This window comes from Lytechinus variegatus, chromosome 5 (assembly GCF_018143015.1).
Source record: "Lytechinus variegatus isolate NC3 chromosome 5, Lvar_3.0, whole genome shotgun sequence".
Taxonomy (NCBI): Eukaryota; Metazoa; Echinodermata; class Echinoidea; order Temnopleuroida; family Toxopneustidae; genus Lytechinus; species Lytechinus variegatus.
This window is the reverse complement of record NC_054744.1, coordinates 5,073,207-5,217,385: the sequence shown is the minus strand read 5'-3', so window position 1 is coordinate 5,217,385 and position 144,179 is coordinate 5,073,207. Positions and strand designations below refer to the sequence as shown.

Sequence of the window (144,179 nt, the reverse complement as noted above, 5' to 3'; positions counted from 1 at the left end):
TCTAAAAAGTTGCTCTTAACTTTATGCGAACAGTTACACCTTCCGGAGCCGTATATGGGGGTAGATTACGTGGGTTTTAAACGAGTCAGGGGTTAAATAAAGCCTGACGGGGTCACATGTTACATACCAGTCGATGAAGGAAAGGTATATATTATACGCCCACTTATGGCTTAAAAAGAAATGGTTATGATGACTGAAACTGTTAAGATTTAGGCTAGATAAGATTGCAGTTTCCTCCAATTCTCTTAGCTCCAAAACCCCATTTTCAGTGTTTAGAGCAAGATGGTCTCAAGTTTTAAAAAATGTCTTAGCCTTGATATTGATATATGATGATGATTTACATGTATTTAAACAAAATTGCAAAAAAAGAGTGATTATGCGCCTATAATCTGTAATGAATCTTTAACATAATTCAAACCTGTTTTTAAAATGGGAACGATATATACTACTCGGTCTAAGCAAAGTCATTTTTAGGCCTAATGTTTATACAAAATAATTGAATTAAAAGTTGAACTGTCAGTCACACCAAATAAACACATTATTTTAATCACAGAGAATATGTATTTGAGAAGGAAAACTCTTGAGAAACTTGATAAGAAATGTACAACAGATATAGACATCGAAAGAAGAGGACAGGAGCACAGAAGGAAAAGACTAAGTTATATGCTTACGTCTACTGTACATCATTATTCCAACAGGCAACGTTGCAAGCGCGATGCGAGAGCGAAATATAGTCAGAACAAACTGAAAGTTTTCCCCCGTTATTCCCCTCCCATTATTTCATTTAATTTTCTTCCTCTTAATTTTTATCTTTCTTATCCTTCTTCTTCTTCTTCCTTTTCTCACCTCCTTCCTTTTAGACGCCGCAAATAGGAGGGGGAAGGGGCCAGGGCGGCTTCACCCCCTCCCTCGGTATAGGGATTGTGTAAATATTGAATATAAACGTTGTGTTTATAAAGTATTTAAAAACAAATTTCTTGGAAATTTAGCCGGACATTTATCATAACTCATGAAAATATTAATTATACTGGGTAGCTAGCCTCCGTACGCGAGCAATGAAAACTATTACTATAGTAATATTATGCCTATAGGCATAATGTTTTCACGGGGGTATGGCCATGGGACACATTACTCGTCGAGGGAAGCTAGCTAGGCTACCATCTAGCCTACTCAATAATTTACTTATAAGAATAGGCATATCTTGCTCCGTTAGAATAAAAACTTTGTGCAATTTTTCATTACAAAATTGACAATTAGACAAAGAAAAGGGGCCAAAAACAAATCCCCCCCCAAAAAAAGAAGTAGAATTTTTTTGGGGGGGGGGCGCTAAATATCGATCTGCGCCCCCCCCCCCCGTCCCCTCCGCTTCCGGCGCCATAATGCCTGGGCTCATTTTATTATGAAACATATTCACATAACTATCTTGCAAAAGTTGAAATCTATGTCCTACATGATCACCATGACTACACGATAGCCAGCTCCTTATCCACTCGCACCTCTGTGGCGTTTTTATCTCTATCATGTGATCTTCAACGTCGACCAATGAAAATGCATTGCTCGCCGGGTATACCCCCAGCGCCGCGCTAGCTAGGCTAGGCGGCTGTTCGGCCGATCCGGCCGGCGCGACCCGCGCCGCACCCTGGCCGTCCGTCCCGGATATCCCCGCGAGAATTCCGATCTGATTCGCACTCGCTTCGTATCTTATCTCGAACTTACTTCAACCATTTTACTGGACATTTGTCTGTATTCACTCCATTAAACATTAGGCTTAGCTAGGCCTAATTTAAATTGCTGTACCATACGGTACTCAGTACCGTATACTGATACGGTATCACTCAGAACTTTTCTAAGGTGATCATTAACGTTAGGATGACACGCGACAAATCATCAAGCAAGTGAGACCGTACTGCCGAACTCCGGGCCCCCGGGCTTGGACTTACCCTTGGGAGCGGCTGGAGTTCTGTGATGGGCATGGACCGGGGAGTTCGGGCCAGCAACCTGGGCACAGTCCCGATCCCTGGAGTGTGCCTCATCAATCTTCTCTGGAGCTGGGGAGAGAAGCGTTGGTGCATGCAAGCAATGAGTGCCCACGCATGGATATGGGCCTACCAGTACTAGTTCCATCATGTGCATTTTGCAGAAGTGGGATGAGGTCAAATCATTGCATTACAAAATACAAGGAAGTCAATTCAAGCCAGGAAAAGGTGCAGCAGGGACCAGGGTAGACTACTTGCGTGTGATTGCAGTCCAGTTTTAAAGGGGGACTCTGACTAGGCTGTACCTGAACTGATTTTAAATAAGATTTGAACAGATAAAAGAAAAATCAGACAAATAATACAATGAAAATTCGATCAAAATTGGACTAGGAATTTATGACATTTTAAAGATTGGCATTTTCTGGTGAAACTGTTCTAAATCTATCCTAGGCTTATTCATGACTTCATGAATATTCAATGAGCAAATTGATGTCGTATCCCCACTTGTTCTTTTGTATTTTATTATAGAATATTAAATAAGGTTTATTTTTAATTTTTTTCCTCCAAGAACTAGAAAAAATGGATTGACAACTGATAATATAGTGCAATACAAGCCAGTAGATAGATATTCATTGCTGCAACTTGTGCCATGGTGACATATTATTCACACATGAAATAATGAAACTATTGTGATTATATTTAGACTTTGATAATATAAGAAAAAGGAAAGTGGGGATGTGACATCAGCCCACCTAATGAATATAATTGTTTTCAAGAAATATTGCTGCTCTTTGAAATTTAATAACTTAGTTTTATCTGATTTTGATGAAATTTCGGTATTTTGCTTTGTGAATTTTACTCTGAAATATTTTCAGCCTGGAGCATCCCTTTAATGTTATAGGTCAAGTCCACCCCATAAAAAATGTTCATTTGAATGAAAAGAGAAAAATCAAACTAGCATAATGCTGAAAATTTCATCAAAATGTATTGATAAGAAAGTCATACATTTTAAAGTTTTGCTTATTTTTCACAAAACAGAGATAGGCACAACTCAGTGACATGCAAATGAGACAGTCGATGATGTCCTTCACTCACTATTTCTTTTGTTTTCTATTGTTTGAATTATACAATATCTCAATTTTTACAGATATGACAATAACGACCAACTTGACAGAACCATATGTAGTTTTAATGCTAATTCCACTTGTTCAGGGAGGAATTAATCATTATTTCACTTGACAATGAGGAGAAAATTAGAATATTTCATATAATAAAATACAAAAGAAATAGTGAGTGGACATCATCAGTCTCCTCATTGCATACCGACCAGGATGTGCATATTTAGCTGTTTTGTGAAATTAAGCACAAGTTTATTTATTTCACATCCAATTTTGATGAAATTTTCCATGTTATGCTTGTTGAATTTTTCTCTCTTTATTCAAATTAACCTTTTTTTTGGGGTGGACTTGTTCTTTCAAGGGTGGTTAGGGTGTGTGTGTGTGTAATGTCTTTTTATTGGGGGGGGGGGGGGCAAGCAAGGGGGAATGTGGGTGGTGGGAAGATGGATGAAAGATAACTTCCAATTTCCATTCGGTTCTTGAGTTGTATCCCAATGAGACAAATATTCAACAAGCTACGAGCGAAGCGAAGCGAAAATTGACTTTTTAATACTGTGCAAAAGTATAATTTTATGATAGATTTTGGTATATTATTCAGAAAACAAAGTATTTTTTAGCCCTTTATTTCTTTCGTTTTTTTCTCTTTTTTTTAATTGTTGGTCATGAACATTTTGGGGCATCCATGGCCCCCAACCAGCCCTATGCCCATTTGTATGCCAGATTGCCAGTATCAATAATTTAGAGAATATTAAGTTCATTGTCATGTAGTGTCTTGTATCAATGACCTGGATCTTGAGTAGTCTAACCATTATTCCGGAATTCCTTACATGTATTTTTCATACAGCCAAGTGGGGAGGTTTTGGCCCCTAAAATCTGTAGGCGTACTCTGTTACTTGGTTACAGTGTTTAATGTAGTTATTGGTAAATCCACCGTGGTTGGTTTGAGTTTTTTGCCATACCAGTCCTATTAAAACTAGGGCAGATATCTTGCATTAATTATGTCAGCCAAAAATTGTAGTGAACTGTAGTGAACAATAGTAATTTCTGCTTGTATTTCTAATAGCAATTTTGAATGTGATTCTCTTTCAGTGATGTCAAGTTTCTTGTCACGGCCCCCAAGATCATGCTTGCCGGGACCACGGAGAAGATCTGCGTGGATCTACCCAGCGGCTCTGAGATTGAACTTGCTGTCACGCTCGAGGAAGACAACTACTCTTGGCTTCGGGTAGACAATGACATTCTGGCTGAAGTGATTTACCAAATGAATTCAGAGCGGGAGTGCTTTGAATTTGAGGTAACTTATCCAAACCCACTTCCTTTGAACTAATCCAATCTTTGATAAATGATCATGCAGTGCATTGCACTAATTTTCTAAATGATTGTAGCTCTTGGCCTTAACGGGGAATCCAACCCAAATAAATATTAGAGGAAAAAGAAAAGTCAGACAAGTTGATAGGTGAAAGTTAGAACAAAATTGGACAAACAATAAGAAAGTTATGAATTTGTAAAAGGTGTAAAGATTGGTAATCACTATACTCATGAAGACTTCAAATTGGCTGCATATGTGATGTCATGGTGATGTAAGGCAGGGGCTACTCTTCCATGTACTCCAATACATAAAATGGCTGAAATGTAATTGTTTTAAAAGTTATACTTCAATTAATGTATATTTTTTATGAGGACATAAAACAATATACTCTCTGGGTTATATAGATTATTGCACCAGGGGAATGGGTACTTACATATGAGAAAACCACAAACCCCTGATAATTATGTACGCCTACCTGCCCTATGGGAAAAATTGTCCTTGCCCGTTATCATAATTTACCTACCCAGTTGCCAATTTGATATCTACATAGTCTTAGGGATATCAGTTTTAAAGCGGCCATAACTTTCTTATCGCTTGTCCGATTTCTTTCAAATCTTTACCATTCTGTTTTCTGTATTTTTCTCCTTTCCAACACATTATTTATGACCAAAGCTGGGTTCCCCTTTAAAAGGGGGAGGGAATTGACAAATAATTTGTTTTATCTGTTATTGACGCTGTGTTGTAAATACCTAGTTTCAAAATATACCAGGGTAGGAAATAATTTGTATTTTTAGGGGCTATTTTTATTTCACATTGAGATAATTGTGGAATTATTGGGGCTATTTCCTTCAAACAGAATATGCAGTACATGTATATAAGCAAAGTCATAGTATATTGATTTTCTAAATAATCTATTTGTAACAGATCTTGGAGCTTTTAATGGTTTTTGTACAATAAGTATGCAGACAAGATCAATGTATTTTCATTCCCTTTTCAATAAAATTTTGTTAGGTATAGTTTAAACCTGATTTTAAATTTTTCACCTGAGAGCCATTTATTTTCAGTAGGAGCCGTCCTACAATACTGAATTAATTATTTAATTTGTTTATTTATTCATTTATTTATTAATTTATGTATCTATTAATATTCATATATTATATATTTGTTCATTCATTCATGGGGTTGAATTTTTTTGAAAAAGAATGAATTATATTTTGAGAACAGAGAGAATGCATGTACGTTTTGAGTCTATTCCTATTTATTAGCTCAAATAACCTTGAACTTGGAAGACGGCCGGGTTCTGTTTGTTGATGCTTGTACTTTCTTGCACCTGATTGCTGGGGTATAATATTAGTATATTGACGATCGGAAGTGATCCATGTGCTCATGTCATGAATGCGCTTTGGAAGAGGAAGTACGAGCCAGTTCCATTCAACCCACTGGAATGACATTGAACTTGACTCATACGTAGTTGTAATGTACGGCTTGGTCCAGTGCATGGATGTTTTTAGTTGGATGTTGATTTTATTGTGTGAATTTTAATTACTCCCATGAACTTTGCTATTGAGTTCAAAACTTTGTATATTTCTAGTCATAACTTTCACACGGCTGTAGAGGGGATGTAATTTAGTGATTGACATTAATGTTTATAGGGTCAGACCAAATTATTATTAGTATTAATTGTTTGGCGTCACCTGTGCCTGGGAGGCGAAAGGCGAACTGAATCACTATGACCCACAGGTCTCTCCTACCTATATAACTGATTGGGGGGAGTGCAGGTGGACCACTACATCGGGGTTTCCCCCTACTCTATACGAATAGTGCAGTGGGTTCTTAATGTGCAAAGGTGGTGACTCTCCTCTACACGGGGCCTCCATTTAACGTTCTATCCGAGGGACAGAGTACAAGATATGAAACGGAAGCTTATTAACATCCTGCTGTTTACATATACCATATATGCAGTTCCTGTCAGATCTTTGTGAATGTAATAAAGTATTTTGAATAGGCAATGTAGGAATAATTATGAAATTTCCATGGCGGTATAATTGATTATTCTGCAATGCCTACTTACATGTATCTCGTTGTACATGTACATGTATGCAGGGCTTGAATTCAGAATTTAAAGGGGCAAGGCCATTTTTTTAAAAGGGCACTTAAGGGAAAGGGCAGGCAGTTTTCACTTTATGGGACATCAAGGCCACCAAAAAAAGGGCATCAATAATAAATGCACTTTTCAATGGGGCACATGCACTGGATTACCGCAGGGCACCAAGGCCACAGCAAAAAAGGGCAGTTATTTTGGCCTTAAGTCTACAAATATTTGAAAGGGCATCAAGGCCATTTCTGAGGGCATCTAAGGCCATGGCCTTGGATGGCCTTGGATTAATTCGAGCCCTGTGTATGCAAGCAAATTGGAGGCTGAATGTGCAAGGTTCATACTATTACATACGTACTGTCCGAAATTGAGAAGTGATGTCACAGTGCTCTTCAGTTCATTGCCTTTAATAGATTTAAAGTCAGGTGCAATACTCGTAGGACCTACATATACTGGCTGAATGCGTGTACAGCTGCTACAGATCAGGGCCCCGTAACACAAAGATTAGCGATCAATCGCTAAATGAACTGACCAATCAAGATCATTGTTACACGCGCATTTGTCGCAAAATACTGACTGGGAACCAATCAGAATGTTATTTCATATTTGCTATTCATCGCAAACCTATGTGTTACGGAGCCCTGATGTGCGTTTGAGGGATTTTGCTTCACTATTTCCTCATTTTCATTGAAAGAAATTGATTCGTAATTTTGCTCTTAAACTTCGGAGGCGTTAAAAGCAAATATTCATATTTGTGTAAATGGTACGACCCCGGGGGGGCCACTTACATTGACGAGTGGATACCATGCGCGACCAAAAAAACACGTAAAAAGGATGTCCTTTTCACGATAGGGCACGTTACGTACGTAACGTGATAAGGGTGTCAAAAACACAAAAATAATGAATAAAGGGTATCTATTTCGCTAGGAAAATTACGTATTTAGGGTCGAATTTGCGGGGATGATAAAACCAAATTAAAATGTTTTATAAAGGATGTCCTTTTTGCATAGGCGGCGGAAGCGGGGGGCACGTGTCCCCCCTATATTTGAGGAGGGGGGACGGTCCCCCCTAAATTTGTTGTTGATGACCTTTTTTTTTTTTTTTTGCTTGTCAATTTATTTTCCTACGTCCCCCCTAAGATTTTTAGGTTGAGAACCTTTTTTTTTTTTTTTTTGCTTGGCAACAAATTTTGGGTTGTCCCCTCCTAAAATTTTTGGCTTCCGCCGCCAATGCCTTTTTGCCCCAACACTACGTGTTTAGAGTCCTATTTGCGCGAGGTGTAGAAGGTGGGGTCGCACTAAACAAAATAAGGTAAAGCCAACGACCGAAGGAACCGTAACAATAAAACATTCCTGTACTTGTTAAGGGGTTCATTTCAGGGAATATTTGCCAAGAGTATCGTTTTGCTTCCAATACTTGTTAAGGGTAGGATTTCACAAGCCAATACTTGTTAAGGGGTGCATTTTCAGAAAATGGAAATTACGTGTTTAGGGTGCTTTTTGAGACCCCATGGTCGCGCATGGTATCCACTCGTGAATGGAAGTGGCCCCCCCGGGGGTACGACGTTTCGTGTTCGGTGAAAATAAAAGAGACACTCTATGCAAGTTCAGCATGGCTATGCCTTGTTAAATTAGAGATGCGAAATCTCATACCATCACACTCATGCCTTTTCACGTGCTTAGAGGGAAATATTTTTTGTTACTATTGTTGTAAAGTCACATTTGACTACATCCAGAAGGGGATCGATAGTTAAGGATTTCTGAATGTTACCTGATTTAATATGTGAACTGATTTCAATGTTGAATTATTAGAAAAAAATAAATGATACTAGACCCTCAGATGATATTAAGTGACATGTACATTCAGACTGACTTTCCAAAATACCTGTAAATCTACAAGAACTTGTTCAGGGCTCGTACAGTACATGTAGTGCCCGATAATGATTTTCCACACTCTTTAGGGCTGAGCTCCCAAAGATACGAGCATACAAAGTATTTTCTGTATACAGATGAGGTGTGATCAAAATTGCTAGCTCAGCATAGCACCCAAGCACCATCTGGTATACAGTATACAGTACTATGCTTTCTCATATCAATATCATTCATTTTTGTCTCGCCTGCATAGCAGAGCGAGACTGTAGGCGCCGCTTTTCCGACGGCGACGGCGGCGTCGTCAACATTGAAATCTTAACCAAGGTTAAGTTTTTGAAATGTCATCATAACTTAGAAAGTATATGGACCTAGTTCATGAAACTTGGACATAAGGGTGATCAAGTATTACTGAACACCCTGCATGAGTTTCAGGTCACATGACCAAGGTCAAAGTTCATTTAGGGTCAATGAACTTAGACAATGTTGGGGAATCAATTATCAACATCGAAATCTTAACCAAGGTTAAGTTTTTGAAATGTTGTCATAACTTCAAAAGTATATGGAACTAGTTCATAAGACTGAGACATAAAGGGTAATAGTGTATTACTGAATATCCTGCCTGAGTTTCACGTCACATGATTAAGGTCAAAGGTCACTTAAATGTAGGATCAACAAACTTTGGCCATGTTGGGGTTATTTGAGGAATCGTCATAACTTTGAATTTTTATGGATCTAGTTCATGAAACTTGGACATAAGAGCAACCATGTATCCCTGAATGTCATGTGCGAGTTTCAGGTCACATGATGGTCAAAGGTCACTAAAGGTCAATGAACTTTGGCCATATTGGGGGTATTTGTGGAATTGTCATCATAACTTTGAAATTTTATGGATCTAGTTCATGAAAAGTGGACATAAGAGCAGTCAAGTATCCTTGAACATCCTGTGCTAATTTCAGGTCACATGACCAAGGTCAAAGGTCATTTAGGGTCAACAAACTTTGGTAATGTTGGGGTATTTGTGGAATTGTCATCACAACTTTAAAAGTCTATGGATTTAGTTCATGAAACTTGGACATAAGAGCAGCAGTGTATCCCTGAATACCCTGTGTGTGTTTTAGGAACATGGCCAAGGTCAAAGGTAATTTAAAGGTCAATGAATTCTGGCAGTGTTGGCAGTATATGTTGAATTGGCATCATTAACTTAGGAAGTTTATGGTACTTGCTCATGAAACATCGACAAAAGGGTAATCAAGTATGAATGATAGTTTTGCACAATCCTTTTGTTACATGATCATGGTCAAAGGTCATGTTGGGTCAATGGACATAATATTTTATTATCTTTTATTATCTTGAATTAATGTTTTCTTCTGTGAATGATTATTCATTAGCTGTTTTCAAAGGAAGCACTGCTGCTATATTGAATTGCGTAATGCAGGCGAGACTGCCAGAGGCGTTCCACTTGTTTTTAACAATTTCTTTTCATTTTATACAATCTTTTAAGTAAACAAGAAAAATAAGAAAAAGCAGAATCAATTGAGCTTGCCAGCATTGCAAAATGTACAAATCTTCCCATTGTTTTTCACTCTAAAATGCAATTATTTTGTTTTCATTTGTTTGGATCAATAACAGCATTTTCTTCTATAATTAGAAAAAGTTAAGGATTATGAATAGTGGAGAAGTGGGTTGGCATGTTGAATTGTTGAAAGTGAAATACGGAAACTTTGTAATGCTACAGATTGGGACTTTGGTATCTAGTTATTATGACAGGATTTTACTCCAGGATATGCACTCCTCTTGTTTGGGAGACGACACAGAAATCCTCCATGGTGGAAACCTGTTAGCTTGGGTGTGAATTGTGCAATTAGACATGTTAAACAAATTAAGCTGTCCATTCAGACATGAAGGAGTGTTTCCAACCAAACGACTGCCCCGTCCTTGACTTATTTTGATATTTTCTTTTTTTACTTTCCATGGGAATTCCAACCCCTATGACTTCAGTTTAAGTGATTACATCTATGTCGCTGTCAGTTGAGGAAATGGATTGCATGAAATTGCATCTGCCTTAGACTTGATGACTGAATGTCAAAAACTTGGTTTAAAGTATTATTGTGTGAATTGATTTGTTTTAAACTTTTGATTTGATTTCCAACTCGTGCATGACTTTAATTAAAATGTTATGTTGCATCTGTAGAGAAAGCGGATTGTAAAAAAAAATCATCGGGAAAGGACTGGATTGATTGCTGAGTGTTCCAAAATCAGAAAAAGAATTGCTAATTGGTGTGTCCTGCTACGATTTGCAAAAAAAATTATTCTGATGTTTTAGGGATCCAGCTATTGCTCCTCCAGTACATTGAAGATCTGGGAAATCAATCTTGAAAACATTTTTTTTTTATTTGCCAAAGGTCTTGAATAATAATGGAATTTACCGCAGCACTATAAAATTAAAAAAAACTTTTAAAAAGTAATTTTAGGAAATAAGCCCTAACCTACATGTACATCAATTAAGAATCAATAATTTTGAATTAGCACCTTTAGTTTTGTACATGAATTTTCTCTAGACCAATGTATTTTCCTTACATGTATGATCTGTGCAGGGGCTGAGGGACGGTTTTTAAAGTGTGTGTGTATGGGGGGGGGTGAGACTGAGCCAAAAGTTGGAGGCTGAGTGTGGCTGACCATGCAAAAAATCACAATCAGATTGTTGTTTTTGTAAACCGTTTTTGAAAAAAGTTGAAGGGGGGGGGGGGGGCTGAAGCAGGGCCCCCAGCCCTCCCCTTGGTTCTTCGGCCCCTGACATGTTAAGCTATTAGAGTTCACTAGCCGGTCATGGCATATTGGAACCAGTTGATCTACAGATGACCTTGCCTTTTAAATTTGTTTGTTAGTTTCAATTTAGGTGAAATCCTGAAATGGCTTTGAATAGTGAGATAACTGTGGGACTAATCATTAAATAATGTTTTTGTTGTCTCATTGTTATTTCCTGCGAGGAAATGCAGTCAATGGTGCTCAGTTGCTTTTCGTGATAGGAAAGTAGAATGTTTTCATCACCTCATAATTGCTTCAGTGTTGCTAATTTATACAACCTGCAATTATTTCACAATGTTATATGTGTAGGGAAGTGCAAAATCCTTACATATTACAGTAGTACGGTGTGCAAGACAAGAAAAAGGAAGTTCTATACATTTTTGCACAGCTGAAACAACAGAATACATACATGTAACAGTAGATATTTTCTTTTTCCTTTTTTTTTAATCAAGTTTAGTTTTCCTATAAAGGTGGAAAGTCATAGGGGATAGTTGGTGTGTCTTGAGTAGAAGAAATTAAAGGGATGCTCCAGGCTGAAGATATTTATATCTCAATAAATAGAGTAAATTTCACAAAGCAAAATGCAGAAAACTGGATCAAAATCGGATAACAAATAACAAAGTTATTGAATTTTAAAGATTTGCATTATTCCGGTGAAACAGTTCTAGGCATGTCTTTATGAATATTCATTAGGTGGGCTGATGATGTCATATCCCCACATGTTCCCTTGTATTTCTTTATCTGAATTCGGGTTTATTCAACATTTTTCTACCAAGAACTAAAACAATAGGATTGTCAACTGATTGCATTGTCACTTAGTGCATTAGTTAATTATTGCCGCAACTTATTTCACCATAATGGAGACACATCATTTACACATGTATGAAAAAATGAAAAATTTACAGTATGATTTCATGTAAGAACATATATAAGAAAAAGGAAAGTGGGGATGTGACATCATCAGTCCACCCAATGAATGTTCATGATGATGTGCATATAACTGTTTTCACAAAATGTTGATAAACTTAAAAATTCAATAACTTTGTTATTTGTTATCTGATTTTGATGAAATTTTCAGCATTTTGCTTTGTGAATTTTACTCTATTTATTTAGATATGAAAATTTTTCGCCCGGACTATCCCTTTAAGCTTTAATTGAAACGTTAAACTGATTTTCTTTATATGTGACATGATAGTGATAACATTGAATAAAAGATGTGAAAGAACTTGAAAAATGTTCACCCACTTATCTTACTTGGATATAATCTGTAAGGTACCTAGTCTGTGAGCTACATATACATGCGTATTTCAATTTAGTAGTGGGAGGGCATTTTCTCAGTTTTGATAGACTTATAGATTCATATATTGTGTTATAATGACTGTCCTGAAAAATAAGACATTATTTTATCGTTTGTATTGTAATAGGTGCCTATGGTCAGAGAAAATAGGCAACGATGCAAGCTAATCGTGGACGTCAGAAGCATGCCGGACTCCGAAGAATCATGCAACCGCTCCAAGTCTGTGATGGTCACCAATGATAATTTACAAACCCTTATTCAAACTGACAAGCCCATCTACAAGCCTGGTCAACCAGGTAGGTTGCAAGAGAGAGGGGGGGGGGGGGCTTATGGTGAATTCGCCCCCAAAATGCCCCTTAGCGGCTAGACCCCCCAGGAAAAGTAAAAAATAACCCCTGGTTCCGATGCATGAAACTTTTTACCTGAAAAAACTCAGGTTGTTTTTTACCAGAGTTTTTGACCTGTGTTAAAGTCAATAGCAGAAATCAGACTAACCTTAGTTTTCAGTTTTTATCAGAGTTTTCTCGGGTAAAAAGTTTTATGCAACGGGCCCCTGAAGTTGCCATCAGTTTGTATGGAAACAGTAATACAGGGATACTTGTTAGTGAACTACGAATATATCCTAAGAAAAAAAATATATATACATGTATGCTTGGTAGGTTGACTAACAAACTTGGGCACATATATTTAAAAAAAATTTATTAGATTTTGTTTTCGACTTACCCGGCATGTTAGATCAATCCATACAGCTGTAAGAGGGCTTAAAAAACACCTAGCTTTTGGCTGTACCAATCCACAATTATGTTTAAATTTGCTTCTTCAGTTTGATATAATTGACATCTATATATGCTGTTTGCGCTAATAATGTAACTTGCTATTGTTATGTATCGTTCATGTTTGAGTGGCTCTGCTTGAGTATTTATTTGTATTTTTCTGGGCTACAAAATGATATTATTCAATAATTTATATTACATGTATAACATTTTTGTATGGTGCTATTGTATGTTTAAGTGTTTATAAAACACCTAAAGTGTTTATAAAACACCTGAAGTGTTTATAAAATGATAGCTTGCAAGTAGGGACTTATCATGAATGAAATCCAATGCAAATTGTTCTTCATAAAATGTGTAGGAGTTTTCTTGAATTTAAGATTTTCTTTAATAGATGAAATGAATAATTATGCTTCTGCTTTCATTCTTTTTTTCCAACAGTCAAATTCAGGATGATGTCTGTAGATAAGGATTTTAAGCCATCCACGGCAACAGTAAGTATGTTTTCCAACATTTTAGTTTGGTATATACATGTAAGTGCTGTCACCTGCCAGGTAGAATCAATTGCAGTGTGATTTGGTGATAATTCTGACAGTATTCATTTTCAATTTTAAATATATTCACCTTTCATTTGAGCAAATTTAATCAAGAATTTGCTAAAATATAAATTATTATTGTGTCCCCCTGTGTTGGCGTCATTCATTCCATTTCAAGTAGGAGCACACAAGTAAAAATGCAATTATATACATGCACACAATGTGAAGGACCTTGTGTTTTAATATTGAGCTTGTATGTGGGGAGGCACCTAAATGCTTACTTTATCTGTTAAAAATCTCTCTTGATATAATATGAATTTGATTGACTCCCTTTTGCACAGGTGCCATTGATCTACATAGAAACCCCGAATGACATTAGGCTGGCCCAGTGGGTTGATGTTGAACCCAATAGGGGTTTGGTTGACCTGGACTTCCCGATGACCTCTGAACCCCTGCTCGGAGATTGGACAATTAAGGTGGAGTTTGAAGATCGGAAGGCAGAGAGAACCTTCAGAGTCGAGGAGTACGGTAAGATCCACATTCCTCATACGTTTTTGTAGGTGACGTATATACAGTGCGTCCCAGAATAAACGAAACCGAGATTTAGCGATCATTTTATTATAACTTAATCATAAATAGAATAGACAAATGACCTACCAATTTAAAGCTTAGAATCTCCTCTTTCATCTGATATTACTTAGGTTATTTCTTATTCACGCATGAGTGAGCAAAAACAATTTGAAGAAAGGATACTAAAAACTCATTTGGCAGGGGGTATCTGGGTTCCAAAAAGAAAACCACATTTCTGAAAAGTTCAATATCTGCTCTTTAATTTGGTACCTCAATTACAGAAAATGGTCAAGAAATAAAAAAGTTCTGGTCATTTGAAATAAGGCTTGTATTTCCATAATTTCATGAGATAAAAGTGTTTTCATCGGTTTCCCACAGAAGCTTTCGCATGGTGAACAAAAGATTTAATGCATGGCTGATCGTCAACAAAACAGTGTCGAGTGAGTTTGAAAGCCAGCCTGGAGCTTCATTTTATGAAATTATTGAAATTCAAGCCTTATTTCAAATGACCAGAACTTTGTTATTTCTTGACCATTTTCTGTAATTTAGGTATCAAATTAAAGAGCAGATATTGAACTTTTCAAAAATATGGTTTTCTTTTTGAAACCCAGATACCCCCCGCCAAATGAGTTTTTGATATCCTTTCTTCAAATTGTATTTGCTCACTCATGCGTGAATGAAAAATAATCTAAGTAATATCAGATGAAAGAGGAGATTCTAAGCTTTAAATTGGTAGGTCATTTGTCTATTTTCCTTATGATTAAGTTATGATAAATGATCGCTAAATCTCGGTTTCGTTTTTTCTGGGACGCACTGTATATATGGAAGAGAATATTCTTTCTCAGAGTCTTATACCTCAGTCGCATAATTTGCTATACTGCTGTGGCCGTACGGCGAGATGAAAGCAGCCGTTACAACATTTTTTTTGTACCAGCTCTACGTATAGGTGGTTTGAATTAAAATGAATAAAACAATTGTTTTTCGACTCACCATACAGCCGCCGTAGGGGAAATGCGACTGCGCCATCACTCTTACAGTGACGTCATTTTTTCATTATTCTTTTTCTTGTTACTATTTTCTTTTGCTTTCTGAATGCTTTTCTTTTATTCTTGTTATTGATGCGTTATTTTTCATTCCTTATTCTTTATAATTGCCATATTTTCTTGTGGTTGGTTTATAAGAAGCAATGAACAATATAAATTCTGGCAATGCCATCAAACATATTTATTTTTTATTTCAATTACAGGTGTGTATATTTCATAAATTTTCCAACCACAGTACTGACAAAATGTAACAAGATCCCCATCAAGAGTTGTCCTGCACAATTTTTTTCTTTGTACCTATTTCAGGCATGGAAATGAAATGATGTTTTTTTTTTATCCTACAATATTAAAAAAGGTGGCGAAGGCAAAGTAATTTATTACCAATATGATTTTGTCTTTAAAGTGCTCCCCAAATTTGAGATCACAGTTGAATCGAAGCCTTCTTACATCTTGCTCACTGACACCTCCATTGATGTCAAAATCTGTGCCCGGTAAGTTCCCATCTACTAAAGATCACCCATGTGTAGATTTCTGTATACATGTGTAAGGATAAATTCTCTTGGTTTATCCTAGAGATAGTCTACATGTATATACATGTACCACATGGCTACACTCATTTGGTCTAATGCCCAGTCGGTCCAATTTCCACTTGGTCTTAATTTTTTCTGTGGAAGTTAGGTTCATTAACAGTTTATCTAAACCATATTTAGATTGTTTCAATGGTGTCAGATGAAGTGGACATTAAAGAAAGTAATAACATTTTAAAATATTGCTTAATTTCACAGAGCATTTATATGCACATCCTGGACAGTATGTAAATGAGGGAACTGGTGACATCACTCACTCACTATTTCTTATACATTTTAGTATATAAGATATGAAATATTCTAATTTTCTCCTCATTGTCCTGTGAAACAAAGTTGTATTTCTCCATGACCATGTGAAATTACAATTGTTTAACATGTTGTGGTTCAGCCAAGTTGGTCCTTATTGTCTAATCTGTAAAACTTGAATATTGTTTAATTCAAACAATGAAAAAAACTTTAAAATGTCATAACTTTCTTATTTTGCATCCGATTTTGATACAATTTTCAGCCTTCTGCTTGTCTGATTTTTCTCTATTGATTTAAATCAACGTTTTTCTAAGGTGGACTTGACTTTTAAGCGTTGGAAATGAATTGATGGCTGATGTGTATTTTATTGAAGAGCATGCTTGAATTTGTTTTGTATCTTGTTCTTCTGCCTCCAAGATACACTTATGGCCAACCAGTGCGAGGAAACATGATGATAAAAGCCGAGGTCTCCAGCTATCGCAACAGCAGACCAATCTCCCTTTACGAGGAGGTAAGATAATTCCCATTATTTTGTTTTCATTCCATATATATATCCATTTCCAGCAATAGAAAATAGATGTGATGAATACAGGAGACAACATAAATCCACGTAATCGTAAATGTAAGTACTCACACAACACAACAGACGTAAGAAATGCATAGAGTTTGGATACATTGGGGAATACTGAAAAGTTGGGCTTGTAGAGTCTTCTGATTGCTTGCTTACGAGCATACCTGCTTCCTTTAGTAATCACGTAAAACATCACCACCACCATCACGTTTTTTTTTATGTACCTCCTTTGTCTCATTTTCTCAATTTTTTTTCATAGGAGACTGGCAGTGATGGCTGTACCACTCTTGCTGTAGACCTGACTGTATTTGAGTTGAGATCATACAGACACTCCACATGGAACGCCAAGCTCAAAATCAAAGTCGATGTAACAGATGCTGTCACAGGTAAAGCTTGTTGATGCCTCGGTCAATATCATATGAAACTTCAGATTAGAAACTTAGTTCTTAAACTGGCCAATTGTCAAAGCCTTTGACTCTGTGAATTTCTAATCTTTGTATTTTGTCAGTCCATCTGACTGCAGAAAATAGCACTGGTCACGTCCTGGTTGGTGGACCTGGCAATTCAAATTCGAATCAGCTTGTAATTGATTACAACGCAGTTGGAGAATTCAAGCTTTGTTTTGTAAAATTTTGTTGGTGAATCTTTCAGTTACTCTGCTAATGTTGCTAATGTGAGTTGGGGGCATTTTGGTCTAGTGGTGGAGGCTCCTGTCTTTTAATCTTAGGGACGTGGGTTCGATTCCCCACCATGGTGTATTTTCCTTCGTCAAGAAATTCACCCACATTGTGCTGCACTCAACCCAGGTGAGGTAAATGGGTACCGCAGGAAGTAATTCCTCAGAAAGCTGTGAGCACCGGAATTGGTAGAATAGCTTAGCCAGGGTAATATAGGAGTGCCTTGAAAACCTATTGGTGGATACATGTATGTGCGCTATGCAAATCCTATGATATTTATACATTTATTATCAATGCATGTGAAAACACCCTGTTATTTCAATCCTTCATTCATTATAGGTGAATCTTTGAGTCACACTGCTGATGTTGCTAAAGTGAGTAATGATGCATTATCGATCCGTGTGAACACGCCCTCGACATTCAAACCTGGAGTACCCTTCTACGGCACTGTAAGTATCAAAGATTCTCCATCTTAACGCCACCGCACACCTTACGACCCAACTGGTCTACGACTGGCTTGCGACTGAGTGAGGGGAGATGTGACGTCACAGCTCTTGTCAGCGTAAGAGTCGCAGTCCGGTCAGAACGGATCAGAAAAAAGTCGCAAGGAAATTCTTGAGGATTTGACATGTCAAATCCTTATGACTGAATCGCAAGCTTAATCCAACTTCCAGCCAATCAGACAGCAGAGTTGCACGACGCGTATATGACATCGCGCATACGCTGTACTAAGCGCCATTTTCTCAGTTGCTATGGCAAAAAGCGCATGCGTGAGTCACAGACAGCATGGTAGTCGGATCGCAAGGTGTGCGGTGTCGAGGCTTATAACTACCTTGCGATTCATCTCTACTCACTCAGTCGCAAGCCAGTCGTAAGGTGTACGGTGGCCTTTAAGTTTCATGTTTGCCCAACTCCCAAAGATATATGCTGTACAATCAATAAAGCTCATTTTGCGTATTGATCCAAATGTGCAAGTTGCTATCCCAATTTTACTATTATTTGATCAAATGAACTTACATACACATACTGTACCCTCACAGATTTATGATGTGAAGGATATAAAACAAATGTCTTCTTCTTCCATGAGAGAGCATTGCTTTTGTAGAGTATTGTCTTACTAGCACAGATAATGGTCTGCAGTCTCAGGAACGTGTGCAAACCTCTCTCAACTACACTGTATATAAAGCCACTACACCTTACGACTGTTCATGATCCGATTCTGGAACAAATCGCATTTTGCTCATTTTCTGAAAATGTGAATGGAACATATCATTTTATTTGAGGTTAGAATTAATAGAAAGAATACTAATATAACCATTTTGAAAGATTGCAATCTTTTATTTTGGAGTAAAGGCCAAATTAGTTTCAAATCGTAGCCAATCGTACGACTGCTATGACGTCATTACGACTAGATATTAAATTCGCTTTTATTCTAAGAAGGATGATAGCATAGTCACAGATTTGAACATAGGTATTCGTTCGATGATTTAGAACATTACACAGTAAGATATTCCAAGTCTCAATGTTAGCATCAAATTCTACTACATTTTATTCCGAAATCGGGTCGCAGACCAATCGTAAGGTGTGCAGTCGCCTTAACTCCTTTAGCTATTTGAAGATACAGTATGTGATTTTTATTGATAGTGTATTCTATTGATATTAATCACATATGTTGCCAACTTTATCCATACTGTGCTCTTTAAGCAATTACGGCCACCAATCTAAGTCAGGGAAATGATATCCAAGTCCTCTGGAAGCGCATAGACATTAAAATCATAATGTGATATGCGCTATACAAAAACTGTCGATTATTATCAAAAAGTGTTCATTTGGTGTACAAAAATCTGCTGGCTTTGTGTGGTACGAATGTTAAAAGTAGTGGTTTCAATGTCTAATAATTCTTCCACGTTTTTGTTTGGGGGGGGGGGTGATTCAGCTGTCCTTTAAGAGTAGGAACGTCGGCAGTACATAAGTTGGGGAATGGTGGTACGTGTTGATTACAGCGTGGGTGTGTTGGTAATGGTTGAGCAGTAGTCTTGCTATTAAAAGGCAGTGAGGGGTGATGATTTTTTTCTCTCCGCTCCATGACCGCTCCAACAATGCTCGGGCGGTGTGACCATGCCTTTACATTATGCTGAACCTAAAACTCTACTACGATCCTAACTCTAACCCTTTGCCCTCTGAGATGTAAAGCCTGGAGCAAATGTCACAGGAGCATATGTCGTGTCACCCAAAACACCCCCTAAACCACTACCTTTTCCTTGCAATGTGTCACAAATTAAATCCCATTGGTAAAGCAAATAAATTGAACAACTTTTAACTTGCACGATTCCTGCACGATTTTTCCCAGGTTAATGTGAACTACCCTGATGGGACGCCGGCTGGAGACAAATTCATCATGCTCAGCGCAAAAGCTCAAGAGACCGGAAACTATCGCTACAAACCCATCTTTTCTGAGAATTTTACCAGCCCTGCCAGTGGAGTCATCGAATTCACCATCCCGGATATCGACATCAAAACCACAAGCTTGTCAATCAATGTGAGTGTTCAGGGGGCTATTTCATAGAGAAATAAGTGTGACTCTTGGGGGATGTTGCAAGAAATTATTTGCAGTCAGTCACAAATTTACAAGTGATGGATCAAATTTAAGTAATCAATTTATAGTTATTGATTCAAGAAGCAGACCTGGGCCCCCGTCTTAAAAAGAGTTACGATTGATCCAATCAATCTTAACTCTTTTGAAATCCATCAGTGTCATAATTGTTTCTACAGAAAAAATCCTTGAAAAAAGTCTTACCTCTTCTAAAGATAGTATTGTGGTTTTATGAACCTTTTATCTTCTTTTCTCTCTTTTGACATGAACTGATGTACAATCTTATTGCATGTCTTTTTCCAAAGTGATTTTATCTTGCTTCCTATGACCAAAATTAGGGTTGATATATAAAAAATATCGACCCTGTTTTTGGTCATTCCACTGTGAGAAATTTGCTTTCCCAATTCGGATAACTTTGGTCTTTACTTCAAAACACCTGCCCGACTCTAAATTTTACTTGCCCCGGGCAATCGGGCAAGTGCTAATATAGCACCCTGCTTCAAACCAGAGTTTAAAGTTAAATACCAGTTTTGCTAACGTTTTGCTAACGATATCAAAATGAGTTTGAACAGAATCCAATGAAATTAACACCCAAGTGTTTGTATGTATGAATATGAAATATGTGCCAAATAGCTCTGCAAGAAAATGTGTAATTGCTGAGAAATGAGCAAAATAAGCGCAGAATTCCATCAAATGTCCGGTATTATTTGAAGCAATGTTAATGCGCTGTCCCTCATTTGCTTTTGTGTGTTAGTGGTCATCAGAATTATCTGTTTTGAGCCACGATTAACAAAGATAAGTTTGAATTAGTGTACCAGATGTATATGTATGATAATAAGGGGACAATTAACCTTCATTTAAAATACTTTCTCATGAAAAAATCGCTTGCTGCAACTACATGTACTGTCTTTTACCTTTGAATTAAGCAGAGTTCAGAATACGGGCCAATGTACTCAAAAGAATAGTGAATTCTAACCTGTTTGGAGATGTTCTAAACCATGTTTTGTTGTACATTGCAGGCCGAGGCACCCGGCTACAGTGACCGAGACAGCGCCAACAATACCCAGTACTTAATCTACAACCCTTACGATATCGCGAGCCTCAGTGCACAGTACTCGCCGAGCGGCAGCTTCATCCAGATCGAGCCAATCAGAGAGAAGCTCGTTCCAGGATCAACGCAGAACCTGAACATTTTCTTCACAACCGACACGGCCGAGGCAGAGGACTTGCCATTTCAGTTTGTGGTGAGTAAAGGAAAGAGTATATTAGTTGCCTTTTTTGAAGGTAATTAGCTGTATGCTGTTACTAAATATAATAATTATTTTTCAGATTTTTATTGAGCTTGACAAAGGATATGTCGAGATTGATCAGCACACAATAATGATAATTATTATTGTTGTTGTTGTTATTATTACATATAACAGCGCTTTTTCCATAAGGCCAAAAGTGCTTACAATAAAAATGATTAAAAAAAAATTATATAAAATTAAAACCATTAAATTACAAACTACTTGATTGAATATAGAAATACTTCAGTGAGAGCTTACCAAAAAAAAGAGAAAACAAGCTTTGAAGTGAAGGGTGAATTCACTAAAGTATAAGATGTGCACAAAGTGTAGACTCTGTTAGACTTGAAAGAAGTAGTCTAAGAAAAACTTGTGTATATTGTATTTTAGTTAACATCACAACTTCAAATACCCACATTATGAAAGAGTTACTCTTTCATTAAGCTTATTTTGTATATTGCTTTGTATCTATTTTAATTTTGTGGTTATGAAATTAAATTTTCAAATCTTTACTTCTGGAATATACCAAGTGATTGTTTTAGCTGTTTTATTGATTTTGTTTTGCTGGACACATATAACCTTTTCATTGTTGTTAATTCTGCCTTATACTTTTATTGATTTTGGCAAATCTGCCACGTGTGTCCATATTGAAAAATTCAAGAAGATGTTGTGTAATATACATGTAGTTTTGCTCTGGTAAGATGAAGGCATAAAGCCCAGGGGCCCATCTTACAAAGAGTTGTGATTGATCTGATCAATCACAACTATGGAAAGCCTAGGGAAAGTCGACTTATAAAATGCTTGTTTGTTAAAAAATTCATTGATTTCTTGACAATGTGGTGTATTCTCCTTTGTATACAAAGGACACTTTGCAAATTTCCTGTAAAAAAAAAATATGACACTGATGGATTTCCATAGAGTTACGACTGATTGGATCAATCATAACTCTTTGTAAGACGGTGCCAAGAACTTATCTAGTTTGTATCATAACCTACATGTACATGTATAATCTACCCTTTAGAGTTTTGATTGATATTTACTGAATATGTCTTTGTTTCTTTGCACAGTTCATGTCGCTTGGTGACCTACTAGATGTCCCTGTCTCAGAAGCATTATCAAGGAGGAGGAGACAAGTGAATGGGGATGGGGAAGGAAACGGTAAGGAATTGAGTATCTGCTCTGCTTGTTTTGCTTGGCCAGGGTCTCATAAAAGCCACCGCACACCTTACGACTCTCCGCGATCAGATTTGGAACAAATCACATTTTGCTCATTTTCCGAAAATGTGAATGGAACATATCACTTTATTTGAGGTTAAAATTAATTGAAAGAATACTAATATTTTAACCATTTTGAAAGATTGCATGCCTTTATTTTGGAGTAAAGGCCAATTCAGTTTCAAATCGTAGCTTATTGTACGACCGCTATGACGTTATTACTCCTCGATGTCAAATTCGCTTTTATTCTAAGAAGAATGATACATGTAGCATAGTCACAGATTTGAACATATTAGGTATTCGTACGATGAATTAGAATTCCAACTCTCAATATTGGCATCAAATTCTACTACATTTTATTCTGAAATCTGGTCGCAGACCAATTGTATGGTGTGACGTCGCCTTAACACAATTGATCTTACGCTTGATTTTCACAATTGATTGTATATTGTATTCAAAATGTTCTACAATCATTGTTAAGCTTTGTGTTATGGGCCCCTGGCGTCCTTTAGCAAGGTGTCAATCCACACTTTGCCCCTCTCCACCCAGGTGTTATTACCGGTAGGATGAGATTGCCTACGTAGTATGCCTTGCAATTGAGTCTTGTAACTCTTTTCAGAATGCTCCCAGGAAGTGGAGAAAGTGTTCATTGTGCATTATGTTAAGTCATAAGAAGGAAGGAAAAGATGCTTTATATATTAAAAATTACAGACCCATTACGTTATTAAATGTAGACTACAAAATATTATCCAAGGTTTTGGCAGCAAGGATCAAACAGGTTTTAAACGAAATAATTCATTATGATCAGGTGGGATACATAAAAGATAGAAATATTGGGGAAGCAGTTCGACTAATAGAAGATGTATTATTTTACTCTAGACATTACTTGAAGCAAGGACAAGGATTTTTGATTGCGGTAGATTTTGAAAAAGCGTTTGACTCTGTTTCTCATCAATACTTATTGAAAGCACTCAATTTTTTTGGTTTTGGGGAGTCATTCTGTTCTTGGGTGAAAATACTATATAAGGATATAAGTAGTTGTGTTATGAATGGTGGGTATTCCACCGGTTACTTTAATGTAGAAAGAGGGGTCAGACAAGGTGACCCACTTTCGCCCTATTTGTTTTTGATTGCAATAGAATTACTGGCACATGAAATAAGAAGGGACAAAATGATTAAAGGGATAAGTTTGGGGGAGCATGAAATAAGACAGGTCTTGTATGCCGATGATATGACAATTTTTTTGAAAGACATGGATTCAATAAAAAGGTTGCATTATATTTTTGAAGAATTTGAAAAAGTCAGTGGCTTAAAGGTAAATATGGACAAGACACATTTTATGTACATGGGTAAGGAAAATGGAAAAACAAATGACCCTGTATATGTATTTGGCAAATATGTTAGGGAAGTTAAAATTTTAGGAGTAATATTTTCAGTTGACTTTAGATTAAAAGATGATCTGAACTATAAAGAAATATTAAGTAAAATAAAAAAGCTTTTAGGTTGGTGGAAACAACGAGACTTGACTATTATGGGAAAAATACATTTATTGAAAACATATGCATTGACAAAGTTAAATTATGTTTCATCCATCCTTGTTGTCCCCTCATGGGTGTATATAGAAATCGAGAAATTATCATTTGATTTTATATGGGGAGGGAAAGATCGTATTAAAAGAAAAATTATGTATCAGAATTATAATTGTGGTGGGGTTAAAATGATAAATTTTGAAATATTTGTTAGAACGCAGCGTATAATGTGGGTAAAAAGACTTTTGTATGGAGAAAGAAATCTGGGGTGGAAGTTATTTTTTGATTATTCCCTAAGTTCAGTTGGAGGAAGGTTAATTTTTCTATGTGATTATGAAATGAAAAAGATAAAAAGTAAGTTGAATATTCCATCTTATTATTTGGAAATGCTAGATGCTTGGCAAAAGATTGATAATTTAAGACATTTCAATGGTTCTAAAAATCCAATCATTTTCAATAATAAGAATATTTGTATAAAAAATAAAATGATATTTGATAAAGATTTATTAGAACGAGGGTTAATTAAGGTTGAACATATCATTGACAATGGACATGTTAAACCAGTCGCATATTTTTTGAACCTTGGTATGGGAAGTGATCTTTTGTTTATAATAGGTGAAATATATCATGCAATTCCAAGTGATTGGAGAAATGATTTAGGTTCGATACAATTTTGTGACATAGACTTAATTAATTATAATATAAACTTGCTTCTGTTGGGGAGGGAAATTAGCTTTAAGGAGGTATTATCAAGAAAAATATATGAATATTTTATTAAAGAATTGCAAAAGTCATATGATTTACAGATAAGAGATGGACAAAATAATTATAATTATACAGAGAAAGAAATTAGTGAATGTTTTTTTAGACCCAGAATAACATTATTAATTGGAAGACAGAGGGAATTTCAATTTAAGCTTCTGCATGGGGCAATTTACACTAAAGTTAATTTGTTTAGATTTGGATTTGTTGAAGATAATCTCTGTTCGTACTGTAAACTGGAAACGGAAACATATTCACATATATTTTTGTCTTGCTTAAAGGTCAAACTGATATGGGAAACTTTGATACAGCGATTTGAATTAGATGAAATAAAGGACTTGAATTGGCGGGATATATTTGTTGGTTTGTCAGGCAATACAAATAGAATAAAAAGTTGTAATACTATTATCTTTATGGTAAAATATATATTATTTATATTTAGAAAGGAGGGGGTTTTACCAACCATTGACGATATACATAAACTTATTTTAGAATATAAGGATCAAGAAAAGAAAATAGCTATTAAAATGGGGAAATTAGGGCGGCACTTGCAAAAATGGGAAACAGTAAAATTGTGACAAGGTTAAGTTGTAAGTCTTTATTTACTTTCAATATATGTAATGCTTCTCCCGTGAGCTTGTTATATTCAAAATTTTTCATCGAATTGTTTTGTACTTTTAAACATGATTTATTTATAATGAGTGTGAGCAGATCTTCTGGGCAGTGTTGTGTTGGGTGTGTGTGTTTGGGTGTTTTTTTGTGGTGGGGGGGGGGGAAGTTTGGTCTTTAAGCATTTTTATAATAACTGATTTCATTGTTGATTTTTTTTTTTTTTAAGATATATATGACTCATGATTTTGTTAAGTTAGTGGAAAAAAGTGAAAATATGAAGTGTAAAGTATTATATATGATTTGAAATGTTAAATTGAAATGTTATGTTCATGAAATCAGAATAAAAACATTATTCAAAACAAAAAAAAAATGTCAGGATTCGATGACTGGGGTAATAATCTGTAAAGCATTTATGATGTATTAAGCACTATTTAAAAGCGTAATATTATTGATATTATCATTAGTATTTGTTGCTTCTTAATTTACAGAGTAGATGCTTGGTTGACTTATAATTCGAAATGTATCTCAAAAGGGTTAAATGAACAGTAGATAAGGATAACATGGCTGCCATTAGGCTGTAATAAAGATATACATGTATATTCCCATGGGCCACAAGCAGTTTGTCTGCTTATTAGATTTTGCCATACGAGAGTTAAACTCATTCTACTGTCAACTTGGTCTCATTGCCATTTGATCCATGTCCATTATATTTCTCTTTCATCCCTGATGGTAGCTAATGAGTGTGAAGGTGATCTGGTATTCAACAGCTGCTCTTCCGCCTGTCCGCTAATCTGTGGTCAGAACGTTAGCGAGATCTGTACCCTTCAGTGCGTCATTGGATGCGCGTGTCCAAACGGACTCTACCGAGATTCGGTCAATGGCACCTCCTGTATGGCACTTGAGAACTGCACAACAGGTATAGACTTCTTTCGTAACAATAATTTTCCATTAATTTCATTTTATCTATTCCACCTTTATGTGTAAAAACTATAAAAACGTTTTATTTTTACAATGTGTTAATTAAGCCTGTCTCACACTGCGATTTGTTGCGATCTGAATTTCAAATAAATTGTGATAGCATTTGATATGGATATTCCAAGTAATAAAATATTACGGATCAGAGTTCAGAATAGTGGTAGGACTACTGAAATCGAAATTCAGTCCAGTTAGAGTCTCCCTAAATGAATAAAAACAAATTCAATTCCAACTCGTATTGACATCATCATCGGCTGCGACTTGAAGCCGATTTGGACTTTACTCCGACCATAGGGCTTGCCGCAAAGCAAAAATATGACTTTGACCTTAGTGACACAGTAATCGACGATCGGGTCGTAGACATTTGGACGCTTGTGTATCCCTCCATCCTCGTTGAGAGAATGTTTCAATGCCTGGATGTAGATTGCCTCTTTCACACCGCTCTCGTAGTACCGCGGTTCCCTGTCGAGCACTTGTACCTTGTTGATGTCCACGTGATGTCCAGGCGATTCAATGTGGATGTGCTGCGATACCTCAGAAGAAGTGGAGATAGGGCGTCGATGTTCAAGGTATCTGGTCAGACGGGAATGTTCTGTATCTCCAATGTAAGATTCTTGACTTAAGCCCTAAGTTGTCAGTCCTTGACCAGGAATCGGATAAATAGGACCAGTGATATCCTTCTTCTAATTTTTGTCCTTCGGAGCACCTAAGTACTGTCTTAAGGTTCTTATTGGTGTAGCAGTTCTGACTCTCGCCTTGTAATCAGAGGGTCGTGTGTTCGAATCCCACCATGGACTAGCGTCCTTTGGCAAGGCGTCAATCCACACTTTGCCACTCTTACCCAGGTGCTAACTGGGTACCGGCAGGAAACAACCGTCATTGTGGTTGGTTTAGTAAGTGTGCACCTAACAGGCTGCTTGGAATGCTATGAATCTAGTGACCGGGTAATAGTAATTGTGAAGCGCTTTGAGCAGTCGTATATTGATAAAGCGCTATATAAATGAATTATTATTTTATAGCACATCGTAACTTTGACTGTATTTAGTGCAGGAATATAGAAGAGGCTATTGTGTGTCTGCTACATTCCTGACCTGGTTCCCGTAACACAAAGGTTAGCGATTAATCGTATGCTTGATTTTCACGATCAATTGTGCATTGTAATCAATGCAATCAATCGTTAAAAAAAATGTTCTACGATGATTGCCAAGTTCTGTGTTACAGGCCCCCGATGTCAGAAATTATTTTACCACAAATCAATACGAAACAATTATCAGGCTTTATGCATGTGTTTATTAGTTGATAACGATTATGAAAATATCATGAAAATATTGCAGCAAAATAAGATGATGATCATCAATAACATGTTGAAAATAAAATCATTTTTCATTGGTGGACTGTTAAAAATTTGCATCTCTAAATTGATATTTTTTAGGAAAGGTCAGAAGAACCTGTATTTTAGAGTTTGTGGCACTGGTGGAAACTTCTTGAATGTCAGAAGACAGTCTTATATCTGTAATGTAAAAGAAGTATTTCTGGGCGAAAGAATGTTGCAACGTTTTCACTACTTTTGAATAGACCATTTTCTGGGCTGTCCTAATAATTGTCAAATTTTGAAATGTTAACAAGGTTAAAACAACCGATCTGTGTTATATATCATAAGGTCCCCAATCTCAAGCCCTTGCAATCCTTCAAAAATGAAAATTTGGACGAAACGTTCTGAAAGACACTAGTATGAAGCATTTGTTTCTTGATGTCTTATTCTTTTACAGAGGATGTAATTGCCGACTTAGAAGAACTATCACCGTTAATATGGATAAGCGACTTCCCCGACCCCGAACCTGTCAACATCACGGAGCCAGGTCAGCTACACAATATCCAGAGGTCATTTGAGGTCACGGCAGACATGAGTCCTATTACAAGCCTGTTGGTATACTACATTCGTGATGACGGGGAGGTCGTGGCAGATAGCATCACGTTCACTGTTGAAGAAACGTTTGCCAATGAGGTAAGTTGTCATTGTGTCCATGCCTCCCTTTTTTAATGAGGTGCGTAAATTGTTAACGACTGCATTACATGTAGTTGACATGATTGTGATGTATTCCATGTGTTCCAACTAGAATGGTTGTCTTGAGGGCATGTGACATATTTGGGAAGGATTTGTTATGCCTGTGTATTTGCAATTCCACCGTAGAATGCCTATAATGAATTGTAGAAGTGTCGTGGAGCAATGTGGCCCAGGGGATAAGGCTTCAGACTTTGAAATAGAGACTAATGGATTGGCCTCCCAGCCAAGGAGTGATTTCCTTCAGCAAGAAATTGTTCTATAGTGTGCTACACTCAACCCAGGTGAGACAAATGGGTACCTGGCATGAATGTATTCCTTGAAATACTTGTGTGCTCTATGAGGCTTGTCTGGCGAAAGCCTGCCAGGGTAGTAATATCCAAATCCCTTAGGAACTACATGGAAAGGATACATTATTTGTAGTATATGAGAAAAGAAAATTGTTCTTGTTTTCTATTATCATAATTATTATTATTATCAATATTCGTGTTATTATTATTGTCGTCATCATTGTAATCAACATCATTATGATCATCATCATCATTAACATCATAATCATCATCTCCATCATCTCCATCATCATCATCACCATCATCACCTTCATCATCATCATCATCATCACCATCATCACCTTCATCATCACCATCATCATCATCACCATTACCACCACCATCTCCATCATCATCATCATCACCATTACCACTAACATCACAATCATTGTCTCCATTATTACTGTAAAAGGGGGGTCCAGACATTTTCGCGGGTTGTTAAATTCGCGATCGGAAGATGTACGATACATTTCCACAGCATTTCAAAGAAGCAAAACTAGTGCAATTCATGTGCAAATCTACACTCCTCAAAGTCACCATGCTGATATGTGTTTTGTACATAAATATGTCCCAGTAAAAACAGTTACAAATTGTGGAAAAAGTGGCTTAAATTTCACTTTTTTAACCTTTACATCTAAAATTCATCATGCCACAGGATCTATAGGGTTAAGCAATCTTTGGAATTTGTGTTTGGTTCGATTCATTTTTCAAAAAGTTGGTAAAAAGTGCAAAATTGTGGAATTTTGTGAACAGAATGTTCACCTTCAAAATTCTTGTCATGTGACTTATGAATATTAATGACTATGCAAATAGCTATCATAACGTGTGTATAGAGTCAATCAGATGACAATACAATCAAATTGTTTCATGGAAAATACATTTTAATATTACAGTGAGTGTATAAATATTGAAAAAATAATGTTAGAAAATAGTTTAGGCCCCGATTTTGTTTGAGAAATTAAAAAAAGTGAAATTCTAGCTAAATTTTTGAATCACTAACTGTACTTTCTAAGCCTTATTTTTTGTACATATAGAGGTGCATATCGCCATTTTGTCATGCAGGATGTTTTCAATAGCAAAGCTTTGCTGTTGGGGGCATTGGCATTGACTTAAGAAATGTGACAATATTTTGCGTGTTGTTAAATTCACGGCCGATCGGCAATTCGCGAAATCCGCGAAAATAAAACCCCCGCGAAAATAACAGCTCCTACAGTATCATCATCTCTATTGTCGTCTTCATCATCATCATTATCATCATCACCTTCATCATCATCATCACCATCATCACCATCATCTCCATCATCATCATCTCCATCATCATCACCATCACCATTACCACCAACATCACTCCTAACATCACCACGAACATCACAATCATCATCTCCATTATCATCATCATCTCCATTGTCTTCATCATCATTATCATCATCGTCATCATCATCATCATCATCATCATCACCTTCATCATCATCATCATCACCATCTCCATCATCATCATCTCCATCATCATCACCATTACCATTAACATCACCTTTAACATCACAATCATCTCCATCGTCGTCTTCATCATTATTATCATCATCATCATCATCTCCATCACCATCATCATCTCCATCGACATCTACTGGACAATGAACTAAATACATTCTTCATTTTCTTGATCAGGTTACGCTGGATTTTGGTGAGTCTGAAGTGAAACCCAATGATGAAACAACCCTTGATGTGACGGCGGACCCAGACTCGCTCTGTGGTGTTGGTGTGGTCGATAAGAGTGTTTATGTTCTTGGTGGAGACAATTCGATGACAAAGGATTCGGTAAGTACAAGGTCTAGCTGTTCTTTCATCTTATCCACTTCAATGCACTATCCCTCTTTAACGCATCCCTCCTACAAGTACTCTCCTCCACTCGTTTCATCCTCTTCATCTCCTGTTGTCCCCACTTCTTAAAAACTCAAAAACCTTTCTTAGCCCTTCTTACAGTAATGTATACCTTATATGTCAAATGATTTTCTATTTAAGTGGAATCAACTTTACAGACCAGAGGGGAGGGGAGGGGAGGGGGGGGAGTGTTTTACATATAGTTAAGTGCCACTTACGGGACGTAGTAAGAAAGTTCCAATCATTTGATTGCGAATCCACACTTGATTGTGGGTGTTCTTCTTGCAACCACAGCGTAGGGGTAAAAATAAATTTGTTACAATTGATATCAATTGGAGACTAGCGGTAGATATTTGCTATTGATTGCAAATATTTTCTTGCCACACGCCTTAAGAGTCATGATTAAACGCTAACATTCACATGCTATTTAATAGGTAATCTGTATGATGGGTACGCGGTAGTGCACATCCCATGTGCATTATATCTGACCAATGCTGTGATGCGTAATACATGTATACCACATGCAAGTTGCGACCTCAGTCACATTAACATCTTTGTGAAACACCTCCCAGAAGACAAAACGTGGCGTTTTCTATTTTCTTTTACCAGCAAGAAATTTTCCAACATTGTGCTGCACTCAACCCAGGAAGAAATTCCTTGAATGCTTGAGTACCTTTAGGTAGCTGAGCTAAAGCCGGTGTAATGATAATAGCAGTGCCGGCTGTGAGATTCGGAAGTGAAGTGGTAACCCTTGATAAATATACTGTAATTATTATCATTTATTGTTATTATTATTATTATTAATGTGTTTCTGCAAGCTACATGTATGCTTTTTAATAGGTTCCTCGTATTTCACGATATTGTATTTCTTTGTAAAACACTAAAATTATGTATTTTTTGTCATGATCTTCTCATATGTTCAAGATGTATGTTTGTGTGGAATGTGAAACAATAACTCAAATCAATTATTTTTATTATTATCATTATTTTTATTGTCTTCATGCAGCTGTTTGATTCTATCAGGAGATATCAGCTTGGCCGGTATGGAGGCGTCTATGACTATGGTTCCAGGTGTCCTAACTATTACAGGAGGAGGAGGAGAAGGTCCAGCGTGCCTTGGTATGGTGGTGGATCAGATTTTGATGACGCCTCTGCCGCTTTCAAGGTATGATGTAGTGCTGGTCGATTTATGATTCCAAGTTTAATTGTCTATTGCCAGAAAAATACCACTGAAATAACTTGATATCTCGCCGAGTCTGAAAATTCATGATATACGTTCATTATGAGCTGTAATATTGTGAGAGCAGGAAAGGGGGAAATGAAATTAGGGTTTTACCGGAGCTTGTGCAAGAAAAGCAAGCATTTTGGTACCAGCTTACAAAATTACATGTATAATTATGGACTAATGCTTCTCGTGTACACTGTACATAAAACAGAATTGTTGAGGATACAAAGACTGGTTTGGACTCTAGAATTAATATAATAATACCAACATGCTTTAATGCAGAGTGCATATCACTGCCAAATGCGTCCCTATGCACTTTTGGAAGAAGACAGAAAAAAAGCAAAGTAAAGAGAGAAATTTGCTTGCAGTCATGGCACTATTAAACTCATGTAAAAGTCTTTTTAAATAAGTATGTTTTCAAAGTGGATTTAAACTTGGGTGTAGAAGAGTATGATACATATGAAGGGGTGGTATTCCAAAGTGGAGGGGCAGCATGGGCAAAGGATCGTTCTCCCTAAAACTTGGTCTGAAAACTAGGACAATGTAAAAGATCCTTCTGAGCTGATCTAAGATTGCGAGATGGTACATACTTAACTATATTTTGGAGCCATTGCATGGAGACACTGATAAGTTAAAAACAATATTCTAAACATTACACATGACCGAACTGGGAGCCAATGTACTAATATTAACCGCTTTGCTGCCACAGACAATATCGTCCAACAGGAAGACAATGCTATTGGGTCTCTTGTGGCATAGAATGGGTTAAGACAGGTGTGATGTGGGAATGATATAGCACAATTTCCATCACAGTTGGATGCCAAGGGTGCTTTCAGATCAATTTAGAGAAAATAAAGTAAAGTACACACTTCATATATGTGTATTTGTTATGCAAGAAGATCTTGCTCTGACATTTATGACTTTCTTTTTGAGTCTTTTTCATCTTTTGAAAACAAATTAGTAATGTCTGGGTAAGTGATTCTGGAGTCATGTGCAGTTTTGTATCTCCATGATAAATGAGGGTTCTTAACTTTATCTTTTGATGTTAGCTTGTTTCACATGATTGTTATAGCCTGTCTTTTATTTTTTCAGAACATTGGTCTTGTTTATCTCACCAATCTTGATATTGAGACTAAACCATGCGTTCGATGTGAGTGATTTGATTTTTTCTTATTGAATGGCATAATGATAATTTCATTTCTTCTGCAGAAAAGAATACAGGGCCCCGTTAACACAAAGCTCAGTGATGAATAGCAAATATGAAAGAACACTTCTGATTGGTTCTTGGTTGGTATTTCAAACTGAATGCGCGTGTAACAGTGATAATGACTGGTCAGTCCATATGGCCATTGATCGCTAATCTTTGTGTTACGCAACCCTGATGGTTGTTATTCAATCTACTGATTTCTAATTTTCAGTTTTATATTTTGTCCTAAGATGTTTCTTTTGTTTCCTCACACAAGTCCCAAACTGATAACTCACAACTGCATACTTGTATTTCATTCAAATTACAAATTTGACATTATTCTCAAATGATTTGAAAAAATTGACAATATTTTCAAATGATTTGAAAAATTGGCTTCTGATTTTACTAGACTGCAGATATGTGTTTGTTATGGGCAATTCAAAATATATTTGTGGCTAAAATGCTCCTGCTTGATTTCCAATTGTGACTGATATCACAATGTTAGTGTCTTCATAACGGGATATGTTGGCTCAGTGTTAGAGCATCCGCCTGGAAGGGAGGTCGTGGGTTCTATTCCAGGGCCAAGTCATTCCAAAGACTTTGAAAAATTGAACCTTCTGGTCAGGCACTTGACATATTAATAATAACATGATGCTATGCATGGCCTGCTTGCGGACAATACATGTAAGTAAGAGCTGAAGTGGCTACCCTGGGTGAATGAAAATTATTATTAGTGATATTAGTATATCACTATTGCTGCTTATTGTACTTTTATTTATGCTACTATTAAATTGTTATAGTTGATAGTATCATGGTCATTATTGATATAATTTATAAGGGTGTTCTTTTGATATTATCTCCAGATTATGGCCCAGTATTTTATACCGTACCTAGTGCCCGCGATCGAGCTATTCCCGTTGCTGTTCAGGATAACGTTGTGGAGGAAGGTGCGACGATTCAAAAAGTAGAATCAGGAGTCGAGATAAGGAGTTATTTCCCTGAAACGTTTCTTTGGGACTTAGTTACCACTGAGTATGTATTTACACTTACATAATAATGATGATGATGATGATGGTGATGGTGATGATGATAATAATAATAGTAATAACAATGATAAAAAAATAATAATAATAATGATGATAATCACAATATTATAATAATGATGATGGTGATGGTGATGACAATAATAATGATAATAATGATTTTAATAATGATCATGATGATGATTTAGAGTGTGCCTTCTATCTACTTTCCTACTGAGAGGTGCAGAAGGAATTATTACACAGAAGGGGGGGGGGTGTTATTTAAAATATGATGAAAAAAGAATATATCTTAAGAAGGTTGGCTTTGAATGACTCTGTAGACTTGGCAGTGTGTATTGTTGAAGAGAGTGCATTCCCCAAAATGAGAGCCCTATAAGATAATGAGCATTTGACTCTACAAGTTGTCAACAACTCGGTTACCGAAAATCTTCTGGAGGGAACATATTCCGAGATATGATCATTAAAGTGATGAGGAGCGTGACCATTAATAAGTATCGATCTGTGCAAAACAATTTTGAATTTTATTTGCTCCACCACAGGCATCCAGTGTAGTATATATTTTTCTTGGTGATTGTGATTTAATTGTACAGTGCGTCCCACAAAAAAAGGAAACTGAGATTTATCGATGATTTATCATAGCTTAATCACAAATACAACAGACAAATGACCTATCATTTCAAAGCTTAGAATTCTCCTCTTTCATCTGATATTGCTTAGATTATTTCTCATTCACGCATGAGTGAGCAAAAACAATTTGAAAAGGGGATACCAAAAAGTCACTTGGCGGACCGTATCTTGGTTTTAAAAAGATAACAACATTTTTAAAAAGTTCAATATCTGCTCTTTAATTGATACCTTAATTACAGAAAATGGTCAGGAAATAACAAATTAAAGTTCTGGTTATTTGAAATAAGGCTTGAATTTCAATAATTTCATAAAATGAAGAGGTTTTACAGGCTAGTGTTCAAACTCCTCCACACTCAGTTTTGTTGACGATCAGCCATGCATTAAGTCTTTTGTTACCATGCGATAGCTTCTGTGGGAATCCCGTGAAAACGTGTAATTATGGAAATACAAATATTGTTTCGAGGGATCATAACTTTTTTTACTTCTTGACCATTTTCTGTGATTAAGGTATCAAAGAAAAGAGCAGATATTGAACTTTTTATTCATGTGATTTTCTTTTTGAAATTCAGATACCCCTGCCAAATGACTCTTTGGCATCCTTACTTTACATTGTTTTTGCTCACTCATGCATGAATGAGAAATAATCTAAGTAATACCAGATGAAAGAGGATATTCTAATCTTTACATTGGTAGGTCTTTTGTCTATTTTATTTGTGATTTAGTTTATGATAGATAAATCATTGCGTAATCTCGGTTTCGTTTTTTCTGGGACGCACTGTAGATCTATGTATATGTATATGTATATCTATGTATATATATATTGATGATGTAGTTGTAAATTATTTTTTGAATATGTATATTTTTTTATTATAACTCATCAACATGAAGCTTCCAATATTATTTTGTACCAATATTTTATATCACCAAGTATTGTTTTATTGTATTAATATTTTTTCTTGTTATGCAGGGGGCCCCCATAGTACATGTATAATACTATCCAAATTACTGAGGAGCTACCCTCTTAATTGAAGACATAATAAAAAAATGGAAATAACTGAATAAATTTATTTATTTATGCATGTTAAAATGTCACTGTATGCGCACAATTTAGTAGATTACACAGATAAACAGATCACAGTTGCTTCAGCTAGCATTTTAGTGCTCAAATAAAAGCCAGTGCTCAAATAAATGCCAGTACTGCAAATGCAAAATACATGTATTATAAAAATTCAATTCAAATTTATTTCACTTCGCAATAGAATATGTGGTTAATCCTTACTTGGCAGGAATTAATTCCTTGCAATGCTTGTGCGCTGTAAGGCTGCCAGGCTAAAGCCGGGTAATGTCAAAGTCTTTTGGATGTGCATAGAGATGTTATGTTATAATGTGATATGCTCTATACAAGAACTGTTCATTATTTTTTTTTTCATTATAATTAAGTAATAGCATATACTGTACCATACGTCTCAATGTCCTTCCACGAAGGATTTGAATATTATTGCTCTGGCAGTATCCCGTCAAGCCTTTTATATCCCACCAGCATTTCAAGAAGTCAATTCTTGCCCAGTAGCCATTTACGTCTCCTGGGTTGAGGACAGTATAATGTGGATCAATTTCTTGCTTGAAGGAAACTACACCATATCAGGGATTTGAACCCACAACCCTCAAAAGTCAGGGGACTAATCCTATGTGTTTTCTATTTATCTTCCACTACTTTGCAGCGAGTCGGGATCCGCTTCTATCGACATCCAAGCACCACACACCATCACCGACTGGGTCGCCAACGCTTTCTGCCTCTCCCCGGAAAACGGTTTGGGGGTTGCCCCGGCAACCTCTCTGATAACGTTCCAGCCGTTCTTCCTCTCTTTCTCCCTACCTTACTCCGTGATCAGAGGAGAGAACGTCCCTGTCAAAATCAGTGTCTTCAACTATTTAGACGCCTGTTTAGTAGTAAGTTGAAATTCGTTGGCCATTGTAATGACTGCATATGCATCCATCCCAGTTTAGCTTCCAGAATGAGCTGCAAAAGGGCTTAGATCTTTAAACCTATCGAGGCCGGGGGGGGGGGGGCCTCGGAGGCCCCCTCCCCCTCAACGAATCACGCAATACTTTTGCTGCGCGAAATTTTTTTGACCGCAACGCTCACTGACTTTTTACTTTCAAGTCTTGCGCAACTTTTGAGACCAACTTTGCGTCACCCGGGTACGTGCTTCGGAAATTACGCAACATTATGTAAGTGCATGTCAGACCGAAAATTGCTCCAAAAAAAAATTGATTTCGTGTAGAAAGTCAATGCAAATTGTGTTTTCAACCAAAATTCATAAATGTATGATTATTTTTTAGTTTTGCTGGTCTAAATATATTTATTTAATGCTTTTTATGATCACAAAAGAGTCCCCAACAAATTTCATTGAAAAAACAATGAAAAACAAAAGGTAAAAAAAAAAGAAATACATAAGAAATTGCAAAAAAACAATAAAATACATAAGAAAATGATATGATATCGCAATTTTTTTCATGTACACTTGCAAAGAACACTACAAAGAGTTTCTATACCAAAAATTAGTACATTTGGAGCATTATTTAGGGAGTTAGAGGAAAAAGTATGATTTTGCATACTACTTACGCATAAATTAGCATAATCACTTAATAGCGATTCACCCAGAAATAAATTACTATACAATCTTGTAGATCATGTCCCAGGCAACCCGCGTGCCAATTTTTGGCGTGATTGCGCGGTCGACGGCCGTGATCTTAGGGGGGGGCCTGGGAGGCCCCCCATGTATACCTCTGTCATTTGCCTGCAAGATATCAAACGTCATTTAGGGTCAACGAACTTTGATATTGTTGGGAGTATTTGTGGAATTTGTCATCATAACTTTAAAAGTTTTTAGATCTAGTACATGAATCTTGGACGTAGGAGTAACCATGTGTCATTGAATATCCTGTGCATGTTTCAGATCACATGACCAAGATCGAAGGTCATTGAGGTCAATGAACTTTGGCCATGTTGGGGGTATTTGTTGAATCGGCATCATAACTTAGAAAGTTTATGGAATTGCGCAAGTCATGTAGTTCATGAAACATAAGGGTAATCAAGTATGAATGATTGTTTTGCACACGTCTTATTTTGGTCACATGATCATGGTAAAAAGTCATGTTGGGTCAATGGACATAGTATTTTATTATCATTTGAGTGTTTTCTCTTTTGAATAATTATTCAATACGAGCTGTTTTCAAAGTTAGCATTGCTGCTGTATCAAATCTCGTAATGCAGGCGAGACTGCCAGAGGCATTCCACTTGTTAATGATAAATAGTTAATATTTGTAGTATGGAAATAAATTCACATCCTTGGTCTGTTTCATAAAGGCGTACTATTAATGTAACTTTGCTAATATAGAAACCAGAATGCAAACCTGGACTTTCATTGGCTGTTGACCCTTTTTATTGTAACTGTTGACCCTTGCCGGTCAGTGTACCATAATTGCAATGGTACCCTAATAGTAAATCTTCATGAAATTGACCCACTATCTGTGAGTTTTATCCGATAAATTTTTTATTTTATTTGTTTTCAGGTGAGGGTTACTCTGGCAGCTAGTGAAAGCTTCACATTGGTATCAGAGTCCGATTCTCAGGATGTTTGCGTGTGCGGAGGACAAGCCGATTCGGTCGAGTTCCGCATCGTTCCATTAGCTGTCGGCCAAATTCCTCTTCAAGGTAAATATGAAGGATTTTATTTAAGTGGACTACATGCAGTTGGTCTAACTACCCCCTAGAATAGTCCAAGATCGCATGGACTAAACCCATTTGGTCTATTCTTAATTTGGTTGATTTGCCATTTGGTCTACATTGCACTTGGCCGAATACCCACTTAGTCCGTAATTGTCATCTGGTCTAATGCCCAATATGCTGATTGATTTGCAGCTTGTTCAATTCAAATTTGGCTCGTAAACAACTAATTCAATCTACTCTAGACTGAATGATGTTAGACCAAGTTGATATTTGATAGACGAATTATGTGCAGCCTAATTAGAAATAAGACAGTAGTAACTGGGTTAAATGGCAATTAAACTGAAGGTTTTTCGAACAAGCTTGGCCCCATTGCATACAAGTTACTATAGGTAACTTTGCCTTCCAGTTGTAACTGCCATGGTTAAGCTGATCAACAACCAATCAAAATCAAGGATTCCATGCAAGTTAACATTGCATGGCAAAGTTATCATAATGGTAACTACTTTTATGCACAGGGCTCTGCTTGCTAGTCCATGTGGGATGCGACCAAAGAAAAGGTAGTTGACAAAGCAGGTGTTTTATTTTTTTGATTTGCACTTTATTTTTTGGGGGGGGGGGCCTGAAAAATTGTATTTCTCTGGAAATTCTGTGTTCTTGATTTTTTTTTCTTTTTTCTGTATACTGGAAAACTTATTGTTGATCAATGAGAAAGTTATACCCCTTTCAGTAAGTTGCTGGTCCGGACCAGGCCCGGGCTAAGTAAAAACATGTTTAGTTTATGAAAAGCGCAGGCCAATCTAGCCTGCGCCAGGCCCTGGCTATTTTGGTGCTGCTTTTATCAGCACCAGGCCAGTGCCAGGCCTGCCCGGGCGCCAACCAAAGAGTTTACTTTTAATGCTTGCAGCACCAGGCCCCAGCCGAAATTCCTCTGGTAGACAAAGGTAACAATACAGAGAACTTGAATGGTTCTGTATATGGTGTGTTCAGTTACCATGACAGTTATCCCTCATGTGCCCGAGTTTTTGAATGGGTGATCGTAGAAGTAGCGCAATGCGACTATTACTGAATGCAATTTTGGATGCGGACTATTTTAGTGCGGGACTGGTGCAGACCAAATAATGTTGAGTTAGTGAAAGAGGTATTAATTCAATGAATATATTTTGATCTTTCTTGACTGTAGTGAATGGTGTATCTGTGGTTGACTCCTACACCCTGTGTGGGAATGAAATCGTCAGTGAAGTAGCAGGAGCCGAGGACACCGTCAGGAGAGAATTATTTGTCAAGGTATTAAGAGAAATCATATCAAAGTACTTCCTCATTTTGTTTATCTTATCATATGAAATCTGGCAAAGTCATTGCTCTTAGTGTAAAAAAATATGCAAGATGCATTTTCTAGTCGTGTGGTAATGTGAATTGCCATGGCAACAGCATTTTATGGCAATGAATCATTCAAAAAGCTTGCAGTAGTCCTGATGTTGGTGTGGGTATTCATCACCTTCAGCGATATTTCTTGTTTTCTCAAGGACAGTTACTGTGGAATAATCTCTCCCGTTAATCTTTAGACTGTTAAGTCATGTAAACAAATCAGTTTTGATTAAAAAACATCATTTTATGACCAGCCTGCCCAAACCACCAACAAGTCTCAAAGGGGGGTTCTCTGATTCAAGCCAAAATAGTAATTTGGTCTTCAAAAAGCAAATATAAACAATTAGCTTATCTGGAAAGTGATTCTTCTTCATACAGTCAAAATTAAGAATTGTACAGAAGAATAGAAGACAAGGTACAACAAATTTTTTACACAAGTTTTGGGGGTTTAATTGCTTGGAAGTATCACAGAGATTGCACAATACACTCATCTCATGCTTGAGTAAACCTCTTACTTCCGTCAAATGTAGTTTTCTTCTTATTTTTTTGAAGAGCTCTCCTGGCTTCTGAATGCTATCAGGTACTTATGCGGGTTACTGTTGAACCCTTCTGACAAGTTATGTCTCATGTAAAGCATCAGGGATGTGCCTTTTCAAACTCGACAAAAATCTCAAAATTCATTTTGGCGACTTATTGTTGGTTTTGTGGTGACTGTTCACATTTACTTAACAACTCCTTTCTCTTGACTGTTTAATGAATAATTCCTTCTGTTTCCTCTATCCTACCTGTACCTGTATTTTGTACCATTTGTGTATCGTGTACACACATTGGCGGCGGAAGCCAAAAAATTAAGGGGGGGGGTCCATCACCTGAAATTTTGGATGGACACAGGTAAAAATTTGACAAGAAAAAAAAAAGGTTATCAGCAGGTCCCCCCGCTTCCACCGCCTATGTGTACACATATAGATGTTACTGGCAACTTTGGCCATCCACATAAGCCCTTGTTATTGTTCCCCGATTACTCATAATCTGTATTTGCACATGATAATGTATAGTTGTGCTCAAAAGTTTGTGAACCCCACAACAGAATGCATTCTTTCATGCCGAGTGTTGAGCGTAGACAACAACACTGCAATGTTCGGCAAGCCCAGAGAAACAAACTTTATTGAATGCAATATTTTATCACCTGACTTCACAATTAAATATCTAAAACATAGCAGTAGTTGAACAGTTAAAAAAACGTTCACTTTTAAGCACCACTGTATACATGTAAATGAAAATAGTATTAAAGGAATCTTTTTCCGCTTATATTTTCAGGCTGAAGGAGTACCAGAAGACTATTCTTGGAGTTCGTACTTCTGTTTGGCTGGTAAGAAAGAACGTATAATTAAAAATTAATCACCACAAAAAAGTGACGATTACTCCTTCGAATTCTTTAATCATAAAAATGGGGAAAAATCCCATAGCACTTATTTATCTATAATGACTGTATTATTTGGAGTTTGCAGGAATTGCAGCTCTTAGTTTTGTCTGTTATCATCCCCCCCAAAAAAAACCTTCATGGATAGAAAATAATAAACTGTTCTATACTGATGTGATATCCACTTTGATGTTTAAATTATTGAACTCAGAATAGATAATAGGGATAGACATCTTTTTATCAACACAATCATTACAGTTTTATAGCACATAGAGAAGCAGACAAGGGGTCGTTTCATAAAGCTGCTCGTATTTAAAGTTGAGAGGTCAGTGACCTTGAGAACGAACGGTGATCCTTTCTTGTGGCAAATAATATTCACCATCAAGTATTAATTGGTGATCATTTTGAGCTTAAGAAAGGTTCACCAGTCGTTCTTATAGTCGATCCTAACTTACAAACAGCTTATGGAATACCTACCTGGGATCAATTGCCAATTTTTGATCAATTTCTAGACTTACGATTGATTATGTGACCAATTATTGACTTGCATTTGATTGCAAGTGCCTTGCAACCTCCCACCAGTCAAACTTAAATCCTTGTGAGGTATCTCCCAGTGGTGATATAAAATGAGATTCCCAAATTTTCACCTAACGTTTGTATATCTAGCATCAACATTATTTTCATTATCGTCATTTTGTTTACAGATGTTCTTTTGTAGTAAATAAAAAATCACATATGCATTATTCGATGTTTCATGAACAGATTATCCATTCAACACGTACACGCAACGTGTATCGGTGCCTACATATCTTTTAAATCAAACTGGAGCCATTCATGTAGTCCCAGACTCTGTTTCAGGCAAAGTTATTGTCACTGGTGAGTAGCTTATTTTTTATATTCACTCATCCACAAGTGCTTCTCAGATAGATTAAAGGCCGACGCATGCCTTATCATTGGTCTGCGTCGCAATTTTGAAGAAAAAAACATAGTAGAATTTGATGCTAATATTGAGACATGGAATATCTTACTGTGTAATGTTCTAAATCATTGTACGCATACCTATGTTCAAATCTGCAAGTATGCTATCATCCTTATTAGTATAATAAGGAATTTAATACCTATTCGTAATTGTATCAAAGCAATCATACGATGGGCTACAATTTGAATGTGATTTGGCCTTTATTTCAAAATAAATGCTTGCAGTTACCCAAAATATGTATCAGTATTCTTCCAGTTAATTTGAACTTCATTAGTATTCTTTCAGTTAATTTGAACCTCAGATAGAAAGAAACTTTTCATTCACATAATGAGCAAAATGCCATTGTTAAAAAATTGGATCATGGACTGGTCGTAAGGTGTGCGGTGGCCTTGATACTACTAGGGCTAACTTATTCAATTGGGTACACAGCACGTGATCTTATTGTTTATAGTCTAGTACTCGTCGAGCTTACCTCCTTGGTCTAATACAAATTTGGGCTCATTGCAGTTTTGGATACACAACGCATGGTTTATACTCACTTGGTCCTACTTCTCAGATGGTCTAATGATACTTGGGCAATACCCATTTGGTCTAATTGCTGTTTAGGGTACACAATGCATGGTATAATGGTTATAATGCTTGGTCCAAAAGCAGTTGGTCTACTTGTGAGATAGAAGCCAGTTCATAGTTCTACTCTGCGCATGATCAGAAGATTCTGAGCGTGATCAGAGGAAGGTTATTGGTACTCAAGTGACATGGTGGTTTAAAATTTAATGAGAGAAGCAGTTACCAACTATGATCTCTTGATTATTCATATATTCTTTTGAATTGTGTTTTATATTTACATCCCCAACAACAACATGTCCGTCAACAACACGTTGTACAACATGCTATAATATGCATTCAAAGTAGAAATGCATTAAATACCTTCACAGAGTGTTCATTGATGTGCTATTCGAGTCACCTGGTCTATTCTATTTCTTCATCTTGCTATGTAAGGCATGCTTATGTAATATGTTGCTATGAGATCTGCCTATAATTATGAAAGAAATTAAAGGTCATTTGACCAAAATTGTCCATGAAGTAACTATGAACTGGATATACCTTTTATTTGGTTTACTATCAATATGGTCTAATTGCCACTTGGTCTACACTGCATTTGTGGAAGTGACTTTATTAGTAAATACACGTAACCAACATTTTTGTGACATTTTGCATAGAAGAAGCGAGAAGTTGATGGCATTTTTCTAGCATCGGCATTTATTTGTTGTGGGGGGGGATGAATTCCTTTATTTCACAATGCAAAAGTTTAAATATGGATCACAGGGAATGCAATATTTGCAGTGGAGGAGCCGTGGTGTAGTGGTTCTGACTCTCGCCTTGTAAACAGAGGGTCGTGTGTTCGAATCCCACCGCGGTCTGGCGTCCTTTGGCAAGGCGTTAATCCACACTTTGCCACTCTCGACCCAGGTGCTAAATGGGTACCCGGTAGGATGTGAAAGTCATTGTAGCTTGTCCAGTACTGAGTGCGCCTCACCGGCGACTGACTGGAATACTCCCCAGGGAGTGGAGGATGTGCACACATTGTGTGCGGGAATGACTGATTGAATCCGATGACCGGGGTAATAATATATCTGTAAAGCGCTTAGACACGTCGTTCCGATGTATTAAGCGCTATATAAAAGCGGATTATTATTATTATTAATATTTCAGGTTAGTATACAAGTCATGCACTATCATTTTGTTATCAGGCGATATGCTTGGCCCAAGCCTGGAGAATCTCGAGCACCTGATCCGCCTTCCAACAGGTTGCGGAGAGCAGAACATGCTTGGCTTTGTACCCAACATCGTGGCCCTGGAGTACCTGACAGCCACCAACCAGCTCACGGATAAGAACAGGGACAAAGAGGAAACGCTCAAACGCAACATGAGGGTCGGTTACCAACGGGAACTCAACTATCGCCATAGAGACGGCTCGTTCTCCGCATTTGGAGAAAGTGATGAATCTGGTAAGTCAGAGAACTTTTACAAGATATTGTGTTAAGTCATCATATATGTCTGCAATATGGAATTTTGTTTGACGAGTACAGTGACAGATCGGGGGGGGGGGATGTTGTGTACTAAGGGATGCGTACATGTACTCCCTCTTTATTTCCAGAATTGCTCATTCAACACACATATTGATATTACCAATATCTTCCCCAGCATCCCTTACTTTTTGAAATACTGGATCTGCTATCAGACCAGCATAATTCCCTTAGTTGTATGTGAAAAATATGTTGTTTTTAATGCTGATCTGAAACTTGATGTGTTGTATGTGAAAAATATGTTTGTTTGTTTGTTAATGCTGATCTGAAACTTGATGTGTAATAATAGGGTTCTCTTTCAATATCATCATTTCAAAAGTCCCAAGTATCCCAGGATTAACTCCTGCAGGAACTCGGCAGCTTAACTTTTTGTCTCATAATGCCAAGCTGGTAACCAAGTACATAAGAAACATTTTGCATCGGGGTTTACTAGTCATATTGCAGTGGCTTGCCTTAAAGAAGACGGAAATTACTCTTGGGCCTTTTTTAGTCAAAGCAGAACTAATGGCAAAGCAGGGATTCAAACTCGCAACCTCATGGTCAGTCACGAGTCCAGTGCTCAAACCACTAACCCACGTAATGGTTTTGCTTCCCCTCTCTCTCTCTTTTAGGTAATACCTGGTTGACTGCCTTTGTTGTGAGATCTCTAGCTCAGGCTAGTAAGTTTATCTATGTGGACAAGGCCGATATGAATGTTAGCATGGCATGGTTGAAGAATCTGCAGGATCCAGAGACCGGCTGCATCCGATCCGTCGGTCACCTCGGCTACAAGGCTATGATGGTAGGAGGATTGTGTTAAAACATATCCTGAACACAGAATGATCAACCCCTTTTGCAATGTGCACATTTATACAATCAAATTCAAGGATTTTTAAGATTAGACTTTACCTTTAGATACTGGAGAAACTAAGAAGGGCTCAGCCTTGTTCTCGGGTAACATCTATCCAATTATGATCAGAATCATAGGTACAATATGGAAATCTAGATTCATAGAAAATATCAAGAATACAATTTTCACTGTTGATTTCATATTAAGTGTGCAAAGGGTTACTATTCAGTCATGTAAATTGATTCAAGTTTCAGATGCAGATGAGATTCAAGAGATTTTCTTTTTGGGGCTTACAGCTCTTTTCTATTATAACCATATAATTGTCGTCAAAATTTTGTAACAACATTTCTGTACATTCTTCCAGTGCTGCGTTTACCATTTTTCTGATTTTCTTAATCTTATAAATCTCTTATTTTTCAATTTTCTTCTTACATTCCTTCATTTCTATCTTTCTATCTTTTTGCTGTTTTCTTATTCTTCACACAGGGCGGTGTGAGCAGTGAATCCATGTTGACTGCTTACGTCATCGTGACGTACCTCGAGGCCGGCCTACCTGCTGATGTAAGTAAAGGCATTGGGTGTTTGGTTGAAAGTTCGGTGTTGATGTTTTTGGAAGCACAATTTAGATTGTCTTCTATAATTCCTACACTTTATCCAATTTGGTGTTCATGCTGATGTTTGAAGCACAATTCAAATTGCCTTCCTCAGCCCCAACATCTAATCAAATTTGGTGTTGGTGCTGATGTTTCAAGCTCTGTTTAGATTACCTTTCATTCTCCAACACATAATCAAATTTGGTTTTGATGTTGGAAGCACTATTTAGTTTGTCTTCCATAGTTCCAACACTTAATCCAGTTTGGTGTTGGTGCTGATGTTTGAAGCACTTTCTAGATTACCTTCCATTCTCCAACACATAATCAAATTTGGTGTTGGTGTTGGAAGCACTATTTAGATTGTCTTCCATAGTTCCAACACATCATCGAGTTTGGTGTTGGTGCTGATGTTTAAAGCACTGACTAGGTTACCTTCCAATCTCCAACACATAATAAGATTTGGTGTTGGTGTTGGAAGCACTATTTAGATTGTCTTCCATAGTTCCAACACTTAATCCAGTTTGGTGTTGGTGCTGATGTTTGAAGCACTTTCTAGATTACCTTCCATTCTCCAACACATAATCAAATTTGGTGTTGGTGTTGGAAGCACTGTTTAGATTGTCTTCCATAGTTCTAACACATAATCGAGTTTGGTGTTGGTGCTGCATGTAAATTTTCGGTGCGGTCGATGGCCTAGGAGGCTCCTTCCCCAGCCATATAAACTCCCAAAATACCCAGGCTTAGATATGGTTCAAGATAAGAAGGTCTCGTGATTATACAAGCCTAAACATACATGTACGTGGATACAAAATAAAAAATGGTATCAAATTATTTCGGAGAAAATGCTTTTTGAGGACATGTATAATAGTTATGCGTTCATGACAAGAACTTTGTTATGGAGCGTTGTGGCCCAGTGGATTATTCTCTGGACTTTGAAACAGAGGGTCGTGGGTTCAAATCCCAGCCATGTCGCAGTTTCCTACAGAATTCATCCACATCCTCTGCACCCAGTTGAGGTAAGTGGGTACCGGTAGGAGGTAATTCCTCAAAAACCTGTGTGCACCTGAATAGGTAGCCTGGCTTAGCCGGGGTAATGATAACAGCAGGGCCTGCTGGAGAACAGTTTTTGGAACTGAAGTGGCTGCCCTGGGTAAATATACCTTTTTTATTATTCATTATTTGGTAATTTATGAGATGTTGATTTTTGTCAATTGTAGGATGAAGGTGTAGTGAAAGGCTTAGAGTGTGTGCTAGCAGACCTGGACTCTGTGGAGGATACATATGCCCTGGCTCAGATAGCGTATGCTTTGGCTCTGGCAGAAACGAGCTCGGAAACTGACAGCAACCTCAGTTCAAAACTCGATCAGGTCCTGACCAAACTCAATGAAAGTGCTGTATCTGAAGGTGAGACTCTGCTTTAATATGTTCATTATAAAAGTAATAATAGTAGTAATGCTAGTGATGATAATAACGGACACTCTTTATATTATTAAGTTCTTTGTTGTAATAAGTAATGCATCTAAACATTTATTGCCATTTTATACCAATTTTTATTTTTGTCTCACCTGCGAAGCAAAGTGAGACTATAGGCGCCGCTTTTCCGACGGCGGCGGCGTCAACATCAAATCTTAACCTGAGGTTAAGTTTTTGAAATGACGTCATAACTTAGAAAGTATATGGACCTAGTTAATATAACTTTGCCATAAGGTTAATCAAGTATTACTGAAAATCCTATTAGAGTTTCATGTCACATGACCAAGGTCAAAGGTCATTTAGGGTCAATGAACTTAGACCATGTTGGAGGAATCAACATCGAAATCTTAACCTGAGGTTAAGTTTTTGAAATGTCATCATAACTTAGAAAATATATGGACCTAGTTCATGAAACTTGGACATAAGGTTAATCAAGTATCACTGAACATCCTGCATGAGTTTCACGTCACATGACCAAGGTCAAAGGTCATTTTGGGTCAATGAACTTTGGCCGAATTGGGGATATCTGTTGAATTCCCATCATAACTTTGAAAGTTTATGGATCTGATTCATGAAACTTGGACATAATAGTAATCAAGCATCACTGAAAATTTTGTGCAAGTTTCAGGTCTCATGATTAAGGTCAGAGATCATTTAGGGTCAATGAACTTTGGCCGAATCGGGGGTATCTGTTGAATTTCCATCATAACTTTGAAAGTTTATTGGTCTAGTTCATTGAACTTGGACATTAGAGTAATCAAGTATCACTGAACATCCTGTGCGCGTTTCAGGTCACATGACCAAGGTCAAAGTCAATGAACTTTGGCCGAATCGGGTGTATCTGTTGAATTACCATCATAACTTTGAAAGTTTATGGATCTGATTCATGAAACTTGTACATAAGAGTAATCAAGTATCACTGAACATCCTGTTTCGAGTTTCAGGTCACATGATCAAGGTCGAAGGTCATGTAAGGCAGGGCTCGACACTAGCGGCGGTCCGACGGTCCCAGACCGGTAAAAATCACTGTCGGGCCAGTAGATTTTCAGAATTAGGAAGATTTACTGGTCCGACATGACCAGTAAAAAATATCATTGTCGGGCCAGTAATTTTTTCCAAAAATAGCAAGATTTTAAGGGTCCGACATGACCAGTAATAAAAACCATTGTTGGGCCAATAACTTTTCCAGAAATGATCAAATGCACTGCGAACCATTCCCCCCCCCCCCGACAAATTCTGTCATTCACACACAGAATACACACAGAATGAATCGCACGTAATTGCTACTAGAGCAGATACAGTGTTCATACATGTATGTAGCTAGCCCACACAACTCACGTGGTAAATTCTTTACTGGCTGCGCGAACGAAGCCTGGCTAAACTCTGGCAGAAATCTCTCACAGAACTGTCAAAATTCGCGGTTCATACTCATGAAAGGCTCTTATAATGTCCATATTTCCTAAAAATTGGAGTAACTCTGTCATTTGTAAGCAGTAAAAGGATAAATTTTCACTTTTGTTTGGTTCAAACAGATCGGGTTTCGGGTGATATCGTCTGAATACAAGTTAGCCCCACATATGCATTTATGTGTGTGTTGATACACTTGGTTTCTGACTTTCTTTCGTAGCTATTTTAATTGGGCCAAAAAGAAATTGATCAATTATTTATGATGATAGTTTTAGCTTTCTTCCTCTGTTTTCTTCCTATCTTTCTTTCCTTCTTTCATTTCAATCTTTCTTTGTTTCTTCCCTAATTTTTTTTACTATCTTTCTTTTTTATTTTATTCGTTCTTTCATTCTTTCTATCCTTTTAAAAATATTTTTCTCTATTTAATTTTTTTCTCTCTTTCTTTCTTTCTTTCTTTCTTTTCTTTTCTTTTTTTTTCTTTCCTTCCTTTTTAATATTTTTCTTTCTTTAATTCTTGAGTCCATCCATCCTATTCATCTCTTCTTCCTTTCTTTCCTTTCTTTTACCCTTTTCTTTCCTTCATTCTTCGTTTCTTCTTCCTTCCACCCATCATTCATTTACCTTTTTATTTCTTTTCTTTGTCTCTCAGTCTTTCTTTTTTTCTTCCTTTCATCTATTCTTTTACCTTTTCTTTTTTTATATTGCTTGCGTATTTCCTTCCCTCCCTTCCTTTATCTATTTCTTTCCTTCTATCTATCATTTTACCTTTCCTTTATTTCTTGATTCCTTTCTTCCTTCTTTCAATCCTTCCTTCCTCTCCTTCTTTCATTTGTCCTTTCCATCTCTCCTTTAACCCTTTCTTTTTTATTGCTTCTTCTTTCTTTCATTTACTACTTTCTGGATTTGTTCTTTCTTTCTGTATTGCTTCATTTCTTTCCTTCATTTCTTTTTTCTTTTCTTTCTTTCTTTCTTTCTTTCTTTCTTATTTTTTGTTCCTTCTTTATTCCTTCCTTCCTTTCCTTCTTTAGTTCTTTCTTTTTCCTTCCTTCACATCTATCCTTTCTTTACCTTTTCTTTTTTTTTACTTCCTTCCTTTTTTATTCTTTCTTTTTCTCCCTTTCCTTCCTTCCTTTCTCTTATTTTTTTCTTTCTTTTCCTTCCTTTCTTTCTTTCCTTCTTCGTTTCTGTCTTGCTTTCTTTTTGTCCTTCATTCCTTCATTTCATGGGGGGGGGAACGAAAGGCTAGACAAATAAACTTGCGCATTTTTCTAATGTTTTCTTTATTTTTGGGGACCAGTAGATTTTAGGTTCGGACCAGTAAAAATTTGAAAAACTGGGTATCTACTGGTCCGACATGAATAGGTTGGACCAGTAGAAAAAATGGGTTAGTGTGGAGCCCTGTGTAAGGTCAATGAACTTTGGCCATGTTGGGGTTTTTTGTTGAATAACCATCATATCTGTAAGTTTATTGGTCTAGTTCATAAAAAGTGGACATAAGAGTAACCATGTATCACTGAACATCTTGTGCGAGTTAGAGTAGTATTCGAAGTCAGCACTGCTGCTATATTGAATTGCGTGATGCAGGTGAGACGGCCATAGGAATTCCACTTGTTGTATTTTGTAAACCCTGACTAGTGAGGAGAGCTTCAGAACAGAAACTAGTTTTTCTTTTAGTCATCCTCATGCACTAGTCGGTGGTAATTTCTTCCTCTTGTACATATTCTTATTGTCTTTCGCCTGGAAATAAAATAAATGAAATAAAGAACAACAATAAATAATATAAGATTCATATATGCTTATTCATTCATTCATTCATTCATGCTAAAGGCGCATCATGACATATTGGATTTATGATGGATAACAGGTTTGAAACTTGAACAATGAATACATAAACGGGTGTCTGCTAAAGAAAAACACTTTTGTACGGTGATGTTTTTTTTAGATTGCCCTGAAGGTTGTGGCTAATGTCTGGGTTTTCCAATCTCTGCAGATGAGAATTCTACATCTTGACATTTTTGGATTATGATGATGTTAGCACTGACTAAGTCCATATTCAAAGTTAAAACAGACCTTAGAGTATGGGCCATTGTCAGTGAAATTGTTGTGTAATCACTCGGAATTCTTGTATTTCATATGTCAGGTGACTTACTCTACTGGAATAGCAACCGCCAGGCATCTCAGTCCTCGTACCGCACGGCTTCCACCAGTTCTATCAACATCGAGATCAACTCCTACATGATCCTGACCCAGTTCTTGCGTAACACGCCAGATGTTGCGCGCCAGAAGACATCGCTCACTGTCCGTTGGCTGATCAAGTATCGGGGTGCACAGGGAGGCTATGGCTCGACACAGGTGTGTATAAGCTCACTGACTGTTAAAGGTCAAGTCCACCCCAGAAAAATGTTGATTTGAATCAATAGAGAAAAATCAGACAAGCACAATGCTGAAAATTTCATCAAAATCGGATGTAAAATAAGAAAGTTATGACATTTCAAAGTTTCGCTTATTTTCAACAAAATAGTTATATGAACGAGCCAGTTACATCCAAATGAGATAGTTGATGACATCACTCACTCACTATTTCTTTTGTATTTTATTATATGAAATATGAAATATTTTGATTTTCTCGTCATTGTCATGTGAAATGAAGTTTCATTCCTCCCTGAACACATGGAATTCCATTATTTTAACATTTGTGCTTCAGGCAATGAGGTCCTAATCATCAAATTCGTAAAAATTGAAACATTGTATAATTCAAACAATAAAAAACAAAAGAAATAGTGAGTGAGTGACATCATCAACTCATTTGGATGTAACTGGCTCGTTCATATAACTATTTTGTTGAAAATAAACGAAACTTTAAAATGCCATAACTTTCTTATTTTACATCCGATTTTGATGAAATTTTCAGTGTTATGCTTGTTGAATTTTTCTCTTTTTATTCAAATCAAGTTTTTGTTGGGTGGACTTGTCCTTTAAAAGATTACTACTTTACATTCACTCTGTATACAAGCAGTTGGTTCTTCTGTCTATTGCGCAACATATCCTTCACAGCGAAGACCTCTTTGTGTGAATAGCTTTGCATGTGTTCAGAAATTATGTTCACATCAATATGATTTGACCTTATTGTTCCTTCTCTTTTTTCTTTCTTGTATATATATGCATACATGAACAAGTCGACTATATTTTCTTCATTGCGAAGGGGGATCCACACTTCACAAGCTTTGCTTATGAGTGGACCCCCCTCATATCCATTCATGCCCAATATTACACTGTTTTTTGCTTTATGAAGTAAGAATGCTAGTCTGTAAGATTGTACTTGATTTGTATTACTTGATATTACTTTGTATCATGTTTTGAATGGAAATGGAATAAAGATTTGAATTGAATTGAAAAAATTATAATACCACTAAGGGTAGACCCAGTTGGTCTACTATCACTTTGGTCTATTTTGTCGATTAGTCTGCTCTGCACTTGGTTTAAAATCCACATGGTTTAATTATCATTCAATCTTATGCCAATTTGGCCTTATTTCCATTATGTCTGCTTATTAATTCTTCGTCAAATTAATGTTTGATTCATAAACAGTTCATCTAAATGTATTCAGTGTAGACTATTAAAGCGGTTATTAGACATCACGACCCATATTCTGAAGTCAGGTTTAACTTATACCATGGTCTAACTCTGCTAAAATTATGGGGAGCCAAAAATTCAAAAATTCTGTTTCAATTGTATATATCTTGTGTCTAACATTTTGCTTTCATAATGAAGAAAAATACTTCAATATACTTAATTCATCATTCCCAGACAATTATGAACAATTTGGGTGTGATATGAGTCAATAAATTGGATGTGAACTGTTAGGGAGTTGTGCCCTAATGGGCTCTCCATAGTTAAGCACAACTTTTAACCAGGGTTTAATTTAAACCCACGTTCAGAATACGGGCCAATGGATCTTTATTTGGAAATTATCCAAAATGGTCAATGTGCCAAATGGCAAGAAGACCAAATAGGTTAAATTTGTCAGTGACAAATCAGTGATTATTTGTTTTATTAAACACTCCCCTGATGTCAAAGCAGGCAAGGCTTAAAATAAAGTTATTAAGGGACAAATCTCAATCAATGATTAGCTACCTATGATGTGATTTGTACCATGTGTCTGTCTCACAATCGGTGGTGCTAGGTTAGGCAAATGGTTCATGAAGCATAATGACTGATTTTCTCCAAGGTTTTTGCCCTGAGCCAATCAGATGCAAGGTTTTCAGCAGATAGTTGATTGTAAAGGTTCTTTCCAACTTCTTACAGGACACCGTGATGGGTCTGACTGCCCTTGGTAAGTTTGCAGCCAACACCGACCCGGAGGTATCTTTATACGTAGATGCTAAGCTTGTACGTCCCTCGGGCAGGATCACCAGTAGACGATTCTTTGTCAACGACGTCAACAGAAGGCAACAGAGTGAATATCACTTTGATGGGATGTTGAGATTTGTGAACATCAGGGCCAGAGAGTCAGGATGTGCTTTGATCCAGGTAGTGTATAGTTCAGTTCAGTCCAGGTCAGTTAGGTTCAATTGACCCAGTTCAGTTGAGTTCTATTGATCCAGTTCAGTTGAGTTCAAATGATCTAAATCAGTTGAGTTCTGTAGATCAAATTTAATTGAGTTCAATTGATCCAATTCAGTTTGAGTTCAGTTGAGTTTAATTGATCCCATTCAGTTGAGTTTAATCAATCTAGGTAAGTTCAGTCAATCTAAATCAATTGAGTTCTATAGATAAAATTTAGTTGACTTCAATTGATCTATTTCAGTTGAGTTCAATTGATCCAGTTCAGTTGAGTTCCATTGATCTCAGCTGAGTTTGATCAGTTCAGTTGAGTTTGATTGATTCAATTCAGCTAAGTTCAATTGATCCAATTCAGTTTGAGTTTAATTGATCTACTTTAGTTAATTTCAATTGATGCAGTTCAGTAGAATTCAATTGATCTACTCTGTCTATTGATCCAATTCAGTTGGAGTTCCGTTGATCCAGTTCAGTTGAGTTCAATTGATCACATATCAGAGACATAATAACATTCTTTTTGCCAGAATCGCCTGGTTCTAGTAGCAATAGGTTAATCTGAATTCTAAGATTCCCATATGCTTTATACAGGGATCACACAGTTTCATTTTGGCAGTTTGTTAACCTATTGACTACCGAATTTTTAAACTCCAATAGGCTCTGTACAATGATCACCTAAATCCAGAAGGCAGTGTGTTAACTGTTGAATTCTGAATTCTGTAAATTTTTATAAGCATTATGCAGTGATCATCAAATTCCTGTAGTAATTTTCCAAATGTAAAATTTGTCTTTCTGTTCCGTCTTTCCCCTTTAGATTGCCATGAACTATAACGTGATGCCATCTGAGAAATTACCATCGTTTGCACTGAAGAATGCCGTTGAACCCCTGAGAAGCAAGAAAGGAGTCTGCAGTGACTACAGGATCACTATCAGTGTCAGGTAAGATCAATCCTTTTCAATTAAAATCAATTGTAAGTGACTACAGGATCACTATCAGTGTCAGGTAAGATCAATCCTTATCAATAAAAATCAATTGTAAGTGACTACAGGATCACTATCAGTGTCAGGTAAGATCAATCCTTATCAATTAAAATCAATTGTAAGTGACTACAGGATCACTATCAGTGTCGGGTAAGATCAATCCTTATCAATTAAAATCAATTGTAAGTGACTACAGGATCACTATCAGTGTCGGGTAAGATGATAATAAACATGCAGTTCTTATTTAGCGCATATTACATTAAGACATACCGTCCCTATGCACTTCTAAAGGCTTGGGTATCATTACCCTGGCTTTTACAGTGCAGAGGCATTTCAAGAAATAAATCCCTGCCAGGTACCCATTCATGTCACCTGGGTTGGGTGCAGCACAATATGGATGAATTTCTTGTCGAAGGAATTTACGCAGTGGCTGAAATTCGAACCCTTGACCATTTGTTTCAAAGTTAGATGACTAATCCACTGGGCCCCAACGCTTCACATATCAATCAAGATCAATCCCTTTCAACTAATATGAATCATAAGTGACGACAAGATCACTATCAGTGTCGGGTAATGATTGTTTTACAATCTGGCTGTACCCTTTCTGTCTCTTTGGACTGAGCAAAAAAGTTTTTTTCCTCAATTTAAAGGTCATCCACATTTTCCAAAGGGGTTGAATCTATTATGTGTTCTGTCAGTTACGCAATTTTTTGGACCAGAAGGATGGGTGGTTTCAGTTATGCAAGTTCCTTCCTCATTTGAATTTTGTTTAAAGTTTTGTACGGTCCAGCCTCTCTTATCCAGACACGTTAGGACCAGCCAAATGCGGATAAGGAATTTATCCGGATCTGGGAGGTCCAATATTAAATTCACGCAGCTGCCTCCCCTATGGTAGCTACACGTAATATATTGTAGTGGGCATAAGCAGACAGTATTCACTGCAGCGTCAGTGCAATTTGTAGGCATTTTTTACAGTCCGAATGAAATCGATAAGCTACCAAAACTCTTGGATAATTCACCTGCTGAAATGATTGAGGTATATATTAACTATACCTCGAAAGATAGAGAATCACTCGATGAAACTAAGTATCAAGTTTGGATCATCGCAGCGAGCATCGCAACTTCGCAAATTCAGCCACTGTTGTGACTGTAGGCTCAAACATGATAGATGGCGCTGTCTGTATCAATGTATAGTGCTAGTTAGATAGTGAGACATGTGCTGTTTTTCCCAGAAAAAAAGAGAACGTTATGAAATGGTTGTGATGTGCCCTGATCTACTTGACAGTTATCCTGTCTAAGTTCTTTTGGTGATTTGGATATTTTCATAAAAGATATTGTGGTTGTACACGTAGGTAGACTATATTCGAAAATGTATGTGATCAAAGTGAGTTTGCGAAGGAGTTTTGAGTTGAGATTGAAATCTTATATCCCCACGTACTAGATTGAAAAAAAGAAAGATATCAACAAGTGTGCGTCCGGATAATAGAGAGATCCGGATAATGGGAGGCTGGGTAAGAGAGGTTGAACTATATACAGTGCGTCCCAGAAAAAACGAAACCGAGATTTAGCGATCATTTATCATTACTTAATCATAAATAAAATAGACAAATGACCTACCAATTTAAAGCTTAGAATCTCCTCTTTCATCTGATTTTACTTAGATTGTTTCTCATTCACGCATGAGTGAGCAAATACAATTTGAAGAAAGGATATCAAAAACTCATTTGGCGGGGGTATCTGGGTTTCAAAAAGAAAACCACATTTCTGAAAAATTCAATATCTCCTCTTTAATTTGATACCTAAATGACAGAAAATGGTCAAGAAATAACAAAGTTCTGGTCCTTTGAAATAAGGCTTGAATTTCAATAATTTCATAAAATGAAGAGGTTCTCCAGGCTAGCGTTCAAACTCACTTGACACTCCGTTTTGTTGACGATCAGCCATGCATTAAATCTTTTGTTCACCATGCGAAAACTTCTGTGGGAAACCGGTGAAAACACGTTTATCTCATGAAATTATGGAAATACAAGCCTTATTTCAAATGACCAGAACTTTTTTATTTCTTGACCATTTTCTGTAATTGAGGTACCAAATTAAAGAGCAGATATTGAACTTTTCGGAAATGTGGTTTTCTTTTTGAAACCCAGATACTCCCCGCCAAATGAGGTTTTGGTATCCTTTCTTCAAATTGTTTTTGCTCACTCATGCGTGAATAAGAAATAACCTAGGTAATATCAGATGAAAGAGGAGATTCTAAGCTTTAGATTGGTAGGTCATTTGTCTATTATATTTATGATTAAGTTATGATAAATGATCGCTAAATCTCGGTTTCGTTTATTCTGGGACGCACTGTATAGTAAATCTTGCAATACTAGTAGGGAGTTTTTGCAACCACTACGCAGACGCCTTCTGGAACGCAGAAAAGCCCTTCATGGCAAAGCAGGGTTTGTGAAAAATTGGTGATTCAAAACAGCAGTGTCGTCCTGGACATATTTGCAATATTTCGTCCAGTCCGAATCTTCGGACCATCTGCTGTCCCGTTCCACCAACTTTCGGCAAAATCCTCTCAGTTGACCATTGTGATTTGATTTGCAGTTTCAATAGATTTAAAACCATGTTGCAGAATCTGTTCCTGTTGCAATGGCGGGAATACTCCTTAATGGTGAAGGCATGAAAACTTGACTGGATGTACATGTAATTGAAATAATAATATGGAGCTTTTATATAGCACTTATTACAAAACAGCTTCTAAGCTCTTTACAATTTAAACAGAACGTGAATAAAACAATCAATTTAACTAGAAACAAAGGATGAATATAAGTGTACAATTGTAAAAGGAATCAATGTCAATCACGTAAACAACAAATCAATAAATGAAAAAGAAAGAAAACAGATAACTGGTAATCAATAAGTGTAAAACATAAAGAGGTAATGAAATATCAATCATATACATGTAACAACAAATCAATAGAAAGATAGCAGATAACTGGTCATTGCAACAGCTTACTTGTTCTGTTGATTAGAAAGATGGGTTTTGAGTGTATTTTTGAATACATCAACAGTAGGAGAATTCTGAATCAAACCAATTGACTACCCATCTACTTGATTAATGCATTGGTGACTCGTGTTTATCCTCATTTTGATTTACTTAGTTATAACAATGATGCTCCGGACGAGGAATCTAACATGGCGCTGGTTACCGTGGTACCGCCGTCTGGATTTTACCCAATCAAGTCTTCGTTGGAATCACTGGCAGACAGAAACCCTGCCATAAAGAGGCATGAAATAGATGGGGAAAAGATCAACTTTTATTTTGACAGTGTGAGTATAATATCTCAGCAACATAGCTATTCCGGTATACTTACAGTTGAGGCCAGAAATTTACATACACTCAGGAAATTTCCAAGAAAAGTTGACACTTGCCTAACATCATAAAATTTACTGTATCTTATAACGTATTTGTGCTATCATGACAAATTCAATATCAAACAAATGAGTATGTCATGCCCCTTTCATCGCATTGTTTTGTCATCAGGAGCTGAAAAATATTTAGGTGTAATGGTGTAATTTTTTTCCCTGAAAGTCTTCATATTTTAGACAAATTAGAAATAAGAACTGGACAAAAACATTTCATATTTGTGGTAGTTACTTCTCAACGCAAACATTTCAGTATACACTTCTTTGTTCAGTGCTGACATATCATGATAGCAAATGTAATATAAAGCATATATTTGACATTTATATATTTTATGAAACAATGAATGAAAATATAATAACAATATAATGCATTTGGCATGAATATTCCTTTTTTTTCTTCAAAGAAAATTCCACCTGAACTGTACTTTAATCCCAGTGGCATCCAGATCAAGTGAATGAGCTTACCTTAATACGCTCTTTCATTTGATACCAAATTCATCATATATTTCTGAAGATACAGATATAGTAAATTTTACGATTGGCAAGCAAACAAATTTCACTGAATTCCATGGGTGTATGTAAACGTTTGGTCTCAACTGTATATTTTAAAGATTTTAAGTGATATAATAAACAATTATGTCATAGAACTACAATTCTCTAGGCCCTGCCATACAATGGGTTGCAACAGATCCAATTAAGCACATCTATGGATTGCCAGTAATACTTGTGATTTCTGAATATGAGGATGCATATGTGTATCATTGCCCTTACAGGTCCCTGCGCAATCTGTTTTAACCCTAATTCTCCGGGGGGGGGGGGGGGGCATAATGGCCTCCCCCTTGACAATTTTCGCGATATATCTGCCGCGCAAATTCTTTTTGCCTCGCCGCTCACTTTTTACTTTCAAGTCTTGCGCAAATTTTGAGACCAAATTTGTGATGCCCGGGTACGCGGTTACGACATTACGCAACATTATGTAAGTGCATGTCAGACCCAAAATTGCTCAAAAACGTGATTTCATGTACAAATCCAATGCAAATTGTGTATTTAGCCAAAATTCATAAATGTATCATTATTTCTACTTTTACTGATCAAACTTCATTGATTTTGCCTTGTTTATGATCAAAATTAAGTCTGGAATGATTTCCATTGGAAAAACAATAAAAAACAAAAAGTAAAAACAGAGAAATACATAAGAAATTTAAAAAACAATAAAATACATAAGAAATCGGTCTTGGTACCAGAATTTTTTTCATTCACAATTGTTAGGAATGCGATAAAGAATATTTTCACCCAAAAATAGCATTCTAGGAGCTTTATTTAGTGAATCAGAGCAAAAAATATGATTTCATGAATAAATTAGCATAATTAATTCATATAAAATAAAAACATATGAATTCAGTGAAATTTACCAAGCAACTGTGTAGATTTCGTCATTCTCTACCATCATGCAAATTTTTGTTGTGATCGCGCAATCCGCGGCTGAGATCTTAAGGGGGGGGGGCCATAATGGCCCCCCCCCTCCCAGGTAATGACAAGAATCGAAATACCCCGGGAGATTTAGGGTTAAAATGGATATTATATTTTTCTTCTATTGAAAACTCTTGTCAATAACATTGATGGATCACTAATGTTGAGCATGTTTGATCAGTCTTAAGTCATAAGAAAGGGCCATTGGTATCTTACTCAAAGCATTATTTGTTGTGATTTAATTGTGATTAGTTAAAACCTGTTGAAACTTCCAGTTGCAAAAGACATTGTTTTAGTAGCAAGTGCAAATTTCCAATTTACAACATTTGTATTATTATTTTCTTTTGTTGCAGTATTTTTCCTTTTAAATTTTATGCATTAGAGATGAAAAGAATTTGTATTTTTTCTGCAAATACAATTTATTAAAAAGCTTCTTAGTAAGTTACATAATATGAATGTAAACATACGATATCTAATCTAGTGTGGTTCTTGCATTGATCAGATGATCATTTCTATGAAACAATCACTGACTAATGGGGTGTTGCAGGAAACCGATCAATTGCAAGTCTATTTTTGTTCTCTAAATCAATGATACGTCTTGCAGTTTATTGCAAACTAGTGATTGATTGCTAATCTGTTCCTTGAAACAAGAAGTTTAATCTGATTCTACATAACTAACATTGATCTATCAGTTGTGAAATTGGAACAGAATATTTGTAATCGATCGCAAATATTTTCTTGCAACACCCCCAAAGCTTCATGAAATACTCAAATTTGGTCAGCTATTGGATTCTAATTTTACCCTGGTTTGTGAATATTCATGAATTGTTGTTTTGAAGTGTTGAGTATTATAACAATTATGTATCTAAAGTATATATTGATGACTTGGTAGTCATGTAATGAAAAAACATGAGATTTTTACACATTAGTAGGCTGCATTTATTTGTAATTGTACACATATGATAATGATTGGTTTGGAAACGCTTCTCATGGCAGCTCGATGAAGAAGTGCAGGTCTTCAGCTTTGACGTGACCAAAGAATTTGATGTGGAAGATGTGAAGCCGGGTTATATCAGTGCCACAGATTACTATGAACAGAGTGAGTGATCTTTTAATGACTTCAAGACCTGTTTTTATAGAATTCAAGAAAACCAAAACCCAAGGAGATAATGAATGTGAGAAGAAAGAATAAAATTGGAGGATCGGTTTAAAACAGGTTTCATCAAAGTCGATTTTAAAATAAGAGAAATATGGTAGTGTGAAAAGTATGGGGATCCTCAAATTGGCAAACATCCAAATGGTTGATTTGTGTATGTACAAATGTTTTCAGATCCCCCCCCCCATTATCCTTTGAGTTGTATCTTGCCACCTGACCACAACAGAAGGAGTAAATCAGCATAAAGCGGGAATCTCTAAAAAAATTTCGTCACAAAATGAGCCATTTTGAGGATCCCTACAGAAAGTGTTGCAAGACTTCTCAAGTTTCCATAACTCTCTGATTTTGTAACCGATTTTGATGAAACGTGTTTAAAATCAACTCCTCTCATTTTACTCTTTTCGGTAAGATTGATTTTCTCCTTGGGTTTTGGTTTTCTGTGAAGATTAGAATTAAGATTCAGAATTAAGATTCTTTCCATCTGCAGAGTGAGATATACCGCCTCTATCTCTCTTCTAAGTTTTCAGTCAACAGCACCTGGAATTTGTAGTCTGTCTAAAATGGTGACAAACAAACTGGCCCGAATTCACAAAGGTGGTTTTGAAAACCCACGGTTGAGTCCATGGTTTATGTAGATTTTCTGTATAAATTACGCTTAATTTAGCGCGTATCGGGCGCGTGTATAAAGCATGTCCAATGCTGATGCGCGCTTTTGTCACAGTGCGCCAAAGTGACACCTGTTACCATGGTTAAATACGCTATTTTATTCATGAGTCCACTGTTTGAAGAGTGGACTCATGAATAAAAACAGTGGACTCATGAATAAACTAGCGTATCTAACTATGGTAACAGGCATCAATTTGGCAAACTGTGACAAAAGCGCGCATCAGCATTGGACATGTTTTATACACGCACCCGATACGCGCTAAATTAAGCGTTATTTATACACGAAATCTGCATAAACCATGGACTCAACCGTAGGTTTTCAAAACCACCTTTGTGAATTCGGGCCACTAAGTTTGCCTTTCACCATGCCCAACGATGGTGCCCAACAGACACACCGTGCTGGTGTCAATGCCAAGAGGAAAGAATTCTTGACGGTACCCTTATCACAACATAGTAGATACTTTACTTAGATAAATAGATGCTTGGCTTATCAAGCACTAGCCATCTTTGTCTGTCCTTATGGATTGCAATCATGATTGCATTCCCAGCTAAATTATTTGATTTTGACTCGGTCAAAGTTACTAAGTGCCCTTAACCCTAATTCTCCGGGGGGGGGGCATAAGGGCCCCCCCCTCAACAATTTTCGCGATATATCTGCTGCGCGAAATTTTTTCACCTTTTTTACTTTTTACATTCAAGTCTCGCGCAAATTTTTAGACCAAAGTTGTGACACCCGGGTACGCAGTTACGACATTACGCAACATTATGCAACATTATGCAAGTGCATGTCAGACCCAAAATTGCTCATAAACGTGATTTCATGTACAAATCCAATGCAAATTGCGTATTTAGCCAAAATTCTTAAATGTATCATTATTTCTACTTTTACTGATTAAACTTAATTGATTTTGCCTTGTTTATGATCAGAATTATGTCTGGAACAATTTCCATTGAAAAAACAATAAAAAAAAAAGTAAAAAAACAAAGAAATACATAAGAAATTCATAAAACAATAAAATACATAAGAAATTTATTTCCAAACCAAAGTTTTTTTTAATTAAGATTGTTAAGAATGCTACAAAGAAAATTTTTACCAAAAATTAGCATTCTAGGGGCTTTATTTAGTGAATTAGAGCAAAAAGTATGATTTATGCATAAATTAGCATAATTAATTCATATAAAATAAAATCTCATTATTTTGGAAAATTTTACCATACAGCCTTGTAGATTACATCGCACACTACCAGCGTGCAAATTTTTGCGTCGCTCGCGCGATCTGCAGCCGAGATCTTAAGGGGGGGCCATTATGGCCCCCCCCGGGAATGACAAGAATCAAAATACCCCGGGAGGTTTAGGGTTAAGAGCAGAAGAAGCTCGAAGTCTGATTGGAAAAAAAGGTGCAATTTTGTTAATCAAACTAGAACAATGACTTTACAAGGGGAAGACTGGATAGTCAATAGAGTTTGCACTTGTGAAGGGCACCCGAAAGCGTTGAGTACGTACATGTACAGGTATATGTATTCACGTAATCGTCATTTGTGGTTGTGTATAAAACATATGGAGGAGATGATAGAGGGGTGTAAGAGAGGGTCATTTTGAAAATTTTTTTTCCTTAAAAAATTGGTTACATAACTTGAGATGATTATGGAGAGGTGGCATTATCTGCATCTGCAACCCCTGCACCATCTCCTCCACCCCTGTATCATTTCACCACCCGCCGATGTGTGAAAAATTTGCTCACTCAACCCTTTGGGCACCCTTCCCCTTGTACGAAATAGAGTGTTTCAACGAATTGGCAAATTGAGTATCCAGTCTTCCCCTCATTAAGTCTATGACTGGAATCAAACTCGAGGCCCTGTTAACGTAAAGATAACAATCGCTTGTAACTTTTTTATACGAGATTTGTCTTTGACTAATATAATTATTATTAATACAACATTTAAGTATGTGTTTTATGTTACAGTGTCCTGTAGTTGTAGCTTGGCATCTATTCTATCTCAATTGAAAAAAAGAATCATACATGTGAATTTAAAGGAGAATGAAACCTTTGGAACAAGATATCCTGTGTGAAAAAAGAAAAATCATAGAAACAGATCAACAAAATTTTGAGAAAAATCGGACAAATAATGAGAAAGCTATGAGCATTTTAATATTGCAATCACTAATGCTATGGAGATCCTCAAATTAACAATGCAACAAAGATGTGTGATGTCACTTGTGAACAACTCTCCCCATTACTTTAGTATATATTTCACTTAATTTGCCTCTTTTATCACATCTATCAGTAGATCATGTGTTCTTTCTATATGAGGGCATGTAACAGATCTTTAAAGAATACATCATGGATAAAGAGTTTGTATCACCTCAACAAAAAGAAGAAAGAGACATTTTGAGGGTATTTTATAGTCCATCACAGGGAAAGTTGTTCACATGTGACATCACACATCCTTGTCGCATTGCCAATGGGAAGATCTCCATAGCAATAGTGATTGCAATATTAAAATGCTCATAACTTTCTCATTATTTGTCCGATTTTTCTCAAACTTTCTTTGTTCTTATTCTTTGATTTTACTGTTTCAACACAAGCCTACTTATTCCAAAGGTTTCATGCTGGAATAATGTCTATGAGGTACATGTATTGACAAACATTTTGAAATGTCAGTGTTCATGTAAACCTGCACATGTGCCAGAATTAGATCTTCACAAATTTTGTTGATATATATATTTTTTTGTTCATTACAGGTTTGACAAAATCGGTTGAACTTGAAATAGAATGTGACCCAGAAGCAGAACCAATTGATGATGAACTCGTTGTTATTCTACCTCCGGTAGAAGAGGAGAGCATTTTGATAGAAATAGTCCCACCACCACCTCCTCCACCTCAGGTAGTGGTAGACCAAGCCCAATCAGAAGGAGAAGGTGATGGATTAGGAGGAGAGGGGGAAGGAGAAGGGGAAGTTACAGATACAGGAGATCCTGGTCAAAGTCCTGAATCTCAGGAAGGAACACCCTTCCCAGGATTTGGTTTCCAAGGTAGTGCGAAGGACGATGAGCAGAATGTCAGCAAACCTGCGGAAGCAGTCGAGGACAAGGACACCGCTGGGCAGGACAAGCAGGATCCAGAATCCAAGGACACCGAGGCACAAGGAGCTGATGAAGGAGAGAAGGAAGGGGATACCACACCTGAAGGAGATGCAGATAAACCAGCCAAGGCTACAGATGAAACTCCTGCAGAGCTCAAGACCGATGCAGTTGTTGATAAACCTAAGAATGAAACTGATCCGTCAGTAGTTGACGAAGGTCCAATGGCCACTGACGAAATGGTGACGGAGATTATCTATGTTGAAGAAATTGAAGGCATTGAAGCTGTTAATGGCACAGAAGCCACTCCAGCCTTTAATGCCACAGAAAGCATTCCGGCTGTTAATGCCACAGAAGCCGCTCCGGCCATTAATGCCACAGAAAGCATTCCAGCTGTAAATGCCACAGAAGGCGCTCCAGCCGTTAATGCCACAGAAGCCGCTCCGGCCGTTAATGCCACAGAAGCCGCTCCGGCTGTTAATGCCACAGAAGCCGCTCCAGCTGTTAATGCCACAGAAGCCGCTCCAGCCGTTAATGCCACAGAAGCCGCTCCGGCCGTTAATGCCACAGAAGCCGCTCCGGCCGTTAATGCCACAGAAGCCGCTCCAGCTGTTAATGCCACAGAAGCCGCTCCAGCCGTTAATGCCACAGAAGCCGCTCCGGCCGTTAATGCCACAGAAGCCGCTCCGGCCATTAATGCCACAGAAGCCGCTCCGGCCGTTAATGCCACAGAAGCCGCTCCGGCCGTTAATGCCACAGAAGCCGCTCCGGCCGTTAATGCCACAGAAGCCGCTCCGGCCGTTAATGCCACAGAAGCCGCTCCGGCCGTTAATGCCACAGAAGCCGCTCCGGCCGTTAATGCCACAGAAGCCGCTCCGGCCGTTAATGCCACAGAAGCCGCTCCGGCCCTTAATGCCACAGAAGCCGCTCCAGCTGTTAATGCCACAGAAGCCGCTCCGGCCGTTAATGCCACAGAAGCCGCTCCAGCCCTTAATGCCACAGAAGCCGCTCCAGCCGTTAATGCCACAGAAGCCGCTCCGGCCGTTAATGCCACAGAAGCCGCTCCGGCCCTTAATGCCACAGAAGCCGCTCCAGCCGTTAATGCCACAGAAGCCGCTCCGGCGGTTAATGCCACAGAAGCCGCTCCAGCCCTTATTGCCACAGAAGCCGCTCCAGCGGTTAATGCCACAGAAGCCGCTCCGGCCGTTAATGCCACAGAAGCCGCTCCGGCCGTTAATGCCACAGAAGCCGCTCCGGCCGTTAATGCCACAGAAGCCGCTCCGGCCGTTAATGCCACAGAAGCCGCTCCAGCCCTTAATGCCACAGAAGCCGCTCCGGCCGTTAATGCCACAGAAGCCGCTCCGGCCGTTAATGCCACAGAAGCCGCTCCGGCCGTTAATGCCACAGAAGCCGCTCCAGCCCTTAATGCCACAGAAGCCGCTCCGGCCGTTAATGCCACAGAAGCCGCTCCGGCCGTTAATGCCACAGAAGCCGCTCCAGCCCTTAATGCCACAGAAGCCGCTCCGGCCGTTAATGCCACAGAAGCCGCTCCGGCCGTTAATGCCACAGAAGCCGCTCCGGCCGTTAATGCCACAGAAGCCGCTCCGGCCGTTAATGCCACAGAAGCCGCTCCGGCCGTGAATGCCACAGAAGCTGCTCCGGCCGTTAATGCCACAGAAGGCATGATAGAAGCCCCACAAGGGATTGCTGACAAAGGCAAAGAGGGGGGAACAGTTGTTGCAGGCACGGAAGAAATGGCAGTAGTGACAGAGGTTGTGACAGTTGCTGAAGGCACAGGGGGAATGGCAGAAGGAACAGAGGTTGTGACAGTTTTAAACAGCACAGAGGAATCAGAGGCAACTGAGAATGCCACAGCAGAAGAACCCAAGGAAGTGGTCGCAGGAACAACAGAAGAGGCAACTCAAACACCATCCACGCCGCCACCTCCAACTGACTTCGATGAATGCACTGTTGAGGACATCTGCCCAGCAGGCTCAGAATGTTTCAACTTCCCCGGCACTTATGAATGTCGATGTATGGAAGGCTACACAGAAGACGAGGATGGAAGCTGCCATGGTAAGATCATTGTCTTAAAGGATGTCTTCAAGGGGTTTTCCGGACTGAAGAGATACCTTAATGAATCAAGTAAAATTAAATCGGCTAAATGCTGGATATTTGATACAAATTTGATGAATAATGAAATAAAGTTATTGGAATTTCGAAAACAGTTACATGCATGCCATCATGATATGCAATTAAAGTGGGACGATGACATTATGTTCCCAATTTCATTCTTTCATTACATTCTATTTTCATTTGTGGGTAAAACAAATGAAAATGAATGTCTCTTTTGAAAGAAAATAAGTTTCAGTAATGATGATCTAGAATAGATGAATTAGAATAGATTTAATTTTGTATAATAATAAGATTAAGATTTAATATAATGTATTACAAAGTTGTAAGTTGAGAGACAGCATCAGCTCTCTCATTGCATATTATGAAGACAGGCCGTTTCACTGCATTAAAGGAAGCATTTAAAATGACATAACTTTGTTATTCTCATCTGATATTGAAGACATTTTCAGGGTTTATTTTTTTTCTAATTTTACTCTTACTGTTCAAATCTTATTATTTTCAGCTCGGAGTAGCCCTTTAAGGGTGTTTCACAAACAGTTCATTCGCACTGATCTTACATTTCCTTTGCGTTCATCCAAACCGTTCTATCAGTCAATTTTGGTCTAAAAAATAGATTTTTAGAGCTTTACAGTAATGAAAATACAAGTCCTACTCTTTACATAATCAATTTTCTGAGGCAGCAATTTATTTTGGTTTCCGAGATATGTGGGGATTTTCAAGGCGATGCGATCCAAATTTTGATAAACTGTGCAAATGCTATTGGAAACATGTCCTGAAGCAAAGCAAACAAAAGCTGCGGACACTTAATATGCAAATGTGCAGTCAGCCAAACCATTGTATCTGCAATGCATCAACTTGGCATCATGATGCAACACTTAATCGCGCCCAGAGAAAATGTGGTCAGGGTTGTTGAATTCCCTATTGCATTTTTGTACAGGGTAGCTTGCAGCTCTTTTGCAATATTTTCTTCTGATTCTTGTTTTTTTTTGTAAAAATAATGATACCAGTGTCAAGCAATTGACTTGGTATTTCCTATCATGTAATGATTTCCCAAATTTTGTGTTTTTATGATTAACGACATGTAACTGATACATTTGACTTCCCCTTTAATAATGTGTGAAAAAATGTCAACCCTGTTTGATGTTTATGTGTCTTTTCTGGTGTCAGTTGGTGAATTTGGCATGGTAGAAGTTAAAATCATTTTATTCAAAACGTTTATGTGTAATTATGTAGATTGCCCTAGATGTGAAGAAGTCTCAATCCCAGAAGATGGAATGGACAGATTCTGTAGCTCAAACTTTGGTGAGTGGATTTTTAAATTTAAATTCATACTGTGATCATTCATATCTGCTTTCAGGGGCGATGTCATTGTATTTTGATGGGGGGGGGGGGGGGGGAAATGGGGACATGAACAAAAAGTGACATTTTTTCGCTCAGTCAATTATAGAGGTAATGAAGACTTGATACACGACATCTCTTGCCCATTATTATTCACCTATTTTTTGCCTTTTCTCACTTTTATGTAAAATCTCAGAGGGGGGGGGGGGTAGGCCACTGGCCTACAGATTGAGGGCCATGGACTCCCCCCAAAAGAGAGAAGATGATAAAAAGGATAAAATATGATGAATTCTTAAATATTATGCTAAAATTTGTCACAAAATTAGAATTTTGTATTAAAAGTTGGAATGCTTGCTCACTGCTAAAAATGAGATTGAGAAATCACTTGGAAATGCAATATGCCAATAGTGAAAATTGCATTCTACTATTACATGTCAATTTGGTATGCTCATATGGACACATTACACAGCCAGAATGAAATTAATGAAATGACAGATGTTTGTGTAATATTGACATCAAATATATCGCCTGCAACAGAACCATATTAGTCTTAAGATGAGGGCAGTATATTCCACAGAACAGAGACCACTGAAAGACTTAAAATTGGTGAGGTCTTGAAATTTGTCATCTCTGTGGAATGGCTCAAAAAGACCCCTCAAAGAACTCTTAAAGACGCATGGATATTTCTTGTCTTACTGGTCTTAAAGTAGTCCTAAAGAGATCTTTCAATGGTCTTTCAGATATGTTTTATGCAACAAGTGATCTTTCAAAATCCTTTCCATGGACTTTGCCTGGTCTTTGAATGATATTTCAATGATCTCTCATGAGTCTTACATTGATCTCCGCAAAAATCTTGAGAGACTGCCGAAAGATCATTGAAAGACTATAAAGACCGTTGAAAGTTCATCGAAAGACCGCTGAAAGACCATTTTCCTGTAGTTGAGAGTTGTAAGACTGTTTTGAACCATTTCAAAAAGTTTTGGAGCCCATAAAACCACAAAGACCACTGAAAGATTGGTCAGGACTCGTGTAAGACCTCAAAGACCATTGTAGAATCATTGAGAGACCTAGATAAAGCAAGGCATTATCTACATTGTGTTGCTTCACAAACTGATCCCAACCAGATTTTACGAATATTGAAATTGGCTATCAAAATTGGCTAGCGTGCTGACAAGAATATGGCAAATGTTGCCCTCTGTTTTTGTACAAAAATCCATTCAGGCAAAACCCGAACAGGGCACCATGGCAAGTGTTTACCACATTGGTCTCATATTGAATGTAGCGTAAAACATTTATGACTTATTATTCAGCTGCTAAAATGCCTTGCACAGGTAATTAATATACATGTACAAATAGCGAATAGGCATGAGTGCGATGGTGCGAAATTTTGCACCATTGCACGAATAAGAATATAAGAATAAGAATTTAGCAGAAATATGAAAAAAAAGTTTATCCCTGTAGTAATCTATGAAAAGGGAGCAAAAATTCTGAAAGCAAAAAACAAAATCCCACAAGCGCACATGACCTTGGGCAGCATTGTGCATTTACCCAGCAGGCTTATAAGCATATTGCACCTTCATTTTACTGAGCGCAATGAATTTAATGGTACGTTTTGGATGGTTGTAAGTCTTGTGTGCAACGGTACGAATGACGAATGTTTGACATTCAGCCTACCACGTGATCGCGTACAACAAGCTAAATAGGCGTACAATGTTATATAGACACATCAGAGTGAGGAATATGATGAGGAAATGTACCAAAGAGAAAACATATATAAACATATGTACATGTGAAAATTGTTTGATAATTAATATTTTTGTATCTTATTCATTGCAATATACATTGTGAAGAGGAGAGTGAACGATGTTTGCTTGCTTCAAGAAATGAAACTAGTTTGATAATTAAGATTTTCGTATATTATTGCAGTATACATTGTGAAGAGGAGAGCGAATGATGTTCGATTGCTTCGAGAAAAACGCTACACTGATGTGCTGGTCGCCGGTAGAGTCGCCCGTGACTATGAATTTCCTGATAGCTCTTGCGGCGGCCGATGTGATATGTTTGAAGATATGTCAGGTAGGTCAGCAGGTTTTGTTTAGAAATCATGAGTCTTATCTGTTTTCATGGGAGATATCCTACCATTCTGGTTCACTCTTAGTTAAAATAGTCAAATTTATAGTTGATTTAATCAAATTTAACAGTGTGATATAGTATATTATCACCCGTATCAGACATCTGAGCTGGTCATTTACAAAACCGTATTGCCCTAGATTCATAAATATCGGGAAGGGATAGGTATATTATTTGTATTTTCCTCGGTCTCAATGCGCATATTTACTTTGCATGCAGAGACGACGCAAAATATACCTTTGTATTTTCCCTGGTCTCACATCCGGGCATTTGAGGATGCGTATAAAATGATACGCTTCATAAGGAGCTGCGCGCCAACAATATACGTCATAATAAAGACATCACTGGATCCGAGCACTTGCAAGTACGTCATAATGGTAAAGTGCAGAGCCTAGACCGACACAATAGAACTCTATTTTTAAAAGAAATATCACCATTATCATGATTTTTGCTCTAGATATCTGATTTGGATGATAATAAAAATATTGACTGGCTCTTCTTTCGGGGAACATCAAATATATTGCCCTTAAAAGACCCATATTGCCCTCGTCTAAAGACTCGGGCCAATATGATTCTTTTGCTGGCAATATATTTGTATTTTCCTGGTCTCACATCCGGGCATTTGTGGATGCTTATAAAGAGATACGCTTCATAGGATCTGCGCGCCAACAATATACGTCATAATAAAGACACCACTGGATCCAAGCGCTTGCAAGTACGTCATAATGGTAAAGTGCAGAGCCTAGACCCTTATATTAACAAGACAACTATTTTAAAAAGAAATATCACCATTATCACGATTTTTGCTCTAGATATCTGATTTGGATGATAATAAAAATATTGACTGGCTCTTCTTTCGGGGAACATCAAATATATTGCCCTTAAAAGCCCCATATTGCCCTCGTCTTAAGACTCGGGCCAATATGATTCTTTTGCTGGCAATATATTTGATGTTCCCCTCAAGGCCAGTCAATATTATATAAATATAATTCCACACTGTGGATGCCTCAAAATTTTGATTTCTCACAGTGTGTTCACATAGTGGTCCCTTTTGAGGAATGTGATACTTCTAGAAATAATCAAATTTAATCGTGTGAAAAGAATAATTTTATACTGTGGATACTTCAGCATTTGGAGTTCTCACAAGTGTGTTGAATGATCACACTGTTTTGACATAGTGAACTTCTACTATGTGAAGGCGTGATTTAGACTGTTAAAATGCTTAAATGTGATAGTGTGATGGTAATTTCACACTATAGACACATGACTTCTCACATAATGGACTGTGAAAATGTGATTCACTCTGTTCAAAATGATCAGATTTAACAGTGTGAAGTTATTTTTACACTGTGGATACTTCAGCATTTGGAGTTCTCACAAGTGTGTTCACATAAAGGACCTTGTGAAGGATGCAGATAACACTGCTTGAAACAATCAAATTTAATTGTATGAAAAGATAAATGTCTCACCTGCGAAGCAGAGTGAGACTATAGGCGCCGCTTTTCCGACGGCGGCGGCGTCAACATCAAATCTTAACCTGAGGTTAAGTTTTTGAAATGACGTCATAACTTAGAAAGTATATGGACCTAGTTAATAAAACTTGGCCATAAGGTTAATCAAGTATTACTGAACATCCTATTAGAGTTTCATGTCACATGACCAAGGTCAAAGGTCATTTAGGGTCAATGAACTTAGACCATGTTGGAGGGATCAACATCGAAATCTTAACCTGAGGTTAAGTTTTTGAAATGTCATCATAACTTAGAAAATATATGGACCTAGTTCATGAAACTTGGACATAAGGTTAATCAAGTATCACTGAACATCCTGCATGAGTTTCACGTCACATGACCAAGGTCAAAGGTCATTTAGGGTCAATGAACTTTGGCCGAATTGGGGATATCTGTTGAATTCCCATCATAACTTTGAAAGTTTATGGATCTGATTCATGAAACTTGGACATAATAGTAATCAAGCATCACTGAACATTTTGTGCAAGTTTCAGGTCTCATGATTAAGGTCAAAGGTCATTTAGGGTCAATGAACTTTGGCCGAATTGGGGGTATCTGTTGAATTACCATCATAACTTTGAAAGTTTATTGGTCTAGTTCATTAAACTTGGACATTATAGTAATCAAGTATCTCTGAACATCCTGTGCGCATTTCAGGTCACATGACCAAGGTCAAAGGTCAATGAACTTTGGCCGAACTGGGTGTATCTGTTGAATTACCATCATAACTTTGAAAGTTTATGGATCTGATTCATGAAACTTGTACATAAGAGTAATCAAGTATCACTGAACATCCTGTGCGAGTTTCAGGTCACATGATCAAGGTCACAGGTCATGTAAGGTCAATGAACTTTGGCCATGTTGGGGTTTTTTGTTGAATAACCATCATATCTCTGTAAGTTTATTGGTCTAGTTCATAAAAAGTGGACATAAGAGTAACCATGTATCACTGAACATCTTGTGCGAGTTAGAGTAGTATTCAAAGTCAGCACTGCTGCTATATTGAACCGCGTGATGCAGGTGAGACGGCCAGAGGCATTCCACTTGTTTTATACTTTGGACCTCTCAACAATTTGAATGGTCACAGAATTTTCAAATAGTGGATTATGTTAAAGTGGGATTTACACTGTTAAAATGCTCAAATGTAATAGTGTGAAGGTTATTTCACACTGCAGACACTTAAGCATTTTAAGTTCTCACAGAATGGACTATGTGAAAATGTGATTCACACTGTTAAAATTATCAGATTTAACAGTGTGAAGTTCATTTCACACTGTTGATACTTCAGCATTTGGAGTTCTCACAAGTGTGTTCACATAAAGGACCTTGTGAAGAATGCAGATAACACTGCTTGAAATAATCAAATTTAATTGTGTGAAAAGACAATTTTGTACTGTGGACACCTCCAGAATTTGAATGGTCACAGTGTGTTCACATAGTGGACTATGTGAAGGTGTGATTTACATTGCTAAATTCTCAAATGTGTTAGTGTGAACACACTACAGACACTTCAGCATTTTGAGTTCTCACATAATGGAATGTGAAAATGTGATTCATCATTTCAAAATTAACAGAGTGAAGGTCATTTCACACTGTGGATACTTCAGCATTATGACTTCTCACACTGGAGAGACATTGGAGAACATTTTGAATTATATTATATTTCCATTTCCACTCATATTGTATGAATTATATGACCTTAAACTTTGTATCCTTAATCCTATACTTGCACCGAAAGAAAAATGCCCTAATACACACAGGCCAGTTAGCTGCCTCTCCTATGATCATATAGTATAATTATTGCAGCAGAGGTGATTGGTTTGCATTGGGTACATGAATTATATGAAAGATGGCATATTTATTTGGCATATACATCCCAAAGCAACCGTTTTGAATTATATTATAAAATATTCATCAGTAAATTCATTTGTTAAATCCTATTACCACTATTCATTGAATCTAGATCAGAGTTTATTTATGTCTTATTTCAAAAACTTATATTTTATCACCTATTGTATGTGTATTGTACGTATCAATCATTCCTTGTAAATTGTACGCAATCCAGCCATAAGGCTGCTATGTGCAATGTTTTTTATACTGAAATGAATAAATAAAACTGTTCACATGGTGGATTACATGTATGTGAAGATGCAATTGCGCTTCACACTTCTTCAAGTAATCATGGGATAGTTTCACACTGGACATCTCAACATTTTGAGCGCTCACAGTGTTCACATAATGGACCATATGAAAATGTGATTTACGCTGTTAAAAAAAATCCTTTCACACTGTAGGGATCGTGTAGTATGTTCACATAGTGGACTATCACACTGGGCATATCAATTTTCATTTTTTTTTTAATTAAAAGTAACATTACATCAGGGTGATTATCCCTTTTTGTTGAAACCGGAATCGGGCGCCTACAATAAATATGTAGACCAATTTATTTGATGGGGACAAACTTATAATAGGTCCTGTGTTATTTTTATTAACACTGATCTCGTTTATTTCTTATATGATTATTGTAAAATGCAATTATGTAAATTTTATGATTTAGATACTTGATAGAATGTGGGGGGGGGGGATGTTATAGTACTCCTTATGCAGACCTCGAATCATCATGCTAATGAAGTATGAATTATGAAGTTTAAGGGACCATAGTAAGCTATTGCAGTACGTTATTAAGTGATTTTGTTTATTTATACATTTCTATTGTTATTTGATATTCAGGGGTGTGAGAGTTCAGATTTTTATCTGATTTCAGATTTTTTGTTCTGATTTTCAGCTGAATTTCAGCATATATTTGGCTTTCCTCAGTACAAAAAGTATGGGAGCTCTTTCTATTTCAGACTTTTTCAATACTCTTCAGCTTTTTTCAGATCTTTTTATTTGTGATCACTCACACGCCTGTATATTGTATTTTCCATCTTTGTGTGCATTCATGGACCAATAGTAAAATCATCTGAAATTTTTCTTTTCATGTTGCAGCCACCCGGAAGCGTTTTATCATCATGATGAATGCTACCGATGGCGAGCCTCTCAGCCTGGATCGCAGAGTCACCTTCCTTCCATTCAATCCCGCCGTCATCAACGCTTTGGATGACTGGAGGAGTGAATGTCCATAGAGGGCCTCCTTCATTAACCCACCCCCCCCCCCCTTGAAATTGAGAAGAAAAAAAGCAAAACGATGTTTGATCAAAATCTGAATTCAACTTGATGTTAGTGAGGAAGATTCACCATTCACAGTAAAGTGTCACCTTTGCCTCATTTTCATCCAGAATAATAAAAATTTCCAACAACATCTGATACCTGTGTGAAGTTGTGTATATATCTCTGTCAGCTCGTCGTTAATGAGGAAGGAAGATTCACCGTTCACATGAAAGTGTCACCTTTTCCTCATTTTCATCCCGAATAATAGAAATTTCCAACAAAATCCGATAGCTGTGTGAAGTTTTGTACATTTCTCCGTCAGTATTATGTCTTTCAGGACTACATGATTGTTTAATTGGCTATAGTATACATGTAAACTAATTAGCTTTGTGGGGGTATATATTGTAATATTCCACTTTATTGAGACAGCTTGTTTAACTTAAAAGGAGTTTACATATATTCTCTCGTTGTTAGAGTCTGGCTTGACAGCAGACAGATAGTGTATGCATGCACCATCTCCGCTCCCTAGGGAGTACTATTCTGTTGAGCATTCTTTCAACATGAATATTTGTACAGATCAGGTGCAAGTTTCACGATAAAGCGTGAAAATGATCACAAATTTGCAATAAAGGTGTAAAGCTAGTGAAATCATTCAATTTGATTGGCCAATAGTAAACTTGTTATAGCAATTGCATATTTGTTGCTATAATATGACCCATGCAAATCTCCACTCCGTGGGGAGTATTTTGACAGCGCACTTTCAATATTCATGAATATTATTAAAGGTATTGTTTAATTTTGTGAGCAGCCGATTTAAAAAATTCTCAAACCAAGATGAAACATGTGCACAAGTGCATGTATTAGAACTAATAAACCCTGAAAACAACCATTATTGAGAATGAAAAGCTAGAACTACAAGGCAAACCCTGATTTTGTAAATAGGCGTCTTAGAGACACCTAAATAGTACACATAAGTGTATGGGATGAAAGTAAGATGGTGTTTCCGGTCACTTTATATTTCAATTTTTGAAGCACTTAATAATTATTTTCGAACGCAATTTTTTCTGGGCTTCATTTTTGTAACATATCACAGACACAGGTGACAAGTGTGACCTTCTAGCTCAGATTTTTAAAAAGTCAAACCAATGTTAACCAATCACTTTGATATGATATTTCAATGGGGGGTGATTAAAAAAAAAAGAAATCTCAGAACATGCAACTTTTAACATCTGGCAACCAATCTCTTTATTAATTAAGAGAAGTAAAAATCTGTTTGGCAGATACTGCTATTCTAACCCACCCCCTCCCCACTTTTCATTTGTGTGGACCTACAGATCTTTGTAATATATCCTGTATAAACTAGATATTGTCTATAATACTATAGAATTATCCTAGATAATACTAGTACTTGTATTATATGAATATTTGCATAATTTCTTCAGTTCATACCTTGTCTTACATTGCAAGGAGAGTGAATAATCTCTTTTTATGATGTACTTTACAAGTATATATTTTGTGTGACATTGAAAATTGACCAGCCAGCTGTGTATATTATTGGATAGGGCATGTAGTTGCATTACAATCCTTTACTTGAAACTGCCATTTAATGTTATTTTACTATAATTCTCATTTATTCAATTTATCTCTTTATGTAACGTGCCTTGTACTGATTTTGTCTATCACAAAATGTTTGCTTGATCAAGATGTATAATTTCTTTTTTTTCAGAATAGGATGATGAAATTGAATCATAAAAACATACAGCCCATGAATATTTTTGCTCATAAAAGTGTCCTATGGACATTCAAAATTTTATCAATTTTGTAGGTTCCATGCAACCCACATGGAAATCTTGAAAAACTATTGAATTTATCACATGTAAACCAACCTTTGGTGCATACTTGCATTGTAAATTAAACTCTTTCTGTTTCGTACCTTTTTCTCATCTGTTCGTTTGTTGTTCTCATTGAAGTGGGGTCATGGCTGCTAACACAATTTTTTTTTTCGTTCTCGAGCGATTTCATTTTATATGATTTTGCATGTGCTACACAGCACACACCAAAGTTATTTTGGTTTACATGTATGTTTCTGGGCCCCGTGGCATAATATACAAATAATGAATGTTTAAGAGTGCAATGGACAGAATAATGTACTTCATGAGGTGAAAGATGAAATGATCTATTCAACGAGGCGTAGCCGAGTTGAATGGATCATTACTTCATCTTTCACCTCATGAAGTATTCTGTCCATTGCATGAATGAAAAAAACATTCATTATTTGGGTTCTATGACACCTAGAAAATGATTTTTTTTCCATATGAAATACATGAATTTCGATGTAAACATGTTTGTGCAGTGTAAATTTGGTCTGTTGCAGTGATTGTTACATCATAATAACATGCGCACTGCTGGTGCATGAGCTGCAGTCTCGGTGCGCGGGTGCAATGGACAAAATCGTATGGATCCAAAACTGCACGGTTGACGACGTCATTGCAAAATGTGCTGAATAAACAATAGCACACAACCAATTATATAACAAGGATTTATCTACATGTAAGTGTCGTGCAAAGTTTACTATTAGAGGTATGGTAACTTTACCATCCAATGATAAGTACCATGTTAACAATGATCAACAGCCAAACAAAATCAAAGATTCCATGCAAGTTACCATTGCAGGACAAAGTTACCATAATCGTATCTTTGTCATCCAATAATAACTGCCATGGTAACGATGATCAACAGCCAATCAAAATCAAGGATTCCATGCAAGTTACTATTGCATGGCAAAGTTACCATAATGGTAATGTTACTAACCAATGATTAACTACCATGGTAACGATGATCAACAGCCAATCAAAATCAAGGATTCCATGCAAGTTATCATTGGATTGCAAAGTCACGATAATGGTAACTTTTATGCAACAGGGCTCTTGGTCATTTTGAGAAATCAACACAGACATGTACATACAATGGCCCGTATTCTGAAGTCGGGTTTAAGTTAAACTCAGGTTTAAAGTTGTGGTTTAAGTATGGGAAGCCAAAAGTATCAAATTTGTTATTAAGTTGTATGTTTCTTATGTTTACTGTGCTGTTTCCTGATTCATCGATGGTGAAGCCAATAATCTTTTTATGCTTCCTAGACAATTATGAATGATTTGAGAGCCAAATGAGCTGAAGTATGATATCTCTACTGTTAGTGATTTATGTAACAATTGGCTCGCCATACTTAAACCACAACTTTAAACCTGAGTTTAAGTTAAACCCGACTTCAGAATACGGGCCCTAGATTCTAAACGCTATCAAACAGATTCAAAACGATTACATAAATTCATGAAATATGTTTTAAAAGGTAAGTTCATCAGCAAGTAGTCAGGGGGGGGGGGGGTGTATTCTGATTTTTGTTTAGGGACTTGAAGAAGTCATCACGTATTCTACATGTAGATTTTCTGTTGGTAATGGAATGTGAAAAAATTCAAATAAATATTCAATTATCAGTTTTATAATTTTTTTCTTTCTCTGCAGTAAGGTCGTTCCTTCTTAGTTTTATTACTTAAGGTGTATATAAACTCCAAAAGACGTTGAATCGGGGAGGAATAGCTTTGAACTACATGTATATGTAGTTAAGAAAAATATAAAGCAAATAATCACAGTTGATGATTATCCGAGGCAACCGGGAAGTAGCTATCTCCTTGAAGCAGTGCCGAGGGTAAGCTGAGGAAAAATAGTGTTAATCCAGCTCGCCAAATAAGTAATAGTTTTTCATGTCACCTAAATTCAAAATTACCCCTCCTTTTTTTTTGGGGGGATGGGATAATTTTATCAGATAGCTTTATTTCATGGAATATGAGATATATTCCACTGGTTAAGGCCAATATTCCACTCATCTGCAGTTTGTGGAATTCTTGCCCATACTCTTGAATACCAGAAGTATTCCATTTAAGCCATCCAGTATATTATCATCACCATTTGCCATGGATTATACCAACAGTCTCTCTAGTGGTTATGAGTGGCATGTCATTTTAAAGGTCAAGTCCACCCCAGAAAAAATTGATTTGAATCAATAGAGCAAAATCAAACAAGCATATAATTCTTGAAATTTCATCAAAATTGGATGTAAAAATAAGAAAAACATGACATTTCAAGATTCGCTTATTCTTCACAAAACAGATGTATGCATGACTCGGTGACATGCAAATGAGAGTCCATGTCCCTCACTATTTCTTTTGTTTTTTATTGTTTAATTATACAATATTCAATTTTTGTAGATTTGACAATAAGGGCCAACTTGACTGAACCATAAAATGTTAGAACATCGGTGAGCTGATATTTCCAGCGAGGTATAAAACTTTGTTTTAATACAAGAAAATGAGAAGAAAATCAGAATATTTCTTGATTTCATATTATAAAATACAACAGAAATAGTGAGTGGGTGACATCATCAGTCCCCTACACTGCATACCAAATTTGCATATGACCGCTTTTTAAATAAAGCGGAAATTTAAAATGTCATGACTTTCTCATTTTTCATCTAATAATATTCATGAAATTTTCTCTTTTTATTCTAATCAACTTTTTGTTGGTGGACTTGTCCTTTAATTTGAACAAACCTTGCAGTAATTCCCTGTAGTGCTCTTTGGTATTATTGTGCTGGTTCTATAAAGAAAAAAGATATTAAACGTACAAAATTGCCTTTATTTTCAGTAAATTTGAATTTTATTACAAAACTTGTAATGAAATGACTAGACTGTACAAGCATATACCTTTTTTTTTTACTTCAATAAGTATATGGTACTGTTTTCCAAGAAAAAGAAGGGGTAAAAAAATTAAAGGATTATAGCCAAATCTTTTCACATAAGCTGGCGTCAACTTGATATATTGTAGTTCCAATTTATGATATAAAATTGAAACTCTTTGAAAATGATTTGGAAGGGTTCAATTTAATGCAACAAAGATTAAAAAGAGGTCATATGACTTCATACAGAAATGCAAATATTGGACTACATAATGGTATCAGCACTTGAGCAAATCATGTTTATTTAAAAAAGATCGAGGGAATAGCTTACATGTACTCTGCCGTAAAATAAAGTTATTTCAATTTAAAGATCAGGTAATTTATTTATCTGTGGCTATTCATTGGCTTATCCTCACTTGAAGAATGTGAGGATTGGAAAGAAAATGCTTGCAGGATTACCATGCGGGAGGCACAGACTGACTTACCTTGACTTGATTCACACACAGAAAAAAAGAAAAAGAAAAAATGTCAAAAGAGAAGAGTAAGCTTAAATAGACCGGTTTTACTAATATAGTCAAATTTATGGATGTTTCTTCCCTCGGGGCCTAGTAACGAGTTATTCCATTAACCTGTACCTATATTAACAGGTATTTCAATACTTGGAATCCACTTTGCATACATTAGTTGTTATGTTGGGCAAACCTCTGGCAACCTTTGTTAAACTGATATGCATAAAATTTGAATATGTTAGTAAACCGGTCTATTGTATAGAGTCTCTGCTTCATTTTGCAGATCTAGAATTTTTTCTGGAATCTGCTTCATACAAGCTATTAGAACCCCCCCCCAAAAAAAATGAATAAAAATAAAGTGGAGAGTGAGACCTTTTTTCTTCAATACTCCTTATCTCCTTGTTAACTATTCCTTGAACATATATAATAGGGTGGGAGCAATTTATACCATATAAATATTTGTAATGTGTGGTAAGCTTGAATGGTTTATTCCCTCACCCCCCCCCCCCTGAATACATGTAGCAATGCTCTTGAAACATCTAACGGGTTGTTACAAAAAACATTTCATTCCAATAAAGCATAAAGTCTCATTTGATTGGACTCTGAACTAACTCATTTTGAAATCATTACCACAACTGCCATTATTTTTAGACCGTCGTGAACCAACATGACAGAGATTCTGATATAGCCCCCGAGAAAAGGCTCACCCCAGATCGATGCCCAGTCTTACAAAGAGTTGCGACTGATCCCATCAATCACAACTATGGACCGCCAGCAACGTCAACATCTATTATGCATGTTTGTTCAAAATATTTTCTATGATGTATATTCATACATACATTGTTTGCTGGAAAATTCACTGTACGTCTCTTTGTTTAAAAGAACATTGTGTATAAGTGCATAGAGTCTTTTGACTATTATGCGCTATATAAATTTCAAATGTTATTATAAATTCCTGTAGAAATTATGACACTGATGGATTTCCATATACTTGAGATTGATTGGATCAATCGCAACTCTTTGTAAGACGGGTTGCAGGGGGTATTTAATTGAGAGTAGGGAGTAACTTAATGTCAAGCACAATATGAAGAATCTAATGCATTGATGACTACACAGAGCATTTCACTGTAAAAGCAGTGATGTACTGAATTATAAAATGAAACCAAGATTTTAAAGTCAGTGGAACAGTGGCTTTCACTGGCAATGGATTACTTGCTGGGAAAACCTGTAACAGAGACATGTTGTGGGGAAAGCAAACTCGGTGTACCAGCGAGAAAGCTTCGACCGTGCCTCACTGGCATCGGGCAACAGTGTCGGGCTAGGGAAAGTGAGATGACTTTACCATTAATTTTCCAAAGGCATTACGTAGCTTCTGCAAGTCAAAAGTTGATCCACCACGGGTCTACCATGAGAGATTTATATCCAAATACACTCCCCTTGAAAGCCCATGCCCCACTAACTTAAGTTCAACTTAAAGGGATGGTCTGGGCTGAAAATATTTATATCTTATTACATAGCGTAGAATTCACTGAGCAAAATCCTGAAAATTTCATCAAAATCGGATAACAAATAAAGTTATTAAAGTTTAAAATTTAGCAATATTTTGTGAAAACAGTCGTCATGAATATTCATTAGATGGGCTGATGATGTCACATTTCTACTTACCATGTTATGTTATTACATAAAATCATAATTTTTTTTCATACTTGTGTGAATATGTCTCCCTTATAATGAAATAAGTTTCAGCAATAAATATCTAAGGCACTGAATCAGTTGTCAATCCAATTTTTCTAGTTCTTGGAGGAAAAAAATTGAATAAACTTAATTTCATACAATAAAATACACAAGAACAAGTGGAGATGTGACATCATTAGCCCACCAAATGAATATTCATGACGACTGTTTTCACAAAATATTGCTAAACTTTAAAATTCAATAACTTTGTTATTTGTTACCCGATTTTGATGAAGTTTTCAGCATTTTGCTCATTGAATTCTACTCTATTTATTAAGCTATACATACTTTCAGCCCGGACCATCCCTTTAACCCTATCTAGGCCAGGGTATTTTGGGAGTTCATATTGCCGGGGGGGGGGGGGGGGGGCTCCCAGGCCCCCCTTAAGATCTCGGCCGCGCGATCACGCTGAAAAATGGCATGCAGGTTGCCTGGGACATAATCTACAAGATGGTATAGTAATTTATTTAATGCGAATCTCTACAAGTGATTACCGGTATGCTAATTTGCATAATTAGTATGCAAAATCATACTTTTTCCTCTAACTCCCTAAATAAAGCTCCAAATGTACTAATTTTTGGCATAGAAACTCTTTGTGGTGTTCTTAGCAAGTGTAAATGAAAAAAATTGCAATATCAAATCATTTTCTTATGTATTATATTGTTTTTGCAATTTCTCATGTATTTCTTTGTTTTTTGGACCTTTTTTCAATGAAATTTGTTGGGGACTCTTTTGTGATCATAAAAAGCATAAAACCAATACATTTAGACCCGCAAAACTAAAAATAATCATACATTTATGAATTTTGGTTGAAAACACAATTTGCATTGACTTTGTACACGAAATCACGTTTTTGAGCAATTTTCGGTCTGACATGCACTTACATAATGTTGCGTAATTTCGGAACCACATACCTGGGTGACGCAAAATTGGTCTCAGAAGTTGCGCAAGACTTGAAAGTAAAAAGTCAGCGAGCAGTGAGGTCAAAAAAATTCGTGCGGGGAAAATATCGCTCGATTCGTTGAGGGGGGGGGCCTCCGAGGCCCCCCCACCCCCCGGCCTAGATAGGGTTAAAGCCAAATGCAACTCTTTCAGTAACATCTCTATGGCCTTGTAACACAAAAGTATGCAATCGATTGCAAAATGACAGACACCAATCAAGATCACCGGAGCTTGTGTATATTGCTCAACATACCCTCTGCAGTCCAGTCAAAATTGTTCGTAGTTCGCAATTGGTTGTAAAATTTGTATCATGAGGCCCTGATCTAAAGAGGAGCATCTTTATGTCACCACAAAATATGTCTGCCGCTGCCATTGTCGCTCATTTTCATTATAACCCAGTGTTGATACTGTTCTAAGGCTCATCCTCAACAGTTCTTCAGTCCAGAAGCTTGTCAACTCTTCCATCCTGCTTCTTGCAATTCTTGAGACTTAGGGCCTTTCCAGACATACTGACCTCTCACGGCACAGTTCTAAGAGAATATTTACAATGCTAAGATAAGCGTGGAGCTCTCCATGGTGTCGTCAGAACCTCTTTTGCATGCTGATGTATAAGACTGGAAGAAATGGATGGAATACAAAATTGATTTCAAAGCACTGCATGTATTTCAGTGACTATAAGGTAACTTGCCAAAAGTCTGGGCCGTGTCTGTTGGCAGGAATCCTGTTATAATGGTTTTTCTGTGTTTTTTCATAGTGGCTATCATGCATTCCCCATTATTATGGCTATGATGAAATGTAATGAAAGGCTGCTAGTGGTAATCCTGTGGGGAAAAAAATGCTGCTCTGAATTTTTGGCAAGGTACCACGCACACAAAAAAAGTTTCAAAGTTTTTACCAACCTCGGTACATTTTTCAAGGGATCTCACTTCTAGTTTTCATCATTTAATCCCAGGGGTGGATCCAGGATTTTCCAAAGGGGGAGGGGGAGAGCACATTTTCTCAATGAAAATTTGACAAGCAAAAAATAAAATTGAAGGTCATTTCTTTCGCGGAAAATTTGACGAGCAAAGAAAAAAAATCCTCACTTTCAAAGGGGGGGGGGGGGCAACACTTTGGTAAAAACGGTATATGTACATTACAAATTTGGATCCGCCACTGATTTATTCTCATTCTCCCTGCGATCATTGGGTAAGATATATTTCTGTTTTCACTTGACTATTTAGTATGTCTTCAGAAAAAGATGTGTCGACCAGCATGCCTCTCATGACGATAAATGCTGGTGGTGCATGCGTTCTGAAACGCTAAATTATGCAAATTGAATACCATGTGAATAGAAATATTGGATAGCATTAGTCGGTTTGGGGTTAGTTTGAAGGTGTTAATAGAGCATACCATTATTTCCCCTGATGAAAGCATCACCATATTTGTTCTTGAGCTGACCGTTGACATACTCTTCTGTCTGCTCCAAGGCGATGTTCATGTATCCATCCAAGCAGGCAAGAACTCCTATCAAAAAGATGGTAGTAATGATAGTACTTAATGATGATGGTGATGCTGATGATGATGAAGAGTATGATAATGGTGACGATGATGACAATGGTGATGATGACGAAGATGATAATTATGATGATGATAATAATAGTAATAATAATAATAAAAATGAAAATAAGAAAAAAAATACTAGTAAAATGATAATAATAAATTTCATGAGATTACAAAAGGTACAGAAGGATAATATGAAGACTAAACAGTACAACAAATTTTCTGTTCTGATTATTCTGTGACATCATCTGTGAGCTGATCCATATTTGTTGTGTATCCGAAATTTAATATATTGCATTATTTACAGTTCACAATGAATTAATATGTCTTTTATAGAAGCTTGCATGTAATAGCGTGTCTTGATACAAAGACACAGGATCAACACCAATTTTTTACACCTTCAAAAATATATATATGACGATTTTTTTTTAAATGAAGAAATAGAAGCAGGAAGGTGATAAAAAAGAAGAAAAAAGGTGGGAAAAATAAACAAATTAGCAGGAGAATACAGATACAAAAGCCATAGATGCAGTTAAGGAAGAAATGGGAAAAGGGACCATAAAAAAATAAGGAATAAACACCAGATTTTTATATACTGAATAGACCTAGAAGAAAAAAAAAAGAAAATGAAAGTCCTGAGAGAAGAATGCCCTTTTCTCACCTCTGTAATCTACACCTGAATTCAGTTTGACAACAACTGGTTTGCCGATGATGAGCTTTAAGAAATCGCTAGGAGTTTGTTTCCTGGCTGTAGTAGTAGCAGTACTCATGATGCACAGAGCAAGTCGGTCACTACTTGAAACAGCTGTTCAACCAACTTTGAGGCTCACCAAATAAAAAACTCTCAGAGCTGGTGACAAAGTAGAAAAATTGACTGGAGTGAGAAAGAACAAAATAAAGCTAGAAAATATCTATGCAAGAGTAGGCTATAAGGCAAACCTATAAAGCCATTTTATATAACATTCAGACTTTCAATTCAGTTACAATTTCAACTTTGACTGACTTTTTGACTACTTTTCCTCGGTACATGATTTTCCAAACACTATCTGCAAATCAAGACAAACACCCATACATTTATGTTCATTTTTCTTCCGTGGTACAAGAGACATGCAAAATCACTTTTCAGGCCAAGGAAAGCGATTTTGCTATTTTTTTTATTGAATTTCACTTTGTAGAATTTAATATATTTATAGTCTGTATGTTTGTATCTAGCTACTCACGGGAAGAGCCCCGGTAAATAGCAAAAATTAGTTTTGGCAAACAAAATCATAAGAAATCTTGGAAATTTTCCTGTCAAGTGTCGATGCCAAAAATCTAGTAAAAGGAAACATATCAGGTTTCATATCAAGAATATTGGAAGATGGCAAGTCGTGAAAAAGACGGTGACCTGAGCCGAGGTCAATGAATTTATTTTTACTATTAAATTTTAGCACTCTCATTTGGTCTCAATATCCCTGTATACTAATAGTAATCTAATACGGGCAAATATGAAATAACTAGTCTACTTGTTGTTGTTGTTGTTTTAGCTTATACGGCGCGTGTCATTCAGTAGTGAATATTTGCGCCAGCATAATTTGCGGTAATTTTATTTATAATTTTTTTCTGTACTTAAATCAATTCAGTAAAAGTCAGGTACGGCGCTGCATTATTCGCGCAATTTTGGAGATTCACAACAGACTGTCATCACAAATCACTTAACCACTTATGATGTATTTTCTGGCCAAGCCCGGATCGGTACATTGATCAGGTTTCTCAGCTACTGCATGATGCGCATGCGTAGCCTTAGGCCCCCCCAATACCAGTCAAGGCTGTGTGATGTCTGTTGACGAAGTGATCTCCTTCAACCGAGTTTCAAAATAGCTCTATGTTAATACAAATGGTTAGGTTCGAGACAAAACAAACGTTCTGAGTCTTGTGCAGTTATCGTGCATTGGGTTAATTTTCACATCTCATAGTTTGTTCAATATATCAAATGTTTACAAATTAATAAGATCATACGGAAGACATATATGCAATGCATTCATATCTAACACATTCATATCTAACACGTATATCATTATATATATATATATCTTTTTTTTTTTTCCCAACATGGGTTTATAAGACTCAACAAACATATCAATATTCATATATGAATGGAACTAATACAACGTTCAATTGTTTCAATTAACAATATGTTTAAAATGACTCGAATATACTATGTGAATCTTTGGGTCCTTCTTACGAAGGATACCAAAGCTTTTTGATGCGAGTACTCTGCTGAATTGAGAAGTCTCTTTATATCCAATTCGCTTTCATTTATTTCAAGTAAGAGCCTTTCCCTTTCTTGTGAGTATTCTGGACATTTTGTGAGATAGTGGAGAGTTGTTTCCGGCACAGCACAGAATGAGCATAGACCTGTTTCATGGTTGTTGACAAGCCGTCTATTCTCGTTAAGATCAATATTGTTCATTCGGAGACAAAGTAAAATAGATGTGTTATATCTCTGGTTTAGAACACATTTGAAAGTTTTCGAAACTGATTTTTGAATGTCCTTCAAAGGTGATTGTGTTTCATCCCATTTTTTTTGCCATATTTGTGTGAAGTACGTTTTAAGAATGCAGTTTGATTCATGCTTACTAATTTTGTTATTTACATCAATCTGGCTGTGCCGTAAACCTTGTTTGGCTGCGATATCCACCACCTCATTGTTCCTGATATCACAATGACCTGGGATCCATTCAAAATACACTGTTATTCCTTTATTATACAATTGTGTATACATTAACAAAATTTCATTCACAAAGTTAGTTTCTTTTTTAGTTTTGATTGCCTCTAGTGCGCTGAGTGAATCACAAAATACGACCGCTCCTGTATAAAGGCCAGGTAATTGGTTCAACCAATTTAATGCTAGTATAATCGCTGCAAGCTCTGATCTATAAGACGATGTATTATCTTGGAGTCTCATTGAATGTATATATTTGTAATAGGGTACGTGAAATGCTGCCGCTGCTTTTCCTGTTTCAGGAGACTTCGAACCATCAGTGAAGATTTGTAAGAAGTTATACCACTTCCTGTGTATTAATTCAAGACTTGTTTGTTTCTGGAATGTTAAATTGTCACTTTTCGATATATAATCGGATATCTCCGTGGATATTATTGGTGACCGGTAATGCCAATAAGGTATAAAAGTATACGAGTACATATATTCAATTTCATATTGGAGAGGCTGGGGTAATTTCGATATTCTTTCCCCGAACGGCTTCCTCGTGTTCTTGTCAGAGTAAAACTGAAACTGCCAACAGTCTTGAAGATCTTGTTTCAATGGATGATTTAGTATACTATCTATGCGTTTCTTGAGTCTTACGCTCAGCATTTCACGTCGTATATCTAGGGGCATTTCTCCAAGTTCTACTTGAAGAGTTCGAAGGGAAGTGCCCCTTTTTGCTCCCGCGCATATGGCGAGTGCCTGATATTGGCAGGAGTTAAGAATATTTTTAACATTTGTGGTTGCAGAGTCATAAGCCTCACATGAATAATCCATGAGTGACCGAATAATTGCCCGGTATACGTGGAGTAATTCTCCAACATTACCACAGAAATTGGCATAAGATAAGCATTTCAAAATGTTAATTCTCTTTTTACATCTTTGAACTACTTCATGTATGTGGGGTCTCCATGTTAGCCTAGAGTCGAAAATAGTACCAAGATATTTGTACTCCTTCCTTGGCGTTAGGAGGTTGTCCCCCAAATATATCTCGAGACATGGATCATATCGAGGGGAATGAGAAAAAAGTACGGGGACCGTCTTTTCACAAGAAATTATCATTCCCCAAGAGAGAAACCAATCATAAAGTATATTTAGATATTCCTGGATTTCTTTGGTACCCTCTCTTATATCATTGGCAGATTTCCATATTACACAATCATCGGCATAAAGGAGATTGTGGATGGTTGGTGAAATTGGAATATCGTGCACCATAATATTAAATAATTCAGGACTTAGGCTACTGCCTTGAGGAATTCCATTATTGGTTTCCATAATGTCAGAAAGATGATCCCCTACTCGAACTTGAATAGTGCGATGTGTCAATAGATTTTTTAAGAAAAGTAGAATGTTTCCTGCTTACAACCTAATTTACTTAATTTGACTAGGAGTCCCTTTGTCCATAGGGAGTCAAATGCTTTCTTTATGTCTATAAAGATTGCTAATGTTTTAACACCAGTTTTCAAATTCTTTTGAATTTCATTCTCAAGATGAACAATGTTATCAATTGTTCCTCGACCTTTGCGGAATCCATTCTGTATAGGAGATAGTAAAACGTGTTTTTCAAGGTACATTTGAAGTCGTTTTTTTACCATACTTTCCATAATTTTGATGAAACAAGACGTGAGTGCAATGGGTCGATAAGAATCTGTTTTGGATGGGTTTTTGTCATGCTTTAACATGGGAATAAGTATGGAGTGCTTGCATGGCACTGGTATTGTACCGGTTTCCCAGATCCTATTTATAACATATAACATCATATGTTTAAGGGACTCCGGCAGGTGCTCGTACACTTGATAACCTATTCCATCTTCTCCTGGAGTTGAGGGTTTCTTACCTTGTAGGATACTTTCTAACTCTATCATCTGAAATTGTTCGTTAATTGCTAGAGGCATGTTACCTGTGTTCTCGAAAGGAAGATTTTCAAACTGCCTATTGATCTCTTTATCCGAACTGTCAGCATTGGTAGTTTCTCCAACTTGTACAAAAGATCGAGCAAAAGCGTTGGCTTTGTCTGTATCACTGAGAAGCTTTTCTCCATTCTCTAAGAACAATACAGGCATGTTACGCCTTGTTGGATTAGGGACACCTTTCAATCTTTTAACAAAACGCCAAATTTGACCAAGTGGAGTGAAGCGACTCAATTTAGAGCAGTATAACTGCCAATACTGACGTTTGGCAAGTCGAATTTCTTTTTGAGCTTCAGCTTTCTTTTGCTTATAACTAATCAGGTTCTCAATTGATAGACATTTTCTTAATTTATTTTTCGCTTTATTCCTTTCTTTGATTTTTAAGGAACATTTCTTTGTCCACCATGGGACTGGATTGCGATGCGCCCTTTTCTTAATGGGTGCCGATTCATTTAGAGACATTGCTAAAATGTCCATAAATCTTTTATAAAGAATATTAACATCAATAGTATTATTCATATAATATTGTTTATAGTTTTTCTCACATATATTACTAAAATTATTCCAGTTCATGCCTTTCAGGGACCATTTGTATTTAGTCTCTCTGTCTTCGTCTTGTTTCGAGATCTGTTTACCGGTATATATTTCCGTTATAACTGGGAAGTGATCACTTCCAAATTTATTAGGAAGGGTGTACCAATGACAGTTCATAGCTAAGGAAGTGGAGATGATAGATAGATCTAAACATGAGGTTTTTCCTGTTACAGGATTCAATCTTGTACCTGAACCATCATTAAGAACCATCAAATCATGATGCATAAGGAAGTCTTCTATCTGGAGCCCATTATTATCTGTTGTATCGCTTCCCCAAAGTGTATTGTGGGAGTTAAAGTCCCCTAATAATAACAATTTCGTAGTGTCCTTAACATGGCGCAATAAAGTATTTAGAATGTTTTCGTCTATTCTCTTACAAGGATTATAATAATTGACAACGGATAAAGTAAAATTATGCATATATAAATTTATCAATTGCATTTCTATATCTGCATGTATTGTAGGATAATCGTAGTGAACAGAGTCGTGAACATATAATGCACATCCACCACCTCGCTGCTTATCTCTATTTCTAGTGAAGCAGCTATAATTCGGGATGTGGAGTATATGTTCCTCTGAAAACCACGTTTCTTGAATGCAGATGAGGTGGAAAGGTGTATTCTTATTACATTCTAAATACTTTATTAACTCATCACCGTGTCCAATCATACTTTGTGCATTCCATTGTAGGACTAAAAGTGCAGTCATGAATGAATTAATTAGCTCGCTCTTGATGAATTGGTAGCCACAAGTTTTTCAACAGAAGACTCAATGAGAGTTACAACTTCGGCTTCTGAGTGTTCTTTGAAGAAAATCATAAACAATTTTACAAAGAAAGTAATTAGATCTTCATTGGATGCTGACATCAAGAAATTCTCTTTTGCCAGGGGGGTTGGCATATATCTATTAGTTTCAACCTGTTTCACTTTATTTTCTACTAGGGTTGGGCCAGGGAGATCCACTTGTGCGGATTCATGAATTGAAGTTGAATCATGAATTTCAGCCTCGATTGTTATCTCATTCGGTCGACTTTCCTTGCTTCCAATGTCTTTTTGAGCATTTTTGGAGTTAGGCTTGACAGCCTGTGCATAGGAGGGCGCGCTATCATTATTAGCAAGATTTTTGTCATTTTGCATCCCATTGTATTTTTTGAGCGCCTGTGCATAGTTCATTTTATTGACAACCTTAATCTTTAAGATTTCTTTTGCCTTAATTGCTTCTTCACATCCTCTAAAGGCGGCTGAGTGGTTACCTCCACAATTAACGCAGTTTCGCTCTTCCTTGCGATTGCATTCCTCAAATGGATGTTCACCTCCACACCGGACGCATCTAAGTTTTTGGCGACAATTAGCTATTGTATGTCCAAATCGTTGACATTGGAAGCAACGGATAAGTCGGGGGATGTATTGTTTTACTTCTTTTTTCTGGTAGCACAAGGCAATCTCTTTTGGTAGAGTTTTCACCTTTTCGAAGGAAATGATTAAGCTGCGAGTAGGGTAATTTGTTTCTTTGTTGTTTGCACCATTAGGCCTATTATTTCCCTTTCTCATAATTCTCTTTACACTTACTACATGTTGTGATTTCAACTCAGCGAGTAATTCTTCCTCTGACATTTCCGTGGGGATGTCAGAAATAACACCTTTTAGCGTGATTGTTCTATCAATGGCTTTAACCGGTATGTTACCAATATCCTCAATGTCATGTAGTAACTTATACTGTCTAGTATTTACACACTTGATAAGAATGCCTGACCTAAAGAAGTTCATGTTAGCAGGTGCTGATCCAGAACAATTATGGATTGCATTCGCAACTGTCCGCATATTAACATTTCTCAGTGACCTTTCTTTGGCAATGGGCATAATTAATACCGTCATATTATTATGGTTGGAGGAGGCAGTTGGAGTTTGAAAAACTGATTGGTCATTTCCATCCGAGGACGAGTCTCCTCGACATGGTGATAAATTCTCTATGTTCTGGCTACTGCCTTCTCTAACTTTTCTCTTTTTTCTTCTTACTGTTTTGTTATTAACGACAGACCAATTATCTCCCCCACTATTTTGACCAATGTGATCGGAATCCATCATCAATGACGACGTGTCGGTCATAATGACCACGCGCCGAAATTTGGCGGGAAAATCAAATTTGTGTTAGTTGTGCATGAAAGTTGCAAGACCCAGAAAGTTTGCTTACCGAGACCTTTGACAAATCCAAATAGTATTCCAATGTATGTATCTATCAGACAGGCACGTATGTCCAGTTAATAAATCCAGAAAATCCTAAATAAATCCGAGATATAGATTGAAAAATCAAGAGAAGCCCGCAGCCATGACCTGCCTCCTCCGCCGCTGGGACGTATGTAGACTTACTAGTCTACTGTCTAGACTCTAGGCTATATTATTCCCGGCCCGGCCCGCAGTGGTAAGTGAAAATTGTCCCCATCCTATACGGCCTAAGGCTAAGCCTAAACATGCAATCTCAATTTATCAAGACATTATTTGTCATTGTTTATGAGGATATCCTTGTTTTCTGGGACAATCACAATCTTTTGAGACTTTGCCAAAGTCCTTGCATTGCAGGACCAAAACCATGACCACGCACCACCGTTTATCGGTCTACATACACCAATAGCTATAGCTGGGACCGAAGACGAAGTAAAAAATGGCTTAGTTACTAAGTCTGATTCGTCACCTTGTCATTGCAAACATAACGATACCTTAAATTAATCATTCTAAAAAAGAGGAAACGCAAGTACCGTCAACACAATGGGGGTCTTTTACTACCACACGACATATATACAGAAAAATAAACCTTACTTATGGCAAAAAATAATGCTTATATATTCACCCTTCTGGAACTGGAAATGAGCAGATACTGAGATCATGGAGATAGAGGTAGCTGTGCAGATCCGAGCATGCTGCATGCAGCGCCGAAAAATTCTGAACTAATTAATTAGCCGCAGTACAATTGTTGGCACTGGCAGGGTCAGTACGCAGCTTGCAATTAATTTTCTTTATCTTCAATATTTAGTCATTTGGGATACAGAGGATTTAAAAAGGACTTAAATAATTTCATTTTGTTTCATTTTCATTTTATCTTTTCATTTTTTTTTCAATCTTCGTCGAATTTATAATGAAATTGAATCTAACTTTAGTTTTAAATAATAATATTCACACAAAGCTGAAGAGCAGACTAAGTTTGGGGGAATACCCACTGATCAGTGGGCCGGGAATACCCGAGCGATCTTTGCTTGTACTTACGACCACAAATAACACACACGAGTTGTGTCAACGCCATATTTATCGCCATCTTTTTTTTAGCAGAGAAGTTCACCCCAGCAAACTCTCTTCTTTCCAAGTTCATAACCAGTGCGATATCTAGTATACATCATTCCAGTTCATTTTCGATATCAAAAGGCGGCCATACTAAGTCCCTGACTGAAACAATTGAGGTAGGTAGAGATCTAGTAGCCTAACCATTTAATTTTAGTTAGCATAGCAGGTATATTACTATCATGACTATTACCATGATTACTAACCACTCATTCTATGATCATGATGATGAACAAGGTTATGATATAACCTTGTTTTCTGTTACTCCTCCCTGTGTGGTCAGGCGCGTAGCCAGGGGGAGGGCGGTGGGGGCGGTCGCCCCCCCAAAACGTCCCCAAAAAGAAAAAAAAGAAGGGAAAAAAGAGAGGAGAAAAGAAAAAGGGAAGAGAGGAAAGGGAAGAAAGGTAGCTTTGTGTTTTTTTTCTTTTTATTCTTTTTTTTTCTTAAAGCCTGTGTATAGCTTTGGTAAAGGGTCAATAATGTGATTGATAATCGAATATCATCTAATATGACAGTCTTACTGAAGCGTAGAGACCGTTAGATATTTTTCCAACTGCACTTTTCTGAGAAAATTTCAAATATTCAAATCTTGGATATATAGCGCCCTCTCTCGGCGATGCTTGTTTTAAATTTTAAAAAATGGGCATTCAAGCACTTATCTTATGAATTTAATGATTAGATATCCAAAAGTTACAGACAAAGAACATATCTTGAAAGTTTCAGCCCATTCCATGATTTGGAATAGGATTTAATGAAAGACAAAAACACACAGATATTTTAATTTGATCGGGTGACCCGATCAAGTTAAATTTCCATGTAAAATCGCAAAATTTATCCTGTAAAACACATTTTCATTTCATATCCTCCACATCATAACTGTTATAGGGCATATCCATTCATATTAGCTAGCAATGAATTGGAATAGTGATAGGTGCATTTTGGTGGATTTACCAAAACTATACACAAGCTTTAAAAGAGAAACTCTATCACTCTTGCTCTAAATTTATATATGAATTTTTCTTCCGCGCTGCGCGCGGTTAAATGACAATATTGCAATTCTCCATTGTTTCTCCCACCCTTTCTCTAACCCTGTTTTTCCACCTCAGGTATATGTGTTTCTTACCGGTTAAAGTTCAAATGTATCCATTAGGGCATGGAATTATAAGGCTACGCCAAAGTATATGAAGTTATCATTTTTTTAAATTGATCGCGCAACTTCTGGTCGGGTCGGCTCCGGGCGGGTAAAATTTTATATCAATTTCTGCCGCCACCTCCATAAAGTCAACTTCTCCTGCTTTTCAGCTCATTACCAAACAACCATAATTCTAGGGCAAACAGGTTCCTAAAATTCGCGTCGTATTAAATAAAGAAGTACAATATTTTTTTTTAAATCAAATTCTATTAAACTTCATGTCATTTCCCTTCACATTCATCTCCTGCCCTGTTTTGCGCCCTCAGTTTGAAATTTTGAATGACACCTAAGTTTCTTTATTATTCAAAATGAAGCACTTCAGGATAAGTCAAAGAAATTAGGAATCCTCTTTTTTTAATTTAATTTTAATAAATCACAGAAGTTTCAACTATTTCCTCATAAAGAAGTTCAATAATCTTAGAAAATCATTTTAATTAGAGCCGATGGTGGTATTAAACGTATCTGCATTATTTTGATGAAACGTCCGCCCTTTGAAATTTCAGAGTTTCATTGCTCTGCGCGGGGCTGAATATCTTTCTCCCGGCATATATACACTTCTCCTCTGTTTTGCGAGTTAAAGATATGCACTGTCGCTAAATTGTTTGTAATCAAATCTGATCTTTCCAAGGGAAGTATTCAATATATCTTTGAGAAGACCCTTTAGTCGCGACCCTTTTCATGGCAAAAAAAACTGATAAAACGCTTTAGCTTCCGCGCTTCGCGCGAGGGTATTATTATTTTAATTTCCTCCAATGTATTCCATTTTTTGTGCGTTCACAATCACTTTTTGAAAACAAATTAAGGTTCATGAAAACAATGTTCAAAATCACAATGAGTCAACTGAATTGGAGCTGAAATAGGCACTATAGACAAGAGAGACGGCTCCTTCTCATTTTAATTTATGAAACACCAAAAGCTTCGCGCGGGAGGGGGAAATAAGGTAACGCCGACGACCAAAGGACCCGTAACAATAAAACATTCCTGTACTTGTTAAGGGGTTCATTTCAGGAAATATTTGCCAAGAGTATCGTTTTGTTTCCAATACTTGTTAAGGGTAGGGTTTCACACTACAACACTTGTTAAGGGGTGCATTTTCAGAATATGGAAATTACGTGTTTAGGGTGCTTTTCGAGACCCCATGGTCGTTCATGGTATCCACTCGTGAATGGAAGTGGCCCCCGGGCCCTAATTAAACAAGTACAGCGATATATGAATTGTTATGTCACGGTCGCCAGTTTAAACATATTACCTACATCATTGGGTTTAGAATTGTTCCATCTCTCACACCTCTTGCATTTAAATCAGACTCTAAACACATAGTGTTGACTGCTGGGGCAAAAAGTACATCCTTTATTTATAAAACATTTTAGTCTTGTTTATACCCCACAAATTTGACCCTAAACACGTAGCTTTCCTAGCGAAATAGATACCTGTTTTCACCAGTTTAGTGTTTTTGACGCCATTATTACGCCCTATCTTGAAAAAGACATCCTTTTTTATGTGTTTTGGTCATGCCTATCCACTTGTCAATGTAATTGGCCTCCCTGGGAATAGGATCCATGATCTAACGTTAGGTCTGACGAGTATTTACAACATGTATAGTCCGTGGTCTTTGATGGCGCTGCTTGGATTAATTTAAGCCCCGTGCTCCTCATCTTCTGTTTCAATTTTGGAGTTGTCGTGCTACCTTTTCTTTCGTGATGTATTGTAAAGTGAGCATCTATGACACAATTTTCTATCAAAACTTGAGCAATAAAATATAATGATCTCTGTTGACTATTAAATTAGGCCTATTTAGTTCCCATTGGTTTTTAAAAGACCAACCCATTTCCGGTTTTTGAATGGGTTAGTTTCTCCTTGACCTTGCTCTTGTTTAATCCCGCTTTCCTTTCTTTAATTTCAGAATGGCTGCTCGGGGCCAACAGAGATCATCATTTTTATCTGACGACAGTAAAATATATGAACTGTCTGAAACCATCAATGCTCCTGAGCAGTATGAGAAGCTTGGCCGCGCTTTACTAGGATCCAATCCTGAGGTCGCAAATCTTATTGGAGTAATGTCGATGGACTATGAAAATGTTGTTTTCAAGTTCTTTAGTAAATGGAGAGATGCAAATGGATGTGGAGATGGCCAGTGCAGAACAATGATTGAGATTCTAAAAGATTGTGGATTGACAGATGTGGCAACCTGGTTGAAAGACAGTAAGTTGATATAATTACATCATTTTCATTTCATTTCATTTATTTCACATTAATATTTCATAATAATATCATTATCATTATTAATTAAATTAATGGTACATAAAGTGCAGAAAATCGTAAGTGACTCAATGTATAACAAATGGATCACCTCTGGCATTACGTGGTTTATATAGCAGCAGTGCTGAAAGCAACCATTGAATGATTTTTCACAAAAGAAAACATTCATATATGAAAATGCAATATTATGTCCATTGACCAAAAATGACCTTTGACCATGATAATGTAACCTGAGATGTGTGCAATACAATAATTCATAATTGATTTATGTCTATGTTTCAAGAACTAGATGCATAACTTTTTAGGTTATGACAATACCACAAATACCTCCAACACTACCAAAATTTATTGACCCTAAATGACCTTTGACCTTGGTCATATGACCTGAAACTCACACATGACGTATACATGATTGCTCTCAAGTATATCCAAGTTTAATGAATTAGATCCTTAAACTTTGAAGTTAAGACAATACCACAAATACCCCCAACATTACCAAAGTTCATTGACCCTAAATGACCTTTGACCTGGAACTCCAACACGATGTTCAGGGATACATGATTGCTCGTATATGTTTCATGAACTAGATCCATAAAGTTATGACAATTCCTCAAATACTCACAACATTACCAAAGTTCTTTGACCCCAAATGACATTTGACCTTGGTCATGTGACCTGAAGTTTTCACAGGATGTTCAAGGATACATGAGTGCTATTTAATCCAAGTTTCATGAATAGATCCATAAAGTTTCAGTCATGATGACAACACCACCAATACCCACAACATGGCCAAAGTTTACTGACCCTAAGTGACCTATGACCTCGGTCATGTCACCTGAAACTCGGGCAGGATCTTCAGTGATACACCATTACCTTATGTCTAAGTTTTATGAACTAGGTCCATACACTTTCTAAGTTATGATGACATTTCCAAAAACTTAACCTTGATTGATATTGTACGAATAGTTCCAGCTTAGCTTATCTTTGTTTATAATTCTTAATTGATGCTTCTTCCATTTGACTCTTAACATGTTTCTCCTTTCATTATTTTCCTATTTAGATGTGTTCATTACATTCCCACATCTGATTTGTTGTTCAACATTCTTATTATGTAATCATCCCTATGTGTTACATGTATTTATCTTCATCCACTATCTCTCATTGGTTATTTTTCTGAAGTAGACTCTTCCACTTTCAGTTGGCTCCTCCATTCTCTTTAATTTTATTGGTTGATTTTATGTAATTTGAATATATTTAACTCTGTAAAATGATACTGGTTTTTGTATGGCAAAGCAGCCCTCTAATAAATCCAGTGCACTACCAGGTGTCATCGAGTTCAGTTCTATTTTGTTCCTGTGTCTTCTGAGTTTAGTTCCTCTTCTTCATCTTTGTTTGTTCTGTTTGATGTGTGATCGAGCTTCTGTTTTCCCCTACTTTTGTTTAAGCCCCCATCACACTTATTCGGAATCAGCAGGAATCAAGCAGAAGCTGGAACGCAACAAATATTTAAAAAAAATCGAAATTTTTGAGAGGAACTTATTTATTCACCAAACTGGAGTTGAAATTCAGTAAATTGACCAGGTGAATCATCACACACTAGTCAAAATGAACCGCAATGTAGTCAGATTGATAATTCGTGCTTCATTCTTGGACATTCTCGGCGCATTCTAAATATTCTGACTGCATTCTGAGTGCATTCGAAATATTTTTATCATTTCTTTTGGCCGTCCTGAAGGTTTTGGTCATGTTCAAAACATTCGAGGGCAATTTCGAACAGTGTTCAAAGCAGATTTAAATGACCAACTGGGGGTCAAACAATTGTCCTTTCATTCCGGCCAATTCTGCTTGCGGATTCGGAATAAGTGTGATGGGGGCTTTAACATTTATATTTCCCACAATCTTGTATTATTTGAAACCCCATAAATGGTGTCAGCGGTGGGATGAACGTCTACGCTGAACGTCTTCTCATGACTTATTCTGATGTTTTCAGCATTACATCTGAGGACATTACTATTGGACAAACCAGGGGCGTCAATCCATTTTTCAGATGGGTGGATGGGGCTGGGGGATCATGAGCCAGAAATCAGCATTACTAAGGCTCTCGATCGCACAAAACAAACAAACTCACACACATACACAACCACACCCTCGCATATACATGATATAGATCAATGTGTGAGATCCTGAACAAGATGCGTGTGTACCGGGTAACTAAAAAAATACTACGAGGAGCATGTTTTATATATATATATATACGTTCTGGGCCTTAAAAGGGGCATGTTAAGGACTATTTGCAGTTTCCCATGAAGACGAAACATAATTCAACAATCAAATAATAAGAGCGCGAAGCGCAAGCAGAACATTTTTGTCATTCCGACCTAAAAACTGGAAATTCGAGGCACTTTTTGTAATCATGAACAAGATAGGTATATGACTAAATAATTGATGCGAGCGCGAAGCGCAAGCAGGAAATGTTGACAATTAGACCTAAAAATAGGACACTTAATTAATGTATTAGAAATCATGAAAAGGATGAATAATTGGGTATCTTCCTACATTAATATGCGACCTGGATTCTGGGCATTCTAAATATATTTCTTTTATTATGAAAATCAATAATGCCAGCGCTATGCACGAGCTGAAATACAAAATGATATTCCGATCTGATCAAGGGTCAATTTCGGCACTAGTTCAAGCACTGTGTTGGGAAAATTGTGAAGTGAATATGGATCGCAATGAATGAATGGTGCGAGCCGCGAGCTGAGTATTATTAGTGTTATTTTGATTTAGGACCGGGATATTTTAAAGTCATAATATCATCATATATAGTGATGATGATGACTATCTTCCTATTACTCTTCCTCTTCCTATGCGCGAGTTGACACTTGTCAATATTCTAATCTGAATAAAGGAACAATTTGATTGTTAGGAATTCGTGGATATATCATTATCTTATTTAGTAGATTCATGAAAGTCTTGGGGATATCACGTCATTTTCCGGGACCTCGATTGAATCTAGACCGTTTTTATCATCTCCTATGGTCTGTTTTGATATGACAACTGAAGATGAAATATTGAAAATCATCAAGGGTTCTGCAAGTAAGTCATACAGCTTGGATGGTTTTTGAAGGAAAACATCCAAGATCTTCTTCACATCATAGCCAATATAGTCAACTCCTCGCTCTCATCAGGAAACTTTTTAGCTGCAGAGAGAACTGCAGTTTTACGACCACTTCTTACAGGACAACCCGGACAAGTCCACCCCAACAAAAACTTGATTTGAATAAAAAGAGAAAAATTCAACAAGCATAACACTGAAAATTTCATCAAAATCGGATGTAAAATAAGAAAGTTATGGCATTTTAAATTTCACTTCATTTCATAAAACAGTTATATGCACATCTCGGTCGGTATGCAAATGAGGAACTGATGACATCACTCACTCACTATTTCTTTTGTATTTTATTATATGAAATATGAAATATTTTTATTTTCTCGTCATTGTCATGTGAAATGAAGTTTCATTCCTCCCTAAACAGGTTGAATTCCATTATTTTAACATTTAGTTCTTCAGGCAAGGAGGTCCTAATTGTCAAATTCGTATGAATTGAAGTATTGTATAATTCAAGCAATAAAAAAAAACAAAAGAAATAGTGAGTGAGTGACATCATCGAATCTCATTTGGATGTAACTGGCTCGTTCATATAACTATTTTGTTAAAAATAAGCGAAACTTTGAAATGTCATAACTTTCTTATTTTACATCCGATTTTGATGAAATTTTCAGCATTGTGCTTGTCTGATTTTTCTATATTGATTCAAATCAACAATTTTCCGAGGTGGACTTGACCTTTAAAAGCCATCACTCGACAGGAACTGTCTTTCCAATTATAGACCTCTTTCCAATTATAGACCTGTGTCCAATTTGAGTTATGTTGGAAAGATCAGCGAAAAACATGTATGTCGAAGACTTACGGATCACACGGCTGATAATGACCTGTTTGAGCAACACCAATCGGCATACAGACCACACCACAGTATATACGGAACAGCTCTAGTCGCTAGTGAAGGTGAAAAATGATGTTTGCCTTAGATAAAGGTCATATGGCACTTTTGTTGTCACTTGATCTATCAGCAGCATTCGATACCATCGACAGGCAAATTTTGATATCTCGTACGTCAAACAGGTTAGGAGTCAACGGTATTGCACTCAAGTGGTTCAAATCCTACCTTGCAGACTGGACTACCGAAGTAGAAATAGGTGGACTTACAGACTTAAAATCAATGAAGGAAAGACTGAATATCTTGTCATAGGTTCGAATCATAACCTTCGTTCCCTTAGTGATGTTAGCCCTGATACTACTATTGTATCATCCGAATCTGTTAGCTTATTGATTGCAATATGAATATGTTGGAACAAGTTAATCAATATATACATCTGTCAGATTCCATCTAAGAAACATATCGCAGATAAGAAAGTACATATCTGAAGAAACCTGCTACAGTGCTGTTCGATGTCATATTTTGTCCAGATTAGATTACTGTTACAGCCTTAACATCTGTTCCCCAAGTTGAAGCGCCTACAAAGTTTACAAAACTTGGTAGCCCTCTCTTTACCAAGGCATCGCTCACAGTTGACGCTTGTCAATCTGCGGTGCTTCCCAAATCTGTTTAGATCCTTCTTTTGAAGGATAATCAGCACCTCAAACTTCCAGTACCTTAAAAAGAAGTTTTAATACTTATAATTAGAGGATGAGGGATAAGTGGCGCAAGAAACGTATGCGACGCCTGAAGCGCAAGAGGAGAGAGATGCGTGCCAGGTCCAAGTAGACTGCCACCAGGAACGGCCACTCTTCCGGGCATCGCACTCTTGCTGTTGAATAGGGACTTCAAATCATTCTTCACAATCTTACTTCCTCACCATCCCGGAGTCTATACTTATGTGCATCAATATTCCTATCACCGCGAGCGCGAGGTCTTGTCTCATCCATGAAGACATCCTTGGCTGCATCCTGTGTGAAATCAATTGGTTCTCATGAAAGCTGTTGATGACTGGGTCTTTGCTGCTATGGATAGAAACATTGATAGACTTCATCATGCTATACAGACGCTCTCCCATTAGTTTTGTTATGTAACATTCCATCTGAAAATCAAGATAATAACTCAATCTTCATCAAATTCATTCATTGTGCAAGATTGCTGTGCACTTTGTGGTTGTTTTTATTGCATCTTTCACTCAAAAACTGTTGTGGTGTATCAGCCTGTAATAAATATTTTTTCCATTATGTTTAAAAAAAAAAACTGACAAAAAAACTGGGTAGCCCTTATCTTTAAGGGGAACCGACGTCATGATCCTGGCCCTTTACTTAATTCTCTTCATTGGCTTCATGTAAAGAAGAGAATTGTCTTAAATTACTTCTTTTTATCTTCAAAGCCTAACCAGATGCCAAAATATATCAAAGATAGCCTTGTTCTTTTGTATTTTATTGTATGAAATTAGGTTTATTCCTTTTTTTCCTCCAAAAACTAGGAAAATTGGATTGACAACTGATTAAGTGCATTAGTTATTGCCGCAACTTATTTCATTATAAGGGAGATATATTATCCACGCAAGTATGAAATAATGAAAAAAAATAAGATTTTATGTAATAACATAAGAAAGTGTATATGTGACATCATCAGCCCACTTAATGAATATTCATGACGACTATTTTCGCAAAATATTGCTGAACTATAAACTTCAATAACTTTTCTGTTTGTTATCTGATTTTGAAGAAATTTTCCGCATTTTGCTCAGTGAATTCAGATATAAATATTTTCAGCCCAGACCATCCCTTTAAGAGTACTGGGATTGTGAAATTGTTTGAACCCCGATACTACATAAGCAACATTATTCTGTTCAAAGTTTTAAATAGGATATGGTTACATCAATTGGGAAGGGGTGCATTAACTCAGCCCCTTAGATTAATAACAATGAAAATTAAATTAAAATTATATCATTTTTTTTTTCTATTTTGGTGTGCAAGTTTTTGGGAGGAAAATTATTTTTTTCAGTACCAAACCAAAACTGATTACCAAATTGTATTATAAGAGAAAGGGAGTTTATTATCGTGTCATTGATATAATCGTTTCATTAATATGTATCATTTATTTTTTCCTTTTTATTTATTTTATTTATTTATTTTTTCGGGGGGTGGATGTACTTTGCCTGTAAAGTTGATACCGACAGCAAAATCTTTACTTATTATTTCAAGCTTGTATTGTAAATGCATAAAAAAGAACAGCATCATTATCACTGACTAAAAAAAATTGTGGAGCGTTGTGGCCCAGTGGATTAGTCTGCGGACTTTGAAACAGGGGGTTGTGGGTTCGAATCCCAGCCATGGCGTAATTTCCTTCAGCAAGAAATTTATCCACATTGTGCTGCACTCATCCCAGGTGAGGTGAATGGGTACCTGGCATGAATTTATTCCTTGAAATGCGTGTGCGCTGTAATCATAGTAATTACGGCAGCCAAGCTATACAGCTGGTGTAATAATATCCAAGTCTTTTGGAAGCGCATAGAGACATTCATAATTATGATATGCGCTATACAAGAACTGTTTATTATTAATAAGAACACGAAAATGAATAAATGAATAAATTTATGAAATAGTAAATGAAGATTGATAAATAGATTGCAGTCTTATTATTCATGATTTTCGTATTCATATTGCTTTTTCAGAACAAGGACAACAACCAAATTGTTTGGGAGATGATAAAGTTTTACAGGACCTGTCCTTCAAAATTGACTGCCCAAAGTACGTTGAGAAACTTGGCCGGAAACTGACAGAAAGTGAAGTTGAATATTCCAGCGTAGTCGGTGGCAATAGGCCGCCAAACTACAAGGAAGCTCTCTATCAGTGCCTTATAAAGTGGAGGAACGCGGAAGGATCAAGCCTCGAATCGTCCAGGAAACTTTGGGAAGTTCTATGCCGACGGAGATTGAGCATCGCTGTCAAGAAGTTGGAAGAATTTGAGCCATCTCTAGGTATGTGTTGTGTGTGAGTGTGTGTGTGGGGGTGTTTGTGTGTGTGTGAGTGAGTGGTTGAGGCATGTGGGAATGCACCCTCTTTTATCAAAATAATTAAGTTTTATTCTAACATGTAAATGATCATCTATGTTAATATCATGAAGAATGCAAATCGTCAATTCATTTAAATATTCAAACCATAATTGAACATTCAAAAAATTATATGAGAGTAGTTGTTTTGAGAATTTCTTCCTATACTTGCCATATGATAACTGAAAAACTATGAGACTGATCATTTTAAATCCTTTCTCTTTTTAGAAAGAAGGGTGATTTGATAAGATGTACATAGGGGTCAATATCCCAAAGGTCTTACAGGTCATTGTGTGTGAAAACTGCAGGAATAGATAATATTTCTTCAAAAATACATTAAATGTTCAAAAGGGGATATTGTTCATAATTGATTCAGGTTTGACTGAGACAGGGGCTTTATACTTTGTATTATTCATATGTTTGATAATAGAGTGAACCTATCGATGAAGACCATCAAGCTGTCAGTTGGTCGTTGTAGACAGGTTCCTTTACAGCACTTTAATTGGGAATGCTATATGGTCTTCGCGTACATGTGGTCACTAGAGCAGGTTTGACTTTCATTCAATTACTCCCTTTGAGAACGAGAGTGATAACAAGTAATGAAAAATGGAATCTCCATTATTAAAAAACAAACAAAAAACATATCTCAACAATCGTTATTACTTTGCAGTTAAGGATGCAGTCACCACGCAGTGTTCAGAAGAAACAGGGGAACCTGTAGCAGGAGTCCATATCCAAGGCCTCGTGAAGCCCTGTGAAGAAAATACATCGGGGCTCTGGTCTTTTGAGCCCCCGAATCGCACAAAACCGGATGGGAAACCTTGAAAATGCGCCCCAAAACTCGCCATTCTCTTCCATGTTAACGCTTTCCAATGTTGCAGATTTATGCAATAGGCTGTGAAAATCCCCCCCCCCCAAAAAAAAGGTAAATAAATAAATAAAAAATAAAGAAAGAAAGAAAGAAAGAAAGAAGAAGGAAAGAAATGAATAAGAAATAAATGAGAACATTTAGAAAACGATTTTTTTACCAAAATGGTTTACCATTTGACCGAGAAATTTGATAAGCCCCCCCCCATGGGCTTCACTACAAAATGAAGGTCATTTTAATAGGTACCAAGAAACTTGACAAGCGAAGTAAAATGGTGTCACTACCAAATGAAGGTCATTTTGGTATTGAGAATTTTTTCACAAGCTAAAAACAAACAAACAAAGAGGTTTTAAAATGAAGGTAATCTATGACTAGCTCCAAAATGACGTAGGTCATTACTACTTCTTACTTGACAGTCCAAGTGGGGGGAGGGGGTACACCCCCACCCCCCCCCCCCCTCCTTGTAAATCCGTTTCTGGGGTTTCTGAACAAATAACACCTTGGCACGTCTTCTGAAGTCGGGTTTAAGTTAAACTCTGGTTTTAAGTTGTGCTTGGAACTATGGAAAGCCAGTTGTTACATAAATCTATAACAGTAGTGGTTCAATGTATCGGCTCATTTGACTCCCAAAATGATAGTTAATTGCCTTCATGGCCTTTGAAGGATAAGTATGACAGTTGTCTTGACCATTAAAAGAATTAGTAAAGAGCACAGTAATCATGAGAAGCATTCACTGTAAACAAAATTTTTGGACCGTTTGGCTTCCCGTAGTTAGACTATATGGCTTAAGTTAATATTAAACCTGACTTCAGAATATGGGCCCTTGTGTCCTGTACCGCGCAAGGAAATGCACTAACAGAGGCCACTGTTACAACTGATAATGTTGCAGTGCTGCTGAATATCATCAGCGTTGGATCAATCTGAAAGATGTGACTGGGCCTATTGCCAACAACATTTCTGCGCGGCGGGTAGTGACCTCGACAATAGTGCCTTGTAATCATGGATTAAATCAAAAATATGATTGATATATCAAATGCAAAATGTTGTATGTTTGTTGCAATAATGTTCAGGGATTTTTTTATTCCCCTCTCCCATTATGCTACTGTACAAACAAATTCCTGCCATATCTGGTAAAGGCCTAATGTATTGTGTTATAAAATTCAGAAACATTTTTTTCAAGCAATGCTTACTCCCATAGTCGTCATTTTGTGGTTTGTAAATGTTTTTATATGTATATAGATTTGTTCGTAAATTGTATGGTTCATTAAGCTTAACCCCAGGACAATTAGGTTTACGTGTAGGTGTTGGTTTTAATGTACTTCTTAGGATGGATTTTGTTTTGACATTCCCCCCCCCCATTGTCAACTGGTAACAATGATGTATGTTACTATGTTTGTATTGTTTTTTATATACTTTTTAAACACAATTCAACTCTAGCACATACCTTGTTATTATTGTATATTTGCGTACCTTTGGATAATGTTATTAGATACAATAGCTTATCATGGAAACAAAAACTTTGCTGTTTTCACTGAATGTATTCACGAAATTGAGTGACGGTGTTTATTATTTCTTAAATTTCTATTTTGACCGGGTATTCAATTGAACATTCCTCCTAAATGTTCCGAAAAGTTTACTGGTCACAATCAAAGGAAGTACTGCCACAATTGAAATTAAATAGTACTACAATTACTTTCAGCATTGACATGTAAGTACTCCTATTATTGATGATATGCCATTTACGTGTGTCACATATCACTGTAAAAACATAAGAACACATTTGGGCAAAAACGCGGCAACTTGTCTGTGTTACCCTCAATTTTTGCTGCAAACCCTTCACTTCATGGAAGTGGTCTGAATATTCAGCCTGGACAGCAAGTTTTATTTGTGCTAGTCGTGTGTCTAAAGGCGACCGCACACCTTACGATTGGTCTGCGACCCGATTTCAGAATAAAATGTAGTAAAATTTGATGCTAATATTTAGTCTTGGAATATCTTACTGCGTACTGTTCTATATCATCGTACGAATACCTATGATCAAATCTGTGACTATGCTATCATCCGTCTTAGAATAAAAGCGAATTTAACATCCAGTCGTAATGACGTCATAGCAGTCGTACGATTGGTTACGATTTGAAACTAATTTGGCCTTTACTTCAAAATAAAGGCTTGCCGTCTTTTAAAATGGTTATAATATTATTATTTCTATTAATTTTAACCTTAGATAAAATGATATGTTCCACTCACATCTTCAGAAAATGAGCAAAATGCAATTAGTTCCACAATCGGATCGCGAGCAGTCATAAGGTGTGCGGTGGCCTTAAACCCAATTGTAGATCAAAGTTTAAACCACAAGTCGATTTTATTTTACATTTGCAGTACTACACCGAATGACTTTCAAACGCTCAAACTTAGAGCTAACCATTCCACCCGGCAATTCCATTGATATTTTAGTAAACGTGTTTTTAAAAATGAAATATCATATGCTGAACGTCAAAGACAAAGAGTAATATCTCGTTTCGATAATGCTTTCATTTTTATATCAATGTAGGCCTACATGTGTTCTTGCTGAATAGGGCCAAATTGTTCAAATTACTAGTACTTCAAACGCTAATACTATTTTAAATTGAAACATGTAGCTCGCAGGCTGAAAATGTTAAACCAATATCAAAAGAAAGAATAGACAGTTTATATAATTATATATATATAAATTCATGTTACTACTGATATAAATAGTGTTAAAATATACTTAAAAAATAAATAATCGGGCTTCCACATTTTAGTATTTTTACTGTGGTATATAGTGGGATTATATATCTAACCTCTCTGTTGTTTCACTTTTGTTTTGTATTTGTTTTTTATCTATAGAAAAAAAATGATGTATCTACATTTTAGTTTCGCCACGGTCACATCGCGAAGACCCACTCCAGGGGCCCATTGCAGAAAGAGTTACAATCAAACGCAACTCAAAAAATCTTGCGCAACTTGATTTTCAGCCAATGAAGCACCCGTATTTTGGACTTGCGCGTGATATTTTGGACTTGCGTTTAACCGCAACCTTTTTTCTGCAACGGGCCCAGACCAATCAAAGCGATTATGTACGTTATTAACAATGACATATATCATCGATCGATTTGGAGTCGGTTTCATTGGTGTGACTGTAACATTGAATTTTAAGATGTGGTGAAATGCGATGCGGAAACGTGATGTTATTAAACGAAAATTGAATGAGTGTATCACTCGTCTTTTAAAACTTAATGATGTGATTTACTTATATCATTTTGCACTGCATAATTACCAATTATCATATTTTATTCATAATTCATATATTTTTTGAATTCATAATAATTAAATTTTTTTTAAAGATTAATCAGATGATATTGTTTATCATTGTAATGTAATAAATGTATGACATAAAGGATTGTGATCTGGAAATCTACTTTTTCATGTGACAAATGTATATTTACAAATCCACTTACCGGTATATCCTGCCGCAAAATTGTTTATACGTTGATGGTTTCCACATATTTTGTGACCCCAACTAAAGATCTAGATTTGCGAAATATATGCCAATATTGCGCAATTTATATGGATATACCCAACTGCTCCATTTTATCTTTTGGTCATCATCGTCGTCTTCATCATCATCATCACCTTTTTCGTCATTTTCATCAATATCATCATCATTATCCTTCCATTGTCATTTCCACCACCACTATTACCGTCATCACCTGAAATATCAACATGTATACAAATGAATGGAGATATACAGTGCATCCCAGAAAAAACGAAACCGAGATTTAGCGATCATTTATCATTACTTAATCATAAATAAAATAGACAAATGACCTACCAATTTAAAGCTTAGAATCTCCTTTTTCATCTGATATTACTTAGATCATTTTTCATTCACGCATGAGTGAGTAAATACAATTTGAAGGAAGGATATCAAAAACTCATTTGGCGGGGGGTATCTGGGTTTCAAAAAGAAAACCACATTTTTGAAAAGTTCAATATCTCCTCTTTAATTTGATACCTAAATTACAGAAAATGGTCAAGAAATAACAGAGTTCTGGTCATTTAAAATAAGGCTTGGATTTCAATAATTTCATAAAATGAAGAGGTTCTCCAGGCTGGCTTTCAAACCCACTCTACACTCCGTTTTGTTGACGATCAGCCACGCATTAAATCTTTTGTTCACCATGCGGAAGCTTCTGTAGGAAACCGGTGGAAACACGTTTATCTCATGAAATTATGGAAATATAAGCCTTATTTCAAATGACCAGAACTTTTTTATTTCTTGACCATTTTCTGTAATTGAGGTACCAAATTAAAGAGCAGATATTGAACTTTTCAGAAATGTGTTTTCTCTTTGAAACCCAGATACCCCCCGCCAAATGAGTTTTTGGTATCCTTTCTTCAAATTGTTTTTGCTCACTCATGCGTGAATAAGAAATAATCTAAGTAATATCAGATGAAAGAGGAGATTCTAAGCTTTAAATTGGTAGGTCATTTGTCTATTCTATTTATGATTAAGTTATGATAAATCATCGCTAAATCTCGGTTTCGTTTTTTCTGGGACGCGCTGTATAACCGAGTATACACTTCATTGTTCTGAAGGGTGGAATACTCCAACGTTTTATTAGTCCGAAGATTCGTTCATCCGGAAACGAAATAGGGTCTGCTATTCAGAAGGTGAAAGTCCGAACATGAAGGAAAACTATTCAATAGTTGATGTTGGACTTTCGACCTTCAGGACTTTAAACTAACCTCTCTTTTTTTCCTTTCAGATAATCAATCTTTCAGAACTACGAATCTTTGGAATGATGCCATATAACTTTTTGGATCAACAACTTCTTATTTTCTTCCTAACGAACATACTGGTGATCTTGATAAAAGAAAGTTGACCAATATAATATCATTCCCTCATTAGGTAAATGCCATTTTGGTACAATACCCAATTGGTCCAATTTACAGTTGGTCCAAATGCAATGCTCACTTGGACGAAGTGAAGACGTCTCCTTGGTATAGACCGAAGAAACTTTGTTTGAGATGCCCCTCGACCATGTCGACGGTTCCACGACATTTGCTCAGGCGACAGTTACTCCGATGGATATCTGCACTTTAAGCCGAACATAAAACATACACTGTAAAAACTGCGGTGTTAAAACTGACACCAATTGGTGTTAATAGAGGACCACACCCTGAGGTGTTAAAATTACACCCTAGAGATTAAAGATAACACTAAAGAGTGTAAATGTAACAACAAAAGGTGTTGTAATAACACCTATAGGTGTAAAACTAACACCACAAAGTTAACACCGATGTAAACTAACTGGTGTGGTCCTCTATGTACACCGGTTAACACCACAGTTTTTGCTGTGTAACATCCAAAGCTAAATAAACCCTAATCATATTGTCTTTACATTATTCTGAATCAAAAACTCTAATTACAATCCTACCTCTATTCCGTCTGAGATATGAAGACCATAGCAAACGTCATAGGAGCTAATGTCGTGCCACCCATCGACTGTATACAGTCCCTGATATCTCGCAGGGATGTCTTCTTGTGTGAGATATGACCTTTTCTGGCCTCCTGCAGGTCTTGCGACGTCTCTGAGAGGTCTATGCGACTTTGCAGAGACATCGCGCCGACCTTGTGGGATGTCATTAGTCATCACGACGTCTCTGCGATTGATGAAGATGTCTCGGAGACTTCGCGAAGACTAGAAAAAGGTCTGAAGAAAATCGTGCATGTTCGATTTTCTTGCAACTCCTAGGTTAAGGGGATATCTAGGAGACGTTGCGGAGACGTATCAAATGGCCAAATCTGAAGTCGCAAGCTGGTCGTGGACTATTTATAATGATAATATAGTATAGCGTTTAGAAAAGAGCAGAAGCTATAAAGTAAGAAGAAGTACAAACTAAGGTTCATTACAAATAAGGAAAAATGTCTGTCTTCAAACCTAGTACTAATTGCTGGTGAACAAATGCAAATTTAGGTTGTCCTTATAGGATGTTGCAGAAATTGAGTTCCTCAGCTCCTGTATGTGGTCGTGAATTCCAAAGGGCTGGTCTGGCATGAGCAACGGGTAGATCGCCCAAGGATTTTTCTTGAGATAGCGGCCATTCAGGGGCGTCGATCTATTTTTCAGATGGGGGGCGAAATCATAAATCAACGTTTCAAAGGCACTCGATCACACAAAACGAACAAATGCACCCACACACATAGGCATATATATATATATTTATGTATATGATTCATGAGAAAGAGACACATATCAACAAATTAATATGCGAGCGCGAAGCGCGAGCTCGAAATTTTTAGTATACTGACCTGGAAACAGGAAAAAGGTACCTGTTTAGGACTGTTTGTAGTAACTCATGAGGACGATAATACATGTATCTCACTATAACAGGTGCGATTACCGAGAGCGAGCTGAAATTTATTTATATTCTGACCTGAAAGCTTGATACCCTAAGCTTTTTTTGTACCAATAATTAATATGGGTATCTAACTGAACAATAGATGGGAGCGCGAAGTGCGAGCTGAAAATTTTGTTATTTCTATCTGAAAAAATAAACTTTAATGGAAGTTTTTAATAAAGAACAAGATATATATCAAACAAAAGATTGTTGCAAATCGAAGCAGGAGTTCTTTTGAGGTTTAGAACTGAAAAGGGGACAATTTCACTTATTTAAAAACGAAAAGTATGGCTTTTTGCTACAATAATGACGCGAGCGCGAAGCGCGAGCTGATTCTTTTTTAAATTCCGATTCGAAAAGCGGACATTTTGAGCACGACTTTGAATAAAAACGATTTGTGTATGTCAATCTCGCTTGCTGATTTCTGTGTAACATTACAATCTCATTTATTGCACATGCCGTTTTATGGGGGGGGGGGGCAAAACGATATGTTTGCCCCCCAATATTTTTCATTGGTGGGGCGATCGCCCCCCCCCCCCCGGATCGACGCCTCTGGGCCATTGTAGAAGATTTGGATTGGGATTGGGATGATCGCAATGTGCGTAAAGATTGATACTGGCGTTTATATTTTACTCGATTGCGGACCCATTGATAATAAACCAGAAGTAGAATTTTGAAAACTATGCGATCCTTAATGGAGGTGAGATACTTGAGAGGGAGGCTGAAAGAAGAAGGAAGGGAAAATACATGACTATTTTTTTTCCACCCATAACAAAATGTAATTTTAGTTGAAGTAGGCCTACATGTATAATTTGGGAAGGCGAAGGAAAGCATTTCTTTCTAAATATTCACGGGGAGACAGACAGACGGATAGACATCGAGTGTAAGAGGCAGAGAGGGAGCGTAGGCCGACGTGAGGAAGAAGGGGAGGTGGATAAAGGTGTGTGAATGCTTGTGGGGAGAGGGTTTATGTGAAGGTAGGCTGCTTTCTTCCAAAATGCCATACGAAGCCACAGTGACGTACGCAGGGTGGTGGTAATCAGGGGGTTCGAACCCCCCTTAATTTTTGTTGATATCCACTCCCCCCCCTGAGGATTCAAACCTTTTTTTTTTGCTTGTCAAAATTTTTAGGGGTATAAAACGACGTAAAGTTTGTGGTGAAGACTTTTTTTGGGGGGGAGGGTAGGAAACGACCTAAAATTTGGGGGTGAAGTCCTTTTTTTTCTTTTGTCAAAAATCCTGCATATGCCTCCTGCGAAACCCCGAGAGGGAAGGGAAAATGCGAGTTTTTTTTTAATATAGGGGATAGTAGGGGAAGGGGCGAAGGGGGAAAGAAAAACAACAAGAACAAGGAGAGTGGAGAAGAAAAAAATCGAGAATAAGCCATCCGGGAGAATTCATTGCCAAATGTTTGTCTTTTTGCCTTTCCGACCTCCTTTTTTTTGAGACAACGGAGATGTGTCTCAAATAACCCCAGGTCTTTATTTTGAATATCGAAACTAATAAAACTCGTTGGATTTTGTTTCTTGACCTCTAGAACATGGGCCTGGAAAATGTGATAGATTCTATCAGTGCAGAATGACCTGCTCGCCGATCTCCACACAAGTAGGTACACAGCAAAAACTTTGGCGTTAACCGGTGTACATAGAGGACCACACCAGTTTTTTTTACACCGGTGTTAAACTAGTGGTGTTAGTTTTACACCTATATTATAACACCTATGGTTGTTACATTTACACTCTTTGGTGTTATGTTCAATCTCTAGGGTGATATTTTAACACCTCAGGGTGTGGTCCTATTAACAACAATTGGTGTCAGTTTTAACACCACAGATTTTACAGTGTATATTCTGGCTCCACTTCACACTGCAAAAACTCCGGTCAAGTTGATTAAACACCAGCCCGGAATCTATATATGTCCACTCCGGATAAGTGTAAAACAACACCAGTTTGGTTTTGGTCTAACACCAGATATGTGTTTATATAACACCAATTAGTATCTAAACAGCATCGGTTTGATTCTAAACTGGTGTTATTTCAATACTTCCCTGGTGTGGACATATATAGATTCCGGGCTGGTGTTAAATCAACACCGGAGTTTTTGCAGTGTACACTTGATTTTATCTTTGTCCTTACCTGTTCGATTTCCGAAATTATTTTCCCTATCTTCCCGTATCTATTACCCTGTGATCTTAGCAATAACCTACCTCACAAGAACTTTTTAAAACCCCTCCTTTTGGCGCCGAAGAAGTTTATTTCATGAATGTATTTCACACACCAGTAGTATCAGAGGTCTCTTGATTAAGGAAAACTGTGAGATCCATATATTTCAATCTAATCTATCATATTTTTTTCTCTCATTGTCGTCCATCATATAACTTTATTTTTAAAATTTCACTGGCGAGCGGAAGGACCAAACGACATATAAAACATTTTCTATTTAGAACGTTTAGTTATTCTGAATACTCGGGCTGCATTATACAGAGCGAGCCAGAAAAAATATCACTTTTATTATAGCCCTTTCCTTAACGGGAATATGGATCTTAAAGCAATTGTGCATTTTTGTTTGTTTAGTTTTATCTAGTTCGTTGGAATACTAGTCATGGTTGACTAAACAGACGTGAAACCCATTTGAGTCAACTCCAAACAATGCCTTGCCCGATTTTGGTATGAGCTGTTACACATGTGACATGTGTACAGTGACCGCAGTTCTTTTGTTTTGATTAATTATTCCATGATCAGGCAAGGCATCACTGAAGCTAATGTAATGTATAAAGCGCAATATTTGCTTTCATGCTGTCATCATTCATGCCAAGCGTCCACAGTTTATCCCAGGGCAACCCCCCCCCCTGCCATCATAACCGAGACTTCACTAGGGTTGCCCCGGGGGAGGGGGGGGGGGGGCACTGACGAGTGGATACCATGCGCGACCAAAAAGAAAAAACGTAAAAAGGATGTCTTTTTCAAGATAGGGCACGTTACATATTTACGTAACGTGATAAGGGTGTCAAAAACACAAAAATAATGAAAAAAAGGTATCTGTTTCGCTAGGAAAGCTACATGTTTATGGTCAAATTTGCGGGGATGATAAAACAAAATTAAAATGTTTTACAAAGGATGTCCTTTTTGCCCCAACACTACGTGTTTAGAGTCCGATTTAGCCGTACTAAACCCGGGACTAAACCAATGAGGTGTATAGGTAAAACCGACGACGGAGCCGTGACATAACAATAAAATATCGCTGTACTTGTTTAGGGGTTCACTTCAGGGAATACTTGCGAAGAGTATTGTTTTGTTTCCAATACGTGTTAAGGGTAGGGTATCACACGCCAATACTTGTTAAGGGGTGCATTTTTCAGAATATGGAAAATATGTGTTTAGGGTGCTTTTCGAGACCCCATGATCGCGCATGCTGGTATCCACTCGTCAATGGAATTGCCCCCACCCCCTGGGGGCTGCACAGTGTCACTATTCACTACTGAGATTTTGTGACGCTTTTTCGTCATCGATTCCCAAACACGCATCGATCTTTTAACTGATTATTTTGGTTTACCTGAGGCCAATCAATACACTTTTCACAGGGTCTTTAGATTGAGTTTCACATGCACTCGCGATAACTTATTTGACATTAACATAATACAATTCAATGATCAGACCTTATCCTTTAAAAAAGACAGATATTTATGCTCTACTTTCCTTAAGTGAATTGACCCACTTTCTACTTTATCATCGATTTGAGCAAGATGGCGACAGCCTACCCAGAGATGGAATCTAAAGTTGGTAGCAAGGATATCGTGTTGCTAAACATTAAACTCTTTGAGAAGCAAGCCATAATTGGTTTTTATGAAATAGTACAATGAGCATCATCAGGGCCCAAGTTTGTGCCTTAATTTCCCCAACTATTATTACCAAATTATGTGCAGGCAAAGAGCATGGGCCTGGGATATTGGGGGTCGGGCTGTTGTAATTCTCCTTATCATTCTGCCACATATAGGCAGCACCCCCTGGAATTCTGGAAGGTGTGACAAAAATGGAGAAAAAGAACCAAATTGACCTACATTTTGTATGGAAACATTGTTTTGCTTGTCAAATGTCTCTGGAACAAAATGACCTTCCTTTTGTAGTGAAACCTTTTTTCTTCTTCTTTTTTGCTTGTAGTTTTGCTCGTGATGCAGCGTCCTGTTGGGTCTCTCTTATGCTGTAAACCAAGAGGCAGTTTTTTTTAATTGCACGGTGCATATTCACTTTTAATGCATATAAGTGAAATTTCAAATTACTTCACCAGGCACCTCGCACTGGTACACAGATTAATCTTTTCATCCCGGGATAGCTTTGAAGCTGCTGAAAGGGATTAATATCTGCCGTCTGTAAGGTCAGCCACTATGACTGATTAACCAAGATGTAAAATGTTTCCTATAGGAAATTATTTATATACCAGCTTCGCGTTTGCCAGCAAAAATGCTGTCCTGCGGGAGTTACCATAAACATCACCTAAGATGCATTGATAGAGAAATTCCAGGCATAACTACAGTAATCAAGGAATACCCATTGGTCAATTTGTGTTGTACAATTGGTTTAGAATGGTCTATATCCGTTGTTCTGGGAGACAAATAACATAAATACCTAAATATTGAGCTTCACGGGCTATAGTTCAACCCTCCTATTAGATCTTTAAGTTAAGGTAGTAAAACTACTCACTTTTACAGGTTTCTTTCTTTTAATAAATGGATCCATCTTGACTTTATCCCTTGTATCAAGGACGACCCGTCCCGGAGACTTTAGGATCGACACGTCTTTGATGATGGAGCGTTTCGACATGGACAAATCGGGATTTTTTTTTGAAGCAGGGGCTTGAACCCTGGTGCTGTAGTGTTGTGATTTATTGGTTGGTAGAAGAAAGGGTCGCCTCTCAGATTTAGATTTTAATAGATCTTAGATGAGATTTTTCACGATTTAACTCCGAAATACTTAAAAAATAATCTCGTTCACAAATTAAAGAAAGTATTTTTGCCCTTTATATTTTAGTTCCTAGAATAAAATTGGCCTGCTGCCTAAGGATGAATTCACATAATATAGAAGTATGTACTATTCGGTATGCGATGCACGTTTTCGAAGGTCACGCGAATACCTTGAATCGAACTATATAGGATTACCTAAAACCTGTTCGGAAAAGCCGTATAGCTCCGTTTAATATAATTTCGTGGGAATCAAACTTTGTTGGAATTTCGTGCTGCGTATACCATCCACTCCGGATGTGGCAGATGGTGTGCTGTGGTGAAATAAGGTAAATTACAAAAATAATAATAATTTCTTGTTTCTCATTTTATTGCAATTTCACAGACAATGCCTTCATAGTACCAGCACTTCAGGATTTCAATGTCAAACTCCCCTAACATTGGTTTTTGATTGAAATAACAGCATCTCATTTATGATTTGCATGATTTATGTGGGCTGATGTGGGATTCATCATTTTTCTTTCTCTGTTTGACCATGAAATGATTGAAAACAAGTTAAAAATTGTTGAACTAACCCGCAGTGCGTGTTAGTTCTGCGTGTTTTTCATTTTTCTATCTATTTTATTTTTACCGTGAAATGATTGAAAACAAGTTCAACCATTTTGTTGTGCATACCTGTAGTTGAGTTATATCTAATTGCTTTATTAGTCTTATTATAAGTTGAAAATAATGGAGAAATATATTTCATTAAAGAAAATGTTTTTCATAAAGATGATTTCTTTAATTATTCTATTTTGATATGAGTTTACAAAGCTGGGATGTGGGATCCTACAATTAAGCTTACCCCATCATAAAAATTACGACATCAAATCAAAAATAGGTGTTGATAACATCGATTAGGCTGATACGTGTTTGAATTGTTAAAATTTATTATATTTGGAAACATAACTATTGTATATTTCCAATCACCCTACCCCAGATAAAATGAAAAAATAAAATGTTAGTTTTGGTTTGTGAAATCATATGACTCAAATAGCCCCATCTCGATCAAACAACCAGAATAAACAGTCGTATTTAGAAGTTCAGTTATTTGCAGAGGGAATTTCTCTGCTTGAATTCGTTCCAAAACAAGTTTTTTTTAGTCGAATATCAACAAATCTTGCAAAAAAGTGTTTTCTTTTCTCTTAAAAAACCAGAACTTTACTACTTCATACAGGTATGAAAGAATGCTTATTGTCATATACATTCAAGTCCAGATGAAAAAAAATACAGAAACGATTTCACATAAATAACAAGTGATTATTTCCCCCTATTTTAAGTGGGAGGAAAAGAGCCAAAGCTTTATCATCTGAGATATTCATTTTGACGGCGCTAAATTAGGACACGCGTGCTACTTTAAATGCTACTCAAACATTTATGTGTAAGCAGCTACCACCTCTTTTGTTCTTCTTCCCTTATTATTTTCTTCCTTCTTCTCATTCTCCTTCTCCTCTCACATTTCTTTTTCTTCTCTCTTTCTGTCTAGTTCTATTGCTTTTACAATCGTTCTGACCGTCTATGTTTTGTAGTGTTTTTTTTTTGCTGTCTTGTCCTGTTCTGTTTTTTTTGTGTGTGTGTGTGTGCCATTTTGTTTCTTTTCCTTTTTTGCTGTCTTGTCCTGTTCTGTTTTGTTTTTGTTTGTGTATGTGCGCCGTTTTTGTTTTTGTCTTTGTTTTGTTTTTAGTATTCGTCCTGTCTTGTTCAAGTGATTGTCTGTTCACAAACTCCTAAAATCAGGGTGTTTTTTTATACAGCAGGGGTATGATATAACATTTTTTTCTGTTAATTGTAACTTAGTGAGTAAACATAAAAAGCTTGACCCCACTGGTATTCTTTTTCATTGTACAAACCTTTTTAATTTAGGAATTGAATTTCATTGATCAAAGATATACTTTAATTAACTATTTATTGCAGGGAACCCATACTAACAAGCTTTGCTTTCCAGTGGGTTCCCTTTTTTCATTTCTGTATATGATATTTTGTTTATGCTTTACATTGGAACTTTTGTTAAATTTTGGAATGAAAAAGAATAAAATGCAATCAATCAATCAATCAAACAATCAAATGTAACCCGCCATGCCCGTATACCGTAAACTTCTATGTAAACTCAGCCCTAACACCCATAATTTATACTTAACGAGGGCGCATGGGGTGGGGGCATGCTCGAGTATTGTTCCCCCACTTTACTTTTAAATATGGAGGGGCTAATGCAGCGTGATTGACGCCAATGTCTGCAACGTACCCTCCGAGGTTCTAAAAAGGCATGTTGAGCATAGTTCAGTGCGGTGATTAATTCATATTGATAACAATTTGTAATTCACTTCCCCGAGGGGGGGGGCACTTCCATTCACGAGTGGATACCATGCGCGACCATGGGGTCTCGAAAAGCACCCGAAACACGTAATTTCCATATTCTGAAAATGCACCCCTTAACAAGTATTGGCTTGTGAAACTTTACCCTTAACAAGTATTGGAAACAAAACGATACTCTTGGCAAATGTTCCCTGAAATGAACCCATAAACAAGTACAGGAGTGTTTTATTGTTACGGGTCCTTCGGTCGTCGGCTTTACCTTATTTGGTTTAGTACGACTCCACCTTCTATACCTCGTGCAAATCGGACTCTAAACACGAAGTGTTGGGGCAAAAAGGACATCCTTTATAAAACATTTTAATTTTGTTTTATCATCCCCGCAAATTCGAACCTAAACACGTAATTTTCCTAGCAAAGTAGATACCCTTTTTTCATTATTTTTGTGTTTTTGACACCCTTATCACGTTACTTACGTAACGTGCCCTATCGTGAAAAAGACATCCTTTTTACGTGCTTTTTTGGTCGCGCATGGTATCCACTCGTCAATGTAAGTGGCGCCCCCCCCCCCGGGTTCACTTCTCATGTCTATTCCACTTTCCCTTTCAACTGTTGCGTCACCAGATTTTTTTAAGTGTCAGACGGGTGGAGGGCAAAAGAAAACGTGTGTGTCAGGGCCCGCCGAGGAACGATTTTATTAAAAAAATGTTGCAGGGGGTACTGATGTTAATTTGGGGGGGGGTGGTACTCTACCTCTTACAATTTTTTTACTTTCATTTTCATAAATTAAGGGGCACCTGATCCAACTTGGAGGTATGTTCCCATGCCCTCACCCCATTTTCGACCTCTTCATTTGCCTTTTTTCATGGCATATCAATGAACAATTACAATTGATGCCATCTCTGATCAATAGCCTCGTCCTTTCTTGCATGGCTGATCCTGTAAAGGGTTTCATCCCTATAGAGTAATACCGTGCATATCAACCTGTTATATACAATCCTCATTCAGGTGATTCAGCAATGGAGCAATATTGGAAACACACTCGTGTATATTTTCTTTTAACATTATTTTTGAAGTTTTAACCTGTAGTGATTTCGGGTATGATAAACTCCTCTCGCCAGACGAATACATTTTCATGCTTCAAGTCTTCTCACTCAGTTCCAGAGATGCCGGGTCAATAATTTTCTTTTAATATAATAAGGAGAGTCGATCCACACTTACTGCAAGTGATCTTCGTTTGCGAAGAGAGTAATGAACTAGTACTTAAAAAAACAAAACAATCGAAAATGTTCACGGCTACAAACAGGACAAGGGAGGACAAATCCCGTATGTCGTGGAGTTCAGATTCGTGAACTTGTGACCGAACTTGAAGTTGATCAGCAAACAATTGAAATACAGGAGCGCGCTCTCGTGTACTCGGGGACTCGACACCAAAGATCGTGTGTACGGAGAGCGGTATACGTGTTCCGTCATTACTGCATGCAGTCATTCAGCGAAAGCGAGGGTAGATTACACAGCAATATTCTACTCGAAATATGACAAGGTGAAGTAAATGGTTTCACTATGCAATTATTAATAACACCTGAATCAAAGAATCCGCTAGGTGTAGGCCTATATACGTGTACAAAGAGTGTGTAATACGGGGTTCAAAGTCCAAATTATGATTACGAGAAGTTCACCGCTGCACAAAAAGATTATTATAGATATGGATTTTGAGTAATTCGGATGTCCTGTACCGAAACTCTGAACTCTTTGAACTTCACTCGCCCTGAAAACAAATCATGACGGATTGAGCGCAGTCTTTTTGTGTGGATTTATGTCCTACTTTGCCAACAATTCTTCCATGTGTTTATTGGTTGTATTATCGATCTGACGTCGGAAATATTTGGTGCATGCCATGAACATTCAAGAAAAGGAGCCTGCGCATTATTTCGTAGCAACACATGTAGCGATCAAGTGTCGAACTATTTCGGGGGACCTTTCGTAATAGAAAGGCAAAAACGTTCACGCTTTAATTTGATGGCAACGATTTCAGACATTAATTGTTATGCATGTCAACGTTCTTTTCATGGAATAAATCTGTATAGGCTGCTTTGAACCAGTAAGCCCCATTTTGGTGACCATACCACAATACCACTTGGGCAAACGAGTGGCGCCAACCAAATCTTGTACATGTACATGTATGCTCTCTATTGATGATATCATGAGCGACCATTTAAGACTGTAACGTGACCATTTGAAAAGGGGGGAAAGAAGACACATATTGTGAAAAATGGCTAGCTTTCGGCCAACGTCGGATCCACTCGGCCGTGCCAAACTGGTCAAATCCATGATGACAATTGTATTCTGTATGGTTATAGGATATGCGTTCCTTTCCGTCAAAACTGACTCATTCTTGAAGCGAGGATTTGAGACTAAACTTGAAGGCGTCCCCAGATTGAAATCTGTCAGCCAAGGTAATCATTTACCAAAATATTCTTATTTTATATTCATCAAGTATTTTTCATTAAACAGAAAGATAGAGTGGAAATTGATAGATGTGATGGGGAATTGCTTCATTGTAAGATAATTTCCGCCCATTCTTAGAGTATAGTAATAACGTTTCATTGCCTTCTGGCTTTCAATTTCAACATGATGTATCTTTGTAATGTAACAGGATATCATGATGATGGCATTGTAATTAAATATTTGTGAGAAATAATGGTTTGAGTTTCGGGCACAAAGCCTACAGTCTCTGTTTATACTTTCATGTTGAGGTCAAGGTACCTGCTACCTTGTAGGTTGGGCCTGGACTGAAATTCGACTATAGCTTGTTTTATAGGCCTATTCAATCACCCATATTTTTGTTTATTATATTTTTAAATTCCATTTAAGTAGTGTTTCTTATCAAATTTTCAGTGTATTTCATATTCGTATATAAGACATCCAGTCGGTCCCCATCCCCGCAATTTTGTTCATGTGGCAAATGATGTCTCGTTTCAGAGGCGAAGGCATCGGGCCGAAGGCTCCTGTTGGTCAGTGCGAACGGGGATGATGAGGCCAACTGTACTGTGAGAGGGATCAGCAAGTTTCCACCTGGCGTCTTCACGAACGAGCAAAGGAAGAACGGGGCCCTGGTCGTCAACTTTCTCGTCGCTCTCTATCTATGCGGTGCTATCGGTTACGTGTGCTCGGCCTATTTCGTCCCTTCGCTTGAAATACTTTGTGAACGTAAGTGAAAATGGCGCGATCCTGGTGTACCGTGTTAACTTTATATTAATCATTGCAGGGGTCGCGGAATGTTTTTGAAAGTGGGGGTGGGGGGGGGGGCGGGCGGAGCATGCACAGAATCAGACTGATATGAATGTTTTTTGCGTTTTTGTACTCCTTTATTTAAAAAGTGGGGACCGAGGGATCGAAGCCCCCTTCCATTCAGCGGCCCCTGTATTACAAGATGCATTATGATCATTTCAAATTTTTCGTTCAAAATGTCAAGGGTCTATTATTACTTGGCATGTTCGCGATTTTGAAAAAAAAAGTTTTATGAGCTTATTGTATTTGAATTCGAAAAGTTTTTTAAAGCTTGTTTATAGTCAAATTGCATAATACTCAATTCAATTCTATTCTATTTATTTTTTCATTCTTCAACATAATACAAATAAGTACAAGTACAATATGGAAGGGGTGGGGGCTCTTTATCGTCCTAGTTTGCAGTTTTATCGACGGGGGGGGGGGCTGTTTTAATTCGTGCAAATATATTTCAAATTTGCGAAAAAATAAAAGCAAGAAGTGTAATTATCGAAAAGGGAAAGATACAGGGATGTTTCAAAGACAATTTGTATCAATTTTGCCAAAATAGAGGTAAAATGCCTGAAATGAACTTGAAAGGGAAAACCCATGCATTTTTGAGTTCCAACACCAGAATGCGAATGTTGCATCTTCTTTCCTCCTTGCCTATTATGCATGATTAATTCATTTCTTTTCTGCGTATGTAATAATCAGTTTCTCCAGGGGCCCGTTTCATAAAGCTGTTCGCAAGTTACGGATGACTTTACGCACGACTGGTGATCCTTTCTTATGCTATGTGATATCTCTATGTAATTGAGTTATGACCTTAAGAACATGTTCCAGTCGTTCGTAAAGTCGTTCGTAACTTTACGAACAGCTTTATGAAACACCCACCAGGTACAGAAAGGTACGGGTTTTTTTTACAGCTCATCATAAACATAAAAAATCATAAACATGTTTCAACATAGTACGATTCTACCGGTGCAATACATTTAAAAATTACATCAGTAGAATATCGTACGTGTTATGACGTACACTGGCTATCACCATATTTACATAGTCATGATAGTCGGTGGATAAGTGTCAATTCACAACAAGATGACATCCGCATCCATATCAGAAAAGTATTTCAAAATCTCCATTATATCAACTTTGCAATGACGAAATATTTTAATCATAAATATATTCTAAAGTGTACCGAATAGGTCATACACAAATAACTGAAACATCGGAACCGGCAATTTTCGCCGATTTTAGAACCTTTTAATTTGTGTACAAGTAATTACAGACAGGGTCTGAATGTGCGTAGTATATACACACAGAAAAACGTTTTGAACAACTTTGTTTATGAACTGAACAAAGTTCAATCTTTAATACTTGCTGCTTATTGATATTTTTACAATTTTGAAAACATATATTTTAGACTATGTAGTAAACCAGGCTGTATCGTACAGGATTCATACATTTTTTTCTTAGAGGTGTATTTTGTTATTGACTTTTATTACCCTTTCGACTCGTGACGATGAAACCAAGATAAGATTTGAAGGTAAGAACGATAAGTCCAATGCCAAGCATATCAAATCAAACATTTGGACAAGCCAGGTTGGAAATGTGACCCAGATTCTGAAGAAGGAATATGTATGTTTTCTCAATATTGAACTGACCCTTGTTCCTTTATATACACAGCAAAAACTGTGGTGTTGACCGGTGTACATAGAGGACCACACCAGTTATTTTACACCGGTGTTAAATTGATGGTGTTAGTTTCAGTTTTAGGTGTTATTACAACACCTTTGGTTCACTCTAAAAACAAGAAATGTTAACTTAACATTTGAAAGGTTGGAGGAGTGACAACATTTTCTAAATGTTGTATTTACCACTTTAAAGGGATCTACCCAACACTTACAATGTTGGACTCAGCTTTATACAAGGTTGGATGTAACATTTAGAAAAGGTTGTCACTCTTCCAAACTTTCAAATGTTGATTTAACATTCGAAATTTTAGAGTGTTGTTAAATTTACACTCTTTGGTGTTACGTTTAATCTTAAGGACGTAATTTTAACACCTCAGGGTGTGGTCCTCTATTACCACCAATTGGTGTCAGTTTTAACACCACAGTTTTTACAGTGTACTGACCACTGCACCACACACCACAAAATGTGCTTCTGCCAGATATTATAATTTACACAAAGAAAATGTAGTTCATGTTTTTTATACAACGCTGTTTAATACTATATAACCTTAGAGTAATTGTTTAAACAGTTTAAACAATTGTTTAAAATCTTAAACAATAGTTTAGATTTTAATATTTTATTATAAAAAGTTGTAGCACGGTCGTTTAAACTATAATCTTGATTTGAATAAATGGAGAAAATACATGTAAATAGGGAAAGTATATGCAGAGATATTTAGTTCAGAAGGAGAAGAAAAAAAGGAGGAGGAGGAGGAGGAGAAAGGGGGAATGAAGAGGGGAAGAAGAAGATTAGAAAGAAGAAGGAGAAGGGGGAAGAAGACGCAAAAGGAGAAGAAAAATAATAATAAGAAGAAGAAGAAGTAGAAGAAGAAGTAGAAAAAGGAGGAAGAAAATATTATCTTTGATCTAGTTTGTAACATGATCCATTTTATTGCCTACTGGATCAATATAAAGAAAGTGTTGAGCTATAATGAATTCTGTTCAATTTTGTAGGTCTTAAACTCCAGCCCGATGTAGCGGGAGCAACGTTTATGGCGGCTGGAAGTTCAGCTCCTGAACTCTTCTCGGCTGTAATTGGTAAATATCTGTAATTTCCTTATTCCATTTACAATGTTCAAATTATATTCTAGGGTGTTATTTTATGATGTGTTATTTAGAAGAGGGTCAAAATTCATTCTCCGGGTATTGATTCAATTAAGTTCGAGGTGTTATAAAATTACATTTTTCCTAATTTATCGGCCGATATGTATTTAGAAATGATGAGACGTGGAAACCTCTGCCCAAGCATGGTCGAAGCTGTGGCGAAGTAGAGCTCCATTTCTTTCTTCAGTCATACTATTAGTTCTTTCGCATAAAGAATTGGTAGTTTTAACCCAAATTGAAAGTTCCGTAAGTTAACTGAAATTAATTGTATATCAAACCTAAAACTGCAACAAATGCTTCACTTTCAAAGAATGGATGAATTGCGTGTTCATTCAAAAAAAAATATTTGCCCTCTGTTAACGTAAACTACGCGCCATAATGAAAATAAGAACAACTTGTGATAGTATTCGAAAACTACGGACTTTAATGTTTATGTTATTGTCTTCATCAAAAGCTAAAAGCAGAAAACAGTCATGTATGTATATTCTGCAATATTTTTCACTAGGATTCACTAGGACTCAATTTCGTTATATGCGTTTATTTTTTTTATTGAACGGTGCGTAAAAAACGAACGGGGCCACTCACATGGCTTGTGTTTGATTAAAAGGGACTTTGCTTTTGTAATTGCATTGATTTGATATCATTTACTTTTTTGTTTGTTCATCTTTCTGGTGCTCTTGAAAAAAAAATTTTATAGCTTCGTCATGTTTGTTTACAAAATACCATTCAGATCTGTCATGAAAACGAGAGAGAGAGAGAGAGGGGGGGGGGGACTCTCTTTAAACATTAATAAAGACGTGTAAAGAAAAATGCTTCCGTCTAAAACGATGGATATTTTGATTTGTAAAATCGCTTTCGATAGACCATGATATTTTTTTCGAAAACAATGTTTAAATGATGATGAATAGCTATCTCGGAATTAGAGGAGCTTTGTGAGTCAGCTGATTTACGTTTGCAAAATTCATGGATCCATGACTATTTGAAATAAATATATGTTCATATATTTCCAATTTATTTCAAGGAACATTCATATCTGAAGACGATACTGGGCTGAGTGCTATTGTGGGATCGGCAGCATTCAACATCTTCGTCATCATCAGCTTATGTTGCTTCTTCGCTGGCCAGGTGAGATCCATAGGCTCGTATTCTGAGCTCGGGTTTAAATTAAACCCTGGTTTAAAGTTGTGGTTTAACTATGAAAAGCCAATTGCACTGCAAAAATTTAACACCAGCCCGGAATCTCTATATGTCCACACCAGAGAAGTATTAAACAACACCACTTTGGAATCAAACCGATGCGATTTTAATACGAGTTGGTGTTGTATAAACATATACAGTATCTGGTGTTAGACCAAAACCATACTGGTGTTGTTTAACACTTCTCTGGTGTGGACATGTATAGATTCCGGATTGGTTTTAAATTAACACATGCGTTTTTGCATTGTGGGGCACAAATCCCTCACAGTTCACATCCAGTCTATTAACTCATTATGACACTCAAGAAACTGTTCATAATTGTCTTCGACTGATAGCTGTAGTATTATTCTTCAGTATGATGAAAGCAAAAGGAAACAAAGATAAACATAAGAAATATACAATATTGAACAGAATTTGGACCCCCATAATTTTAGCACAGAGGTAGACCGTTGGTCTATATAAGATAAATCCGACTTCAGAATACGGGCCTATAGTATACTGCTTTTTGATGACATAATCTTAATAATGGTATATTTTCCCCCTCCCGTTTTATTGGACAGTTTAGATAATTATGTGGGACCTGTCTTCGAGGGACCGGCACCCCTGGGAGGGGAGGGGGGGGGGGGGGGGGGTGGTGGGAATGTTCCCCGACAAAACATTTGAAGCGGTATATATATATATATATGTATTCCGAGGTAGCTTAGGAAGCAATCATCAGGCCGTCGATGAAGAAGCAGAAAATAACGTTGAATTTAATAATTTTAAAACATATATATATGTAAACATAAAAAAAACAAAAGAATTGTAGAATGACTATAGGCGTTCAACATTAAGGAAGTATAAAAACCTCGTCGATCTGGCGCTGCACAGTGGCTGCCGGGTCCACGATCAATTTGGCAAAATGAATTTTCGGAATATTTTTATTCTCAGATTCCCGTTTTGAACAATAAAACATGGATTTTAAATAAGTCATCGGGTTCATACTATTCATATTTGAACATTTTCTATTCCTATTTGACCATTTCTGATTCGAAAATATACTGAATGGTCAAAGGAAAAACAATGAAAATTGATGTTTTAATGATATAATATAGAAATGATCCCATAGAAAATGTAAAATGTGATCAAATACTTGGGTGTAACACTTGACTCTGACAGGACGTGGGGAGAACATGTATCTAGTATCGTTGGTAAAATATCTCGTACGGTAAGTTGTATAAAGAGAATCAAACAATTCTTAAGAATATATATGTTTCCATGATTTAACCTGACATTGTTGTACATCTTGGGGAAGCTGTGCAAAAACCAACAAAAATAAAATACAAAAACTGCGGAATAAGTATGCCCGAATGATTTTGAATAAGGACTACCTTACTCCCCAACATGAATTGTTGTCTACACTAAAAGGGCAAACAGTGGAGGAACGTAGTATAAATTTTGTGTTCTTGCAAATACAAAACGATTTAGCCCGGCCAGCTTATTTTGAAATAGTTATCTGCAAAATAAAACACGATTTCCTGAACAATGCCCCACTCCCCTACCCAAGGACGGATTATAAAAGATTTTATTTTGAATATGTTGCTGCCGTCTTATTTAATTCTCTCCGTTGTGATATACAAAAATGCACGTCCCTCCATGCATTAAAAAAAAACACTGTAAATCATTAAAATTCTGACTGTCATACATACTGAATAACTTGATGTAGATGTAATGAATCCATAATTGTTGATTTCACTCTATATGTTTATTGTAATGTAGGCCTATTCTATTCTTTATTTTGTTACATACATTGAATTGCTATTGATGTAGAGTTGTTTGCTAAAACTGCGGGGGAGGGGGCTTTGGAAAGCAGTTTTGCATAATTGAACAGGCCTACCCTGCAGTGAAAATAAATAAAACCAATAAATAGATAAATAAATAAATGAATAAATAAATAAGCAAGAGCAAACTTTTCATGACTTTTTCTGTTCGTGTAAAATTGTGCTCATAATTCACATCTGGTATGTTTTGTGATGATGAACTGAAGTGTGAGGATTAAGATCAATAAATTTGAATCAAATTTTAATTTTGAATAAAGCCTCTGAGTGAGATAGCATTTTTGTATTAAACATGAAAAGAACCATGATGACGATTGTATTGACAAGGAAACGATGATCTTGCATTATTTTCAATCAAATAAAGAATAATGATAATGATGATGAACCTAATTCTTTCATCCTCTTCGTAAAGCACATCATTGCATCTCTAATAATTCATACATTCTCTCTTTTATTTCATAGGAACTCGTAATTCACTGGTGGCCATTTTGTCGCGACTGTTTTGTATACGTGATCAGTATTTTGATAATGGTAGTTGTTATTCTGGATGGGGAAATACAATGGTATGTATATTGTTTTTCTGCTTTTGTTTTAATTGTTTTAGTTGTCGGAAATTGTATGAGGTATATGCACTGGTCTATGGCTTGGTCATGGCCGTACGCAGACCCCCCTTTTTTTTGGGGGGGGGGGGGCACGACGCGTAAAAATTATTGAAGAAACTGAAAATATATATAAAACAAAACATGAAAGAGAGTGATTGAAGGACACATTGCATTTTCTAAAGTGAAAATAAAGGATTTCGTTTCGAGTGAATTTGTGAAAATCATCAGTAAAAAAGGTAATTTTTCAAAATTTCGGGGGGGGGGGGGTTGGATGGGGACAGCTGCTGCATACGGCCGTGGGCTTAGCAATCATGGGTGATCTCAACTGGGGAAAGGGATGGAGGGAATGGCTAATTTTTTTTCCTGCGACATTTTCTTCCCAGCGTCAGAATGGCGTTTGTTCCGCCATCAGAGACAACAAGCTATACATGTATAGCAATATGCAACGCGTTGAGCAACTAGTCAACGTGGCGCAAGGCGTTAATCTTTGTTTCGACAACGACAAGGTCGAGGGTTCGAATCTATGATAGTTTTCATATTCATCTTTCCTCTTTTTATTGAATATAAAGACGAGGAAAGATTGTTAGGGCACAAGACAAAAGGGAAACGAAAGGTCATAGGAAAATCAACTCCGCAACCGGGGGGGGGGGGCAGATATAGAAAGCGGATTTTAAAATGTAGATCAAGGTCGTTGGAGATTAAAGGGGTACTCCAGGCCAAAAATAATGTGCTTTGAATAGGAAAAGAAAAATCAGATCAACAAATCACTGAAAAATTCCATGAAAATTGGACAAGGAATATAACAAAGACATGCAACAGTACAGTTGCATGTCTGCATGAATTTTCTATGATCAAATCGATGATGTCCCATCCCCACTTGTTCTTTTGTATTTTATTTATAAGAAATTTTGATTATTCAAATTATGTCCTCCAAGAATTAAGAAATGGCTTTACAACAGATTTAATGTTAGATACTTAGTATTCATTGCTGCAAATTATAGGAAACATATCATACACACATGTACGAAAATACGAAACAATTATGATCTCATGTACTGATATAGGAAAAAGGAAAATGTGGAAAAGACATCACACCCACCTAATGAATATTCATGACGACGCGTATATAGCGGTTTTTAAAAAACTTTGAAATTCGATAACATCCTAATTTTGAGGAATTAGATAAACAAAAATTTAGCCTGGAGTACCCCCTTAAGAGAGGGTTCAAAAGAAAGGAATGTCTGAATTTTCGTGAACATTGTTCAACTCACTCCCAAGGCTTGCCTAATACATTCAGAGTTACTCGACCACGGAGAACATCATAAAGGAGCAATAAAGGTTCCATGACATTTGCTCAGTCCGGCGACAATAATTATTGATCCGCTCTAAATTCCACACATTAATCGAATGACTAACTTTAACCCTAAACACTGGGTTGAACATTATACCCTACTCTAACGCAGAACCGGGGGAGGGGGCAGGGGGAGCACTTGACCCCCCCCAAAAAAAAAATCCCATACAGTAGGCAAATAGTACCTTTTGTTAAAAATAGAAAGGGTCCTTTTTTCAAAATGAAATGTACCCTTTTTCAAATTAAAATACTCTTTTAAAACAATGCATTTTAGGTTGGAAAATTGCTCATGCTTTGCTCTCGCATCATTAATTGTTTAGTAAGGTACTCATTCTGTTCTTGGTTACATAAAGTGCTAAGAATGTAAAGATATCAGTTTTGAATATAATATTTTAGCTCGCGCTTCGCGCTCACATTATTTTTATTGGTGAGATATGCAGTGTATCCTATTCATCAGTCACTAAATGAAGTCCATATTCAGCTTCTTTTTCTTGTCAGTATATTAAAAATATCAGCTCGCACTTCTCGCGTCAATTTTAATGATAACATAAACTGATCGGAATGTTTGATTTTCTGGTCTTATTACATGAAATGTCCAAAAGTTTGCGCCATAATTGACCAAAAAGTGAGCATCAAAAATTTCATATTTGAATTTTCTTTCCAAACCGCTCCCTCGTGAAAAAGAGAGACTAAATACATATTTTATCAATCAGAATCACTTCAAAAATGCTTTGCTCAACTTAATTACTACAAAAACACAACTACTTCACGCACATGATAATCTCATGGTGAAAATATTCGTTTGCATCAAAATGCCAATTTTTACAGATATGTGCCATTTTCTGGCTTTGCCCCCCTCCTAAACAAAAACGAGAATATGTTCCGCCGCCCTGCTTAGGGGAAAGTGGGGGTAATGACGAACACCTTTCTGATCAGAGCGATAGCAAGAATTAAAGTGAGCCTTATTCCAAAACTAGTACATAATTTGATAAAACACATATATTGACTGTAACAACGTCTTTATTGATCATCAAGCATTCCTTTATAATTCATAGTACAAAACGCAAATTTTCGGGATTACCCCGCACTTCCGGGCCACGGGGTAATCGCGAACGCCATTCGTGGAAACACTCAGAAAGTACATGTAATTTGGATTCTTTTCGATTATTCTTTAATCGGAAGAGACAAGTCAACAGATCCCTGCATGGGAAGTCAGACAACATTCTGTGTTACGGCTATTATGTCATGACAGCAGATTAACCTCACCTCTCCTTGGAGATATTGAGATGTTCAGGATTACCCCGCGTTCGGGATTACCCCACTCTTCATTCTTCAATGAAGGAAACGTAAAAAAGCGAAAATCTGTCATATGGATTTTTCCAGATTATTCTTTAATCAGTAGAGACCAGTCCACAGATCCGTGCATGATGGAAAGTCAGACAACATTCTGTGTTACGGCTATTATGCCGTGACAGCAGAACCTCACCTCTCCTAGAGATATTAAGGTGTTCGGGATTACCCCGCGTTCGGGATTACCCCACTCTCCCCTATACATCTTAGAATGTAAGCCCGGAACAATTGTCGCAGAACAAACGTCGTGTGTCGTGTCATCGCGTTGGTTTACGGTTTATAAATTTGAATGAAGTCAGATGGGTGTTTAATGAAGATGTTTGTAAGATACGATCGACTTTACGCCCGACTGGTGGCCCTTTCTTGTGCTATGTGTTATCCCTATGTAATTGATTTTTATGACCTAAGAACATGTTCCAGTCGAGCGCATAAAGTCGTGCGTAACTTTACGAACAGCTTTACGAAACACCCACCGGAGCCAGAGCCCTTTATCATAGAGTTCGGGTCTATCACATTGTCATTTATTTTCTGTTTGCTTTATTTTATTTTATTTTATCTATTTAATTGAATGTATTAACATTTATCCCTGCAGGTGGGAAGGATTAATACTCTCCTGTGGTTACATCGTCTACATCGCCATCATGTATTTCAACCCGTACCTTTCAATGCGGGCCTCGGAAATAGAGGAGAGATGGAGACGACGAGGCGGTAACCACGGTAACCCAACATCCGAAGACGGGGTAAGTTTACTCTCCGACAAACAGAGCGAGACTTCCTACGGAACGACGGCTTATCACGAAACACAGACGCCGAACAGTGAGCTGAGTCGCCATAGCAACGGGGCCATTCCTAATATCGGTAAGATACATGTATACCAGTGGTTCAGGTGCTGTGGCCGAGTGGTCTAAGGTAAAACATGGAAAGTCCGGAGTTCGATCCTCGGCCGCGGCACTCATGCCCGTGAGCAAGGCATTTAATCTACAATGCTCTTTTACCCTGCTTTCAAATAATATTGGTAACTAATACCATGGTCACATTTGTTCTACGGCGGCCGTACGGCGAGTCGAAAACAGCCGTTTTATCAATTTTGATTCAAACCACCTACATGTAGTTGGACAAAAAAAATGTTGAAACGGCTGTATTCGACTCGCCGTACGGCCGCCGTAGAACAAATGTGACCATGGCATAAGTGTGCACTTGGGTTATTACTAAGTGTCCGAGATGTTAACGACATTCTCCGGCGACAATTGCTCCCGGCTTTATTTTGTCTCGGATTTAGGGTTAAGGTTGCAATAGGGCTTTATATTTAGGATAGGGTATAGTGTTAAGTCTAGGTTTGAAGTTTGTTATTTCATTTGTGTGTGGAATTTAGAGCAGAGCAATTGTCGCCGGAGCAAATGTCATGGAACCGTGCGAGAACGAGTGCTTCAGTCATACTAACGACTCCAAACGGTTTGATCGATAGCATGTCATTGGTAATATTGTAATAGATTTGGTCGGTCTGGGGTCGGTCTTGCCGATGTGAGTAACGGCATCACTGGTAGAAGATGCGGAAGACGAGGAGAAAGGAGTAGAGGAAGAGAAAGGACAAGGTGGAGGAGAAGGAGGAGGAGAAGAAGAAGAAAAGCAGAAGAAGAAGAAGAATACTAAGGAGGTGGAAGGGAAGAAGAAAAAGAAGAGAAGAGGAAGAAGTAGAGAGAAAGGTCGTTAGATAATGAATAGCTGTGAAATTAGACAAATTATTGGTTAAAATTTCCCAGGAGGACAAGAAGAAGGAGAAGGAGGAGGAGAAGGAGAAGATGAAGAAGAAGAAAATGAGAAAAAGGAGAAGAAGAAAAGAAGAATAAGAAAAGAAGAAGAAATTGAAGAAGAAGGAGAAGAAAAGAAGAAGGAGAAGATGAAGATAAAGAAGAAGGGGAGGAAGAAGAGAAGAAAAAGGAGGAGGAGCAAGAGAAGAAGAAGAAGAAAGGGAGAAAGACGAAGGAGACGAATAAAAAGAAAAAAAAGAGAAGAAGTCGAGAGAGAGAGGGGGGGGGGGTGAGTTACGGGTTAGCTATATACATGTAGCTGAGCAAAGTTAATATGATCCAACACTTTGGAATCAAATATAATTGATAACTTCTCAAATATCGTGACTACTGTCACGATACTCACGGCTCAATCTCAGATATAATAGTTGTCATTTTTATTTACCAGAGGAAGTTTACAATGCGTGATCGGCCAATAAACGAACCGTATATCGACCTAAATAGCCAGTTTTGAAATTCTTACCTTCAGCTGGGATCAGTCATACGCACAGTACGTTGGTGAATATTGTGTCAGATAATGAATAGCCGTGAAATTAGACAAATTATTGGTTAAAATTTCCCAGAATATCGTTGATTTTGAGCTTTGTTCTGGTCGGACACAATTATTTTTGCCAAGTCATCTAAGATAAATTATTTTTCCTATGAAGGTTAAGTGCATTTTTTAATTGGAAAAAAGGAAAAGAGATACACCATGATGTATATAAACTTTAACCTTTGGTCTATCTTCCTGATCAAAAGGCAGAAAGTCATCAGTTTTGAATAACATTGGGTGAAGAATGTATCTCCGTTCCTATTTATAAATCAGTTTGAAAAGTATCCCTTGAATGCAAACGTTGAAAACATGTGCTTTTAACATTTCTAATATTCTAAACTCTGCTTAAATTCAATCTCTTGTTTTAAATTATGGTTATGAATAACAATAGCGACAAAAATCTTTTACAGTACAGGTTAAACTTTTAGCTAAATTGACACTCGCACCATTCATAGAATTTACTACAATAGTTTTCGTCATTAGCAAATGATCAGGAAATAGCACAATATAAATAAGAAATATTCGATCTGAATAGAATTTTAGCGACATATCTGGCTTCCCATAAAAGTAAGATAAGTACAGAATTAGACAGCGTCCTAGACTTCAGAATACGATTTCTGGCATAAAAAAAATGGGTTGGGCGATTCTCAAAGTAATATAGAAGGTAGGCGTCCCTTAATTGCGTCACGCCTAGACCCGCCGCTGTATGTAAGCTTTTTAAAAGAAATATCATTTTGATATATTCTCTATATAGAAGGTATTATAGGCGTCCCTTAATTGCGTCACACCTAGACCCGCCGCTGAATGTAAGCTTTTTAAAAGAAATATTTTGATATGCTCTATTTTGTCTATTCTTCCAAATACGAAACAGATTGCGCTTACGATCCCGATGTCGAAGGCTACAAGGAGAAACCTCGCACGGTGACGACCACCAGCTCCGTGGTCACTGACCACCCGCCCCTCTCGGAGCACGACAGTCATGTCTTCTATCCACCGTCGTCATGGTTCTTCCGCGTCCTCTGGGCCGTTGGCCTTCCCGTCATCCTCATCACCTTCCTTACCGTTCCCGATTGTAGGAAACCGGGACTGTGGAGGCGGCTTTATTTCTTCACCTTTATCATATCGACCGCCTGGTTGGCTGGGTTGGCGTACGTACTCTATTGGATGATCGTAGTGATAGGCAAGTCTCGCAGCTTATTCCATGACTCACATGATTCAAGCCTTTGCTATTCCTTTCACCAAGTGACGTCTGTATTCTATCCACCAAGGGCTGCCCCGCGCCACAGTGGGGGTGAAGAATTGACTGCGAGTGACCACCCTCCCTATAATTTTTCAAGTAGGAAAAAGGAAAGAAATATAAGGGGAAAAATAAAAAAGGAAAGGAAGAAAAAGCGAAGGGAATGAAGGGAATGAAGGGGAGGCATTGGTCGCGTTAGTACTACTGGCGTGGGCGGAAATCCCAGGGGGGGGGACAGGGGGGACGTGTCCCCCCTACAAAAAATAGTAGGGGGGACACAATATCAAATGTCCCCCCTACTATTTTTGGTCTTCTATGATGGAAAAAATGCATCATTCACATGCGAAATAATACATGTATTTTGGACTAAATGACCTTACATTTGGGTGAAAACCTTTTTTTTTGCATGCCAACTTTTCCAGAGTGAATAAAATAAGATGAGGGGAAGACTTGGAAAATAAAAAGAATCTGTTGTGTCACTATACAAAATTTTCGCTCGCGCTACGCGCTCGCATTGTCTGTTAGGTGATTATTCAATATGGAGCTTAAATATCAAGTTTGGAAGTTTTGTATGGGACAAAAAACCTGACAAAATTAATCGTAAGACTATTGTTGGAGATTATAATGTTGGAGGCCTAAAAATGTTACACATACAGTCAGTTATTATGGGCTTGAAAATTACATGGGTGAAAAGATTTTTTAATGATTATAACACAGGTAAATGGAAATGTTTTTTTAACTTATTCCTAAATGGTCTTGGTAATAAACTTTTTTTTATTGCAATATTAGAAACAATGAAAAGAAATTTCATATGGATAATATTTTTATTAAAGAAGTTTTGCAGTCTTGGTGTGAGTTAACTTTTAATGAAAATCCTCCTGCTGAGTTTATTCACAATCAGGTTATATGGAATAACTCTTGTATCAAGGTAAATGGTTCTTTACTTTTTAAAAAAGATTGGATAAAGGTATTATTAGGTTAAATCATTTGTTGAAGCAGGATGGTAACTTTCTCTCACATTCTGATTTTGTTCGTAAGTTTGATATTCATTGTAATTTTCTTGATTATTATTCTGTTATATCTGCCATACCAATTGAATGGAAAATGGTTTGCAAAGAACCTCCTAAAAAGAAAGTGAATTACCAAGAGGAAATTATATATAACATAAACAAGGTAACAAAAGTGTGTAAATATATTCATAAAACGTGTGTTGAGAAAATTTTTAAAATTCCTATTTCACAAAACAAATGGAAAAGTATTATTTCAGATCCAATCGTTACTTGGGACAAAATCTATATGATTCCTTTTAAATGTACTTTTTCAACAAAGCTTAGATATTTTCAGTACAAAATTTTTCATAATATTCTTGGCGTTAACAAGTACTTGAAAACTGTTGGTATATCACATTCTGATTTATGTTCCTTTTGTTCAGCATACACGGAAACTATTGCTCATTTATTTTGGGAATGTCCCCTTACTCGTCGATTTTTAGATGATTTTGAAAAATACACTCTTAAAAGTGAAATAAAATTATCTTTCAATGACTTTGTATTTGGCATACCAGCTGGAAATTCTTCTTTTAATTTTGATATTTTATATGCCAAATATTATCTTTTCAACTAAATGTTTAAAAGGAAACTTATCATTCTCATCATTTCAAAAGAAATTAAAGTATCAGCATGAGATAGAACGAACTATGCACATGCAACAAAATAAGTTTATTGTATATCTTGATGAATCGAGGCACATCGAGCTTATTTAAATTATGTATTGTGTATATGTATGATATTGAATTTGATGTATCACATACATTTTGCATTTGTTTATATGCGTTGTGGAGAAATATTGAATAAAGACTTTCTTTGAAAAAGAAAAAAAAAGTTTGGAAGTCAATATACATTACACATTCACCTCGGAAATCGAACTTTCATTACTTGTGATTTTCAAACTGAATTTTTAAAATGTGCTCTGTTAAAAATATCCCTTTTTAAGTCTGATTGTCAAAACGTATCAGATAGCGCTACTCGCTCGCATTTGATTGGCGAGTTAGGTATGTCTCAATATTAGTTTTCATGACAGTTTATCAAAGATTTTGGTTCGCGATTTGCGCTCGCATTAAGGGTTAAAAAATATATTAACTGATGCATTCTATTCATAATTACAAATAATATCATCAGATTTCTCACCCCCATTGGGCATTAATAAATAAATATTATTTAATGATTAAATTGTCCATTTTGTTTCATCTCGCGCTTAGCCAGATGAATAGGAAGATAGTCATCATTTTCATATGACATGTCCTAAGGATGTCCCGGTCCTATGTCAAAACTCAAGTAATAATGAAGAATATCAGCTCTTTATTAAGTGCGATCCATATCCATCTCACAATTTTCCCAAAGAGTACTTGAAATATAGAGCTGAAATTGACTTTTTTTCAGAACGGAATATCAAATAGTTTAAGCTCGTGCTTCGCGCTCGCTTTGATTTTGATGATAAAAGACATTTAGAATGCCTATATAGATTCTAGGTCTAAGTAAACAAGCGCACATGTTTATTCAGATACTCAACTTGTTCTCTATATTTACATCATTATCCAGTTTCAGATCACAATATCAAAATTGTTCTGCTCACGCTTTGTGCTCGTATTATTAATGTAGGAAGATCCCCTATTACTCATTTTTTACATGGCTTACAAAACATGAATAGAGTGTCCGTTTTTAGGCATAAATCTCGATTTTTTTTCTGCTCGCGCTTCGCACTCGCATCAATTGTTTAGTTATTTAAATATCTGTTTAAATCACAAAAAATGCTTTGAATTTTTATTCCTAATTAGGCTAAAATGTAAAAAAAAATAGGTCTCGCGTTGCGCTCGCATTATTTGATTTTTTTTTAAAATATGTAACGTCTTCATGACTAACTACAAGCAGTTTTTGTACCTTTTCCACCAGTTCATTTCTGCTCGCGCTTCACGTTCGTAGTAATAATTCATTTACATACACATCTTTAAAGGATAGCAAACATTGCCCAAAATGTTCAAAATTTTAGGAAAAAAATACATTATCATGATTATACTTCTAAAAAAAATTTGCTCGCACTTTGCGCTAGCATTATATAAATAAGGAATATGTTATTATATATTTATGTTCATTCATAAGAATAAAGCTAAGAAGTGACTATTAGGACTACCCCTTCAAAAAAAAAATCATCTTCGAGCGGCCGATCGGGGAAAATATGGCTGAAAAATCCGCCCCCATTGGCGAAGGCTGGATCCGCCCCTGCTTAACAAGTACCTTTTCGATCAGTTCAAATTAAACGTATATGAACATTTTCTGGCCGCACTTTGCACTCGCATTATTAATGTAAGCAAGACCCCCAATTACTCATCCTTTTCATGATTTACAGAACATGAATAGAGTGTCTCGTTCTTTGGTCTAAATCTCAAAATTTTCCACTCGAGCTCCACATCAATTGTCCAGTTATATAATATTATGTTTAAGTTACAGAAAGTACTTATATAGAATTTCCATTCTTTAAGGTAAAATTTCAAAAAAAATTCAGCTTTATTAGATTGTATGTAACGCCTTCATGGCTAATTGCAAGCAGTCTTTAACAGGTACCTTTTATATTAGTTCATTTCTGCTCGCACCCTGCGTTCGTAGTAATCATTTAGTTGCACACACATCTTTTTCAGGTTAAAATAAATTGCCTAGAATGTTCAATTTTTTGAGAAAAATACATAAAATTCCCCCCCCCACAAAAATTTGCTTGCGCTTCGCGCTTGCAATATATAAATACGGATTATGATATATATTTATGTTGATTTATAAGAATGAAGCTAAGAAGTGACCATGAGGACTACCCCTTCAATGAAACAAACAAAAATCATCTCCGAGCAGCTGATCGGGGATTAACATAATTATGGCGGAAAAAATCGCCCCACCCCATTGGCGAAGGCTGGATCCGCCCTTGTGGTCCCCCCTACCTTTCGGGGCAGATTTCCGCCCATGACTACTGGTATATAGACCCTAGCGTACCTAAGGTTACCTGACGAAACAACTGATGCAGGGGACGTACCCGAAATCCTTTATTTGTGGTTGAAGATATATATTTATTTGCTTGTCAATTTTTTTCGCGGACGAAATATCCTCCAAAAAATTTGCCCCCCTTTTGCTAAATCCTGGGTACACCGCTGTATATAGCCCATAGTGCGAAAAAAAGGTCGGACTTAATATTCACAACATATCTATCGTTTACTTATATGGTCAAACATATCCTAGTAGCCTCCTGTCTATAGCGGAAATATATATTCCACTAATTTAAAGGAAATATGGGTCTACGAGAACCTGTTCTATTTAGACCATCTGTAGTCAGTGGCCACTTCTTCCGTTATAATTTCGCCGTCTCAATAGACAGGTTTGACAGTATTATCATGTAATCATTGAAAATGGAATTTAACGAAATAAAATGAAAATTATGTTTATCAATGCTCCGTTTCCAGGATACACTCTTGATATACCAGATACAGTGATGGGAATATCCTTGCTCGCGGGAGGGACAAGCGTACCTGATGCCATCGCTAGTATCCTTGTAGCAAGAGATGGTAAGACAAGACTGCCCTCAAGTTGAGATGTGGGATTTATTTCTTTCAATATATATTTATTCATTTATTCATTCAATCATTTAATTATTTGTTTATCTATTTATATATTTATTTATTCATTCATTCTTATTTATTTATATATTTTATTTCATTTGTTCATTTATTTATTTAGTATCATTTTTATCATTTATTATTATTATTATCTTTTTTTTTTTTTTTTGGGGGGGAGATGTTCATGTCACTATTAGTGAGTCAACAATTTTAGGGGGCACCGTGACACAAGGGGAACAATTTTCTAGATAGTCTTCAGCGAACGGACCGAGCAAAAAAGGACTTTTTGTATCAAATCTAATCTAATCTTACAATATGGCAAGATTTTTTAAATTCATATTTTACATGTTTTATCGCTCTCGCTCATTTTTTTATGATAAGTGCATCGAAACACCTCCATCTGCAGGGCGAAACCGAGCTTGGTGGCTCGGTGGTAGAACGCCCGCCTCATGAACGGGAAGTCGTGGGTTAGATCCCAGGCCGAGCCATTATTATCATTCTTGTTGTTGTTGTTATTAGTATATTTATTTTATTATTCTTCATCTATGAAATTTGAAAATAATACGGTAGGCTCCCAAATGCATTCTTTTCGCACCCCGCACAATGGAGCGATGACACTTTTTTTTTTGGGGGGGGGCTGCTGCTCATTTCTTTTCGGGAGCCGAAATAATATTCATTTTGGAGTAATGACATTTATTTTTACTACTAATATGCAAAATTTCATGTATTATTTTCAGGATACGGTGACATGGCCCTGTCAAACATTGTCGGGAGCAATATCTTCGAAGTGTTCATCTGCCTGGGCCTGCTGTGGTTCATCTACGGCGTCGCCATCCAACAACCCGTCGAGATCGCCAGCGAAGGGCTGGTCTTCACCACCATCGCTCTCCTGCTCACCGTCGCTTTCATCCTCCTCGCCATCCACCTGAACGGATGGAAGCTGGACTTCAAGATGGGCGTCATCTGCATGGTCGTCTACCTCGGATTCATCGCCATCGCGGTCCTTTGGGAGCTCGGGATTATCGTCGGGATTGAATTACCGGTCTTCTGCGACGGGCCGACCTGATCTTAAGATAATACAGGTCACGTGGGATCATACAACCACGCGTCCCATTATCATGAACTACGTATGCCATTATTAAGACGTGGGCGGCAAGGTGCAATGTCAGAGAAAACTTCAGGCAATATGAGACAGACCTGTTTTATATTAAAACCGGCGCTCACTATACCACTGTGATCTGATTTTCAAAGCAATGGTGCAAAGATGGCATTTGATATGAATGTTCCGAGGGGAAGTCAACTGTGGGTGGTCTCTCATTGACTGTGTGTTATAAAAATATAGTCTTAAAATATCCTTTATTTCGGACATCTACTAAATACAACAGAGAATACATTAACCGTTTGTATTTGTATAGAGAAACTAAAATGTTTTGAGAGGAAAGTAATTGTGCTACTTGGTAACATAATTGCTGCAGTATAAATGTATTGAGTAGTTAATTAGCATGTATATAATTCAAGTGGGTCTATATTACCAGACTACACTAGCATTATGGGTAAGGAAACTGGCCAGGTATGAGTAGTTGAGGACTCGAGATGGCGCTATTGGCTCGTATCTGCTTTAATCCCAACAAATAGTTGATTTGAATAAAAGGTGAAAAATTCAACGATATGATAAAACTGAACATTTCATCATAATCGGATGAAAAATAAAAAAAAGTTGTGACATTTTAAAGTATCACCAAACTTCTTAAAACATTTATTGTGCACATCCTGTCCAAGTATGCAAATGAGCAGACTGATGACGTCATCCACTTGCTATTTCTTTTGTATTTTATTGTATGAAATATGAACATTCTAGTTTTCTCCGCATTGTCATTTGAAACAAAATTTTATCTGAACACCATCATTTTACCAGTTTATAGTTAAGTCAAGTTGGTCATTACTGTCAAATCTGTAAAAGCTGAAATATTATAATTCAAACAATAAAAAACCGAAAGAAATGGTGAGAGACATCGACTCTCTCATTTGCATATCACTGAGTTGTTCATATAAACTGAAAAATAAGCGAAACTTAAAAATGTCGTTACTTTCTTACTTTACATCCAATTTTGATGAACTTTTTTGATTTTCTATCGATTCAAACCAACGATTTTCTGGGGTGCCTTTAACGATGAATTTTCCGAAAAGCGGTATGAATAGAAATTCCATTCTATTACGGACTTCTATTCCCTGAATGGTTTAAAAAGGTGAACTAAATTCTGAATTGTAATGACGTCATCATGGGATGCAAAACTACACCCGATTTGGACTTTAATCGATCAACCACAAGGAGCAGTATCCTGATTTAAGTAATCACTATAAGCGATTATCCACGTTATTTAGAAATCATACATAGGGTTCAGTCATAGTATAGTATACATGTAGTATTTATTTTCTGTATGACCCCCCCACAAAAAAAATAATAATAATGCAAAAACGGATTGACAGCCCATATTCAGTTTAGTCGACATGACAATACTGTTCTTTCATGGCTCCATATACAATACAAAGTAAACACGTATGAAAGAAGCATAACATATACGGTAAACCAAACAAAATAACAAAAGTGATATGATAAATCATGTTACAATAAGAAAGGATCATGAAATTAAATATTTTGGCAAGAATTTACACGAAATATTTAATAAAATGAATGAATTGGATGAATTAGGCTGCTATCATATTATTTTTGAAAAAAAATCTTCAGAAGCAAGGACCCAAAATGAATAAAATGCATATACAATGAATAAAAATGAATATGCAATGAATATACAATGAATAAAATGAATATGCAATGAATAAAAATGAATATGCAATGGTAGTAAACTGTCATATAACACAAGATTTTGGTTCACGCATACAATTTCATGAGGACAACAGCAAGAGCGTAAAGATATTGAAGGGATTTCAGAATAAAAATACAAATTGCATTGAGACAGCATCGGGGTAAATATATGAAAACGTGTGTATACACTGATTGGATTCATAAAAGAAGAAAGAAATAAAAAGCAAAAAGTAAAAGGAGAATGCACTTTGTGGAACTATTCAGTTGAATAAGTCATGCTAAGTATTTGGCAACGAAAATTAATGATAGCCTATTAGAAGCTTTCCCAATTGTTATTTTCATTCATTGCGTATTCCTACAAGTCCTGCCAACTTACTGTTCTATCATGGAGCTATCTAGCTCCACGGTTCCATGCAGCGGTTCGTTTGTATAGATGTGAATATAATATTGTAGGCATTTATATAGCGCTATGTTCTATTCCGAGGCGCGTTGTTATTATTATTATTACTACCCCGGCTTTAGCTCTAGCTGCGTTTCAGCGCTCATGCATTCAAGGAATTAATCCTGCGGGTACCCATTCACCTCACCTGGGTTGAGTGCATCACGGTGTGGATAAATTTCTTGCTGAAGGAAATTACGCCATGGCTGGGATTCGAACCCACGATCCTCTGTTTCAAAATCAGAAGACTTATCCACAAGGCCACAACGCTTTTAATATATTGATATATCAGGCAAGCATACCAAAAAATTCATCTTAAAACGCACAAATATTTGATTGCATATTCAATTTAAAGAAGAATATATATATTCTTCTTTAAATTGAATATGCTATCAAATATTTGTGCGTTTTAAGATGATTTTTTTGTATGCTTGCCTGATATATCAATATATTAAAAGCGTTGTGGCCTTGTGGATAAGTCTTCTATACTAATTGTAACGATCTCAAAATGATCTGAGTTCGAACGGAATCCAATAAAAAAAAATGACCGTCCAAGTGTTGAAACTTTATTTTTACCACAATCTTCATTAAAAACATACAAATCAAGAAGCATGAATTTTTCAATAAAATACATCATGACATAAATGAGTATATAGTGGAAGGATCACTGAAAAGTTTCAAAGAACTAATAAATTAGTGATCCTTAAATTAACATAAAACAACACAAAAAATACATATGGAGCAAGGAAATATAGAACAAACAAACATAACAAGTATACAATTGTATCTATATCAGTATTACTATTAGATGTATCGTTTGTATAAAAATATATATATGTATGTGTGCCTATTGGCTTTGGATCAAATTGCTGAGAAATGAGCGAAATAGGCACAGAATTCCATAAAATGTCGGGTATTTTCCAAGCAATATTAATACACTGTAAGTCCCAATTGTCTTTTTGTGTTAGTTAATTATCATCAGAATTGTCGACTTTCAGCTACGATTTCACAAATATTTGACAAATATGAGCTGATTTTAATGTACGAGATCAAGATCTATAATATGGTGAATACTAACCTTGATTTTAAACCCTTTCTCATGTTCGTTTCAGCTACTTTCTTTTCACGTTTAAAGTTATTCTAGAGCTAGTAACTAATAATCATTACAGAGTGAAATCCAAATCTGAGAACGCGGTGTATTCAGTAAGCAGTCAAGAGGCAATTATTGTGATATAGAAATATCATTACATGTATTGTGTCAGAAATAAATATGTGTACATTATGTACCTTACATGCAATATACACTAGACTGTTTGTTTGTTCTTTTAAAACTAAAGGTTGCTTAATCATAAGTATAGTGGGATGTCGAAAGAAATGAGAGTGAGAGAAGGGGGGGGGGGGTGATAAAATGAATGGGACAGAAACAGCGGTGGCTAAAATTAGTCAAACAGTGCATGAGGAAAATGAGAGACAGGCAATGGAAAAATGAGAGAGGGAGGGAAAAGTGAAAGAGACCCACACGGGGAAAATGAATGAGAGAGAAAGAGAGAGAAAAGGTTTTTAGATGTGAGTTGTGATAAAAGGATGGATTCCATGGGCCTTTGAAATGTTGTTTTTTTTAGTAGCATAGTTTAGTTTTTAGTTTACTCCATGATGTAGGACTAATGGGATGTTGCAAGAAACTTGTGATCAATTGCAAGTCAATTTTTGGTCCCTAAATCAATCATATGTCTTGCAGTTAATTTGCTCCTTGAAACAAGAAGATTAATCTGATTTGCTAAAGCTAACGTTGATCAGTTGTAAAATTGCAACCGAATATTTGCAATTAATCGCAAATATTTTCTTGCAACACCCCCTAAACCTGTTCATCGATCAAAGTAGAATGTCTATTGCTGCTCTCCTTCCTAGATCTATAATCTAAGTTAGATCTAATTTTAATTGTTAGAACTATCCTGAATTTGAAACCCTCTCCTATATAAAATTGGGGAAAAAAGGTTTTGTACGGTACTCTACTACATCATCCGAACAAATTTATCATACGTTAGAATGACAGAATATGGGGCATCACTGTAGAATATTCACAATAAAATGAAATAGGTTTGTCCAGTGCCGTACCGTGGCTACGGAATTGGGGGGGGGGCACCAGCAATATTTTTGTGCCACTTAGTGAGTGCGCGAAGCGCACTCAGTTGCTAAGTATACTGACCTAATAGAGACATCTCAAGGACAGTGCCATTAAACGGATATGTATGTCATTGATCAAATAATGCGAGCTGAAAGTTTTGATATTCATACTTAAAAAGGAACATTGTAAGCAAGTTTTTATAATCATGACACGTATATTACTGTTTCGCTAAACCTACAATATGAGTGCGAATCGCGAGCTGAAATTTTTGTATATATTGACCCCAAACAGGGACATTTATTTTAGGAATCCATTGACAGTATACATAGAGCTATTATTCGATTTCGATGGGTTTTTTTTATGTTTTCGATTTTTTCCCCCAATTTTTGAAAGCGAAATTCGACACTCTCTCCCTAGCTACCGCTCCACAACCGCTCCAACGACGCTCGGGCGGTGTGACCGGGCCTTAATGCGAGTGCCAAGCGCTTGCTGATTTTGTTAAAATGTTATTAAAAGAACATTGACCGAGATTATATAATCACTAGAGTCATGAACAAAACGACGCGTGACCATCCATAATAGGGCCATTGTCGTGCACTGGGGGAGAACATGAACACACAATGGCGGGAAATTTGAACCGGATTCTGAACAGTTGAGCGTGGCAGGCGAGAGACAAATGTATTCCG

At 36.9% G+C, this 144,179-nt stretch overlaps 4 protein-coding genes across 6 annotated transcripts in view; 3 read left to right on the top strand and 1 right to left on the bottom strand.

Annotated features, from left to right (window-relative positions):
* LOC121415126 (pregnancy zone protein-like) overlaps window positions 1–74,428 on the top strand; it is a 76,203-nt gene extending 1,775 nt beyond the window's left edge. Inside the window, exons 1-36 of one of the 2 annotated variants that reach the window (XM_041608228.1) lie at window positions 1,963–2,204; window positions 4,184–4,388; window positions 12,599–12,767; window positions 13,683–13,735; window positions 14,119–14,305; window positions 15,794–15,881; window positions 16,641–16,734; window positions 17,054–17,180; window positions 17,811–17,920; window positions 19,822–20,010; window positions 21,084–21,308; window positions 22,418–22,508; window positions 26,202–26,384; window positions 28,213–28,448; window positions 30,500–30,649; window positions 31,719–31,877; window positions 33,030–33,087; window positions 33,987–34,155; window positions 36,515–36,743; window positions 38,370–38,511; window positions 39,707–39,810; window positions 41,209–41,260; window positions 42,074–42,187; window positions 44,042–44,299; window positions 44,989–45,158; window positions 45,693–45,767; window positions 47,017–47,203; window positions 50,820–51,031; window positions 52,985–53,209; window positions 54,051–54,175; window positions 57,370–57,538; window positions 60,101–60,203; window positions 63,669–66,083; window positions 67,377–67,445; window positions 69,408–69,557; window positions 74,111–74,428. In XM_041608228.1, coding sequence (XP_041464162.1) covers window positions 4,218–4,388; window positions 12,599–12,767; window positions 13,683–13,735; window positions 14,119–14,305; window positions 15,794–15,881; window positions 16,641–16,734; window positions 17,054–17,180; window positions 17,811–17,920; window positions 19,822–20,010; window positions 21,084–21,308; window positions 22,418–22,508; window positions 26,202–26,384; window positions 28,213–28,448; window positions 30,500–30,649; window positions 31,719–31,877; window positions 33,030–33,087; window positions 33,987–34,155; window positions 36,515–36,743; window positions 38,370–38,511; window positions 39,707–39,810; window positions 41,209–41,260; window positions 42,074–42,187; window positions 44,042–44,299; window positions 44,989–45,158; window positions 45,693–45,767; window positions 47,017–47,203; window positions 50,820–51,031; window positions 52,985–53,209; window positions 54,051–54,175; window positions 57,370–57,538; window positions 60,101–60,203; window positions 63,669–66,083; window positions 67,377–67,445; window positions 69,408–69,557; window positions 74,111–74,247 — 7,395 coding nt within the window. In that variant the 5' untranslated portion in view covers window positions 1,963–2,204; window positions 4,184–4,217 and the 3' untranslated portion in view covers window positions 74,248–74,428. Of the gene's footprint in view, window positions 1–1,962; window positions 2,205–4,183; window positions 4,389–12,598; window positions 12,768–13,682; window positions 13,736–14,118; window positions 14,306–15,793; window positions 15,882–16,640; window positions 16,735–17,053; window positions 17,181–17,810; window positions 17,921–19,821; window positions 20,011–21,083; window positions 21,309–22,417; window positions 22,509–26,201; window positions 26,385–28,212; window positions 28,449–30,499; window positions 30,650–31,718; window positions 31,878–33,029; window positions 33,088–33,986; window positions 34,156–36,514; window positions 36,744–38,369; window positions 38,512–39,706; window positions 39,811–41,208; window positions 41,261–42,073; window positions 42,188–44,041; window positions 44,300–44,988; window positions 45,159–45,692; window positions 45,768–47,016; window positions 47,204–50,819; window positions 51,032–52,984; window positions 53,210–54,050; window positions 54,176–57,369; window positions 57,539–60,100; window positions 60,204–63,668; window positions 66,084–67,376; window positions 67,446–69,407; window positions 69,558–74,110 lie in introns of those variants that run through there. The other variant, XM_041608227.1, reaches the window with a different exon arrangement.
* Window positions 74,429–82,158: 7,730 nt separating this feature from the next.
* LOC121415125 (U6 snRNA-associated Sm-like protein LSm6) lies at window positions 82,159–91,893 on the bottom strand. Of its 2 annotated transcripts, none has more exons than XM_041608225.1 (4): window positions 91,823–91,893; window positions 84,390–84,578; window positions 83,579–83,692; window positions 82,159–82,800 (listed from the first exon to the last, which is right to left on the bottom strand). In XM_041608225.1, exons 2-4 carry the CDS (start codon window positions 84,496–84,498, stop codon window positions 82,769–82,771), a joined length of 255 nt encoding a protein of 84 aa, XP_041464159.1. In that variant the 5' UTR covers window positions 84,499–84,578; window positions 91,823–91,893; the 3' UTR covers window positions 82,159–82,768. The 2 variants fall into 2 exon arrangements, with proteins under 2 accessions (XP_041464159.1, XP_041464160.1); XM_041608226.1 differs by having other exon boundaries at window positions 91,792–91,874.
* Window positions 91,894–92,214: 321 nt separating this feature from the next.
* LOC121415124 lies at window positions 92,215–103,752 on the top strand. Its single transcript, XM_041608224.1, has 4 exons — window positions 92,215–92,426; window positions 95,403–95,701; window positions 102,482–102,787; window positions 103,530–103,752. The coding sequence occupies exons 2-4, from the start codon at window positions 95,404–95,406 to the stop codon at window positions 103,682–103,684; spliced, it is 759 nt and encodes a 252-aa protein (XP_041464158.1). The 5' UTR covers window positions 92,215–92,426; window position 95,403; the 3' UTR covers window positions 103,685–103,752.
* A 15,908-nt stretch (window positions 103,753–119,660) lies between these two features.
* LOC121415123 (sodium/potassium/calcium exchanger 4-like) lies at window positions 119,661–139,577 on the top strand. Its single transcript, XM_041608223.1, has 9 exons — window positions 119,661–119,912; window positions 120,439–120,666; window positions 123,411–123,494; window positions 124,582–124,685; window positions 127,037–127,137; window positions 130,470–130,735; window positions 133,089–133,397; window positions 137,953–138,054; window positions 138,843–139,577. Exons 1-9 carry the CDS (start codon window positions 119,729–119,731, stop codon window positions 139,169–139,171), a joined length of 1,707 nt encoding a protein of 568 aa, XP_041464157.1. The 5' UTR covers window positions 119,661–119,728; the 3' UTR covers window positions 139,172–139,577.
* The last annotated feature ends 4,602 nt before the right edge of the window (window positions 139,578–144,179 follow it).

What these genes read in the sequence shown, in the direction of transcription:
- LOC121415124 (XM_041608224.1), top strand. Translation starts at nt 95,404, where the DNA reads ATGGCTGCTCGGGGCCAACAGAGATCATCATTTTTATCTGACGACAGT. An exon ending in GGCAACCTGGTTGAAAGACA is followed by an intron (nt 95,702 to 102,481) that starts GTAAGTTGATAT and finishes TTGCTTTTTCAG; the next exon opens with AACAAGGACAACAACCAAAT. An exon ending in AGAATTTGAGCCATCTCTAG is followed by an intron (nt 102,788 to 103,529) that starts GTATGTGTTGTG and finishes ATTACTTTGCAG; the next exon opens with TTAAGGATGCAGTCACCACG.
- LOC121415125 (XM_041608225.1), bottom strand. Translation starts at nt 84,498, where the DNA reads ATGAGTACTGCTACTACTACAGCCAGGAAACAAACTCCTAGCGATTTC. An exon ending in TTCAGGTGTAGATTACAGAG is followed by an intron (nt 83,693 to 84,389) that starts GTGAGAAAAGGG and finishes TCTTTTTGATAG; the next exon opens with GAGTTCTTGCCTGCTTGGAT. An exon ending in TTTCATCAGGGGAAATAATG is followed by an intron (nt 82,801 to 83,578) that starts GTATGCTCTATT and finishes CATTTCTTCCAG; the next exon opens with TCTTATACATCAGCATGCAA.
- LOC121415123 (XM_041608223.1), top strand. Translation starts at nt 119,729, where the DNA reads ATGGCTAGCTTTCGGCCAACGTCGGATCCACTCGGCCGTGCCAAACTG. An exon ending in CTGGATGGGGAAATACAATG is followed by an intron (nt 127,138 to 130,469) that starts GTATGTATATTG and finishes TTATCCCTGCAG; the next exon opens with GTGGGAAGGATTAATACTCT. An exon ending in TATCCTTGTAGCAAGAGATG is followed by an intron (nt 138,055 to 138,842) that starts GTAAGACAAGAC and finishes TATTATTTTCAG; the next exon opens with GATACGGTGACATGGCCCTG.